Source organism: Crotalus tigris, unplaced genomic scaffold (assembly GCF_016545835.1).
Source record: "Crotalus tigris isolate CLP2741 ecotype Arizona unplaced genomic scaffold, ASM1654583v1 scf7180000024465.619267, whole genome shotgun sequence".
NCBI lineage: Eukaryota > Metazoa > Chordata > Lepidosauria > Squamata > Viperidae > Crotalus > Crotalus tigris.
Genome location: NW_024100636.1, coordinates 220,051 through 361,022, shown reverse-complemented (window position 1 = coordinate 361,022; position 140,972 = coordinate 220,051). Strand labels below are relative to the sequence as shown.

Here is a 140,972-nt window from a genome sequence, read left to right as displayed (position 1 = left end):
AATTTCTGTTGCTAAGTGAGACAGTTAAGTGAATTTTGCTGTTTTATGACTTTTCTTTACCATAATTGTTAAGTGATTCACTGCAGCTGTTAAATTATAACACAGTTGTTAAGTGAATCTGAATTTCCACATTGACTATACTTGTCAAAAGGTTGCAAAAAGTGATCACACGACACTGCAACCATCATAAATACAGATCAATCACCCAAATTTTGACCAAGTGACTTTAGGGATGTTGCAACCGTTGTGTGAAAAATGGTCATGTCACTTTTTTCAGTGGCTTAACTTCAAACTGTCACTAAATGAACTGTTGTAAGTCAAGGACTACCTGTATATGCTGCCCTGAACAGATCATTCCTCGAACCAGCAGTTTGTGACAACTATTGTCTGGTGTCCAACCTCCTTTTGTAGAAAGTATAGGGAATGGCCTTGAAGGTCAGGAGTTAACAGCTGCTACCAAGCTTAACAACCCAAAACCTCTGCTTGAGCCCATTCCAAGAAACTAATTTGAATAAACATCTCCGACAGCCCCTCCCTAATTCACACAGAGCTAAAGTGAGAGAAGGGGGACAACATACTAGACAAGTCTGTAAGATTGTTATTGTAACTGTTGCAATAAAAGTAGTTCTTGACCTATATAATGGCACCAGTTTCTTAACTTGGTCAACCTTATAAAGCTGGCATCGCTAGGAGCACCCTGGAGGAAGAGGTTTAGCTGGATTATTTTCAGACATGGTTCACACCTATTCATGTTAGATTTCTCAGCAGTCTTTTATATCAGAGGTCCCCAACCTTTTGGGCAGCAGGGACTGGTTCCGTGGAGAAGTTTTTTTTCGCAGATGGGAGGGTGCATGGTTTTGAGTGCTGCCTTCATCCTGCGGATGGGGCTTCGCTTGTTTGCACAGACCAGTTGCTGGCATGCTGTGGACCGGTGCTGGTGCCAGTCCATGGATCAGGGGTTGGGAACCCGTTTTATATCATTTATCATAGTATCTTCCTGGACCGTTTGTAGGAATTGGGAATTGGAGACACAGTGCCTCCACACTTCCTTTAGAGCGGGGCTTTTCAACCTTTTCACCCATTGTACCACTTTTAGGATATGGCAACATCTGAGTACCACCAGTCACCTAGCAAGGTGTCAAAAATTTGATGACCAAAAAAAAAAAAGGAAAAAAGTGATAAAGTACAGGTAGTCCTCGACTTACAATAGTTCACTTAGTGACTGCTCAAAGTTACAATGGCACTGAAAAAGTGCCACCCAAGGCATAGCCGAGCAAGACACCTGCCTGCCCACCCAGCAGCACTCTTCCTCCTGTCCAAGGTTTTCATTGTTGTGAATTCTGGGAGTTGAAGTCCACAAGTCTTAAAGTTGCCAAGGTTGAGAACCCCTGCTTTAGAGGATGGTTCCAATTGGTGGAAGAAAGCAGTGATGTCAGCGCAAGACCTACTGGTACCTCCCTATGGGTCTTTTCTTTTCAGAGCTGTTATGTACCATTTGTACTTAATATTTACCTGAAGCTGCTGGGAGAAGTCATCTATCGGACCAGACTATGATACCATATCATCACTATCCTAGCCACATACATGCCTTCCTTTTGTTGAGCACTTTGGAGCTTGGATGGGACAAACGAATGAATGATGAAGTTGCCATTTGTTGAAAGGGGTTTCTTGACTCGGCTCCCATGATTGGCCAGATCCATGAGCTGAGGATCCTCATGCATTTACAGCTAGGACTGGAAGGGCAGGTGGAAACTATTACCCAACTTTGGCTGGTGGATGACGGCAGCCAGACTCTGAGAAGGATTTTGCAACAACAATATTGTGCCCTTATCACTATGTAATTGGACTACAGGTGGTCCTCACTTACCAACTGTTTCAGTCAGCGACTGTTCGAAAGTATGACAGTGCTGAAAAAAATAACTATATAACCAATGAGGAAGAAAAAATGGAGGCAGAAAGATTGGCTATTGGCCCTTTATTTTTCTATTTCAGTACAAGTGCTAGTATTAGTCCACAAAATGTGCAAATCAAATTTTTACTCTCTTCATGCAGCAGTTACCTGTGATAGGTTCCCTCCCCCTTACAAACACAGTAAGAGACACGTGAATAAAAAGCACCTGTAATAAAATCTGGCAAGGCTATTTCGCAGGAACGTGAACTTGGAACAAATTCCGTGCTTTCTTCTCATACTGGGGGGGGGGGGAAACCAGGGCAACTCTTTTACGGTTAGTTTATTTTTAAAAAACTGTTTATATACCATTTACATTAAAAAAAAACCCTGTTTGTATAGTATTAGTGTATCCTTGACAGAATGGCTTTTGCAGCTGTTACTCCTCCCTTTTCACAACTGCCAAGCGCTTCTGTCTCCATCCACCAACCCCAAAACAGTGGCATGGCTCCTTTTTTTCAGGAGAGTGGAGTCCTTTCTTCCTCAAGGTGGGGAAAGAGGTGCAGTTGCAGAGATGGGTGTAAAATGCTGATTAAAAAGAGAGAGAGAGCAAAAGTATTAACAAAGATATATATTTGTTTTCTGAGGTTTTCGTGGGTGTTTGTATGTAGGTCTTTGTTTATTCGGGTTTTCTCCCACGTCAAATTGGAAGTGTCTTGGCGATGTTTCGACGAAGTCTCATTCGTCATATTCAGGCTGGCGTTTTCGGCTTCGTGCTTCTAGAAGCACGAAGCCGAAAACACCAGCCTGAAGATGACGAATAAGACTTCGTCGAAACATCGCCAAGACACTTCCAATTTGACGCGGGAGAAAACCCGAATAAACAAAGATACATACATACATACATACATACATACATACATAGCTATTCCACTTCTCCCTTAATTCTTTGCTAGCAATCCAAATTTTAGAAATGTATATGATGTCACAGTTGTGACTGCTGCCTGTGGATGGCTCTAGTTTGAGCTGATACAAGGCAAAAGATTTCTCTCTCCCATATTTGGGCAACAGGGTGTAACATACAGCATTCTAGATAACTCCTCCCCTGTTTCTTCCCTCCCTAACACAGCTGGCAAAAGTGAGACAGAGCCTGTGGCCTAGAGGTTAATACATGCAGACAGCCCAGGTTCGAATCTCAGAAGGGTATGTCTGGTTGAAAAGAGCTAAAGAGTTCGAAATAGCTATTCCAGTTCTCCCTTAATTCTTTGCTAGCAATCCAAATTTTAGAAATACATGCATATATATCTTCACTGGCCATTATGAAGCTTCTAACAACACCTGATCAAGAACATCTCCTGCAGTGGGATAACAGTTGCTGCATCTCTAAGAACTAAGTATATTCCTTAGCCCAGAGGTGTAAAACTCACAACATCATGTGATGTATCGCAACTGTTTTTCCATTGCCAGCAATAGGGTGGGCGCAGTTTCGCCATGACGCATCCAGCCTGCGGGCTGGCAGTTTGACACCCCTGCTTTAGCCTCAGGGGAAAAGTAGATAACTTCTTGAAAGCGCTATATTACCAAAAATTACATACAAGTGGTAATTACTATGGCATACAAAAGTATTTCTAAAAATTATAAAAGGAAAAATCCACAAGTGTGTCTCATGGGGAAAAAAAACTGCTAGAAAATTCAACCCGCCTTTATTATTTTTACTCAAAGCGGCGAACGTATCCAACATATCTCATTCTCATATTTTTCCCACAACAACCACCTTGGACTGAGAAAGAGTGACAGGCCCAAGATCCCCCAGCCAGCCTTCATGCCTAAAGCAAGACTTGAACTCATGGTCCCTTGCTTTCTAGCCTGGTGCTCTAACCACTAGGCAAAACTGGCTCTCTTGCTTGCCCTCTGTCCAAAAACATCCCAAACTAATTCTGAATAAATAAGACACAGCACCAAATTAGCTACAGATTTCAGACACTTAACACAACCTATATGAACAGCCCACTCAATGCCTTGATAAGCTTCAAATAAAGGGGATACAGACAAGAAAAAGATGGACAATCTTGACCAACAGCAAGCTGAAGAACAATGCCAGTGGCCACCATTTCAGTCAGGCAAACACAGCAATTAAAATGTCAACAGTTAAATAGCAATCTGGCCTAAGTAGAAAAGAGCAAGCATATACCCTTTTGTTTGAAGAATGAGCCTGTCTTCAAATAAAGGTTAATATGAAATTGGTGGCCACAGAAAACATCTCAGAACATGCTTTCCCCATCCATGCCAAGGATGTTCTGGTATGCACTTGCTCTGCCTTCTGCACACACCTGTACGTTTTGGAGCCCCTAATTCTGCAAAACAGACATACTTTTGGCATCTCACTTTTTCTCAGAAATAGATGCTTTTCACGCTAAAAAACTATTATTATATCTTATTAAATTTATGTGGCACAGTTAAGTGACTCTGGACGGCTTACAATCCTTATAAAAAAGCAAAGGTGCAAAACAATAAAATAAATATTAAATAAGCAGAGATTAAACAAGTTTTTTAAAAATACTACAGGGTGCAGTAGGGTTCTTCTTCCTAATCCAATGATTCGCCTCCAACATGGAGAATTCCCATTAGGCAGAGCCAGGCTTTGAGGCCCAAACAATAGGCCAAGAAAGGGGGGGGGGGAATCTTATCTCATAGGTAAAATACCTCAGGTTAAACAGCACATTCAATCCAAAATTGTGGGAACATGCATAAAAAATTCAGCCCTTTTTGTATATGCATCCCATATGCAAATCCTCTGAATTTGAGCACTGGAGGGCCAACAAACGGACTCACACATTGCAAACCATACAGAGAGAGAGAACATTTTTTCATAATGGAAAAATGGCAGCGTAGCCCATACACAAATGCACAAAGGGGAGAGATCGGCATCCCTTGAGCTACAGCATACTTTTAAAGAAGGGTCCAACATGGAGCCTTCTCTAACTGAATATTTCGTGTGAACATCAGTAGCTGCTTTTGGCTTACGTAATCTTGGCTTGCCACCCGCCCAGCGCACATCAACAAAGCTAATTCCATCTTACCATGGTATCGTGAGCGTTCAGCATTTTTGCCACCGGCTCTTGGCACCGATGCGCCGAGGGCCGAGTCAGGGAAGCAAGGCGAGAAGTATAGAAGGCACATTCGTCATTTAGGCAGGCTTCGTGGAAACGAAGGGGGGCAGTCCGGAGGTGATCCAACCGTTGTTTTGCAAGATCTACAGGGGCAAAACAAAAGGAGGCATGGACCCAGGCTGATTATAGACAGTTTTTTGGTCCTTCCTCTTTTATGCTCCTGGTAAATTGCAGTTCCTGGATTACTGTTCTTCAGGTTACTTTCTGATCTGTCATTTCTCTCTCTTGGGGATCCATTTAAAAGCTCCCCCCCCCCAGATTAGATTTGTAAGACACTTTCCCAATACATCCTTCCCGGTTCTCATAAGGAACAAAATATCCCTTGCCAGGAATCCATTTCAGGAAAAACATCCCATTTTCAAGCATTCCCGTTGTCACTGCATGCATAACTACAGTTGCTCACTTCCAGAATTTTCTCCTCTTTTCCTGGGCCAGGTCTTTTGAGAAAATCACCTTCTGTGCCCTCAATTCCTTCATAACGCTTCAGACTCCCTTGCAGTGACTTCGAGGATCTTTCTGACCCTGTCATTTGTTCCCACAGAGAGCCGTGGAGAAAGGATCCCTTGTCAGAAGGCTTAAAGACTATAAGGGAACCCTTCTGTCGTACTGCCAAATGTATGCCTCAGAAGGCAGCCTGCTCTTCCTGACAGACTGCCCAGCCGGCCCTGCTTCAGTACTCTCAGCTGGCTTCTCCAGTCACCAGTGGAAGTGGGGTGCTTGGTTGGCAATCTGTAATCTTTAGTTTAAACTTTGTTTTTAGCCTATGGACCTGGCTCTAATAATCTCTGGCCAACCCCACTTGTTCTGAAAGTAGACCTTAAGATGTAAACTGAAGGCCTAGGGCAGGGGTAGGCAACCTTGGCTCTTTTATGACTCATGGACTTCAACTCCCAGAATTCCTGAGCCAACATGGCTCAGGCTTGGAAACCTCTCCCTTTCCCCTCAGCATGGCTGGCTCAGGAATTCTGGGGGTTGAAGTCCACGAGTCATAAAAGAACCAAGGTTGCCTACCCCTGGCCTAGGTCACAGACAGGCAACTATGGCTGAGGGGAAAGAGAGGTTTCCAAGCTGAGATATGCTGGCTCAGGAATTCTGGGAGTGGAAGTCCACACGTCATAAAAGAGCCAAGGTTGCCTACCCCTGACCTATGGCCTATCTGCAGAGGTTTTGCTGTCCATGGACCGTGATCAAGTCAGGACATTTCTTAAATAGCAAGTCTCAGACACTGAAAAGTGCTATGAGCTGAATTTCAACAAGAAGCTCTAGAGCAGAGGTCTCCAAACTTGGCAACATGAAGACTTGTGGACTTCAACTCTCAGAAATCCTCAACTGGCCATTTTGGAGACCCCTGCTCTAGAGCTTCTTGTTGTGGCAGATGAAAGTCTGCCTTCCTGAAAAGTGCCTAACCACCACTGCCACAGAGCCTTTTTTCAAGCTGTCTTTCCTGCCTCACCGGTACTTGTTGCACTGAATGAGGGGCAGCTGGCTTCTTGCAGGGAGGGGCTGGGGCAGACGTGCAGCTGGCTTGAAGTGGTGTGGGTGGAGGTAGGTGCAGAGGTAACAGTCACAGTTAAGTCTGGAGCCTCTTCAGACAAGCTTGGCTTAGGATCCTGGGGAGGCGTAGGAGATAGTTCGGGCTTGAAAGCCGCCAGGGTTGGTGAGCCGTGAACTGTCAAGCACTTGTGCAATTTCTTTAGTGAAGGGGCCTCCTCATAATCAATGTCACCATCCATCTCCTGCTGCAAGAGCTGGGCAAGGTACTCAACACGCTGGAGAGAGAAGAGCACAAACAATTGTGAGGAAAACGTTGAATTACATGGAAAAAATAATAAAAAAAATTACAAAAAAAAAAAAAAAAGAATTATGAGGAAAAAGGTAGCCCCAGCCAGAATCCACAGGAGACATCGGCTTACCTAGCAAGCAACATGGCTCCACCTCATCCGCACTGGACTCTCTTCTCTGTCTCAGAGACAGACGAGCTGCAGTTCTCTACAGAGGACCTCCAGAGCATGATACTATACCAGGGGTAGGCAACCTTGGCTCTTTTAAAACTCGTGGACTTCAACCCCCAGAATTCCTGAGCCAGCTATGCTAGCTTAGGAATTCTGGGAGTTGAAGTCCACGAGTCATAAAAGAGCCAAGGTTGCCTACCCCTTTACTACACAATATAGCAGCCCCAACCACCCTCTACCATTCCTGCCATCACAACCACCTATTGCTTTCAGAGAGTTGACTCCTAGTGACTCAGCAAGGGAGCCCATGGAGTCTTCATGGAAACAACACAGAAGTGTTCGCTGATGCCTTCTCCTGGGAAATTTGTTCAACTTCCATATCTGCCCTGCAGCCCTGTAGATATTAGGCAGGTGCTGACAAGGCCCATCCCTGCCTAGATTTTTAAGATCAGCCACGGCTTTGAGGCTGCCATTGCTTGCTTCCCATCTCTTTAATAACCTTCTTCTACTAATCTACAAGCTACAACAGGGGTCTTCAAACTTGGCCCTTTTATGACTTGTGGACTTCAACGCCCAGAATTCCTCAGCCAGCGTGCCTGGCTGAGGAATTCGGGGAGTTGAAGTCCACAAGTCATAAAAGGGCCAAGTTTGAAGAATCCTGAGCTACAACATAACCACTGAGCAATACTTTGGGGAGCCGTTCTGTGGGCCTGGGGTCCAAGCCTTTGGAGAAAGGCCACAGGTTTACAGCCTCCAGGAGCCACTCCTGTAACCTCAGACTTTACTTGCAATCGCCACACAGCACACTCCCCATTTAAAACTCCTTCCTACAAAAACAAAACAAAACCAACAACCAATTTGACTCCCACTCTTAAAGACTCCTTTGCCTACCTGAAGCTTTTCCATTTCTTTGGTAATCGCAGGAACAGTTGGCACTTTCTTCACCGATGCTGCCATTTCCTCATCAAAAAGACGCACAGCTATTTTCTCCTGTATGTGTGTGTGGATAGGGAAATGTCACATCACTTCCTCTGAAACACATCCCCACCAAAAGGCTGTCAAGAACAGGCAGAAACATGAGGAAGATTTTCTGTCTGGTCCATTTTCCACCTGGGCCAATGATTTCCCAGCCCCAGCAAGCATCCTTGCACGGCTGCTACACTTTTCCCAGGCCTGCCAAAAGAACCGGTTCTGTTTATATTATTTCTGGTTTTACAAAAATGCAGTTTTTAGGAACACAATCTTTTTTTTTAAGCCAGGAAGGTCTTCAAAAATACATTATTGTAGAGCACATTTAGTTTATAAAAATGGGCATACTGAGCAAATTTACAGGCTAAAACTCTACATTTAACAAGTTTAGTTTTCTAAGAGAAGTTCAGAAATCATGTTTACCAAGAATTTTCATAACTTGCAACACCAGTAAAGTGGAAAGAGTAAACAACAGATGATGTACCACAAAACACAAGCAGTGCTGTACTGGCCTCCTAGCTTATCTGACAGCTCTACAGTAATCACATGATTATTTCTAAGCAAAATGAACTAACTAACCCTAATCAAGAATTATCTGGTTGGGCTTTCAGCAAAACATAAATGAACATCTATGTATCTCGTATCTGTGACATATTTTATAATAATAAAGCTGTGCAGGTAGTCCTCGATGTATGACCACAATTAACCCCACCATTTCTGTTATTAAGTGAGCTTTGCCCCATTTTATGACTTTTCCTGCCACAGTTGTTAAATGAATCACTGCAGTTGACAAGCTAATAACACGGCTGTTCAGAGAATCGGGCTTCCCCATTGACTTTGCTTGTCAGAAGGTTGCAAAAGGTGATCACATGACCTTGGGACACAGCAACGGTCATAAATATGAACCAGTTGCCAAGCCTCTGAATTTTGATCACATGACCGTGGGGATGTGCCGCAAACGTCGTAACTGTGAAAAATGGTCACAAGTAACGTTTTTAATGCCGCTGTAACTTTGAACCGTCACTAAACGAACTGTTGTAAGTCGAGAACTACCTGTACTTGTGGCAGATACAAGTAAGAAAAAAAATTGCTGAACTGTTCAAGGAACTTTGGGCCGTGTGGTAGAAGGATTGGATGCCCTGGGACCTGAGAAACCCAAGCCCTCATTATAGGCATGTTTTCTACTTGTACAGCACCATTATTTGCCATAGGTATATTTACCCAGGGCACAGAGGCATCTTCCTCTTTGGAACCAACAGCTCCCATCGGTCCAGTGACTCTGTCTAACAATTTGACCTGAAAAGAACAAATTCAAGGGCAGAAATGAATGGCTCATTACAACCAGTTCTTAGTGACAACTTACTAAAATTTCTTTAAAACTAAAATTTTGAAAGCACATTCATAGTCGGAATGCTTACATTTGCCAAAAGGTGAAGCGCCCAAATAGAAAATAGATGCAGAGTGGTTTTATTAACTCTGAACCAAGCAACAGTAATGAGAATCAAATTTGGGAAGCAATTCTTTGAAGTGGAAAATATATAGAGGCAGATAATTATTGATTTGATAAAGCTTGTGGTTTTTTTAAAAAAACCTGTGAGGCAACCAGAGTCACTGGAAATAGGCTGGCATACAAATTTAAATTACAAATAAAGTAATAAAAATGCTACTTCGCCAAAGAACAAAAAACTAATTCTTCTTACATTTAGCAGCTAATACAATATACTGCCACAAGATCATGCATACCAACACATGAGCATCCATCCATAGGTATCTGCCAGGGTACAAATGACATATGCATCTGACACACACATCAGAAAAGTGATGTAGCTTATATACTTGTATCAAATATTATGGTGCAAGTTGGTAATTGCAAAATTTATATGATGATGTCATCACTGTGGCATGTGATGGACACCCCATTCAGAAAAAATGCTAAATTGTGTTTTGTGAGGTCAAGATTAATCTAAGGTTTGCCTCCTAATATATGGTAGAGCAAGGGTATTAAACTGGCGGCCCGCGGGCCGGATGCGTCACATGCTGGCCACACTCACCCCGGCTCCACAAAGGCAAAAAATGCCACAATACATCATGTGACATGATCAAGTTTGGCACCCGTGGAATAGAGGAAGCTGGACCAGCTTGTGAGACAGTCTGTCTGGCTATAAGAAGCAGAATTAGACAGTTGCCTAGTTTTCCACTGCTATGCCTTTTTTAAGTGACGGGTACCCACCCTTTTGTCTGTCGTACGGGAAGAAAGAGGTGTACGTTGGCGTATCCAGGATGAGCAACGCTGATCCAATACAAGAGAAAAATATTCAGAGACTGATTGAATGGAATCATAGAGAACTGCAAGACAATACTTCAAAAGGGGCAGGTCTAACAAGGGTGGCGGGTCATTATTCAATGATAACAGCACATTGAGCATGCATTCAATTATGGCACTGCAGAAATGCAGTTCTGAGCCAGACAGACCATCTTACTGTAGGATAGCTTGATATGTTTTAGTCTCTTCTGCCTTTCCCTTTAGAGACGACAGCTTCAACAGTAAAAGATATGGCATATCACTTTCCAGTAATTTACAGGTAATCTTTGTCCTAAAATCACAATCTGGACTGGAATTTCTGTTGCAAGTCGAGTCAGATCTAATTTTATGACATTGCCATGACAACTGTGAAGCTAATTGTGTGGTCGTAAACCAAATCCAGCAATCATTAAGCAAACCCAGCTTCTCCAGTTGGCAGTTTTTGCCGGAAATTGGCAAAAAAAAAAGTTGCAAATCATGACCTAACAACCCCAGGACACTGCAACCAATCGTAAATGCAAGTCTGTTGCCAGCCGATCACATGATCGTGGGAGTGGTGCAACAGTCGTAAGGGCGAGTACAGGTGGTAAGTCACTTTTTCCAAGTTCATTGTAACTTTGAACCATCATTAATTTGGATGGTCATAAATGGAGTATGAGCTGTACACAGCTAATGGAAAATATTATAGACTTTCCCATGAAGAAATTGAAATACTTGGGCCTGTCACTAAAAGCAGCGATGCTAGCTTAGTATCACTGAGCAAGTCACATAACTAGAACGTCACCATCTGCCACCTGCTGACACCTGCACACCTTTTAAAGGCAAGTGTAAATAAAGGAGAACCCAAAGATAATTCTGCAGATAAGCCTATACAGCAGTGATTCTCAACCTTTCTAATGCCGTGACCCCATAATACAGTTCCCCATGTTGTGGTGACCCCCAAGTGGGTGTGGCCACCAATAAAAGGGAGTAGGACAGCTAGGGAAAAGGGAAAAAAATGGCGGACAGCATGGTTTGGCGACCCCCGTGAAATGGTCATTTGACCCCAAATGGGATCCCGACCCACAGGTTGAGAACCACTGCTATACAGAATGGGGCAATGCATACATGGGATATGAACTACAAATCCCAGCAGTCTCACTCAGCATAGTAAGTAATAAGGGATGGTGGGACTTACAATTCAGCAAACTCTAATGGGCCACAAGTTCACACCCACAATAGAGAAAAAGGCAAACATATTTAATTTCAAGAGAAAAAAGCTTTATGGAATAAAAGCCATTAATGTTGAATTGTACCTGAACTAACAAAAAGCCAGCAAACATTGTTTTAGCCTTCACAAAATATGGGCCGGGAGTGGAGATGAACATCTTACATATGAACCAAAGTAATAAAGGATATCTTGGTCTCCAAGATCCCAACAGTGCTAAATATATCTGGCTTTATCAAGCATCAAGATATTATCAAGAACTGGCTAGATCTTAGGGATACAGTTCAGATATTCTCAAGTGCATTGCCTCAAGTACAAACCAAGGATTGAGAGCTAGTAATAGGAACTCTTCTGGCTAGTCCATAAGGTGTACATTCAGCATTGGAACACCTCTTAAGCGGTGTGTTAGTTTGCTGAGCTCCAGAAGCCAGACCTACAAAACAGGCAAAGAGAGAAGTGAGAAATCAGAGAGACGCAGTCACGAAAAGCTCCAAAATTGAAATGAAGTTCCCACTCCTCTGTAAATGATACCTTTAGGGCCTGGAGTAGTACGGCAGAGCACACGGCCATACTTCCCTGCAGACATCACACTCGTGCGGGGCTGGGACAGAGAGGGACCTTCCCCCTAGGGACAGGAAACAAAGTCAGTGCCCAACAGCCACCACAGATTAAAGCCCCTCCTCGTAGGTGGAAACCTACTTAACAACCTATCAGCAATTACAGGTATTCCTTGATTTACGACCATAACTGAGCCCCAAATTTCCATTGTTAAGGGAGACATTTGCTAAGTGAGCTTTGCTCCATTTTACAACCTTTCTTGCCACGGCTGTTAAGCGGATCGCTGCAGTTGTTAAGTTAGTAATACAGTTGTAAAATGAATCTGGCTTCCCCCATTGGCTTTGCTTGTCAGAGGGTCAAAAAAGGTGATCACACATGACCCTCAAGGACTCTGCAATCGTCATAACTATCAGTTGTCAAGCGTCTGAATTTTGATCACGTGACCATGGGGAGACAGTAATGGCCGTAAGTGGGGAAAAATGGTCGTTAGTCATTAGTCACTTTTTTCCGTGCCATTGTTAACTTTGAATAGTCACTAAATGAACTGTTGCAAAGAGAGGATTACCTGTAGACAACAGGATTAGGAGAAGGTGAAGGTGTACGTATGCAAGACAGGTGATCTGCTGCATCTGTGGGCACACGTGCCATCGCCCCAGCCCCCTCCCCCCGCGGCCCTCTCCTCACCAGCAGCCCCCCCCCCGGAAGAGAGTCACTCCCAGGCACGGCCTGCGCGGAGCAGCGCAGCCAAGGACATGGCAACTAGGCAGCAGGGATAAGGCTCTGTCCTTGCGCCCCGTCGCGCGCGTGGCATGGGCAGAGGGCGTGGCCATGGAGCTGCAGGGCCACCTGCAGGCCATGGAGATGGTAGGTGGCCCTGCGGGAGGGCGGGGCGGGGGGGGCACGGCGGTTTTGGGGCACTTGGTGTCTAAAAGGTTCACCATCACTGATCTAGGATTACCAAGGGAAGCCAAGAAATCTGATGTCGTTCACCTGCATATTGTCACACAATACTGACAGTTTCCGAGCATCCTTCAACGGTACCCGCTGGGCCAGGCTCATTTTTCCCATGGCTCCAAGGCCAGAGTGGCTCAAGCCTATGTTCAAAAGGATGCTTGCTTTCGCTGCTGGGTCTGGCATGAACTCTTCCTCTGCAAGGATAGAAGATAAGGGGTGCCCTCAAATCAGCTTGAGCTGAACCACAGATCTTCCTTGGACCATGACCTAATTTGTACCCCTTGCTAAGCAAAGTGGTCATTAAGTAAAACATTATGCGGCTCCACTTTTTTTAGTGACGGCATTCCTGGCAGCCCCAGCTGTGATTGTTAGACAAGGACAGGGGTAGGCAACCTTGGCTCTTTTATGACTCATGGACTTCAATTCCCAGAATTCCTGAACCAGCATGGCTCAGCTTGGAAACCTCTCCCTTTCCGCTCAGCATGGCTGGCTCAGGAATTCTGGGAGTTGAAGTCCACCAGTCACAAAAGAGCCAAGGTTGCCTATCCCTGGGCAAGGACCTCAGGCTTCTCTTATCCCCTGCAAAGATGGGCAGGGAAATAGGCAGATGGGGGAGTTGAAATGAAAGCAGCTGGTGCAGTGCAGGAGAATGTGACCAAAGGACGCTGCAATGGTTGGGTGCAGGCCAAGCACCCAAATTTTGATCACATGACCATAGAGACACGGCAATGGCCATAAATTTAAGGACCCAGCATAAGTCCTTTTTTCTCAGCACCACTGTAACTTTGAATGGTTGCTGAATGACTGGACATAACCTGAGGACCACCTGTAGTCCTATTTTATACCAGTTTTCCCTAAACAGGTACCATGGGAATAAAGGCCCCGCTGGAGGGAAATTAAAGGAGCTAAACTTCAATGCATCTGAGTGGTACCAGGTTGGGAAAAGCTGGTCTCCATCAAGAAGCAGCAAATATTGTCTGAAACATCAATAAAGGTAGTCCTCGACTTATGAAATGTTGTTAAGCGAGTTTTGCCCCATTTTACAACCTTTATGGCCACGGGTGCTAAGTGAAACACTGAAAGTTTTTAATTTCGTAACACGGTTGTTAACTGAATCTGACTTCCTCACTGACTTTGTCAGAAAGTCGCAAAAGGGGATCGCATGACCTTGGAATACTGCAACTGTCATAATTATGAGTCAATCGCCAGGTGTCTGAATTTCGATCACACAACCATGGGATGCTGCAAGGTCGTAAGTGTGAAAAATTGCTGTGTCACTTTTCTCACTGCCATTGTACAGTAACTCTGAACGGTCACTAAATGAATTATTGTAAGTCAAGGACTACCTATACCAGGGGTAGGCAACCTGGCTCTTTTATGACTCATGGACTTCAACTCCCAGAATTCCTGAGCCAGCCATGCTGAGGGGAAAGGGAGAGGTTTCCATGCTGAGGGGAGAGGTTTCCATGCTGGCTCAGGAATTCTGGGAGTTGAAGTCCACGAGTCATAAAAGAGTCAAGGTTGTCTACCCCTGACCTATACCATCTTTATCTAATTTTGAAGAATGTTATTCCGTAGGAATGCTTTGTGCACTGAGCAGGACGGATTTTTTTTTAATATGGAGACCAAATGGGCCATAAAAAAAGTGTCGGACGAAGGCAAGAAGTGGGTCAAACCCACTGTTGCTGAAAGATAAACCAATCATACTGTTTGATCTACACTGATTCATTTGCGCTATCTCACTGGTATTGGCAGACATAGAGGGCACATCTAGCTATACTCCAAAAGAAAAAACAGAGAAGAGACTCTTCCCCATGGCTCTAGATCAGAGGTCCCCAACCTTTTGGGCACCAGGGACATGGTGAGAGGTTTTTCCGTGGACCGGAGGATGCGTGGTTTTATGTGCTGCCTGCATCCCGTGGATGGGGCTTTGGTTGTGCGGACCGGTTGCTGGCATGCCACGGACCAGTACCGATCCACGGACCAGGGTTGAGGACCCCTGCACTAGATCGTAGAGAAGAAAGCAGTCACTCACCTTCCCCAGATGTTCCTGTGTTTTTTTTCCTCCCAGCTGAGCTGCTGTTTAAGAGCAAAGGCAACAGAGAGTTACAAGCATTGGAGCTACTGTGGATTTACCTGGCAATTCATAATGCGAGGGAGGAGGAGGCAGAGGTAGGAATTTAAAAACCCTTTTTTCCTCTTTACTGAAAAGGTGAAAATACCTTCCTCCTCTCTGGGGAGCAAAAAATCCTCATTTAAAAACCCGGAGTGAAAAATCATGTAATTCAGAATAAATTATTCAATACTCAAGGTTAAATTAAGCCAAGGGTGTCAAACTCAATTTCATTGAGGGCCGCATCAGCATTGCGGTTGCCCTCAGGGGGCTGGGTGGGTGTGGCCAGGATGGATGCGGCCTACTGGGTGGGCATGGGTGTGGCCTACTGGGTGGGTATGGCCAGCTCTACATTGTTCACGTCAAGGGTGCCTATGGGGGCCTGGGCAGGAGTGGGATAGATCTGAGGGTCTCTGGCAGAAGGGGGTGGGACCAGGGCAATTGCCAAGGCATGGTCCACTGGAGGAGCCTCACTGTTCTTCTGTGGGGGGAGCTTATGGAGCTAAGACTGAATACGCTTCAGCATAGATGGCCACCACAAAATTGTACACTGGCTCCCGGCTGGCCTGGGCCAGGGCCAAGGCAGCGGGGGCCGTTCCCTCATTATTTCCAGGATGGCTTCGCCGTCCACATGAAACCACTTCGCGGGCCACATCCGGCCCCCGGGCCTTATGTTTGACATGTCTGAATTAAGCCATGCTGAACCCAGTGTGGTAATTCAGTCACCAAGAAACCATCTAGGTATTCCTTGACTTGCAATCACAACTGGGACCAAAATTTCAGATGTAAGTTGTGAGTCGTTACGTCAAGGCACTCACAGGACCAGACCTGATTTTACAATACTTTTTATAGCAGTTGTTAAGCGGATGACACCAGTTGCTCAGTCTGAATCCATTCTCCTGACATCACAACCACTCAAAAATGTGAGCCGGTTGCCAAGTGCCCAAGGTGTGGTCCTGTGACTGGATGAGGAGTACACAGCATGTCATTTTTAAGATAGCCAGAAGTACTTTACGAGCTGTAAAGTACAATGGCTGAGGCCACGGTAACTGCGAATGGATAACGAACGGACAAAACTCGAGGACTATCTGTAGCAAGCAGAACTACCAAGATTTTATTTATTATAAATCATAATACATCTACCCAAACCCCAACAAATTGCAAGGGAACAGTTTCCAGTGCAATTGGCTCTTTTCTCACCTTTGCGTTGACAGACTGCCCCCAGCAACATTGCTCGGATGTTTTGCCTCCAGACTGGATGTTGAATTGTCCCCCTTCGCGGTCTTTGTGGGTTGGTTGGCCTTTGCCATCTGCACCTGACACAAATAACAAAGGCTAGAGCCACATGGCAACAACTCCTCAGCGCTACTCCGTTAGGTGGTAGGAAGCCCAACGCAGACAAGAAAATGAGCAAGTAGATCAAGACCACACACTGCAGATAGACAGAATCTAGATATAAACATGGCAGTTCCCATAATAATGTCCAGAACAAACACATGGTATATTTGTGTGTGCCCACACAGGGTTTGTTTACACAAACACATACAAAGTATGTATAGGAATGTGTGCAGGTGCATACACATATAGGTAGTCCTTGCTTAATGACGATTTGTTTCGTGATCTTTTGAAGTTATGACAGCTCTGTGAAAAAGTGACTTACAAGTAGTCCTCACATTTATGACCAATGCAGCTTCCCCATTGTTATACGATTGCGATCTGGGCATATGGCAGTTGGCTTGCACAAAGAAGAGCGACTAAGATGATTAAAGGCCTGGAGTCTAAAACATATGAAGAACGGTTGTGGGATTGGGGTTTGGCTAGTCTAGAGAAAAGGACTAGGAGAGACATGATAGCCGTATTTCAGTATTGGAGGGGCTGCCACAAAGAAGAGGGGGGGGGTCGACTTATTTTCCAAAGCACCAGAGGGCAATACAAGAAGCAATGGATGGAAACTAATCAAGGACAGAAGTGACCTGAAATTAAGGAGAAACTTCCTAACAGGGAGGACAATTAACCAGTGGAACAGCTTGCTTCATACAGTGCAGGTAATTCATCACTGGAGGTTTTTAAGAAAAGACTGGACAGTCACTTGTCTGAAATGGTATAGAATCTCCTGCTTGAGCAGGGGGCTGGACTAGAAGACCTCCAAAGTCCCTTCCAGTTGTGTTCTGATTCAGATTCAGATCTCTCTGTTTGATGTTATCGTTTGTGATCTTTCAGCCAGTTCCGGTAGCAAAGCCAATGGGGAAGCTGGCAGGAGGTCGCATTTCAGTCATATGATGTCTGGCTTAGCAACTGTGGGTGCTTTGCTCAACTGTGGCAGAAAAAGATTGTAATATCAGGTGCAGTCAAGCGGCACCTCACTTAGCAAAGCCAAATATAATCAGATCAACCACAAATACCTTCTGAACAGCTGGCTTTATCAGAGGATGCCATAAATGCACCAGATGAATAGAAAGGAGAGCCCAACAGAGGAAATCTATGAGGTCTCTTGCCAGGCAACAGGATAAACATTCTGACTAGCAATAGTTCGCTGCAGACACTTGGGTCACCTCTGTTCTCTTTGCTGGAAACAACGTCTGGCTTGTGTGTGATTCCTTGTGTATGAATTTAATTCTTGAACTTTAGACCCTTGAAATGGCTGACAATCTTGACCCAACTCTTCAATCTTGGACCAGCTTTGACCAGCTCTTCTGTATGCTCCTCTTTGAAAACACACTTTGCAGGCAAATCTTTGCCTCTTTTGACATTCTTGGCTACACTGCTCACTCTGTTGCCTGAAAACAAAACTGATAATTTCAGCCTGAGGCTGAACCCTAAAGGACAGTGGGTATATATGGTATATTCTGTATGTATAGGTCAGTGGTGGCGAACCTATGGCACGCGTGCCAGAGGCGGCACTTGGAGCCCTCTCTGCGGGCACGCGTGCTGTCACCCCAGCCCCGCCTCCCCCTGCGGCCCCCTCACCAGCAGCCCCCCCCAGAGGAGAGTCACCCCCAGGCATGGCCTGCACGGAGTAGCGCAGCCAAGGATATGGCAGCCAGGCAGCAGGGACAAGACTAACCCTAACCCTAACCCTCACACCCCGTTGCGCGCAGATGATATTGCGGAGTGCGGGCACAGGGCGTGGCTGCCATGGCGCTGCAGGGCCGCCTGGGCGATCTGCAGCGGGCCATGAAGACAGTGGGTGGCCCTGCAGGCGGGCAGGGCAGGGGTGGAGCAGGCAGGGCGGGAAGTGGGGTGGGGGGGCAGGTTTTGGGCACTCGGTCTCTAAAAGGTTCGCCATCACTGGTATAGGTTATGTGTGTATGTGTGTACATAGAGATGGACAAATATACACACATATAGTTCCCAAGCATCCCCTATTAATGGACCCTGTGGCATCACTGAGGTTTGAAGAGCTGGGAGGAGGCTATATAGAAAGGTTTCTGTTTGTAAGCTGGCCTGAGTTGCTGAGAGTGGACAGTCATAAAATAATAAAATAATAAAATAAAATAAAATAATAAAATAAAATAATAAAATAAAAAATAAAATAAAATAAAATAAAATTTAAAAATTGTTAAGACTTTAAAGCCAAAAGACGACTTATATAAGTAGTCCTTGACTTACGACCAGTCACTTAATGACTCTTCAAAGTTATGAAGTTATTTATGGCCCAAACATGAAGTTACGACTGCCATATCACCTCTGCAGTCATGTGACTATATTTTGAGCACTTAGCAACTGGCTTGCATTTACGACCCTTTGCAACATCCCACAATCACATGATCCAGTTTTGTGAATTTTTTTTGTTTTGTTTTTCAAAACAAAACAAAACAAAAAAAGGCCCATTAGATAAGCTGGATTCAGAATTACTTGATTTGCTGAACCATCAAATTATTCACTTAACTACAGCCACTTGCTTAGTGACCCTCATAAAAGCAGTCATAAAAGAGAAATCTGTCACCAGTCACAAGTCTGGTCACAACGCCTTATAACAAACCTCCGAGTTCAACAGTGATAATAAGTCAAGGACTCCCTGTAACACCGTTTTTCATTCTTCTGGGGCCAAACAATGACGGAAAGCCTTGCCTCCAATTATCCCTTTGTTTCTTCACAGTGTGCAATTAAATTATAGTAATACTCTTCTTGAAAACTGATATCTCTGATACCGTGGGCCAGAGATTTGGATGCAGAGAAAATAAAGAACTTTATAATACTATATCCAACACTGACAAGAAAACTGCTTTAGTAAGCCTTATTAAATGAAAGCTCTGTTAGTTGTACTAGAGCAGGGGTGTCAAACTGCCGGCCCGCGGACCGGACACGTCATCCAGAAGCCACGCCCACCCCATTGTCAGCAATGGCAAAACCGTCCCGATACGTTACATGTCACATGACGTCGCGAGTTTGACATGTCTGTACTAGAGAGACTTATGCTGACCATTCAACTTCCTTACTTTAAAGGGTTTTGATTTTTTTTTGCTGATGTTTCTACAAGGAAAAGAAAATCAACTACCCACCCCAGGCTTCCAGTTCTTGAGTGTAGTTGACAACGTTTTAAGTTGTTGGGTATCCAAGGCAAGGCTCAAAGACTGTGGGCGATCTATATCTGTGGGGGGACAAGAAAAAAAAATGGATAATGCAGCATCAGTGGTCTCAGATCAATTTTCCAATACCTGTAAGCATGGTCTTCAAATATTTCGAAGTCCCAGTTAATTGTATCCTGAGAACTCCATGAATAAATCTTAAGACCTTGTTCGACGAAAGACCGTTTTTCCCAAAAAGGGAAATGCAAATTAAGTCATACCTGTTGAAGCGGAGGTAGAGATATGGGACATGCGAAAAGGGTTCACCGTAGGAGCCTCTGTATCCAGGGAAGGGTAGGCCTTCTACAGAGAGAGAACACACACCCAAATTCAATTTTTAAAAGACAGTGCTTGGATGCCAGGTGCCTCTAATGTTTATTTATTAAACAAATGTATACATGCAGTCCTCAACATACAACCATTTATTGAGCAACTGTTCAAAGTTGCAACACTGAAAACAGGGACTTACCACCGGTCCTCACACTCACAACCATTGCAGCATTCCCCAGGTCACATGATCAGAATTTGGTTGCTTGGGCAATTGGTGTGCGTTGGAGGACAGAGGCAGCATCCTGGGATTATGTGATCGGCCTTTGCAACTTTCCCAGCTGGCTTCTGACAAGCAAAGTCAACGGGGAAAGCCAGACTCATTTAATGACCTCATGATTCACTTAAAAACTGCAACGGCCCATTTAACAACCCTGGGCCAAAGAAGGTTGCAAAACTGGACGCGACTCATTTAACAACCACCTTGCTTAACCACAGAAATTCTGGTCTCAATTGTGGCCATAAGGTGAGGACAGGCTGTAGAAACACGGCAACTCTGAACAGCTTACAAAATTAAGAGCCCACAGTACAGGAACCCATAATGCACTCCCCCACAGTGGCAACAAACACAATCGAATCAGCCACTCGACTGGCTCCTGTATCAACATGGGGTCCTGAAGAATCACTTGTTCAAGCCCTTCCAGAGAAGTAAAAGTTGGGAGCCAATCTTATCTCCAGGGGAATAGTCCATAGGAAGGGAGAGCCACCACTGAAAACGCTGAGGACTGAGGACTTTATTTATGTAGTTAAATCTACTTTTCCTCTGTTCCAGCCGCAAATATTTTTTTTCTAAGTTTAGGAAAACGGCAAGCAGAATCCACAAAGAAAACAAAGTATGTGTGCAGTTTGGATGGGCCAAATCCTTTCCCAGTAAATCTAATACTTATCTATTAATCTCATTTGGGTGTCCATTCACTCTAGTAGACTCTGGGAGGCTTACTAAATCCAATTACACAGCTGAAATATTTAAAAGCATCAAAAACATAAAAAAGGCAACCCAGACTAAAAGCAATACAATAAAAACCTGACAAGGCCCCTCACAAACATAACAACCTTTTGCAAGATGGGCAGCTACAGAAATCAATTTAATAAATCAAATGAATAAAACTCCAGCCTGAGAACAAAGCCAGGTTTTAAAGGCCTTCTTCCTGAAGCCTGGTAGAGTGGCTCCATTCATATCTCTGCAGAATGCTGTTCTAGAAGGCAGGGGCTGTGACACAGAAGGCACATTCCCATAAAGAGACAACGTTGAATAAAGGGGACCTGATGTGTACCCAGTCCTTGTGAAAATTCTAGGCAGGCAAAATGCCAGACAAACAAATGGAGACAGACATAAGCCTAAGATTGAAAATCTGGCTTGTCAGATGTTATATTTTTTCTATCCTGCTCTATGGAGTAGAGAGTTGGTCTCTGACAGAAGGCCACTTGAAGACACTAGAAGCATTTGAAATGTGGGTTTACAGGCGGCTGTCACATATAAGCTGGGTTGACAAGATCAGAAATGAGGAGGTGATAAGCCGCCTGGGAAAGCCAAGGGAAATCATCAAAACAATTAAAAAACGAAAGTTAGAATATTTTGGACATGTGATGCGACACCCAGAAAAATACAGCATACTCCATTTAATCCTCCAGGGAAAGATTGAAGGCAAACGAGGTCCAGGCAGAAGAAGAACATCGTGGCTTCAAAATCCAAGGGACTGGTTTGGACAAAACTCAGCAGCGCTTTTTCGTGTGGCTGCTGATAAAAACAGGATCGTCGACATGATCGCCAACGTCCAATAATGAATATGGCACAAGAAGAAGAAGAAGTCCCTCAGATAGCCAGGCCGGATGTCATGAAGGGCTGTATAGGTAATAAACAATGCCTTGAATTGCACCTAAAAGCCAACGAGGAAGAATAGTGAGAAGTGCTTCTTACTGCTCATATCGCTCCATTTTGAACCAGCAAATTCTTCAAGGATAGCCCTGAGTACAATGCATTAGAACTGCTCAATCATAAGGTGAACAAGGCTGGTGCACAAGCGAATGTGCTGGACTAGAAACCCGATGACGAAGAATTCTAGTCCCTCTTTAGGCGTGAAAGCCCGCTGGGTGACCAGCCCAACTCACTTCACAGGGTTGTTGTGGGGAAAATAGGAGGAAAAAGAATATGAGTTACTGATAAAGTAATAAAGCCAGGATTAAAAAATATTTTTTTAAAAGAAATCAATGGCTGTTCTAAGGGGCCTCCAACTTGAAGAAAGGATCCAACCAGTGCACACGATAAACCTGTGAAAAGGTCCTCCTGATTACAGATCCTGCTCTTTGAGTTGTAGCTACAAGACCAGGAATACTTCCAAACTGTGCACCAGTCTTGAATGGGGAAGTGCTGTCCTATCTAAAACCACTGAGGAAAACACCCCCAATTGGGGGGGGAGGGCAAACAGTCACAGCCATTCCATCTTTTCAGGACTGAGGCTAAAGTCAGTCCTTCTCCATCCAGATCTAAACAACCTCCGGACAGAACATTGACAGCTTCAGTTGGGCAATCCAGGGTTGAAATATAACCCCGGAGGTGGGGAAGGGGGGTGTTGATGTGTTAATTCTAGAGTTGTGCATGCATAACTGGGTTCACACACCATGCTTTATTAAAATAAAATTTGTCTGGCTTTAGCATTACGTGTTATGAAAACCAAGCTGATGGTTTATCAATAATCATGACAATGTTATGAACCTAGTTAGGAATTCTTGCATATGTATACCATTCCCAACTGATATTATGCTGGAGCTAGAACTTTTATAAACATCCCACACAATAAACCCAAGGGGGGGGGAGAAAAAAAGGATAGTTAAGGTAATATATCTTCAGACGCTCGTCCCAAAAGTGCTTTTTCAAAAGGCAACTGGACGTTTGTTTTTCCTTGAAGTTCTTTTGCTTCTCATCCAAGAAGCTTCTTCAGTTCTGAAGTCTTCTGAAGTCAGAACTGAAGAAGCTTCTTGGATGAGAAGTGAAAGGTCTTCAACGAAAAACAAAGCCTAGTTGCCTTTTGAAAAAGTTCCTTGGGAACAACCATGACCTGGATGATGAGAATCTTCATGGATATCTCCAGATGATGATTATCATAATTTCTGTTGAACCATAACGGCAATTAAGGGCCACCATTAGTTTTGAAATACTACAAGAGGTGCCTGGCTGGATATCTGCACTGCTCCATTTTAACTCAGTAGACCAGAACACAGAAGACAAAGGAGACCAGCAGAATTCTTGCCCGTGATGGAGACTTACCCCAATGCTAGTAAACCGTGCTCTCTCCCCTTTCAGAGGAACTCGCTGGGCAAGGCTGGGCTTGTGGGCTGCACTCACCATCTGGTGACTCAGCCCTGTGTTGGATAGTATGCTGGCAAGAGCTTCTGGGTCAGACACAAACTCGGCTGTGTTCACTTCTGCAAGGAAAATTGGAATTTGCATTAGCCACACAGTTAAGGTATTGTGTTTCGGGGGGGGGGGGGGGAGAGGCCTCTAGTAATTAATTATACTAGATACCAAGAAAAGAGTCCCTAGAAGTCTGCACCATTTTTCCCAAGCTGGACTTAAATGCAGAGTTAGAAAGAACTAATTTTTTAAAAAAATATTTCATCTCCAATTGAAAACAGGCTCCACATGAACCACATAGCCTACCATAAGAGCTACATAATCCAAGTATGTTCTGTCACAACAGAAGGGCATCAAATCAAATTAAATCAAATCAAACCAAACCAAACCTTTATTATGGTTAAAGAGCAGAAAAGGAGATAATTTATCCATGCAAAAAAACAACAACCCTAATTTCAAGACTGATCTGGATAATTTAAAGCAGTTGACACACAGCAGCAGTGGATTCATCCATAACAACAAGCCATATGTGAAGTTACCATTATCACTTAGTGTTAATTACAAACCAGTCCTCATTAAAAAAAAAAAAAAAATCCTAGTACTGCATTATATGCTGTTGATTCAAATTATTACCACCTGTCATTGTTATGATTAACCACAATTCCAGACAACCCAACAAGCCATGGATTACCAAGCACAGGAACCAAGATCCTGAGACCAGGCTCTTCTTGAAATATTCAGGTATGGTTTGGCATCTGTGACTCACAAAACTTTGCTGAGGACATAACTTCCATAATTCCCAGCCATTAGCAACACCGCCTGTATCAGTGGGAGCTGGAATGTAACAATACCATCCCCTAAATTAAAGTTACTAATCCATCACATCCAAAGTTAGCTGCCTACAATGCCTAACCAGACAGCCAGAATTCTATCAAGTGATGGCTCATTCAATCAAGTTAAAATGGTGTACAAAAACTGATCCATTTCAATAAATAAATAAACAGACTTGTTTGCCACTCATCTCACCTAGAGCCAGCTCCAGGTGGCTTACAAACATTAAAAGCCAATAAAACATTGCAGCAATAAACAATGAGAGTAATAATTTACAATTAAACGATGGGGAGGAAGGGAGCAGGGTGCACATGAGGGTGAGGTGGAATCTTGTCTTAACCCATTAGCCACCTCCAGCATGATGCACTTCCATTGCGGCTCATGACAACTGGCAGAGCCAGATCTTCATGCCATTACAGGAGGTCAGGAGGATGGGTGCGGAACAATAATCTTTATACCTTTGCCATAAGACACATCACCTTCATTCCTACAACCGGGGGTGGTTAACTGCATCTCTGAGAAGGGTTCTCTGGTAGGGGTCTTGGGGGCTAACCCAACTGCCAATTCCAGAACTGGATTGGAATGAGACATCTCGTAAGTCCTCGCTTTGAAAGAACATGTCTGCAAAGAAAACAAGAGGATTAAACTCAGGTGACTGCTGTCTTCCTATAAAAACGTACCCTAGTGGTAACCCTAGTTGGAGAACAGCAGAATCAGCCTAAAGCCAGGTTCCCCACTCCTATATTGATGGCTCTTCTACTCTGACCACATTATTCTTCAGTGAACAACTGGGGCCTGAAACAGAACCCCAAAGGACAGTGTCCCAAACACCATTTATTTGTTTTACTATCTTTATATCCCACCCCATTCACAGCAGATTCTCATTCCTCTATGAGACACAAGGCCTGCGGGCCACATGCGGCCCGCAAAGTGGTTTCATGTGGCCTGTGAAGCCATCCTGGAAACAGTGAGGGAACGGCCCCCTCTGCCTTGGCCCTGGCCCAGGCCAGCTGGGAGCCAATATACAATTTTGTGGTGGCCATCTATGCTGAAACGCATTCAGTCTTACCTCCATAAGCCCCCTCCCCCCCCCCACATGGCCTGAGAGGAACAGTGAGGCTCCTCCAGTGGACCATGCCTTGGCACTTGCCCTGGTCCCACTCCCTTCTGCCAGAGACCCTCAGATTTATCCCACTCCTGCCCAGGCCCCCACAGGCACCCTTGACGTGAACGATGTAGAGCTGGCTACACTCATCCAGTAGGCCACACCCACTCCAGTCATACCCATCCAGGCCGCACTCACTCTGGCCACACCCACCCGGCCCCCTGAGGGCAACCACAATGCTGATGCGGCCCTCAATGAAATTGAGTTTGACACCCCTGCTCTATAACTATGGAGTAAATGTGTGTATGTGTACACGCAAATTAAATTATTTTGTATAAATTACTCAGCTGGAAAAAAATATATCCAAAACCATTAACAATGTACAGTAACACTGAAGATGTACAAAGCAGCATTATTTTGCTTAACACAGTCACCCCACTCTAAATGTTGTACAGAAACAGCACCACAATATTGAAAGAAAAGCACTCTGCATGAAGGCCATTGAGCAAGCCATCAAAGCCGGCCATTTGCTTCATAGAAATATCACTGGTACATGCTTCCCTTTGGGGAGCTACAAGCTCAGTTGAAGAAAGGCACCCCTTCATAGCTTCACATCAGTTCTGACAGACAGGGAGAGATATGGTGGAAAACTGGGCCAGACTATTCATAAGGAAAGTTGAGCTGTTGTTTGCAACCAATCAAGCCTGGACCCAGCATTCAAACTGGTAGATAACCATGGTATTGGATTGATTGCTTTATGTGATCTCTCTTGGGGTTCCCTGAATTTCTAAGAAGCTCCAGGGAATGAAATGACAAGACACACCTAGAGAACCACTGAAGAAAAATGAAGTAAAACAAGGGTAAGAGCCCATATTAGGGCTCCATGCAAACTGACTGAGGCACCAGTCTGTCCTGTTTACTCGGATGTTTCATCCAGTAACTCCTGAAGAAAGTAACAGGATTCTTCAGACTGTTAACTCATCTACCTGGCATTTAGATCAATGCCTCTCCTGATAGATAAGGGTGTCTAGAAGGTGGTGTGCAATCAGGTCCATGAGATAATGAATGAACCTTTGAGTGAGATGATAATTACACTACCTCCTCAAGAAGCCATCTCTGACCCAGTGATGATAGACGTGTGTCCAAACCTGTTTCTAGAGAAGGCTATTGAGAAGGCAGATTGCAACTTCCAAGTGCAATTCAAGGTATTCATTTTGATCTATAAATACCTTCAAGGCACACAGCTTAGCTGAGGAATTGTCTTACTCTTTCTGCCCCATTTTAAAATCAGTTCCATCATGATATGCCCTATCGTTGAACCTGCTCAGTAGAATAGCATGCCCCTGAAAGTTTGAGCCTCAACCCTGCTGTCTTGAAGACCTGGCTTTTTATCCAGACCTGGGTTAAAACAATATGTGTTTTCTGGAAGAACTGTGTATGAGCTGAGTGGTCCTTAGTTCTCTCTGAGCTTGCTAGTTTTCTTGCAGACATTTATAGATAAACTATGCAAAAGAGACTAAAGCACCTCCCTGTCAGCAATCAGCACCCAGATGAGTATAGATTAACTCCAAAATTTATCAGACCAACAATCAAGTAAACAATACCCCAATCAAGGAACTGCCAAACAAGCCAACATTATAAACAGCACAAACCCCCACTAAGACCACCACCTCATCAACACTGACAAGGCAAGCCACTAGATTATAAAGTGAGAACAAAGCCCACTCCTTACTACGGTAGCACTGATCATGTTACCTAATTTGGGGTTCAAAATGTCTGCAAGAAAACTACTAACGATCCTTCATTTCAGCCCTGAGCTACAAATATTCTCCTTTATTGTGTATTAGTTTCTGGGTTATCACTTTTTTAAACTATGTCAATTTATAATATGTACAATTCCCAGAATTGTTTTGAACAGGGCAGCCTCGTAGAATTAATTCATAAAGAAACATACAGCCAAGTATCAAAACAAACATAAGCAGAAACTCAAAACCACACAGGCCTAAGTCAAAAGTGACTCCATCATGTTCACCTGTGGCTGGGATTGTCTCCACTCTGGAGGGTGTCTGCTTTTGGAAAGGACCGGGATCTTACTGCTACTGGAAGTGCCTGCAGCCAGCAAAGTGTTTTCCTTCCAACTTGGTTTGTCAAGGGTCTTCGGAAAGGGCAAAGGTACTTGCTGGTTTTCCTTTCCTACTGGAGCCATTTAGGATCCCGTCTGCCTGGGTTTGCACCTACATCAAAAGCAAGCAAGCACTGTAGCAATTACCAGGGTGGAATACAATTCGACTTGTCCAATATGCTTTTTCCCACAATCGTGGTTTCTCATTTATTCGTTGTGCATTTCTGTTTACATCCACTGTCATTAGCACTTGATGGTCAATTACACTTCCCCCCTCCCAATTCCAGCACTTTTACGCTGAGTCCGCATAACAGACTAAACTAAAAAAAACCGATTTGCTTATTGCTCGATGATGTTACAGTAACCGATACTTCAGAGGGAATACGGGGAAATGGGTTAACTCAGTTAATGCCTTGTGGGAATAACCCACAAACCCGACGTGGCGTTTATATGAAAAGGCCTAATCCTCGTTACCCGGACAGATAAATCCACCTCCTCGCCCCACTGTCGCCAACACCGAGTGACCGAAGTTCAGCTGACCCGTGTGCAGCTAAAAGGTGTCAGCGTAACGTTTGAAAACGGCGCAACGGTCTCCCTAGCGACCGTCGTTGGTAGCTCCCGTTCATAAGACGGCCCGCCTTCGGCTCAACACCGTTTCCCGAGAGAGGGAGGCCTTCTCAGGTAAGCTCTGCTTATGCTTCGTCATCACCCCGGTCAGTTTCGGCCGGACTGGCCAGCCCTCGCCCCCTGTTGCTCACCTGCTCCGGACCATCCCCTCCTCTAGCAAGGCAAGCGAGGCGCAGTTCATAAAGTAGCAGAAGGCGCCGATTGGCCCGTCCCAGCGATCACGTGGTCTGCCAGGAGGCGAGGCTAGAATGCTGAGGGGGAGTTCTGGAGCGGAAGAGGACAAAGGGAGGCGTTCGGCGTGCTTTGATTGGCTAGAATTGCGTCCCGAGGAAAGGGGTGGGGCGATCCTCAGTACTGGAGTTAAGATAGGATTAGCCGGGCTTGGTGAGCGTGTGACTTGTTCGTTGGTGACATTTTGCTTGCTTTCCTTCAAGGAAGTCTTGACTGCTGGCTGCTATTTGGACAAGTCCCTGCAGTTTTCTTGGCAAGATTTCAGAAGTAGTTTGCCGTTGTCTGCTCCTTTCTGGAGGAGAGAGAGGGAGAGGGAGAGAGAGAGACTAGCTAGCCCAAGGTCGGCCAGCTGGCTTTGGGCCTAAGGCAGGACTACAACTCCTGGTCTCCCTGTTTATAGGCTGGTGCCTTAGCCACCATACGAGGCTGGCTGTGGTGTTGGGGTTTTTTTTGGATGCTGATATGAAACCTAGCAAATAGCAGCTCAGTTACTTGTGTGAACCTAACCAGTTTGGATGTAAAACCCCCAAAGTCAGAAGGATTGTTCGTGGTCTATTTCTACTGAAATCAAGATCAAGCAAGTATTTGCCCTTCTGCTCCAATGGTGGTTTCTGTCCTTCCTGAGCTTGTCTTACAACACTTGCCTTACAAGTTTGATGCGCATATCTTCCCAAACTCCCCATCTGATCCTGTTCTTGGAGCAGATTGTGCTCAGCCAGTGCCAGGCTCTTGAATCCTGAAGCAAGAGCCATTGGGTCTTGCCCCACCCCACGCCACCCCAGATAAGTGAAAAAACAGTGAGTAAACAGTCCCAACACTTGGTGAATTCTGCTTCACAATGATAGGAAGAGTGAACATCAAAGGCTGCTAAAAGCCAGTTAGTGTGGTAACTTTTTGAACATCTGCTTAAAACCCCACAAGTCAGAAGACTCTTTTCTCTAAACCCTCATTAACTGACCCTTGGTTTAGCTTGAGTTTGCTTTCTCTTTTTCCCCCCCCTACAATTTGTGTTTTTGTCATTGGTTGCTGACTTAGAGGAGGGTGAGCTGGAACCAGGGCCATCAAATACAGGGATCCAGGGTCCCAGGAGCACTCAAAGTCTGGGGGTAGAGGAGGATGCTTCGCAGATCCATCAGGCATGATCAACAGGATGGACAGCTACCCACTCAACAAGAGAAAGAGGCATGGCTGCCACTGACATTAATAACAGGCTGCCTCTGATGATGAACAGTTGCTACACACACACAATACACACACACCTGATCCTGACAATCTGAAGAGCTGAAAGATGAGAAGCTCAAAAGAGGTCAGAGAGAGGCTGCTCTTCGCAAAGAAATGGGAAGCTCAGAGAAGATCAGGGAGGCTGTTTGTGAGGAAACAGCCTTGCTCCTCCTAATCAGGAACACCAGGTTGTGGATTACTCAGTACGCAGGCAGGAGGGAGTGGTTGATGAAGATCACCATTAGTTTTCCTGAGTGTTGTCTTTGGCTCTGTGCTTCCTCTATCCTGATTTTGCACAGTGATCCTTGGGTTTATCTTTTTTTGGACCGGGACTTGGATTTGCATTTGGATTTGGTCTTGCCTCGGGGAGGTTTTCTTGTAGGGGACATTTACCTGCTTTAATTGCTTTAATTTCCTGTGTGTGTGCTTGGACTTACTCACTAAACCGCTTGGGAGGGGAGTTTGTAACCTGGGGGATATTGCTATAACAAATGTGCAATAGACACACTCTACTTTCACCTATTACTGTGCGTGTGACTTGAATCAGAACATTTTCTTTCAGATGCACCTTATGGTTAATAAGCGAGAATAAAATCAGGGCTTCTAAAAGGTTATACCTGAGGACCAAGTTCATACTAATGATCACTTTTCACTAGGTTTTGGCTGCTTATCAAATGTGCTTTAAGAGTTTTTGCTAAGCAAAAGTAGAAATGATGCATAATCCAGCAGCTGGATCATTGAGACCAACACTTGCTTCATACAAAACTGTTTAAAAGGCCATCACATTTTCTTCAGGTGGGCTTCAATCTCTCTGCAGGCTTTGAATCAGATACATGTTGACTTTTTTTCAGGTTGCCCATTTGGTGAAGATGAAATTCTGGTATCTTGTCTAAAGCACAGGATAAAGCCAGAGCTTTTATACCTTCACTGTTTTTGCATTCATATGTTTGATTTTTAACTGTTACACTTTTGATGCTTTTGGAGCTTTATAGGCTACAGTCAACTTTTGCTAACTCAGTGTTTACAGAAAGTAGTTTAGTTAATATTTAATCATAGAATTAAACCAACTTATTGGATTGGCTGCCTTGGGGCCTTATATGCTGCTCAAGGTCTTTTTTGTGCAACTATTGAACTGAAAAACAGTTCTTCACTATTATGTCAAACCATGGTTTTTAAATTACAGTTTATTAACTAAAATGCAGTTGGTTGGGTTCACATGTGCAACCATTAGAAGCTAGGGCCTAGTACAGGGGGTCTTCAAACTTGGCCCTTTTATGACTTGTGGACTTCAACTCCCAGAATTCCTCAGCCAGGCAAGTTGAAGTCCACAAGTCATAAAAGGGCCAAGCTTGAAGACTCCTGGCTTAGTACAATGCATGAATGAGGTCACAGAAAAGTTTTAAATGGCAGAGAAAAATAATGTCCTTGCTTGACAAATCTAAGCAAAGCTAGTAGAAGTTTTCAGCAGCCACCTGGCTTTAACAAAATCAAACAGGACCAGAGCTTGGAATTATGTGGGGAAGTTTCTGTTGACATTCAAAGCACACACACACACCCAAAAAATATGCAGCAGGACACTCTTCACATTAAATTTATTGGCTGGTTCAAAGCATACGTGGCCTATTCCACACACTGACCATGGGCATCACAAAACCAAGATTATTCAGCGGAGATCAGGAAGCACCAGGAACAGAATGACTGCCACCACTCCCAGTCTTCACGTAGCCTGTTTCTTCACCGGAGTATGTACTATAATAGGTTGAGTTGTTACCTGGGCAAACTACATCGTATTTCCCCAAGCTAGATATTTAATAAAGCAAGCCTAATTGCAAGGAAAGGTGTTCTGGAGAGCCAATTGATGTGGATATCCAAGGGAGGAATTGGGGTCGACAGAATTAGCATAGCATAGCAGGAGAGATGCAGAGATCCATTGGCATGGGAAGAGTTAGCACCAGGAATCTCTACTAGCTCTGCAAAGAACATGGAAATTGAGAGCTATCAAAAGCAGTAACCAGTGCCCAAAGCCCATTAAGTATAAGCCCGGGAGGTTTTCAAAACCTATTGTTCTTTTGGGGGGGGATAAAGGGGAGAAGGTGCAACGTATCAGAATTCCAAACTGGAGTTCTGAAATGTGCCAGAGCCATTTATAAGGGACTGATCACAGGAAATATTATTTAGGCCCTTCCACCCTGTAGAGAAATCTCTACAAGAGAATGCACGCTAAGAGGCCAAGAAGTAAAGCTGAGTAAAACGTAGCAAAGTCAAAGTTTGTTGAAGCTCTGACACTGTTCCCACCTTGCCAGAAATCTCGAACTTGGAACACATCCTGAGAGCACGGAATAGCCACGTTCAAGCTTAAGTGTTTTAAAGCTGGCAAGATTTTCGCATCCGTGCAAGGAAACAATGCTGTTTTCTCAACGTTTTTAAGCCATCTTGCTTACTACCAAAGATGCTTTTATTTTCCTAGTTAATTTGCAGGATTAGCCTGGTTAGGAAAAGGGGAAAATGCTGTGGTCTCCATGGGGAAAATTTCTTGTATTTTACAGTGAAGGCCAACTTCAATAATGGTATAAAATTTAAACAGTATATAATAAATATTTTTCAAATTACCTGCTCACAAAAAAATTAAAATGCTAAACTATCTGCTATGAAAAGCAAAAGTTGGAAGGACAAAATGCGAGTGAAGTTCTGCCTGGACATAGCTTGATAGTCCAGACTTGTTGTGGGAAGGTCCATTAGATAGCATGACATTGTGTACTTCCTGTGTCATCAATTTGTTCCTTTCCTACTCTGGTGTACTGTAGCTACTGAGATTATAAAATTGTTCCTCAGTTGGGAAGGAGAAGTATAGGTAAAAAGATAAAATAGCCAGAAAGGTAGTGCCCTAGTTTCCCACAGGATCATTAAGTTGGATTTGGCAGTTGGCAACTCTATGACTAGAAACATTTGTGCCTTAAGTCAGCTAGAAATTACTGATCCTGAAAGTGTGCAGCAGGTGGCATGTTTGAAGTAAGTTGTTACTGAACTTGTTGCAAGAGGGGATCAGAGAAACACAATCTTGAATCTTACAAGCAAACTTGAATACTAGCGTTGATCTAATTTCTGATTTTAGCAACAGAAGGACAAAAAAAATTACAAAATTGGCAGAAAGAAAAAAGTGACAAAGGATCTTGAAGACTGGAAATAAATGCCTCTGGAATAATTTGGAAGAAAACAGGAAAAGCTATCTCAGTATCATTGAGGTTCTCAACTATTATTGGGCAAATATTTTGAAGGCTTGTGAACCTCTGTTAACATTTTTTGCAAAGCTACATACTTTATTGCCTCTAGCTCAAACATGAGGAGCAAGATGCATGAAAGTATGTATAATTACTAACAATAATATAGATGTTTATAAGAGGACTAGTCATAATTTTGGTTGATAGAAAGGACAGGATAGGATAGTCATGAAGTAAAATGGTTTAAAGCAGTATCCCAATACTCTACTCCTTCAAGTTATAAATAATAATGAGGTCATTGTGCTAGAAAAAGTTCTCAAAGCAATGTAAACAAAATCAATTGTATAATGAGACAGTAATAGAGGCATAAAAATTGGTATTACTGGACTGAGGATAAAAGCTATGATCTTATTTCCATATGTACTATTTTTGATGTTCAACTGGGCATTCTTTTCAGGAACACAGATTCGCTTGCTTCCCCTTTCAATTACTTCAAGATTTTTTGCAATTAAATTAAGGTTGGCTGATTCAATATTTTGGCTGATTCTAACACACAGCTATTGCCAGTTAAACCTCCTGCATCTTAATTTTTGCATTTTAAGCATTAGAAGCACACACTGAAGATCAATAGAAGTTAGCAACTCTAAGTGGTATTGATTAGCAAGATCCCAAATGGAGATTAATTCTGTAAATTCATTCTAAATCAGAAGCAGATACATCCTGGAAATCAAGATACCAGTTTTCCAAGTAGCTGTTCTGCATTATTTAGCTCTTGCATGGACTTTCATGGGAATAATGCAAATAAAAGCAGAGGAAATAATCCTACTTAAGAACTAGGTGAAAATGCAGCTATCACCATCGGTTTGATGCCTCGGTCATGGTGAAATTAATAGGAAAGGTATAATCTTAAATGCATTAACAAACGTCTTTTGGGTTAATGTCACTCATTGTGTATATGACCACACCGTTAAGGAACCTCAACTGAAAGGTACAAGAATCTCTTTTTGGTTCAGGTGAACTTCAATATTCAAACTCATAGAAGAAACTAAGTGGAAATGGAATTCCTCACAATGTCTCTTCTGAGCCACCATATATTACCGATGTCTCCATTTAAGTTTTTGATACTTAGTCTGCTATAAAGTACTTTCTCTAACAAGCTCCAAGTCCTTTGGCGAATCTTCATCTTTCATATGAATTATTCTAAGAATTACTACGTAGATTTGGAAGTATGATCTATGAGGTGGAGTGTTCTATATTGTATCTGAAAACCTTATTCATACCGGGTTGACTTCCATTTAACATAATGTATTCTGCATTCATCATGTGCAGAAGGACTGAGAACTCACCCAAGGTCTCAACAAATCAGCTGAGAAGACATTCCAGCCAAGTCTTCCCCTGCTCTCTCCTGCTTGTTCCCTTCCTTAGGAGTGCCAGGTCCCAGTAACTGTAGCAATATTTTAAGAAACCAGTATATTCATGAGAACTAACGTGTAAGGAAATCTGGCAACTCCAAAGATAGCAAGAAAGCAAAGCAGCAGCAAAACAAAAGAACGTGGCAAGCAACAGGGAAAGGATGATCTAGTACAGGGGTCTCCAAATTTGGTCCCTTCATGACTTGTGGACTTCAACTCCCAGAATTCCTCAGTCAGCTTGGCTGGCTGAGGAATTCTGAGAGTTCAAGTCCAGAAGTCTTAAAGTTGCCAAGGTTGGGGACCTCTGATCTAGTATACCAGTCATCTTTTGGCTCTGATTGTAAGGGGAAATAGAGGAGGAGGTGTGGGTTGGGGTCTGGTCTGAAGTAATCTGGAATAACCAGTCAAGATATTGACATACAGACTGGCACCTGCAGGCATAAAGAGCTCTTTACCCGCAGTATAGAGCTACACATAGGCCAAGGCACACGGACCACAAGCAAACACAATAGATAGAAGTGGAAAGCTCACATGCAACTTCTCTGCGTTTCAAATCTGTCTTGATTCAGACAAATTAGAGCTTTTATCAGAGGTGGGTAACCCTTTGGCCACCGAGGGGCGGCACCTAATGTTCCTTTGCATCAGGGGAAGTTGGGGGGGGGTGTCTTTTTTTTCCAATATGCTTATTTTGAAATTTTCCCTGGTCTTTTAAATATCTCGAAATGATGGGAAACTGGGCTGTCCACTGTAAGCAATCATGATCAGAAATGCTTCTATGTGGCAGAGGTTATCTAACTTCAACTAAGCAATTAAAGCTGATATTAAAGCCAGATTTCAAGAATTTTGGTAGCTATTGCTTTAACTGATTTTCAAGGAAAGAAGTAATAACCCTACTGGACCATTAACAAGGAGTAAGAAATTAAGAATAAGTAACAGTGATTGGGGGGGGATCAAAGAAGAAAGCACAATCATAGAGAATACTTCAGCTGCTAACTCACTTAAAAAGTCATCAAGGTTAAGTGAGATTTACTGTTTCAGAAATTCCTATCTCTAAAGACAAGTATAATCACTCCATCCTATGCTCCATGTGTAGATTATAAGCAGCTCAAGTACCATTTTATGACACACACCCCTGCACTGTATGATTTGGTAGCAATTCAGACTAAGCAAAGATGGCACTTTGAGCCAAAATAATGCCTTCAAAAATCGGTTTCATCCATTCTATAACTGCCCTGCATTCACTGTCCCCTAAAATAAAATAAGCATCAGCCCCAGCCCCAGCCATTAAAAAGTTGACTGGTCTTGGTCTGAGAGAATGGAGGGATGAACCAAACATCCATGGAGAAACAACTCCCTGAAGTTTATTTCTTTCTGGAATGAATCTGGAGAAATGAGAAGACAAGACAAGTACTGCAGGCCACTTTAGCTGACTGTGTTCAGCAGGTCAGCGGTTCAAATCTCACCGGCTCAAGGTTGACTCAGCTTTCCATCCTTCCGGAGTAGGTAAAATGAGGACCCAGATTGTTGGGAGCAATGTAAATATATATATATACATTGCTTACTGGTGTACACCGCTTAGAGAGTGCTTGCACTTAAAGCGGTATATAAGTCTCATAAATAAATAAATAAATAAATAAATAAATAAATAAATAAATAAATAAATAAATAAAAGACTTCTTGCTTATCAAGATGACTCCTGAGTTTAAGGTAGAAAGCTTCTACGGCAGCTTTCCTTCTTCCAGCAAGATAGGGAATGTACAGAAATATGAAAATAAAACTTGAAAAAGAAAAGCAAGAATAGTTGAGTAAACATCAACTTGTTTACTTAAAGATGAAAGATGAGGCGAGGGGAAAAAAAACCCAGGCCCATGTAGATTCCCTTTGGTGCAAGAGAAGCAGAGGGGGGGGGGGAAATCTGTCAGTCTTTCAAGAATCTGTTAACATAACTTAGTAACGTTCCTGTAGCCTTGGTGGGCTCTGCTTCCTGCCCTGGCTTATCTTCAGGGGCTGACAAGAATGGAATTAGTAGCAGAAATGCAATGGTTACCATATTCTATCTGAAAGGTACAAGTCTGGAATATCAAGGGCAAAAATGAGAGGAAAGAAAAGACGAGTCCTCAGATTGTTGGATAGAAAAGAAAATGTGTGAAAGAAGATGTCCATCTGACAAAAAGAAAGCTGGATTTGACTAAAAACTGGACAGACTGGAAATAAGAGTTTGGTGCTACCTCTTATGAGACGTTACAGATCCCATGAAGGAATGAAGAGGCAGCAGTTTGAGGGCCACAAGAAGACAAGGATATGACATTATAACAACAGGATGTCATAAATATAATCCCATTTGGGATTATATTTTAAAAAATCAAAATCAAATCAAAATCCCATTTTGGCCATTTAGCACCCAACTGAGGTTGCGTTCACACAGTCGCTGGGGTTCTCAAGTTCATAGACAAGGGATTCAGAAGCTTCACTGAAATCTTGGTGACCACTTCTGCTAAACCAGTGGTTCTTAACCTGTGGGTCGGGACCCCATTTGGGGTTGAACGACCATTTCACGGGGGTCGCCAAACAACGCAGTCCGCCATTTTTTCCCCCTTTTCCTTAGCTGTGCTACTCCCTTTTATTCTTTTGGCTTTTGAAAGCCAATAGAATAGACTCTCTTGAATAGAGTCTAATTCTATTGGCTTTCAAAAGCCAATAGGAATTGTCCAGGCTGTCTCTGCCCTGCTGAGCCTGCCAAAAGTCCCATTCTGCAAACGGTGCTGCACCAGTTGAATAGTCCTTGACTTACGACTGGTTGAGTAGTCCTTGACTTACAACCGGTTGGGGGTCGCAGCATTAAAAAGGTTGAGGACCACTGTGCTAAACAGAAGTCTTGGATGCCTTTCATACATGATGGAATTGCTGCTTATTAAGGCTGTAAATCAGCACCACTGGTAGTAAGCATTTTTTGCTCTCTTTTTTTTGTTGTTCTGTAGTTTGTTTGACCCTGTGAATTAAAGGCAATTGTTTGGAGTTTTTCAAAATTCTAGAAATGCTCATCTGCTTTCTTTGCCTGCACAACACTTAATTATATGCAATGCAGATGAAGGGGAATTCCATGATGGTCTCAACCTGATCCTTTCTCCCAGAAAGGGAGCAGAAAAAAGTTGGGTTTTTTTGACAGAGGAGCATTAAAGAGCTGAACAGAAAAATATTCTTTTCCCTGTGACTCACAATTTCTAGTGTAAGGCAGCTTTCTAGCTTTACTTTTGCCTTAGAAGGCAAAGTTGACATCATTTTTAGAAGTGCACTAAAATCATATTTGAATGAAAGGAAGTCAAATGGTTAAGAAAGAATTGAGGCTTCTGAGTAAACATCTACTGCAGGGGTCCAACCACTGGTCCGTGGACCAGTACTGGGCCATGGCATGCTAGCAAAGCCCTATCCGCGAGATGCAGGCAGCACAAAACCACGCACCCTCCGGTCCACGGAAAAACCTTTCTCCACGGAACCGGTCCCTGGTGCTCAAAAGGTTGGGGACCTCTGATCTACTGGATCAGTTTCTTAAAATTACCGCTAAGCACCCTTCAGTATTGGGAAACAACGCACTAATGGTCAAAAGACTTATTTTAGAGGGTTCTTTTTAAAGATTCCCTTACAAAATTTGCTGTAAAAAATAAAAAGACAATAATCTGTTGTATATGCATTCATTTGGGAGCTTGTTTGAGAAGATCTGACGTAGTATTCTCCACTTCCACTCCCTTGTTGCAGTAAATTAATTCTCACAACCCCAGCCAGTATCACGCTGCTTAGGAATTATGAGAATTGGAGTCAACACATCTGGAGACCACCAGATTGGGGCTCGACAACTGAGGAAATTAACACTTGTTACTATTTAATATTTAAAATGCTTTTGTTGCATTACCTTGTCAACCTTAAAACAGCCCTATAAAGTTGGCCAGTGCTATTCTCCCTTTCAGTACAGATGAGGTGAAGCTAAATATGCACCTTCTCAAAGTAAGTTCACAGAAGTGAGAACTAATTGGGAAGCCAAACCTATTGCATCTTGACAAAGCATGATTCTCTTGAAAAGCTTTGTAAACCATGGGAGGTGTCTGTGGTCAGCACATAGAATCGTTTAGATTCAACAAGAGCTGTAAAATAAGGTCATGAGCAAGCTCCTAGCCTTCTTTGGTGCTTCCAAGTTGTTGTGCTTAGTGGCCCTTGCAAGTTGTCAGAGCTTGCCAATCTGCAGCCATCTAAGTGTTTGGCAGTGGTAGGGAACCTGGAACCTTCCACCTATTGCTGAACTACAAGTCCCAGCAGCACTCTGTATGACTTAGGAGGCTGGGAGTTTTAATTCCACAACAGCCGGAAGGCCACAGCCTTTAGATTCCATCTAAACATACATGGCAAATTGGTTCCTAGGGTGGGCTGGCTTTGTGAGTGGTACTTTACAGGAAGGCAGCTTGGTTTTGGGGGTAGTGATTAGAGAAGGGTTCTTTGCAGGGAGGGATGAGAAGGAATGTGGTACGAAGAGGTAGGAGGCGGTGGAAGAAAAGAGCAGGGTGAAGCCATCTCCACTCCCAAGACCAATGGTAATTACTGGTGGGACTGCCACCAGGCTGTGAACAGAGTACGGTCCGAAGGCCAGAGAGGGCTGTCTTAGGGAGCCTGGAACAGTGTGGGAAGGCTGCCAGTGGTAAGAGGTATCATCAACATCACCATCGTAAATAAGGCCAGTGTGGCTTAGTGAGGGAAAAGGGGGATCTGCGACTGGGACGTTTGCAAAGAGGTGAGCTTAGTGCCTCTCTCAGTGGCCCAGGGGACCCTGCTGGGGTGGCCAGCCTCACTTCTCTATCTCAGCTCTCTGCTCCTTCCTTGATTCGGTCACCACCTGCAGGAAGAGAAAAAGCCAAGCTATGAGAGCAGCAGAGGGCAATCCTTCCCCAACCTGGCACCCCTCAGGACTTTTATGAAGCCAGGTTTCCTTTGGTTGACTGAAATAACAGCAAAACCCTAATTAGGCCTCTGGAGTTATTTGCTGTGCCCTAGGCTTAGGTCCAATCTCCACAACTTAAAAATCACACCTCTGCCCCGAGTTCCTCTTTCACACAAATCTCCAGTATGAACAGCTCATTGACTTGCCTCTCCATCCTGGGTTTCAATGGTTTTGATCAGCACCGTCTTCCGGGTATGGCTCTCTGCACTTGGATCTGGCTCTGAAACTAAGGAGGAGGGAGGTTTGAGGGAGAAAAGGCTCAGCATTCAAGGCCCCTTACTTCACCCCATCCAGGGTCATGCAGGGGACTGAGGACTACAGCTCCCAAACACCCAGCACTCAGCTATCTTCTTTCACTCATACACCCATCATGACAGATCTTTGGCTGGGAGAAATTAGAAAGAAAGGAACGTGGAAGGTGGGGAGAGCAAAGGAGCCTTTGGGTCTCTTTCCAAGAAAAAGCAACTGAGGCTAAGGCACGATTGCCTGCACAACTTGAGATAAGGGAACCTCCAAAGCCAAGCTTGTTCTCATCAAGCCAAAATGTTCCCCTCAAGTTACTGCTTGGTAGAAATAAAGCATGTGCAAAATATGGCCAAAAAAGATGCTTGGCTCCACCTGGAACAGGGATAGGCAACCTTGGCTCTTTTATGACTCGTGGACTTCAACTCCCAGAATTCCTGAGCCAGCCATGCTGAGGGGAAAGGGAGAGGTTTCCAAGCTGAGCCATGCTGGCTCAGGAATTCTGGGAGTTGAACTCCACGAGTCATAAAAGAGCCAAGGTTGCCTACCCCTGACCTAGAATATTGCTGACTTCTGTGCCACTGCTACCATCTCTTTCAGAAGCCCATAATTTTGTCAAACAACATAAAAGCATGTGGGTGCATTGAAGACCCATGCTGGCTATTGGCTCACCTGCAGTTTTGATGCTGAAAGATGCCATGGATTGGACAGGTACTGCAATCCTGCAAGGAAGATACGGGGCAGTGAGCATTACAGAAACTTCTACAAGTTAATTTCCAAACTTTCTCTTTAAAATGGCTTTTTTGCATTCCTCCCAGGAAAGGAGAAGACCTCCCTCCTCCTCACATATTCCTATAAAATGTTATTTAGAACTAGGTAAAAATAGGGACTATCTTTCTCAATGCTGAAACTATAACCAAGACAGCTGCAGATCAACCTTCCGGTGCCCACCCACCCTACTATCTGAAATAGAAGAAACACGTGCCAGGCATCCCACAAAGCAAGATTGGCCTAAATTATTCCAGAAACTTTCCTACATGCACCTGGTCTAATGGTCATGTGTCCAGATATGAAAATGCTGAAAGGATATGGAGGGGAGAGCATTAGAGCAAGATTGGTGTAAACAGAGGGGAAATGCCTAGCTATCAGAAAGGTTAGGAAAAGAAAAGACTGGACAATTTTAGGTGGAGCCCAATGAATAGCCTTATGGCTCAGCAACCTTCATGTCTGCTTCATGCTCAGTTTCCTGGGTAAGTCCTTGTCTCCCCAAAACCAATTTACGTCTTCCAGTGTTTTGTGCCTTACCATGCTGCCTGCACTAGCCACTCAGGGGTGGCACCCATGAACATTCAAAATGTGCCCATGAACCTAAAAGATGAGCAGGGCAGGATCTGACCACTGTTGACCTACCTACTTTCCTCTCCTTCCAACAGCTTGCGGTAAGTCGCAATTTCAATGTCAAGAGCCATCTTGACATTCAGCAGGTCCTGGTACTCCCGGAGGTGTCGAGCCATCTCTTCCTTCATGTGATGGATCTCCTGCTCCAGCCGCGCCACTGTCTCTTGGTAGGAGCCCACTTCGGCTCCATATTGGTCCTCAAGATCTCGCATCTGTCTCAGCAAGGCTTCATTCTAACAAGATGAAGAGCGAGCAGCACCAAGACTGAAATTCATGAAATGGATACTGACCCCCAAAATCTCACTCATTCATAAGCAACTAAGATGATCCTGAGGGGTGCAGAGGTAACTTCTGGTCAAAACAGACTATAAAAGCAGTTGAATCCAGACAGCTTGATAGCACTCCAGGTGGCTTCCCCTCTTCATTTTACCGTATTTATTGCATTTACAGTCTGCCTTTCAACTATAAATGGTGCTCAAGGCTACCAACAACCAAATATAAAAATCTGACTAAAATACATCAACTGAGTTAGAAAATGAACAGCAGCTACTTATCCAAACCTGTTTCAGTTACTGACAAATCATCCTAAAGCCCCAAAAACTGCCTGAACAAGATCTTTGCCACCACCGGGAAGTTGCAGAAGATAGAGTCAATTTAGTGATTCTAGAGCAGTGGTTCTCAACCTGTGGGTTGGGACCCCATTTGGGGTTGAATGACCATTTCATGGGGGTCGCCAAACAAGGCTGTCCGCCATTTTTTCCCCTTTTCTTTGGCCACGCCCCTGGCACCCGGTGATGTATAAGTGGTTGGGGGTCACCACAACATGGGAAACTGTATTATGGGGTCGCGGCATTAGAAAGGTTGAAAACCACTGTTCTAGAGCCTGGGAGGAGCCATCACCAAGTAGGCACTTTTTGTATTCCTGTCAAACATGCTCCAGTAGGGTTGAAGCAGTGCAAGGAGATTTCCACCTGAAGATCTTAAAATTCAGGCAGGCTAAGGTGAAGGAAGGTGGCTTGATCCTGTATCATACAGAGTTTTTGCTGGTCATAGACAGAATCTGCAAATGGCCCAGTAGCAGTGGTGGGATTTAGCTGGTTCGCATCAATTCAGTAGAATTGGTAACTAATTTTTTGTTGGAGAACCAGCTGATGCCCTAGCCCTTTTTTGCAAGGCCCAGAATGGACCACCAGAAGTGAGTAGACGCCATTTCTGGAAGTCCGTTCTGAGCCGGGAAGGCCTCCCAGGCCCAGAACAGCCCACCAGAAGTGGCATCCACATACTTCTGGCAGTCAGTTCTGGGCCTGGGAGGCCTCCCTGGCTCAGAACGGACTTCCAGAAGTGGCATCCATGCAGAGAACTGGTTGTTCAGATATTTGAATCCCACCACTGCCCAATAACCAATGAAGTTGTCATAATTTGATTGCTGTAATCAATCTTTCTTCTGGGATTTCACCATGCAGAGCAAGGCATGGTGAAGCTAAGACAGCATCATCAGCTGACCTGTGGCTTTCCCTCTCTTGTTCTTTGACCTATGCCGCACTCTGCTACTGCCCCAGGTTGAAGCAGGATGGGTGTTTTACTCACTGTTCCTTTGAGTCCATCCACCTCACAGGTCAAGGTCTGGATCTGACGGCGAGATTCGTTCATCTCCTGTTTGGCCTGGCGAAGGGCCTCGTGATTCCGATTGGCTGCATCTGACAGGTCGGCAAACTGTAAACAATAGCAATAGCACTTAGACTTACATACCACTTCACAGTGGTTTACAGCCCTCTTTAAGTGGTTTACAGAGTCAACATATTGCCCCCAACAATCTGAGTCCTCATTTTACTAATGCCAGAAGGATGGCAGGCTAAGTCAACTTTGAGCCAGTCAGGATCGAATTCCTGGCAGTGGAATGCAGAGTTAATCTGCTATACTGCATTCTAATCATCGCACCACTACCCAAGATTTTGGGAATATCAAAAGAAGGGAAAGAAGGGACCCCAAAACAACTCCTAGCCAGAACCTGCCTGAACTCATTCACAATTATCTAGCTGGAGGGGAATTAATAACACAAGCCACACAAGCCACACAAGCCACAAGTCCATATAGAACTCTCCTCATGAGCTCCCTCTGTGGAAATCTCACAAGAATAGTCAGGGACCGCAGCATTGGACCCATTCTTTATACAGGTAATCCTCAAGTTACGACCGTAATTGAGCCTGCAATTACTGTTGAGTCCGTGGCGGGAAAACAGACACGAGAAGCAGCTGGAGTTCTCAGTTTCATTTATTCAGCGTTCAGCTTACAGGAAGATGGCTTCAGCCTCGCCCAAACGCCTCGCAGCCTCTTATATAGGCAACTCCCGGGTAAATGGGTTACTTTTCCCGCGCCAGCACCCGCGCATGCGCACGGCGCTGGCGACAGCCTGTCTGGTCCCGGGCAGCTTTGCACCTGCCCGGGACTGCCTGCAAACGCCCGAGCCGTTTGCAAAGGCTCGGGACATAACACCCCTTTCCCCCGGGCTAAAACTACTACCAACATACAACATTTATTTTATATGACATTTTGCTCCCCAGTGCTCCCACTGATTACTGGCTTTTGCCTTGCCAGCAATGTTATGTAATCTTCTAGATACTTAGGAGATTTCTTTGCTCTCTGTGACCTTCTTAGCTCTGGGTTACTGGCATAAGTCCCCTGACTGGAGGGAGGCGTGAGCCTGTTCTCTCTATTGTGCCCTGGTGTCTTCCAAGGACTGTGCCCCGATGCCTGGCCTGCTTGCTTGCCCACCGGGCTCGTCAGGCCAGGGCTTCTGTTACTTTGTGACCTGGTTGACCTACCTAGCTGTAGACCCTCAGGCCCCTTGAAGTGATAGCCGCTGCTGGGCGTCTCTGTAGGACCTCCTAGGTCAGTCCAAGACCTGTCAGGAGGCTGTCCATTCCCTGAAACCCATTCTGTGTTTGGGCTCATGTGGGTTTCTGTACTCTCCCAAAACTCAGTGTTCCCTGATTTGTGCTAGGGTTGTTGTAGTCGGGACTTGGTTCCTGACTAGCTCTGTGTATGTTTGACCCCCTGTAGGATTTGGGGTAAGGTCAGGCCAACCCTTGGGAATTGTGTGCCAGTAGCTCTCTTGCGGGGAATGATTTGTTGGGATGCCCCCGGGTATCCTCCGTTACTGGAGTGCTGTGTGATGTGTGTGGAAAGTGAGTATGCCCCCGGGTGACTCCCTGGCTGGAGTAGGCGTGAGTGCCTGTTGTGTGGGTAAGCTCCATGACTTTCTTTTCGGAGCAATTGCAGAACCTTGGGACGAGCCGTTTGTGGCTCCCTCAGTGGAGATGGGCAGTAGCTCTTGACCTTCCCTTTGCTCCAAAGGGTCCCCCTCCCCCCCTGGAAAAGACCCAGGAGTCTCAGCAGACAAGTCTCGCCTAGAGCGAAGTTGGTCGATGTGCTGACGCAGGACACCGACCGTTGTCCAGGGCAACCTCGTAGGAGAGAGGGACCTGGATCCTGGACACAGAAGCGGTGGACCCATGTATGACAGGCCCGTATTGCGAGGCTCAAACCGGGGCACTTCACAAGTAGTTGTCTAGGTGCCATAGGATGTGAGGTAGATGAAGGCAGTCTGTCCGGATGCAACCGGTCAAGTCTCGTAGTAAGTTGGCGCCACCAACGAAGTTCAGCTGGACTTCTCCCTGTAGAAGTGGACGGTGTGGTGCGATAAGAAAGGAGAAAGTCAGCCAACCTGTGATGCCAGTTCCCGTAGGTGAGTCTCTTCAAGGCGTCCTTTGCGATGCGCACCATGCGTTCAGCCATACCGTTGGTGGACGGGTGAAAAGGCGCAGACGTGGCAGGACGAATCAGGTTTGCCTGTAAGAAAGCTTGGAATTCGGAGGAGGTGAATTGAGGGCCGTTGTCGGACACAATGACATCTGGCAGCCCGTGTGCAGCAAAAATCCCCCTCAGTACCTGAATAGTCTTTGCAGTGGTGGTGGATGAGACAGGTACAACCTCAAGCCATTTTGAATGGCTGTCAACAAGGACCAAGAAGAACTGGCCCTGAAAGGCCAGCGTAGTCAATGTGCACCCTAGACCATGGGGACTGTGTTTCCTCCCATCTATGCACAGGAGCTTGGGGCATCTCGGGGCGAGATCGTTGGCACAGGTGGCATGCGTGTACCTTAGCCTCAATATCTTTATCTAAAGCAGGCCACCACAAGTGGCTGCGTGCAAGAGCCTTCATACGAACAATGCCAGGATGACCCTCGTGGAGGGATTCTAAGACCCTAGTTCTCATTGAGGTGGGAATGACAACTCTGTTTCCCCAAAGCAGACAACCCTGAGAAAGGGACAGTTCGTTTCTTTTGGACCAGAAACTCTGAAACTCAGGACTAGGGCAGTGCTCAGGACACCCGGACAGGACCCAGGAGCGGACACGTGAAAGTGTGTGATCTGTACCTGTTTCAGCGGTAACATCCCTGGCACTAAGAGGGAGCTCGGGCAAGGCGTGGATTGATAGAATGTTGACAGCTGGCGCGGGGTCAGCTTCTACTACTGGCAGAGGCACCCTACTGAGGCCATCAGCATGGCCCATTTCTTTCCCAGCTGGGATATGAGAAATCATATGCGACAGAAAATGACGCACCTAAGCACATTCTAGGGGAATGAATGTTGGGAGTCCTGCTTACGTGTGGTAAACAGTCCCAGCAAAGAGGCTTATGGTCAGTGAAGACCGTGAAATGCCTGCCATATAGAAAATCGTGGAATTTTTTAATTCCAGCAACAACAGCCAGAGCCTCCCTGTCTATCTGAGCGTAGTTGCGCTCGGCATAAGACAGTGTTCTGGAGTAGTATGCAATAGGAACCTGAGTTCCATCAGACCTGAGGTGACTCAGGACAGCTCCAACCCCGTAGGGGGATGCATCACAAGCGATGCACACAGGAAGAGACTCGTTGCAATGTGCAAGAACACTGTTAGAAGTGAGCAAGGCCTTGACTTCTTTAAAGCAAGCCTCATGTGCTTGTGACCACAGCCACACAGCTTGTTTGTCGAGTAGCCTGTGAAGAGGCTCAGCTACGCTAGCTTTATGTGGAAGAAAAGAATTGTAGAAATTCAGGAGGCCTAGGAAGGCCTGAAGTTCGGCCTTAGACTTTGGCCTGGGTGCTTGTAAAATAGCAGTTAGTTTGGATTCAGCATGATGAATCCCAGCAGCATCAATTTTGAATCCCAGAAATTCAGTAGAAGGCACCCCGATCTTGCATTTGTCTTTTCTGAGCTTGAGGCCTGATTCCCTGAATCTTAACAGGACAGCCCTAAGTCTTTCAGCTAGAATGTGTGTGGAGTCTCCTGCAATCAAGACATCTTCAAAGTAGGGGCAGACCCCTGGTATACCTCGTAGTGTGTTTTCCATTACGCTTTGGAAAATCCCAGGAGCGACATTTACTCCAAACTGTAGCCTTTTTACTTTAAAGGCTCCCCTGTGGGTCACAATGGTCTGCGCTATGGCAGCATCATCATCAACAGGCAGCTGTTGATATGCTTGAGCTAGGTCAAAGCCTTTGCAAAAACACGCCCCCCTTGGAGAGGGCCAGATGTTACCTGACCACAGTAACAGATAGCTTGTTGCTTGCAAATGCCTTTAATTGAGTGTGCATTTGTAATCAGCACAAATGATCGAATGTCCCATTTCCTTTTAGATCTGTGACCAATGGGGGTCTCCCACGGGTTGGACAATCAAACAGGTCTGCTAGGATTCCCCTGTTTGGATTAGTTTGTCCCTAGTTCAGTGTCAATCTTACTTTTTAAAGCAAAAGGGACCCTTCTTGCTTTAATCCTAATGGGAGTGACAGTTGGGTCTAGCTTTAAGGACACAGGTGGTCCTTTGAATGTGCCCAGCTGGGGGCTGAAAACATCTGCAAATTCCTTGCAGACTTCCTGTAGGTCGAGTGTTTTTAAGCTGTTGAGTCCTGTGACGTGTATCCCCAGGGCCTCAAACCAATCGAGTCCTATGAGACTCGTTCTTTCACCCCCTACTACTAACAAGTCTAGTGGACCTTCAAAACTCTTGTATTGCACGTTAATGGTGGCCTCCCCCTTAACACACACTCTTGAGTTCTGAAAATCAGTTAATACAATATCAGAAGGCCTTAACTTGGCCTTAGTCCCACTACTGGAACAAATCTTCCTAAATGTATTCAATGAAATGATGGAAAGGGCAGACCCTGTGTCTAGTTCCATAGATAATGGAACCCCTTGTAGCTTCACGTTGAGTGACAGCTTTTTCTTCATGGGCTTGTGTGTGCCTGTTCTACAGATGCTTCTTCGCGAAGCGCAAAACCCTACCCTATTCTGGCTGGGGAATCTGGTACCTTTCAGGCGTTCTTCTTGGGGTTGTGCCTTTCGTCGGCTCAGACACACAGCTGCAATATGCCCTTGTTTGCCGCATGCCCGACAGGTAGCGGAGCGGAACTTGCAGTCGGTTCTCCTGTGGCGACCTCCACAGCCGATGCACTTGAGCAGAGCCGAAGAGCTTCCCTTCTGGTTCTCTTCCTTCGCGGGGTGTAGACGGTCGACTTCCTCGTCCGGATCCTCCTCGGAGTTTCGTCGGACGTCTTCCTGGTGCACGGACGCACCCTCTGCACTGTTTCTGATCGGCCGCATGTTTTTGATGGCGCCGCCTGCTGCTTCTTCTGCGGTGACTTCCCTTAAGGCGTCTTGGAAGGATAATTCTTCCTTTGCGAAAAGTCTCTGTTGTAGCCTCTCGATGCCTTAGCCCGCACACGAATCGGTCCCTCAGTCGTTCCCTCGAGGTCCTTGAACTCGCAGGGCTTGGCGGCCTTCCGTAGCGCGGCGATGTATTCCTTGGCTGTTTCACCTGACCGTTGATCCCTCTGCTCGAAGGTGTGGCGCCATGAGATAACGGACACCTTGGGGTGGAAGTGCTCCTTCAGCAGCTTCTTCAGGTCTGCGTAGCTTACAGACTCTACTGGAACAGGTGCTGCAAGGTTTTCTGCGATTTCGAAGGCGTCTTGGCCGCAAACGCAAAGCAGGGTGGCAGCCTTCAAGCTATCTTCCCTCACTTGGTTTGCCTTGAAGTAGTTCTCCATTCTGGATACGTAGGACTCCCACCGCTCTGGATGTGAGACGTCGAATTCCGAAAGCCTTCCGATTTTCGCCATCTTCGGATCTTCAGGAGACGGGTCTATCAGCCAGCCTACCCCCGAATGCGCACCGGATTGGCGGGTAGCTGCCGAGTCGACGCCGTTCCTCTTCCGCCGCTCAGGACTCCTTGGGTAAGCTTACACTTCTTCCTTTCCAGGTAGTGCAAGGCATCCCACCCTCGTCGCCAGTGTTGAGTCCGTGGCGGGAAAACAGACACGAGAAGCAGCTGGAGTTCTCAGTTTCATTTATTCAGCGTTCAGCTTACAGGAAGATGGCTTCAGCCTCGCCCAAACGCCTCGCAGCCTCTTATATAGGCAACTCCCGGGTAAATGGGTTACTTTTCCCGCGCCAGCACCCGCGCATGCGCACGGCGCTGGCGACAGCCTGTCTGGTCCCGGGCAGCTTTGCACCTGCCCGGGACTGCCTGCAAACGCCCGAGCCGTTTGCAAAGGCTCGGGACATAACAACTTCTATAATATTTCTTCCTAGCCGCCCGTTTTATAACCAACTCCCAACCCAAAATTAAAAGACATACAAAACCATATTAAAACTATAAAACTAAAACATTAAAAATTAGAGGTTTGCAGGTAGTCCTCAATTTATGATCATCATTGAGCCTCAACTTTGCTTGTTAAGGCATGACGGTCATTATGCAGGTCGCCCTGTAACAAATCTGATTTTATGAGGTTTTTTTTTTTTTTTGAAGGGGATGTTGAGCAAAAACGGGGGTTGTTAAATGAATCCATTGTCAGCACAGGGTATTAATTGCTCCAGAAGCAATAAATGCTCCAACACTGGAAGTTTTTAAGAAGAGACTGGACAGCCATTTGTCCAAAATGGTGTAGGGTTTCCTGCCTGAGCAGGGGGTTGGACTAGATGACCTCCAAGGTCCCTTCCAACTTTTATTATTATTATTATTATTATTATTATTATTATTATTATTATTATTATTATTATTATTGATCATCGCACAGTCAGCCAGATGTTCAGACTGGATTTGGCATTTTGTCTACCTATCGAGTCCTTACCCAGGACCTGGGATAGGCAGATGTGGATGTTTGATGGTATTACAGATATCGTCGCAGGATGGAAGCAGTTCCTAATAAGGCCGCCTTTATTATTATTATTATTATTATTATTATTATTATTATTATTATTATTATTATTATAAAACAGGAAGTCAAAGCAAGTTTCCAGGAAAAAAAAATCTCACACATCACCGAAAAATGATCAGAGGTGTGTGTGTGTTGTTGTCGGAACTTTGAATCCGGATCATATTTTTGAGAGGTCCATCATAATTTTGAATAGATGCCTATGTTGTAAATCAAGGACTGCCTGTATTATGATTTGAATTTAATGCAGTGTTTCTCAATCTAAACAGCTTTAAAATGTGTGGACATCAACTCCCAGAATTCCCCAGCCAGCAAAAGCTAGCTGAGGAATTCTGGGAGTTGAAGTCTGTCAAGGTATTAATTTAATAGCTAAACAGCTTATGTAATGATGTAATGTAATATAAGGTGGATGATGCAACAATAGGAATGACTCAGCAAGGCCTGTGTCCGTTTAAGAGCAAGCAGGGTCTGTATCCCTTTAAGAGCCTGAGTATAAAAGGTAAGGCTTTTGCTGGAGTGTTTCTCTCTCTCGTCTGATTCCTGCTGTAACTGCTGTGTGTTGGATTTTGCTGTATTACCACATGTATGTATTTTGTTCCTAGTGCATATATTGTAGATGGGGTAATATAAACCACTATTTAAACCACTGTTTACTATGTTTACTCCTGGGTTATTTCAGCGCAATATGACAAAGTCCACATATTTTAAAGCTGCCTAGATGGAGAAACACCAGAATACAATTTTTGGAGAATGAAAAAATATTGATCAAGCCGAATATATTTATATTTTGCACCTTTTCCATAACTCTTTTTTAGAAATTATGTAACTTTCTGGATCCACAGCTGAAGAAGGAAGGAGAAAGATTTAAAGGGGGAGGAAGAAGAGAGAACTATAGCCAAAACAACGTCCCGCCTTTTAAAGGGACGGCATACAAGTTGGATGACATAAATGTTAGATTCTCTCTAATTCTTCTTCACCTTTCCATCTCTACAGGGTTGAAATTCGACATGAAATATATGAATTTTCGGGTCAAAGCCTGCAACAAAGCCGTGGCGGGAGAGTTTTCAGAGCCGGTCACTTTGGAAACAAGAGGTAAGCAACCCCAATAGGTCGTTTATGTATAGGTGGGGGGTGGCAACGTGGATTTCCAGCCCAGCTAGAGATTAGCCAGGATTGGAAGATTCCAGATCTGGCGCATGTGATTTCCTAGTTTGGATTTAATGGAGGAATCCAGGTTTGTGATCCCAAAAATATTAAACTCGGGAGCATGTGGAGTGAAAATCAAAATGGTGGTTGCCTCTGGGTGATCAAAGCCTCCACAAATGGCCTGGGCTGAACTTGCAGAAGAGAGAACGGGGACTGGGCTAGCTAGATGGTCTAGCACAGTGATGGTGAACCTTTTAGAGACCGGGTGCCCAAACTGCAACCCAAAACCCACTTATGCATCGTCGGGAGCCGGGTGGGCGTGGCCCATTAGGTGGGCGTGGCTGCAGTGGTAACAGCAGACTGGGTGGGACTAAAAAGTTCAATCAATCCATTCCAACTTTGCAAGAACTTTTTTTTCCCGCGAGAAGTTGAAATTGATTGATTGATTGACCCTTTTTTTTTTTTTTTTTTTTTTGCACACGGCGGCGGAGGCCTAAAACCCAACTGAAGGCCTAGGACTGGGGCAACGGCACACGTGCCCATAGAGAGGGCTCTGAGTGCCGCCTCTGGCACCCGTGCCATAGGTTCGCCGCCACTGGTCTAGAACAGGGGTCTTCAAACTTGGCTGCTTTAAGACTTGTGGACTTCAACTCCCAGAATTCTTAAAGCGGCCACATTTGGAGACTCTAGAAGGTCCCTCCCCTTAATTTGCTTCATTGATCAGTGCAGTGGTCTGTTGCAGGACATTGTCTCTCCCAGTAAATAGACCAGACTAGGAAATCCAGGATTAGGCTAAAACGATTTTATAAATATTAGCTATACAGCTAGTCCTCAGTTTATGCCCGTGGTTCAGGTTGTTCGGAGACCTCTGCGGTCATTAAGGCAGAAATGACCTGGGGATTTGGATTGAGATTAAGAAGGGAGGGAAGGAAGGAGGGAGGGAGGGAGGGAGGAAGGAAGGAAGGAAGGAAGGAAGGAAGGAAGGAAGGAAGGAAGGAAGGAAGGAAGGAAGGAAGGAAGGAAGGAAGGAAAAAAAGAAGGAAGGAAGGAAGGAAAAAATGAGGAAAAATTAGTGAGAGGGGAGAGAAGGGAGAAAGGAAAGGAAAGGAACATTGGGAGGGAGAGAAAAGGAAGGAAGGAAGGAAGGAAGGAAGGAAGGAAGGAAGGAAGGAAGGAAGGAAGGAAAAAAATGAGAGGAGAAATTAGGAGTGGGAAGGGAGAAAGGAAAGGAACATTGGGATGGAGAAGGAAGGAAGGAAGGAAGGAAGGAAGGAAGGAAGGAAGGAAGGAAGGAAGGAAGGAAGGAAAAAAGAGGAAAAATTAGTGGGAGGGGAGAGAAGGGAGAAAGGAGAGGAACATTGGGAGGGAGAGAAAAGGAAGGAAGGAAGGAAATGAGAGGAGAAATTAGGAGTGGGAGAGGAGAGAAGGGAGAAAGGAAAGGAACAGTGGGAGTGAGAGAGGAAGGAAAGAAGGAAGAAAGAAAAGGAAGGAAGGAAGGAAGAGAAGGAAGGAAGGAAAGAAGGAAGAGAAGGAAGGAAGGAAATGAGAGGAGAAATTAGGAGCAGGAGGGGAGGGAGAGGAAAGGAAAGGAAAGAGGTGGGAAGGTAAGAGGGAGGGAAGGAAGGAGAGAGGGAGGGATGGAGGGAGGGAGGGAGAGGAAAAATTAGGAATGGGGGGGAGAGGAGGAAGGAAGGAACTTAGAAACGAACACCCAAACTTCTTTCTTCTCTTCCCAGCCTTCATGTACCGCCTGGATGGCAGCACCAGCCACCTCAATCTCAAGGTGGAAGACCTCAGTGTGGAATGGGACGCCATGGGTGGGAAGGTGCAGGACATGAAAGCACGGGAAAAGGACGGGAAGGGCCGAACTGCCTCCCCCATTAACTCTCCAGCCAGGTAATTACTTTGCTCGGCTGGGCTGGTTTATTCCGTCATTTCGTCGGCCTGAAATTTGATCCCGTCACCCCGGCCTTGAGTGTGAAAAGCTGGTCATAAGTGTCCCTTTTTTCAGTGGAACGGTCACTAAACGAATGATTGTAAGTCGAGGACCCCCTGGATACATTAACTCTGGCAAGATTCTGTGTGTAGGGCGGGAGCAGATAAAGAACTGAACTTTATTTGGATATTTTTTCTGATGCTAGATTTGATAAATACTGCCATTAAATGAGAACTGCCTATAACTGAAAATGGATCGTCCTCGGCTTACAACCGTTCATTGGATGAACATTCAAAGTTACGACGGCACTGAAAAGAAGTGACTTACGACCAGCTTTTCACACTTACGACGATGGCTGCATCCCCAGGGTCACGCGATTTATGTTTGGAAGCTTGACAACTGACTCACATTTATTTATTTATTTTTTGTAATATAAATTTTGTTCGTTTTAATAGGGTTAGGGATAAAATGGGGTCGGGATTAGGATTGGAGTTGGGGTTTTCCCAGGTAACATTTTCAATATTTAGCAAACAGTACATTATCTGGGTACATGTATTTAACTAAGAATAATAGATGTAGTTAATTATCATAAATTAATTAATCACTCAGTAGCCTTCTTCCTACTAATATATATTCAAAATTACATGTCACATTCCTTTCTCTCTGAGTCGTTTTTCTAGTCATGGATAAAAGTTATCCCATGTTCTAAAGTACACTGAGTCTTCTTTCTCTTTAATCTTTAAAGTCCATCTATCCATTTCTGCACACTCTATAGAATTTTCTTAATTAGCATTTCTTCAGCTCGTAAATTTTCATTTTTTCCAATATTGGGCAAATACAATTCTTGCTGCCGTTAATACACGTAGTATTAGATATCTGCAATCTTTCTCTTTTTTTATCTTTTTATCTGAAAAATATGGCTTGAAGCTGAACACCTCAAAAACCAAGATCATGGTTGTCAGCAAACAACCCGTTAATTTACTACCAATAAATTCGGAAGGGATATCATTAAAAAAAGGTGAAAGGATCACGCGGAGACATGACCACTGAAGTAAAGACAAGGATAGAGAAAGCTTGAACAGCATTCTTCAAAATGAAAAAAGCCTTCTGCAGTCACGACATAAGCCTAAGACTGAAAAATCAGGCTTGTCAGATGCTATATTTTTTCTATCCTGCTCTATGGAGTAGAGAGTTGGTCTCTGACAAAAGGCCACCTGAAGAGACTAGAAGCATTTGAAATGTGGATTTACAGGCAGCTGTTACGTATAAGCTGAGTTGACAAGATCAGAAATGAGGAGGCGATAAGCCGCCTGGGAAAGCCAAGAGAAATCATCCAAACAATTAAAAAACAAAAATTAGAATATTTCGGACGTGTGATGCGACACCCAGAAAAACACGGCATGCTCCATTTCATCCTCCAGGGAAAGATTGAAGGCAAACGAGGTCCAGGCAGAAGGAGACCATCGTGGCTTCAAAATCTAAGGGACTGGTTTGGACAAAACTCAGCAGCATTTTTTTGTGTGGCTGCTGATAAAAACAGGATCGCCAACGTCCGACAACAGATATGGCACAAGACAAAGAAGAATCTTTCTCATACTTGGCTCCTATTATTCCTCACAAAAACAGTTCTGGTTTAAAGTCTATTTGTTTTCTAGTCATCTTCTCCAGCCATAGATGTATTTTAGCCCAATACCTTTTTGCTTTAGGGCAGTGGTTCTCAACCTGTGGGTCGGGACCCCATTTGGGGTCGAACGACCATTTCACGGGGGTCGCCAAACAACGCAGTCCGCCATTTTTTTCCCCCTTTTCCTTAGCTGTGCTCCTCCCTTTTATTCTATTGGCTTTTGAAAGCCAATAGAATAGACTCTCTTGAATAGAGTCTAATTCTATTGGCTTTCCAAAGCCAATAGGAATTGTCCCGGCTGTCTCTGCCCTGCTGAGCCCGCCAAAAGTCCCATTCTGCAAACGGTGCTGCACCAGTTGAGTAGTCCTCGACTTACGACCAGTTGAGTAGTCCTCGACTTACGACCGGTTGGGGGTCGCAGCATTAAAACGGTTGAGAACTAGTGCTTTAGGGCATGTCCACCAGATGTAGTAATACGTACCTGGCCTTTGTTGGCATTTCCAACAATTGTTTGAAGTATTTTTAAACCTTTTCGCTAGTCTCACGGGTGTCATGTGCCATCTGTAAAACATGTTGTATAGGTTTTCTTTAGGTGGCACTGCTTTAGTTAGTTTAATATGTCTTTCCCATAATTACAACTGACTCACATTTACGACGGCCACAGTGTCCCGGGATCGTATGTTCCCCTTTTGCGACCTGACAATCCCAGTCCTCAGGGAAGCTGAATTCACTTAACAACCGTGTTACTAACTGAACCACCGCAGCGATTTGCTTAACAAAGGCAGCAAGAAGAGTCGTAAAATGGGGCAAAACTCAGTTAACAAGTGTCTCGCTTAGCAACATAAATTTTGGGCTGGTACGTCGAGGACCGCCTGCATTAAATTTGTAATCAGATTCATGCACACGTGGACCAAGGCATATAAAAGGATGGTTTTCTGTTGTGACTCCTTGGTTTCCTCAACTCAGCGTTGTCACAGTGTGAAACGGGGGAGGGGGGGCTGGGCTCTAAATGGGGTCCAATTCCCAGCCCTCCCCATTGCCCCCTCACTTTTGAATGGTGGGTCTCAGCAGCCCCGCCCAATGGATCTTCTTGTACACAGGTGTGTCCAGTCTCCGAAAAGGATGCCGATGGGCCGTGGAGGGCGAGACCGATTCACTGCCGAATCCTATACAGTGTTAGGTAAGAATTTCGTCACTGTCCAGGGTCATCTTGGGGGTGTGTGTGTGTGTGTGTCTTGCGAATGAACGTTCCAGGAGTTGAAGTCCACAAATGCTGGTTGAGCATTCTGGGAGTTGAAGTCCTCGCATCTTAAAAAGCTAAAAGCAACTTACAGACGTGAAATAAGATTATGGCATATAAAACATTAAAACAAGAAATACAAATCCTAAACTTAAAACTGAACTGAGTCAATCAATTCTATTTCTTATTGTTGTGGTTGGGATAACACTACTAGAGCAATATTTCTCAATCTGAACACATTTAAAAGCTGTGTGGATTTCAGTTCCCACAATTCCCCAGGTGGCGTGCTTGAAGCATGTGGCTGATGAATTCTGGGAGCTGAAGTCCAGACATCTTAAAGTGGCCAAGATTGAGAAAGACGGCATTAAACTCAGATGTAGGTTTATTTTAGCTAGTTTCACAAGCTCAGCGACTTTAAGAAGCATGGACTTCAATTCCCAGAATTCCCCAGCCAGCATGGCTGGCTGCGGAATTCTGGGAGTTGAAGTCCATAAACCTTAAAAGTCACTGAGCTTGAGAAACACATTGATTTTAGCCAATGCAAAGCAAGCGAACGGATTTATCAGCCAATCCAAGGGCTCCATAATTCTTCCCTTCACAGGAGACACCTTGATTGACAGCGGTGACCACTACTGGGAGGTACGCTACGACCGGGACAGCAAAGCGTTTGCGGTGGGCGTGGCTTATCGGAATCTGGGCAAGTTTGACCAGCTGGGCAAAACTTCTTCGTCCTGGTGCCTTCATCTCAACAACTGGCTGCAGGTCAGCTTCACAGCCAAGCACAACAACAAGGCCAAAATCCTGGACATCCCAGTTCCGGATATTCTAGGCGTGTATTGCAATTTTCACGAAGGTAAATTCTTATGGTGAAATGGAAGGCAAATAATAATAATAATTATTATTATTATGGATCATCGCACAGTCAGCCAGATGTTCAGACTGGATTTGGCATTTTGTCTACCTATCGAGTCCTTACCCAGGACCTGGGATAGGCAGATGTGGATGTTCGATGGTATTACAGGTATCGTCGCAGGATGGAAGCAGTACCTAGTAAGGCCGCCTTTTGCAATTGACTAATAGCAAATTTGTCAATGCCAATTGTGTTCAAGTGGTGCTCCAGTTGTTTTGGGATTGCACCCAAGGAGCCTATCACTATTGGTACTACCCTTGCTTGCTTTTGCCACAGTCTTTCTACTTCTATTTGTAGGTCTTTGTATTTTGTTATCTTCTCCAGTTCTTTCTCTTCTATTCTGCTGTCTTCAGGCACTGCCACGTCCACTATCCAGACTTTTTTGTCTTTCTTATCGACAATTGTTAAGTCTGGGGTGTTATGTTGCAGGTGCTTGTCTGTTTGAATTCTGAAGTCCCAGAGCAGTTTAATTTAATCATTTTCTATGACTTTCTCTATTTTATGATCCCACCAGTTTTTGCTTACAGGCAAATGATATTTTTTGCAGATCTTCCAATGCACCATTATTGCTACTTTGTCATGCCGCTGCTTGTAATCAGTCTGTGCAATCTTCTTGCAACAGCTTACCAAGTGGTCCACTGTTTCTTCAGCTTCTTTGCATAGGCGGCACTTACTGTCTGTTGCTGTCTCCTCAATTTTGACTTTGTATGCATTTGTCCTTAAGGCTTGGTCTTGTGCAGCCAGAATTAGTCCCTCGGTCTCTTTCTTCAATTTTCCTGCTCTTAGCCATTGCCAGGTTTTATTATTATCTGCTTTCCCAGCTATTTTTTAATGTATTGGCCATGTAGTGCTTTGTCTTCCCATGCCTCTATTCTGTTCTTCATTTGGTCTTTCTTGTAGGCCAGTTTGGTCTCTCCAGTAGTCAGTAAGCCTTCCTGATATACTAATTTCAGTGCATCTTCATCATTGTTCTTCAGATATTCTTCCAAAGCCATTTTTTCTTCTTCGACCATCTGATGTACTTGCAGCATTCCACGCCCACCTATTTGCTTTGGTAGATAGAGTCTGTCAATGTTGTTGTTGTTGTTATGTTGCTCCAATCGAACTGTTGCTGTTTGGTGTCGGTGTGAGTAGTGATTAAGGATTTGGGATCGTGGCCAAATCCCAAATCCCAATCCAGTAGAATTGGTTGCAATGTTACAGCTGATTGTGTAGATTGCATTGTTTCTTTCGTCCTTCTGGATCTTGTTTTTGGTTCTGGATAATTCCTGGCGGAGTGTGGCTGTGGGTTTGTGGGCTGTTTGTGGGCTGTTGCTATTCCTATTCCTTCAACTTACCATCCTTCCTTTTGAAGTTACAACAGCATTGAAAACTTACGGCGAGTCCTCACACTTACGACTGTCGCAGCATACAATCAAACTACAGTGCTTTTTAAGCAATATGTCTTTATTACGGTTCAAACATTCCCTGGGATCAAGTGATCACCATTTCCAACCTTCTAGCTGGCTTCCGACATGCAAAGTCAGTGAGGGAAGCTGGATTCGTTCAATGACCATAAGATTCACTTAGTGATGGCGGTGATTAATTTAATAACCCTGCCCAAAAAGGTCATAAAAATCAAGCCTGACCTGTTTAACTTTGTAATAGTAGTAAAGTTGGAAGGGACCTTGGAGGTCATCTAGTCCAACCCCCTGCTCAGGCAGGAAACCCTATACCATTTCAGACAAATGACTGTCCAATCTCTTCTTTAAAACCTCCAGTGTTGAAGCATTCACTGCTTCTGGAGGCAAGCTGTTCCACTGATGAATTGCTCTCACTGTCAGGAAGTTTCTCCTTAGTTCTAGGTTGCTTCTCTCCTTGATGAGTTTCCACCCGTTACAACCACCTTGCTTATGATTTACTTAAGAACTGCGGTGATTAACAACTGTGGCCCCCAAAAAATGTGCAAAACCGACTGCGACTCCCTCCACAACTGCCTTGCTTAGCAACGGGAATTCTGCTGTGGTCGTAATTCGAGGACTCCCTGTACAATGGAGGCATAACTGGGTTTTTTTGTGTGTGGGGAGAGGGTCTTCTCCAATTTTTCCCCTGTCAAACTGGGATAGATAAATTTTTGGCCCCCTTTCTACTTCTTCTTGTCCATATTTTCCCCTGTTCCCTCACCCCTCAAGACCCCCCCTTTTTTTCCTTTTCCCTCTTTGCAGGATTCCTCTCGTTCTACAACGCAAAAACTAAGCAGTTGCTACACACATTTCGAGCCAAATTTACCCAACCGGTTCTCCCGGCCTTTATGGTAAGTTTTGGAAGCGGTAAATTTCATTTTTGATGTGTGCCGTTGTGCCCACAGTGGGAAAAAATGACAATAAAGGTTATCTTGTCTCTTATCTTAAGAAGAAGCTTGTGGGTTGTAACATCTGGTGAAGATCTTTGAAGTTCTGTCTTCCTTTTCTTAAAAAACAACAACAACAACACAAGGTTCTAGTCCTTATGATGGGATTTTGAAGGAGAACCGGAATAGGCTGAGACCTACTGAACTACTTAAAGGAGATAAATTAATAGATTGGATCAAGGAAGAGAATTATGCCGGGTGAAGTGACAGAATCAAATACCCCGCCCCATATTTATTAAATTAATTAATATACCAATTAATATGCAAAGCAACATTGGGTGGCCGATTTGTATTTATTGATGATGTACATTTATGCTCAAAGGATTAGAAGCCGTTCCTTTTTTTTTCCTTCGTCCATATCTAAATTTAGAAGTGTGCTACGCTAGCCTTGGATTACAAGCAAAATAATTATTTAGCTAGGCAGGAAATTAGAAGCGTAGAATGATAGAATCTTGGATGTGGGAGGGAACCTCGAGGGCATCCAGTCCCCCCCTCCCTTTGTTGTGTGCAGGGGTCCAAATTAAAATATCCCACATTGGATGGTGGCCCAGCCTGTACTGGGCTACCAGCAGTTTCCACCAGCAAACTGCTCTTCTTGTTAAGAAGTTTTTCTTTCATTCAGCCACAATATCGACCTAACCTCAGTTTTAAATGTGTTGGGTTCCGAAATCAGTAAGAATTTAGACCTTTTTCCAGGTGATTTCCCTGCAGATATTTGAAAAGGGGTGTTAAATCTGCCTTGTCTCCAGCCCTGCTACCTAATTTAATTTCATTGATTAAATTTAATAACTCAATTCAATTGCATTGATGAAATTTAATTAAATTGAATGAGTATCATTTAATAATTTAAACGAGTTTAATTGCATTTAATAATTTAACTTGGTTTAATTGATTAAAATTCAGTTAATTAATTCAAGTTAATAATTAACCAACTGCCCAGTTCCCATCCTGACTGGGGATCCCACAATATGAGGCAACTAAATATAGAATAATAGAGAAGGACCACCTAGTGGAGAGATGGATAGGAAGGAAGGAAGGAAGGAAGGAAGGAAGGAAGGAAGGAAGGAAGGAAGGAAGGGGGAGGGAGGGAGGAAGGAAGCAAGGAAGGAAAGAAGGAAGGATTTAGCTCTGAACACTACTGCATCTCTCAGGAAGAGCACCGATGGGCAGAAGGTCAAAAAAGTCAAAATGGCAGACCTATGTCCTGCAAAGATTCCAAAGGGGCGGATCTAAGTGCACCTGTGGCCACCATCTTGACTGTTTTGACCTGTACGGACATATATGCCCTGCTTTGGGTTTTTTTTACAGCAGTTTCCTTGCTTTTGCTTGATATCTCTTGAGTTTCTATGATTCTTTGGACCCGTCGCAATTTATTCCCCCGGCTTATTCTGGTTTTTCGTTTCTTCCTGCTCAGGTGTGGTGCGGCAGTTTTCACGTCTACTCCGGCTTGCAAGTTCCTGGCGCCGTCAAATGCCTTCAGAAGCGCAACAGCGCGACGAGCAGTTCTACCACCAGCCTCACTTAGTGACGCTCGTCACCTTCCTCTTTTCCAAGTTGGAGAGACAGTCCATTCACGGTCACGGACCCCACCGTATTTTAAAAATATATATACAATACGTATTCTTTTTTTCCTTCCAGGTTTCGTCTATCCAAACTTGGCCACTTTAAGACGGGTGGACTTCAACTCCCAGAATTCCCCCTGGCTGGCTGGGGGATTCTGGGAGTTGAAGTCCACCCGTCTTATAGAGGCCAAGTTTGGAGAGCCCTGGATTAGGCACTTGCCAAGGAGACTTAAAAAGGGGGTTAGCTGGAAGATACTAGATTATTTAGATCGGATTGTAAAATGGCGCCCTCGCTGGATTTTAATCCCAGGGTTCCCCTCGGTTATCCGGTGCTATCAGTGGGATTCGGGATGCCACCTCTCGCGTAGCACAAAAGCTTGGTTGAGGGGGGGGGGAAAAGGGACAATAAAAGCACTGTGCATTCCCCACTCTGGTTTTCTGCCACCCCACCCCACTCCAAAATTTTCCCCAACACTCCAGTTGCAGAGAGCAAAATTCTGCAAAACGAGTCAGGCTTTTTTTTTTAAAAAAAAATCTGGCCTGGATTAAGAATGAATTGCTAAACCAGTCCAAAGTCTTTTTTTTTTTTTTTTGGTGCTTGATTTTGGAAAAGGAGGATATTGCTTCAATTAATAAACAATGGATTTGTAGCCATTTTTGCTGTCGGTTTGCGAAAGCTAGGTTATCACTTCGGAATGGCCTCGAGTCTCCGAGAATAAACTAGTCCTCAAGAACAAACTTAAGATTCTAGTCCTCAAGAATAAACTAAAGTTCTAGTCCTCAGGAACAAACTGAGGTTCTAGTCCTCAAGAGTAAACTTAAGATTCTAATCCTCATGTATGAACTAAGATTGTCCTCAAGAATAAGCTAAGATTCTAGTCCTCGTGTTTCTGAATAAAAGGCTGTCTAGAAAGGAAATCAGAAACTCTCGTATACTCAATCAGAGTTTACGGATATTTGAGAGCGTCCGCCATTTTGAACAAGGCAACTGGTAGTCTTCAAACTTACCGCTGTTCCCTTAGCAACCGTTAGCTGGAGTCCACGCGTGTTAAAGCGATCAGCGCTGAGAAAGCCTGCTTTGGGTGATAAAATCCATGTTGTTTCTTTGGCAGCTCCATCAACGGGGCTTGTCATTTTGTTCCGTGAAGCTTTTCCAATTTTGCAGTTGGATCTGGAAGCCTGCAATGCCCTGATGTCTCCCATCCAATTAGTAACCCTGCCAAATGTTGCTTAGCTTCCAAGCTCTGAGAGTATTGTCCAGTTCAGTACTGTAAGTAAGCAAATAACTTTATTCTAATCACAGTAATAAACATTCGAATGCATAAAATACAATAACTGAGAGACAGTAATAAAAATATTAGATGCAAAAAGGTCACAACTAGAGGTGTTCCTTAACTTAGAATAGTTTGTTTAGTGACTGGAACAGCACCAAAAAGAGGGATTTATGAAAATTTTTCAGACTTACGACCGTCGCAGCATCTTCATGGTCACGTGATCGAAATTCAGATTCTTGGCAACTGGTTATAACGGTAGTCCTCAACTTACGACCAACATTGAGCCCAAAATTTCCGTTATTAACTGAGACAATTGTTCAGTGGCTTTTGTCCCACTTTATGACTTTTCTTGCTACCGTTGTTAAATTATTGACCTGGTTGTTAAGTGAATCTGGGTTCCTCATTGCTGGTCAGAAGGTTTCAAAAGGGAATCACATGATCCCGGGACACGGAATAGTCAACACTCCAGAAGACAGGCTTAAGATACAGGCGGATCTGGACAGACTTGAACACTGGGCGCTATCTAACAAAATGAAATTCAGTGGTGAAAAAAATAAGTTTCTAGATTTAGGCAAGAAAACCAAATGTACAGGTATATATCGGGGGTACCTTGCTCAATAGTAGCAACTGTGAGAGGGATCTCGGAGTCCTAGTGGACAATCACTTAAATATGAGCCAGCAGTGTGCTGCAGCTGTCAAAAAGGCCAACACAGTGCTAGGCTGCATTAACAGAGGGACAGAATCAAGATAAGGTGAAGTGTTAATACCAATTTACAAGGCCTTAGTAAGGCCACACTTGGAATACTGCATCCAGTTTTGGTCGCCACAATGTAAAAAAGATGTTGAAACTCTAGAAAGAGGGCAGAGAAGAGCAACAAAGATGATCAGGGAACTGGAGGCTAAAGCATATAAGGAACGACTGCTGGAATTGGATATGTCTAGCTTAACGAAGAGAAGGACGAGGGGGGACATGATAGCAGTCTTCCAGTATCATTTATTACATTTGCTACAATTACTTATTAGTATATCAACGATTGTGAACATATGTTACCCAGACAATAGTCTGTTTGCTAAAGATTGAAAATGCTGTTGGGGGATAACCCCAATGTTGACCTCAACCCCTTCCCAACATCAATCCTGATCCCAACCCCACCCTAAACCTTAATCCTTATCCTGATCTTGTTCTATCCCTAACCCTATAAAACTCAATAAAATCTTTTTTAAAAAAAAGAAGAAGAAAAGAAATGTAGAATAAATAGGCAGAAGACTATTTTTGGGTATCTCTAGTTTAATGAAGAGAAGGACGAGGGGGGACATGATAGCAGTCTTCCAGTATCTCAGGGGCTGCCCCAAAGAAGAGGCAGTCAAGCTATTCTCCAAAGCTCCTGAAGGCAGGACAAGAAGCAACAGATGGAAACTCATCAAGGAGAGAAGCAACCTAGAACTAAGGAGAAACTTCCTGACAGTCAGAACAATTAACCAGTGGAACAACCTGCCTCCAGAAGTGGTGAATGCTCCAACACTGGAAGTTTTTAAGAAAAGACTGGACAGCCATTTGTCTAAAATGGTATCGGCTTTTTTGCCTGAGCGGGGGGTTGGACTTGATGATCTCCAAGATCCCTTCCAACTTTTTTAATTATTATTATTATTATTATTAACTTTACTACTTTTTTGCCAATTGAGTTTTGCCCCATTTTACGACCTTTCTTCCCAGGGTTGTTAAGTGAATCACTGCAGTTGATAAATTAGTTAACCAGGTTGTGAAGTAAATCCAGTTAGAACAATTAACCAGTGGAACAACCTGCCTCCAGAAGCGGTGAATGCTCCAGCACTGGAAGTTTTCAAGAAGAAACTGGGCAGCCATTTGTTCGAAATGGTATAGGGCTTCCTGCCTGAGCAGGGAGTTGGACTAGATGACCTCCAAGGTCCCTTCTAACATTATTATTATTATTATTATTATTATTATTATTATTATTATTATTATTAACTTTACTACTTTTTTGCCAATTGAGTTTTGCCCCATTTTACGACCTTTCTTCCCAGGGTTGTTAAGTGAATCACTGCAGTTGATAAATTAGTTAACCAGGTTGTGAAGTAAATCCAGTTAGAACAATTAACCAGTGGAACAACCTGCCTCCAGAAGTTTTTAAGAAGAAACTGGGCAGCCATTTGTTCAAAATGGTATAGGGTTTCCTGCCTGAGCAGGGAGTTGGACTAGATGACCTCCAAAGTCCCTTCTAACCTTTTATTATTATTATTATTATTATTATTATTATTATTATCCCTTTCACAGTTATTACTATTGAGCAAGGTACCCCCTATACCAGTGGTGGTGAACCTGTGGCACGGGTGCCAGAGGCGGCACACAGAGCCCTCTCTGTGGGCACGCTCACCGTCGCCCCAGTCCTAGGCCTTCAGCTGGGTTTTATAAAACCTTTTCGTGTGTGCAAAAAAAAAAAAAAAAAAAATTCAATCTATCAATCAATTTTAACTTCTCATGGGGAAAAAAAAAAGATCTTGCAAAGTTGGAATGGATGGATTGAACTTTTTAGTCCCACCCAGTCTGCCGTTACCACCACAGCCATACCCAGCCAATGGGCCACACCCACCGTGTTTTGGGTTGCAGTTTGGGCACTCGGTCTCTAAAAGGTTCGCCATCACTGCCCTATACTATACCTGTACATTTGGTTTTTCTTGCCTAAATGTAGAACCTCACTTTTTTCACTTAACAAACATCTCGCTTGGCAACAGAAATTTTGGGGTCCATTGAAGTAAGTCCAGGACTACCTGTAGGCCCACCTCAAGCCTTGGGTATCACAAAAGTGTGTCACTTTTCACATCCATGAGGGAGAGGAACTTACTTTTTAATTTTTAGAAGGAGAGCGGAAGTGATCGGCTGGATCAGATTTGATCCGCTCTTTTCTGGGGAATCTGCGCAAACCCGCTTGGAATGTGGGATTGCCAAAGCAGCACGACAGCCAAGTTAATTCAACGTGTTGCAATAATTCAGAAACACAGCCCAGGTTTATAGATCGGGCAGGTCAATTCGCATCGCAAAAGGAGATTTGTTGGCTTGGGTTGTTGGCTTTATTGTCTCACCGAACTTTAACCGGTTTCTGCTCTTAGTAATAAATTTCAGACCTCTCGTGTTAGTTTGCAAACGCCGGCCGGTTGGTGAATAAGTAGAGATCTAGTGGGGAAAAACACCTCGCCCTACCTGGGTCTCTGGGGAACTCATTAGAGGCAGTCCTTGACTTACACCCACTTGTTTAGTGACTGTTTGAAGTCACACTGGCCCTGAAAAAAGGGACTTAGGTCGGATCCTTGTACTTACAACCGTCACTGCAGCCGCACAGCCATGTGATTAAACTTTGCATGCTTGGTAACCAGCATGTATTTACAACGGGGGTAGCCAGGATCTTCCCACCTTCCTCCCTTTCTTTCTTCCTTCCTTCTCTCTCTCCCTCCTTCTTCCTTCTGTCCTTCTCTCCCTCCTTTCTTTCCTTCCTTCTCTCCCTCTCTCCCTCCTTCCTTCCTTCTCTCCCTCCTTTCCTTCCTTCTCTCCCTCCCTCCTTTCTTTCCTTCCTTCCTTTCTTCCCTCCTTCCTCCCTTCCCTTCCTTCTCTCCCTCTCCTTCTTCCTTCTCTCCCTCCTTTCCTTCCTTCCTTCTCTCCCTCTCCTTCCTTCTCTCCCTCCTTCCTTCCTTCTCTCCCTCCTTCCTTCCCTCCCTCCTTCCTTCTCTCCCTCTCTCCTTTCCTTCCTTCCTTTCTTCCCTCCCTCTCTCCTTCCTTCCTTCTTGCTTCCCTCACCCCCCTCTCCTTCCTTCTCTCCCTCCTTTTCTTTCTTCCTTCCTTCTCTCCCTCTCTCCCTCCTTTCCTTCCTTCTCTCCCTCTCCCTCCTTCCTTTTCTCCCTCCTTCCTTCCCTCCCTCCTTTCTTTCCTTCCTTTCTTCCCTCCCTCCTTCCTCCCTTCCCTCCTTCCTTCCTTCTCTCCCTCTCCTTCTCTCCTTCCTTCCTTCTCTCCCTCCTTCCTTCCCTCCCTCCTTCCTTCTCTCCCTCTCTCCTTTCCTTCCTTCCTTTCTTCCCTCCCTCCTTCCTCCCTTCCCTCCTTCCTTCCTTCTCTCCCTCTCTCCTTCCTTCCTTCTTGCTTCCCTCATCCCTCTCTCTCCTTCCTTCTCTCCCTCCTTTTCTTCCTTCCTTCCTTCTCTCCCTTCTTCCTTCTCTCCTTCTTCCTTCCTTGCTTCCCTCACCCCTCCCTTCCTTCCTTCCTTCCTTCCTTCCTTCTCTCCCTCTCTCCCTCCTTCCTTCCTTGCTTCCCTCACCCCTCCCTCCCTCTCCTTCCTTCCTTCCTTCCTTCCTTTGTCTCCCTCCCTCCTCCTAACCCCTCAGTAAAATCATGAGGGAAGCCAGATTCTCTTAACAACTGCATGATTCACTTAACAACCACAGTGATTCACTTAACGACCGTGGCAGCAAAGGTTGTAAAATTAGGTGTGATCCCCTTGCCCACCACCTGCCTTAGCACGAGAACTTCCCCACGGCAGTCGGTTGATGGAGAACTACTTTGAAAGTACCACAAGATGCATAGAAATGTCGGGCTAACGGAATTCTGGGAGTTGAAGTCCATACATCTTAAAGTCGCCGAGGTTGGAAAAGGTGCCAGTTGAAACAACTGGAATCCACCAAACGGAGTTGTTGGCATCTTAACCAACGTACATCTTAAGATGACAAGCAGTAAATAAATAAATACAGAAGTAAATAAGTTTGTTCCTTCTGCTTTTCTAGTCGGGGGGCTCTTCAAAATGGAGACTTGCGGGAGCATCATGTGAAGATCCTCCTTTCCAGTTTCTGTTCCGAAGCGCCCAGATCAAAATTGTATTTATTTTATTTAACTCAAGGTGGAGAACGTTACCCAAGATACCTTCCTCCTCCTATTTTTCCCACAACAACCCTGTGAGGTGAGTTGGGTTGAGATAGAGAGAGAAAGATTGGCCCAGCCAGCTTTCAGGCCTAAGGCAGGGCTAGAACTCACGGTCTCCTGGTGATTGTCCCAAACTTACTCAGCCGGCTTTCATGCCTAAGGCAGGACTAGAATTCACTGTCTCCTGGTGATTGGCCCAAAGTCACCCAGCCGGCTTTCATGCCTAAGGTGGAACTAGAACTCCTAGTCTCCTGGTGATTGTCCCAAACTTACTCAGCTGGCTTTCATGCCTAAGGCGGGACTAGAACTCACCATCTCCTGGTGATTGGCCCAAGATCACCTAGCTGACTTTCATAGCTAAGGTGGGACTAGAATTCCCAGTCTCCTAGTAATTGGCCCAAAGTCACCCAGCGGGCTTTCATGCCTAAGGCGGGATTAGAACTCCCCGTCTCCTGTGATTGGTCCAAAGTTACCCAGCCGGCTTTCATGCCTAAGGCGGGACTAGAACTCACTGTCTCCTGGTGATTGGTCCAGCCAACTTTCATGCCTAAATAGATTTATAATTGGGAACGGGCAGTTCATGCCAAAATGACAAAACAACTTTGCTTGTTCCTTTTATTCCGTTTGTGGCCCTGAATGAAAAATATCGATTTTTCCCTCAGAGATTGAGCGGTCAAGACAGTTGACCATATTGTGCCTCTCCTGGTTTAGAAAGTCGTATATTCAAATCGACAGGTGATTGCAAATTCAGGCCGGTCTATCAAAATTATTAATGTAGGCCCGCTTCCGGCTCTGCCACTTTGGATGTGCAGGCGTTCTCAATGTTGCCATGGCGATTCAAGAAAAGAAACAGTCCTTCCTTCTTCTTTCCCCATTTCCTCTCTTCCTTTTTCTATTTCCTCCTTCTTCCTTCCTGTCCTCAGTTCCTTTAATTTCCTTCCTTCCTTTTTTATCTTTCTTTTCTCTTCTGTTCTCTTCCCCTCCCCTTCTTCCCTTTCCATCTTCCCTCACTCTTGTTCGTTCTACCTTCTTCTTCCTTGCTCCCTTCCTTCTTTCCTTTCTCTCCATACCTTTCTTCTCCTCTCTCCCCTCCCTCCCTCCTTTCCCTTCCTTCCTTCCTTCCTTTTCTGCCCTGCCTCTCCTCCCTCCCTTTGCTTCCTTCCCTTCCCTTGCTCGCTTCTCTCTTCTTCCCTCCTTCCTTTCTTCTCCTCCCTACCCCTAACTTCCTTCCTTCATCTCTTCCTTCCATCTTTCCCTCCTCCTTCACTCTTCCTTCCCTCCCTTCCTCTCCCTTCCTTACTTTTCCTCCCTCCCTCCCTCCCCTCCTTCCTTCCTCCCTTCCCCCCAAATGCTTTGATCTCTTGGTCACCCATCTGCTTTGCAATTCATCCATAGTTTTACAAATTGAATTTACGAATGGGATACATAGCAAACCTGCTCTTTGAAATGGAAAAGCATTGCCCAAGACATGACACAGCCCCCCCCCAACGCACGTGTGTGTGTGTGTGTGTGTGTGTGTGTGTGTGTGTGTGTGTGTGCGTGCGCGCGCGCACACACACACACACACACACACACACACAAAACCTAGTGACAGCCATATTCGGCTCTTTCCAAACAAGGATAAACACCCCCAAAAATATTTCTTTATTGTATATTCCACAAAAAACAATAGCCACATATGCTACCCAAGAGAGTCCTGGCCAGGAAGAGCTGGTAGATCAGAATTTTTAAGATTGTGATAACCAGTTTTCAAATGAATTGAGGGGGGGGGACTCTTTATCAGACCAATTAAGACGTAAGGAAGCTGGCCTTGTAGCCCCCCGAGGGCTGTGCTATGTCTTTTCAAAATCTTCCTATATATTTCTATGAATCTCAAGATGTTGCTTGTAATACTGCTAAGCACATTGTTCCCGGCAGACATCCGAAGGAGGGCAGGAAATAACCTGAGTTTTATTATCACTTAGAAATGTTTATGGACCCATCATTGTCCCTTCCTGTCTGAAATATATAAAAATATGAGCACATCTCCACAGGGATGTGTCTTCCCACTATTCTTTTGAAGATCCGTTTAGGATCTTTTCCTTTCCTTCTTTTTTTATGGTCTCTTTTCAACGTGTCCGGGTGGCTGATCTCTTCATACGGACCTGGAGACTGTTCTTATTCAATATATAGGAGGAGGAGGAGGAGGAGGAGGAGGAGGAGGAGGAGGAGGAGGAGGAGGAGGAGGAGGAGGAGGAGGAGGAGAAGAAGAAGAAGAAGAAGAAGAAGAAGAAGAAGAAGACGAAGAAGAAGAAGAAGAAGAAGAAGAAGAAGAAGAAGAAGAAGAAGAAGAAGAAGAAGAAGAAGAAGAAGAAGAAGAAGAAGAAGAAGAAGAAGATGGATAACCCAGCTAGCTCTCTTGCACCCCTTGGGGATCTCCCTCTGAGTAAACCTGTGCTGGAACAGGCCCCAAATGACCGCATTTCCAGAAGAATAGAGATGGGAGGGACCTTGAAGGTCATCTAGCCCAGGGCTTTTCAACCTTTTCACCCATTGTACCACTTTTAGGATATGGCAACATCCGAGTACCTCCAGTCACCTAGCAAGGTGTCAAAAACCTGATGATCAAAAAAAAAAAAAAAGGAAAAAAGTGATAAAGTACAGGTCATCCTCGACTTACAACAGTTCACTTAGTGACTGTTCGAAGTTACAATGGCACTGAAAAAAGTGCCCCCCAAGCCACAACCGAGCAAGACACCTGCCTGCCCACCCGACGGTGCTCTTCCTCCTGTCCGAGGTTTTCATTGTTGTGAGCATTTCTGTTGAGGATTGGCAGTGGGGGTGGGGTGGGGGGTGTTTGGTTATTATTCCCCCCGTCTGCTGGCTGGTTGCAGCAGGTTTTGGTCACTTCACATGAGCCTGGGACACTGTGACCATCATAAATATGAATCAGTTGCCAAGCATCTGAATGTAAATCACAAGACCCTGGAGATGCCGCAACATTCCAGCTGATCTGCGCTTCTTCTGGGCTCAGCAGAAGCGCCAGGATCAGCGCTGAGCTCCAGCTGGATCCTGGCGCTGATCCTGGCGCTTCCGCTGAGCCATGACAGCCCTGCAGCTCCAGCCGTCTCTTGCTCAGGCTTGTGTGGTGCTGCCACCGGTTCAGCTCATTCCCCTCCCCCACTACCCCTTTTCTAGGATGGTCGCGTACCACCTGCCAGGTGCCAATGTACCACAGGTGGTACCCGTACCACTGGTTGAAAAGCCCTGGTCTAGTCCAACCCCCTGCTCAGGCAGGAGACCCTATTATCCCATCCCTTAAAAATCTCCAGTATGGGAGCACCCACAACTTCTGGTGGCCAGCAGTTCCACTGACTGTCTGTTTCTTTGTGCCACTGTTAGAAAGTCTTCCCCCAATCCTTTTCAATCCACTCCTTAATTTTTTTTTCCCATGGCAGGATCTGCCCTGGCTGTGATCTGATCCCGCAAGATTCCTCCCCACCCAGGCATCACAGGAGGGTTTGGTTCGCCCCAGAGAGCAATTGGGGAGGCGGGAAAGGGATCCAGAGGTAGATTTGTCGGGAGTCCGGTTGGGTCCTCTCTCCCTTGTCTCTGTGTGGATTTTTTTCTTTCTTCTTCTTTTTCAAATTCAAAATGGCCGCCGGCATTTCAATTCTCCATCTTGGCCCTCCGTTCCTGAAGTTTGCGCTTCAGCTCCTCGGTCATCTCTGCAAAGAGAAAGACATCGGCAACCGGCCCAGAGTCAAAAGGGTGTAATAGGACAACTCGGCGCGGCCACCTCACTGCGGCCGCCTTGCAGTGGCCACCTCGCCACAGGACACCTCGGCCCAGCCAAACCGCCCCCATGGGCCTTCCGCTCCTCTGGTTTCCAAAGCCAGCCCAGCTGAAGGGAGGAGAAAGTTCCCGCCAGCCCGCACTCCTTCTCCAAAGTCTTCCTCGCCTCACTTTCTAGCGCCCCCCCCCAAAAAGGCGGGCTAAGTGGGAGTCATTGTTCCATGCACACAGAGAGAGAGAGAGACCCACACACCATTGGGAGGTTGGGGACTTTTATTTATTTATTTATTTATTTATTTATTTATTTATTTATTTATGAGACTTATATACCACTTTAAGTGCAAGCACTCTCTAAGCGGTGTACACCAGTAAGCGATAGATAGATAGATAGATAGATAGATAGATAGATAGATAGATAGATAGATAGATAGATAGATAGATAGATAGATAGATAGATATATATATATATATATATATATATATATATATATATATATATTACTATATATATACATTGCCCCTAACAATCTGGTCCTTCATTTTACATAAACTCGGCGAAGGATGGAAGGCTGAGTCAACCTTGAGCCGGTGAGATTTGAACCGCTGACCTGCTGAACACAGTCAGCTAAACTTTATCCTCGTCCAAGCTGGCAAGGAATTCTGCCTTCCTTCCTTTAGTCCTTCCTCCCTCCCTTTCCTTCCTTCCTTCCTTCCTTCCTTCCTTCCTTCCTTCCTTCCTTCCTTCCTTCCCTCTCCTTCCTTCCCTCCCTCCTTCTTTCCTTTCTTCCCTCTCCTTTCTTCCTTCCCTCCCTCTCCTTCCTTCCCTCCCTTCCTCTCCTTCCTTCCTCCCTCTCTCCTTCCTTCCTTCCTTCCCTCCGTCCCTCCCTTCCTTCCTTCCTTCCTTCCTTCCTTCCTTCCTTCCTTCCTTCCTTCCTTCCTTCCTTCCCTCCCCCTCTCCCTCCCTCCTTCCCTGTCCTGAGAGAGGCAAGCGGGGATGGTGACCAGGAGACTCACTCCCGACACAACGGGACAACGGGACAACTGAACACTTTGATTTAATTTTTTAAAATAAATAAAAAGTACCATATATGCCGGCGTATTAGGCGACCCGGCGTATAAGACGACCCCCGTCTTTATAGCCGGGTCGCATTCCTAGAACGTCGTCTTATACGCCGGAAACTACCAGTATTTCCGGGGTATAAGACAACTCGGCGTATAAGACGACCCCCGTCTTTGGCGCCGATTTCAGCGCTCGCGGAAGTCGTCTTATACGCCGGCATTTACGGTATATTTTAATTTTGGTCACGTGCGCTTCATTCTGTCCCCGCTCCATCCTATTCCACTATTTCTTTGATATTAGCAGTGCTTTTTTTGTTTTAAAAAAAAAAAAGGTGCCGGAACTCACACACGTCATACAACCCGCCTTGCCTACCCTACAACGTTCCATCCCAAAAAGGTGGCGGAACTCCATTCTGGGCATTCTATGACCCAAAAAAAGTCCTGGATATTAGGGTAATTCTCGCCCCGTGGTGAGTTGGCGCGAAGTCTCCATCCAGAGCAATGACTCCTGCTTAGCCCGCCAATCACCGGGAAGGGGGGGGGAGAGCGGGAAAATGGGGGGGGGGAGCACCGGACAGCAAGGTGAGGAAGATTTTGGAGAAGGAGTCTGGGCTGCCGAGAACTTCCACCTCCTTTAAGCCGGGCTGGCTTTGGAAACCAGAGTGGAAGACTCGATCAATCAATCAGAATAGAACTGGAAGGGACCTTGGAGGTCATCTAGTCCAGGGCTTTTCAACCAGTGGTACGGGTCCCCCCTGTGGTACATTGGCACCTGGCAGGTGGTACGCGACCATCCTTGAAAAGGGGTAGCGGGGGAGGGGAACGAGCTGAACCGGTGGCAGCACCACACAAGCCTGAGCGAGAGACGGCTGGAGCTGCAGGGCTGTCAGGGCTCAACAGAAGTGCCAGGATCAGTGCTTCTTCGAGGCTGTCAGGGCTCAGCGGAAGCCCCAGGATCAGTGCCGCTTTCCAGCTGATCGGTGCTTCTTCGGGGCTGTCAGGGCTCAGCGGAAGCACCAGGATCAGCGACAGGCTCCAGCTGGAAAGCAGCACTGATCCTGGTGCTTCTGCTGAGCCCTGAAGAAGCGCCAATCAGCTGGAATGTTGCAGCCTCTCCAGGGTCTTGTGATTTACATTCAGACCAACTGATTCATATTTATGACGGTCACAGTGTCCCAGGGTCATGTGAAGTGACCAAAACCTGCTGCAACCACCCAGCAGACGGGGGAATAAAAACCAAACAGCCCCCCACCCCACCCCTGCTGCCAAGTCTCAAGAGAAATGCTCACAACAATGAAAACCTCAGACAGGAGGAAGAGCGCCACCGGGCGGGTAGGCAGTGTCTTGCTCGGCTGTGGCTTGGGGGGCACTTTTTTCAGTGCCATTGTAATTTCGAACAGTGACTAAGCGAACTGTTGTAAGTTGAGGACTACCTATATTTATCACTTTTTTCCTTTTTTGGGGGCGGGGGGTCAAGTTTTTGACACCTTGCCAGGCGACTGGTGGTACTCGGATGTTGCCGTATCCTAAAAGTGGTACAATGGGTGAAAAGTTTGAAAAGCCCTGGACTAATCCAACCCCCTGCTCAGGCAGGAAACCCTGTACCACAGTGGTTCTCAACCTTTTTAATGCCACGACCCCCAACCGGTCGTAAGTCGAAGACTACTTAACCGGTCGTAAGTCGAGGACTACTCAACTGGTGCAGCACCGTTTGCAGAATGGGACTTTTGGCGGGCTCAGCAGGGCAGAGACCGCCTGGACAATTCCTATTGGCTTTTGAAAGCCAATAGAATTAGACTCTATTCAAGAGAGTCTCTTCTATTGGCTTTCAAAAGCCAATAGAATAAAAGGGAGTAGCACAGCCAAGGAAAAGGGGTAAAAAATGGCGGACTGCGTTGTTTGGCGACCCCCATGAAATGGTCGTTCGACCCCAAATGGGGTCCCGACCCACAGGTTGAGAACCTCTGCTATACCAATTCAGACAAGCAGCTGTCTAGTCTCCTAGAAATTGTCCTGCAGCAAATTGACCAGGATGAGGAGGCAGCTGCAAGGTGTCTCATTCCACCAGTAAAAAGAAAATGCTATGTTCAGAAAGTCCTCACTTAACGACTGCTCCTTTTATGAACATTTGAAGTTACAACGGGGTGTTTAATGGAAAGGAATCCAAATTGAGGCGCTTGGCAAGTGACTCACATTTACGACGGTTGCAACATTCCCGGGGGGGGTCACGCGATCCCCTTTTGCAACCTTCTGACAAGCCAAGTCGATGATAGGGGGGGGAAGCCGGATTCGCTTAACGACCGTTTGACTAAATTATCAACTGCGGCGATTCACTTAACAACTGTGCCAAGGAAGGTCGTAAAACGGGGCAAAACGCACTTAACCAATGTCCCGCTTAGCGAGAAAAATTATGTATCGGAAATAAATTGATAAATGAATACAGTTTAGCTTGCAGAGGTCGGACGTTCTGGGTTCGAGTCCCCACTGGATCCCACGATTCACTGGGTTGCTTTTCCCGGTCCTCTTTTCCTTCCCAGCCTACCTCACAGGTTGTTGTAAAGTAGGGGGAGTTTGTATGCGTGACACCTGGACTCTCTTGAAAAAAGTGAGGTGTAGATGGATCAAATCTATCCGTAAATAAGCCGACATCTGGAGTCACCCCCCAAAGGGAACACGAATCTCTCATTTTTCGGTTCTGGCTCCACTCACACAAAGGGCTCAATTGTGGTCGTAATTCGAGGACTACCCGTGCTTAATGACATCTTGATGGAATCCTGTAGGACAGCGGTTCTCAACCTGTGGGTCGGGACCCCATTTGGGGTCAAACGACCATTTCACGGGGGTCGCCAAACAACGCAGTCTGCCATTTTTCCCCCCCTTTTCCTTAGCTGTGCTACTCCCTTTTATTCTATTGGCTTTTGAAAGCCAATAGAATAGACTCTATTGAATAGAGTCTAATTCTATTGGCTTTCAAAAGCCAATAGGAATTGTCCAGGCTGTCTCTGCCCTGCTGAGCCCGCCAAAAGTCCCATTCTGCAAACGGTGCTGCACCAGTTGAGTAGTCCTCGACTTACGACCGGTTGAGTAGTCCTCGACTTACGACTGGTTGGGGGTCGCGGCATTAAAAAGGTTGAGAACCACTGCTGTAGGGATTTATACACGAGAAACTAACTTACCATTGGGGGCGCTTCTGAATAATGGAGTCTCCTGTTTGGTGGAAGGTACCCCGGGCCTGGCGGCAGATTGACCCTCGAGTAGGCTACCTTTAAGAGATTTTAAAAAAAAGCAAACAGGGTTTACAAGACAGAGTAGCCTTGGCCTAACCAGATCAGCTCTCCAGCAATTTTGTCTGAAATGGTCTAGGGCAGTGATGGCGAACCTTTTAGAGACTGAGTGCCCAAACTGCAACCCAAAACCCACTTATGCATCGAGTGCCGGGTGGGCGTGGCCCATTGGGTGGGTGTGGCTGCGGTGGTAACGGCAGACTGGGTAGGGCTAAAAAGTTCAATCAATCAATTCTAACTTTGCACGATCTTTTTTTTCCCCGCGAGAAGTTGAAATTGACTGATTGATTGAACCTTTTTTTTTTTTTTTTGCACACGGCGGCAGAGGCCTAAAGTGAAAAGGTTTTATAAAACCCAGCTGAAGGCCTAGGACTGGGGCGACGGCGCGCGTGCCCACAGAGAGGGCTCTGAGTGCCGCCTCTGGCACCCGTGCCATAGGTTCGCCACCACTGGTTAGGGTTAGACTAGAAGACCTCCAAGGTCCCTTCCAACTCTGTTATTCTATTCTATTCTATTCTATTCTATTCTATTCTATTCTATTCTTATTATTCTATTCCATGTTTTTTCTATTCTATTCTATTCTATTCTATTCTTATTATTCTATTCCATGTATTTTTCTATTCTATTCTATTCTATTCTATTCTATTCTATTCTGTTCTTATTATTCTATTCCATGTTTTTTCTATTCTATTCTATTCTATTCTATTCTATTCTATTCTATTCCATTCCATTCCATTCCATTCTATATTCTGTTCTGTTCTATTCTCTATTCTATTCTATTCTATTCCATGTTTTCTATTCTATTCTATTCTATTCTATTCTATTCTATTCCATATTTTCTATCCTATCCTATCTTATCCTATCCTATCCTATTCCATGTTTTCTATTCTATTCCATATTTTCTATTCTATTCTGTTCTGTTCTGTTCTATTTTCTATCCTATCCTATCCTATTCCATATTTTCTATTCTATTCTGTTCTATTCTATTTTCTATTCTATTCCATATTTTCTATCCTATCCTATCCTATCCTATCCTATCCTATCCTATCCTATCCTATCCTATCCTATCCTTAACCTTGTTATGTGATAAATACAGGTAGTTCTCGACCTACGACAGACCTGGAACTTCCATAGCCAGCAATGCAGTTTTTAAGCCAATTTTGCTACTTTTTTGCCATGGTCATTAAACGAGTTCAGCTTACCCCATCAATTTTGCTTGTGGGGAAAATAGCGGGGGAGTTCGCCAATGGCCGTCACGTGATCCTGGGATGCTACAACCCTTATAAAAATAAGGTAAGTCCTCAACTTACCACAACTGAGCCTAAAATTTCTGTTGTTAACTGAGACGGTTGTTAAACGAATTTTGCCCCATTTTATGACCTTTCTTGTCCTTGTTGTTAAGTGAATCACCGCAGTTAAGTTAGTCACACGGTGGTTAAGTGAATCCGGCTTCCCCACTGGCTTTGCGTGTCTGAAGGTCGCAAAAGGGGATCACATTATCCTACCACACTGCGACCGTCATAAATATGAGTCGGTTGCCAAGCATTTGAATTTGGATCAGCTGAGCAGGGAGATGCTGCAACGGTGGTGTGAAAAACAGTCATAAGTCACTTTTTTTCAGTGCCGTCATAACTTTGAATGGTCACTAAATGAAACATCGCAAGTGGACTACCTGCATCCCCAAATTCCAACGGCATATAAGACCGGGAAGAGAGATTTGCTTAAGTCCTCCTTCAATCCTAGAAGAGATCCTGCCCACTGGCCCATTACCTGCCTTAGCACATAAGATCCAACACTCCCATATAAATTGGCAGCATCATGAGGACTAGAATCCCTATTTTAAAAAGAGAGAGAAAGACCAGGATTCAACAGCTCAAGGCCCTTTTTGATACAGTACATTGAGCATCGTCCTGTGAAGTGAACACATCTGGACAGACTGAACTAGCTTGTGGCTTTTGTTGCTGGATGACAATAATTGTCGCGACACAAGGACAGGGGCAGTGGTGGGATTCAAGTACCTGAATAACCGGGTTCTCTTATTGGATGTAGGCCTGGTCCTCCGAGGCCTAGACTGGTCTTCCGGAAGTGGCATCCATGTACTTCCAGCAGGCCATTTTAGGCCTGGGAGGGCTCTTACAGGCCTCTGAGGCCTAGACTGGTCTTCCGGAAGTGGCATCCATGTACTTCCAGCAGGCCATTTTAGGCCTGGGAGGGCTCCTACAGGCCTCTGAGGCCTAGACTGGCTGGAAGCATTCAGCCGATTCGCCGAACTCAGCAGAATTTAGCTACCGATTCTGCTGAACCGGTATGAACCGGCTGAATCCCACCACTGGGCAGGGGTCTCAGAAACCATACCTAACTTCGGGGGCTTCCGTGGCGGCTTGGGAGGTACACGAACAGGTGGTGGGGGTCCATTCCATCTTGTTTCCTGGTCTCCGGGGCGATCCCACGCTGCAGAGGGAAAAGTAGGGACAGCACACCTCAGTTCTCACTGCAGAATCTTCATTCCTACCAAAGCAGTACAGTTAGTCCTTGACTTACAACAGTTCACTTAGTGACCGTGGGAAGTTACAACGGCACTAAAAAAAAAACCCAACGTGACTGTTTTTCACACTTTGGACCATTGCAGCATCCCTGCGGTTAAAGTGATCCAAATTTGGATGCTTGGTACAACTGCTTCATATCTGTGACGGTTGCAGTGTCCTGGGATCATGTGATCCTGTTTTGCGACCTTCTAAGAAACAAAGTCAACGGGGAAGGCGGATTCAATTAACAACCCGGTTACTAACTGAATCACCGCAGGGATTCACTTAAATCGGGGGTCCTCAACCTAAATGGCCAGTCGTAAGTCGAGGACTAGCCCACAATCCCAAATCAGACCCCATTTTATGACAGCCAGAAGTGATTTATGGGCCATAAAGCACCTGTTCTTGTTGCGAATGTCGCTAAACATTCAGTCATAAGTCAAGGACTGCTTGGAATCTACAATCGGACCCGTGGTTTGCCCATATGGAAAGGAATCAGCCTTTGAAATACCAACAAACCATGGTTATTTATTTATATTTCACATTTCCTCACCACCCTCTCCCTCAAAGAGATGGCGTTCGATACAATCCGTGAAATTAACGTTAAAAAAATCAGAATAATTTAAGATTAAAAACCTAGAAAACCAACATAAAATCTCCCAAAGGGGAAAGATTCCACGTTTCACAGTTACAACATCCATTTTGACTTTTTCTACACTCCTCGCAAACACCTGCATTCCAAAATCTGTCTCTTCTAACCTGGCCTACCTGCCAGGGCTGTTGTTCAATAGTAATATCACTCACGTGGTCCACCGTTCTCAACTCACCTTCTTCGTTCACGTACGTCTTCTGGGGAGGGTCTTCCTCCTCATAGACATGAATGGGTTGGGGGGCCGATGCCCGGCGCGGGGGTGGGATGGGCACGATCGGTGGCAGAGGAAGGGGCGGGCATAGCCAAGAATTAGGGGATGCCATGCTCTTTTTTCCCACAAGGTTACCTGCACGCAAACAGACAAACAGGTGGTCCTCGACTTACAGCCATTTGCTTAGTGACGTTTGAAGTGACAACGGCATTGAAAAAAGGGCCCCTTTCCACACTTACGACCGCTGCAGCATCTCCCCTCCCCCAGAGTCACGTGATCAAAATTTGGACGCTTGGCAAAATGGCTCATATTTATGACGGTTGCAGCGTCCCGGGGGGGGTGTCCAGGGATCCCCCTTTTGTGGCTTTCTGAGAAGCGAAGTTAATGGGGGGGGAAGATTGTTTTTAACAACTGCAATGATTCACTTCACAGCTGTGGCAGGAAAGGTCGTAAAATGGGGCAAAACTCATTTCACAGCTGTCTCACTTAGCAACGGAAATGTTGGAGTCAATTGTGGTCGTATGTTGAGGACTATCTGCAGTGGGCAGATTCCAGCCAAGCTGATCAATCCATTTACTCTATCATCTGTCTATCTGCCTGTCTGTCTGTCATCTATCTATCTGTCATCCATTTATGTCATTTATCTGTCTGTCATCTGTCTGTCTGCCTGTCTGTGTTATCTATCTGTCTGTCTGTCATCTGTCTATCATCTATCTGTCTGTCATTTATCATCTGTCATCTATCTATCTATCTATCTATCTATCTATCTATCTATCTATCTATCTATCTATCTATTTCCATCTACCCTATCATCTATCAATTTCTATCTATCTATCTATCTGTCTGTCTGTCTATCTATCTATGTTTCCATCTATCTTATCATCTATCAATATCTATCTATCTATCTATCTATCTATCTATCTATCTATCTATCTGTTTCCATCTACCCTATCATCTATCAATTTCTATCTATCTGTCTGTCTGTCTGTCTGTCTGTCTGTCTGTCTGTCTATCTATCTATCTATCTATCTATCTATCTATCTTTCTATTCTATTCTATTCTATTCTATTCTATTCTATTCTATTCTATTCTATTCTATTCTATCATCTATCAATTTCTTTCTATCTATCCATCCATCCATCCATCCATCATCTATATTTCATATTTCTAAACCACGCATCTCCTTCAAAAAGGGCCTCAGGGCAGGGCACACTACAATATAACCGATAAATAAAATGTCTAAAAGTTAATGTGAGAAATTAAAAATTAAATTAGGGATAAACATTTCCAAATTATATTATATAATTATTAAACATTCAAGGGGGGGGTGGCCAATCCAAGAGGGACATTTTGTCTTGGATTATTACAGGTGGAGGTGTGTGTGGGGGGGCTTTCAAGCGACACCCCCACTCACGCAAGGCTGCAGAGCCAAATGTTGACCCCTTTGCAGAAGGCTAGGAGACTGGGGTCTTTCCCCACCTCTGGGGGCAAGGTTGTTCTTATCCTCCCTAGGCATGCCATGTCACTTGTGTGTGTGTTATTGTGTTTGTGGTGTGTGTGTGTGTGTGTGTGTGTGTGTGTGTGTGTGTAGAACTAGCCCTTGGCAAATAAAATTTTGTGGAAGTGTCATAGCATTTGCGTGCAAATTTGAAGCTGGAGTAAAGGATGGAAAAGATGGATCCATGATCCAGGTGAGAATTCAGCCTCGGGGTTGGCATCGAAGTACCTTTAAAAGGTGGTGGAGGGTCATCAGGCTCAAAGATGGACTCCAAGGTCCTCTGCTCCCTTTCCTGATCCATCTCCATGACCTCTGGAAAGGAAACAAGACCTAGTACAAGAGGTAGGCAACCTTGGCTCTTTTATGGCTGAATTCCTGAGCCGGCATGGCTCAGCATGGAAACCTCTCCCTGTTCCCTCAGCGTGGCTGGCTCAGGGATTCTGGGAGTTGAAGTCCACGAGTCATAAAAGGGCCAAGGTTCCCCACCCCTTCTATAGACCAACTCTACATCCGGTGGAACTACTGGTTTGTACCTTTGGAGCAGGGGTCTTCAGACTTGGCTCTTTCATGACTCGTGGACTTCAACTCCCAGAATTCCTCAGCCAGCATGGCTCAGCTTGGAAACCTCTCCTTTCCCCCTCAGCATGGCTGGCTCAGGAATTCTGGGAGTTGAAGTCCATGAGTCATGAATGAGCCAAGGTTGCCTACCCATGGTCTAGAGAGTCACTTGTCTGAGATGGTATAGGTCAGGGGTAGGCAACCTTGGCTCTTTTATGACTCGTGGACTTCAACTCCCAGAATTCCTGAGCCAGCATGGGGGAACTATGGCCCCTTCATGACTCGTGGACTTCAACTCCCAGAATTTCTGAGCCAGCATAGCTCAGCTTGGAAACCTCTCCCTTTCCCCTCAGTGTGGCTGGCTGAGGAATTCTGGGAGTTGAAGTCCATGGGTCAGAAAAGAGCCAAGGTTGAAAACCCCCTGACCTAGTAGAAAACTGGGGGGGGGGGTGCTTCTGACGGCAACCTGACTACAGGAGTCCTTGACTTACAGCCGTTCGTTTAGTGACCGTTCGTTACAATGGCACTGAAAAAAGTGATTTTTTTAAGGACCGTTTTTCACACTTACGACTGTTGCAGCCTCCCCCTGGTCACCTGATTTACATTCAGACGCTTGGCAACTGGTTCGTATTTATGACGGTTGCCGTGTGCAGAGGTCACGTGACCCCTTTGTGTGACTTTTCTAGAAGCAAAAGTCAATGGGGAAGCTGAATTCGCTTAACGGCTGTGTGACTCACTGAACAACTGCAGTGATTCGCTTAGCGACCGGGGCAAGAAAGGTCATGGGGCAAAACAACCGCCTTGCTTAGCAACAACAATTTTGGACTCCATTGCGGTCGTAAGTCAAGGATTCCCAAAACAATTCCAGATCTGGGGGAGGCCTACCCAGCGCCATGGCGTAGCTCTTCTCCACGCTGAGCGGCACCAGGACCCCGTTGGTCTTGGCGATGAAGAAGTCCAGCACAGCCAGGAGGGAAGAGCAGTAATTCTGAGCAGGAAGAGAAGCGAGGAAGGGGAGAGGATGGGATGGAAGAGGGGATGGGAGCGTTTATGGAACCGACTGAAAAACTCACAGCGCTGCCGCTGAATTTCCAGACATTTGTAAACTCTCAGCTGTTTTGAGCTGAAGAAAGGAAGGAAGGAAGGAAGGAAGGAAGGAGTAGGAAGAAAGGAAAGATGAAAATAGAGAAGGAGGAAGGGAAAGGGAAGGAGGGAAAGGAAGAAAGGAGGAGGGAGGGAAGGAAGGAAATAGAGAAGGAAGGAAGGAAGGAACGAAGGAAAAATATTAAAGGAAGGAAGGAGAAGGAGGGAAGGAAGGAAATAAAGTAGGAAAGGTGGAAGGAAGGATGGAAAGAGAAGAAGGAAGGAAGGAATTAGAGAAGGAAGGATGGAAATAGAGAAGGAGGAAGGAAGGAAAGAAGGAGAAGGAGGGAAGGAGGGAAATAAAGTAGGAAGGATGGAAGGATGGAAATAGAGAAGGAAGGAAGGAAGGAGAAGGAGTGGAGGAAGGAATTAGAGAAGGAAGGATGGAAATAGAGAAGGAAGGAAGGAAGGAAGGAGAAGGAGGGGAGGAAGAAAAGGAGGATGGAAATAGAGAAGGAGGAACAAAGGAAGAAAGAGGGAGGAAAAGGAAAGAAAAACGGAGGGAGGGAAAGAAGGAAGGAAACAGGGAGGAGGAAGGAAGGAAGAAAGACAAGAAAGGAAAAAGGAAAAAAGAAAGAAAGAAAGAAAGAAAAAGAAGAAAGAAAGAAAGAAAGAAAGAAAGAAAGAAAGAAAGAAAGAAAGAAAGAAAGAAACCCCCCACCTATAATCTATAATTGCATGAGATCTGGTAACGTGGGGAACTTGTCCATTTTAAACATTATATATTTTAAACGAATAACTTGATAAAGTTGTCTGGTCAAGGTCTGTTCTTTCCTCATTTCTTTCTAAAAACCTGGTTTGCCTTAATCCACTCCCCCCCCCCAACCTTCCCTCCCGGTCCCCCTTACCGGCTTTTCCATGACAATGATGTATTCTCCACCGACAGCGTTGATTTTATAGTGCTTGATGCTTACGGCTCTGTGAAGAATATAAAACGGAATTATAATTCTCTCCTCTGCTGAGTTTCGTCCCCGGACCTGATTTTTATTTAGGTCATTTCCAAGGTCAGAAGGCAAAACACAGGCTTGGCAATGCAAAGCTTCAGCTCCTCACATTCGTGCAGATTTATTTATTTGCTTGTTTTTATTTTTTATTTTTTTTATAATAGTTTATTAATTATCCAATTTTACATTTGAATATTTAAAAAGCAACGTGATGACTGGGTTAATCAAAAGCTCAATAACAAAATCTTAGTGCAAATCTCAGGTTACAACATCAGATATTTCTTCTCTTTTCCCCTTAACAATCACTGTCTCATGTTCAGGTTGGATACATTTCTAATTATATCAGTTCAATAAGGGCATAATTATTGCATTTATCAATCAATGTTTAGCTAATGCGTGTCTTAATTACATTCAATCTTTATAGACAATCCATACCCTGTTATTAATTTTTACCCAATCTTTTAGTTTCTCATCAATATTCCAATTTAACCAAGGTTTCTCAGCCCACAGAAGGAAAGGGGGGGGGGCAAGGGAAATATTTCAAACCCTCCCTAGTTTTCAGTGTAAAAAAGGGGGGAGGGAAAAATACTTCCATACAGGTCATTCTCGACTTACAAAATGTTCATTCAGTGCCTGGAGTTATAAGAACGCTGAAAAAAAAAAGTGACATATGTTGAGACTCCATCTTCCAGCGCAGTCTACCTTAAGCAGTCACGTGATCTCCTTTTGCGACCTTCTAGCAAGCAAAGTCAACGGGGGAAGCCAGATTCACTTAACAACCCTGTTGCTATACTGAACTGCTGCAGCGATTCCACTTAACAACGGTGGCCATAAAGGTCATAAAAGGGGGCAAAGCTCCCTTAACAACTGTCTCGCTGAGCAACGGAAATTTGGGGCTCAACTGTGGTCGTAAACCGAGGACTACCTGTCACTGGATCTTGAAAGGAGGAAAGGCCCGCCTTGTAAGCCGAGCTCTTGCCCGGCTAACTCACCCGTTCGCCTTCTGCCGAATGGTCAACGAGAAACTCTTCCCATCTTGTCCAGGACGTAGCAACATGTTCCCATAATTTTCGTTCTGCTCCAGAAGCTCCACTGCCTCCAGTCTGGAGACCCTGAAGAAACAGCTGGGAGAGAAAGGAAAGAAAAGAGAGAAAGAGAAAGAGAAAGAGAAAGAGAAAGAGAAAGGAAAGGAAAGGAAGAGAGAAGGGATGGATGGGATGAGATGGAAGATGGAGGAGAGGAGAGGAGGAGAGGAGAGGAGAGGAGAGGAAAGGAAAGGAGGGAGGGAAGAAAAGGAGAGGAAAGGGAAGGGATGGATGAGATAGGATGGAAGATGGAGAAGAGGAGAGGAGAGGAAATGAAAGGAAAGGAAAAGAAAGGAAAGGAAAGGAAGAGGGAAGGAAAGGAAAGGAAAGGAAAGGAAGAGGGAAGGGATGGATGGGATGGAAGATGGAGAAGAGGAGAGGAAAGGAAAGAGGGAGAGAGGGAGGAAAGAAGGAGGGAGGGAGGAAAAGGAGAGGAGAGGGAAGGGAAGGAAAGGAAAGAAAAGGAGAGGGAAGGAAGAGGGAAGGAAAGGAAGAGGGAAGGGATGGATGGGATGGGATGGAAGATGGAGAAGAGGAAAGGAGAGGATAGGAAAAGAAAGGAAAGGAAAAGAAGGAAAGGAAGGAAAGAGAAAGGAAAGAAAGAAAGAAAGGAAGAAAGAAAGAAAGAAAGAAAGAAAGAAAGAAAGAAAGAAAGAAAGAAAGAAAGAAAGAAAAGCAGAACCTTAAGAGCGTGCAACACTGTTGGTCAATGACAAGCACTCGACTCCAGACCTCCCCTATCTGCTCATTCTCATATTTATTTATTTATTAGATTTTGATCCTGTCTTTATTATTTTATAAATAACTCAAGGTAGCAAACACATCCAACTTCCTCTTCCTTTTTTCCCTACAATAACAACGATCCTGTGAGATGGGCTGGCCTAACGTCACCCAGCCAGCTTTCAGAACTAAGGCAGGACTAGAACTCACTGTCTCCTGGTGATTGGCCCAAGTCACCAGACAGCTTTTATGCCAAAGGCGGGACTAGAATTCCCAGTCTTCTGGTCAATGGGCCAAAATCACCCAGTTGGCCTTTATGCCTAAGGCAGGACTACAACTCCCAGTCTCCTGGTGAATGGCCCAATGTCACCCAGTTGGCTTTCATACCTAAGGTGGGACTACAACTCCCAGTCTCCTGGTGAATGGCCCAATGTCACCCAGTTGGCTTTCATACCTAAGGCGGGACTACAACTCCCAGTCTCCTGGTGATTGACCCCAAAGTCACCCAGTTGGCTTTCATACCTAAGGCGGGACTACAACTCCCAGTCTCCTGGTGATTGACCCCAAAGTCACCCAGTTGGCTTTCATACCTAAGGTGGGACTACAACTCCCAGTCTCCTGGTGAATGGCCCAATGTCACCCAGTTGGCTTTCACACCTAAGGCGGGACTACAACTCCCAGTCTCCTGGTGAATGGCCCAATGTCACCCAGTTGGCTTTCACACCTAAGGCGGGACTACAACTCCCAGTCTCCTGGTGAATGGCCCAATGTCACCCAGTTGGCTTTCATACCTAAGGTGGGACTACAACTCCCAGTCTCCTGGTGAATGGCCCAATGTCACCCAGTTGGCTTTCATACCTAAGGTGGGACTACAACTCCCAGTCTCCTGGTGATTGACCCCAAAGTCACCCAGTTGGCTTTCATACCTAAGGCGGGACTACAACTCCCAGTTTCCTAGTGAATGGTCCAAAAGTCACCCAGTTGGCTTTCACACCTAAGGCGGGACTACAACTCCCAGTCTCCTGGTGAATGGTCCAAAAGTCACCCAGTTGGCTTTCATACCTAAGACGGAACTAGAACTCACCATCTCCTGGTTTCTAGGCTGGTCCCTTCACCACTACACCAAACTTGGCTTGAAGTGACTGTAATGTCATTCACAACGTAAACGGTTTTTTTGAAAGGGATCAGTAAAAACCACTTCCGATTTTCATCACAACAGATGGAAACAAGCACAGCAAGCAGCACGCAACCCTACTCACTTGGGCAGTTTCTCTTCCCTTTCGACATTCGCACACAAGTTGCATCGCCTCTCTTTCTCCTTCTCCAAGGCTTCAGACAACCTGTAGAGGTGTCCGGGCAGCAAAGAGACAGACGGCGGGATCCTCAGCTAAGGACAGCAAAAGAGAGGCTGAGCTGGTGCCCAACGTCAAATGTATGTTTTAGAACAAGGCTTTTCAACCAGTGGTACGGGTACCACCTGTGGTACATTGGCACCTGGCAGGTGGTACGCGGCCTTCCTAGCAAAGGGGTAGCAGGGAGGGGAATGAGCTGAACCGGTGGCAGCACTGCACAAGCCTGAGCGAGAGACGGCTGGAGCTGCAGGGCTGTCAGGGCTCAGCAGAAGCGCCAGGATCAGTGCCAGGCTCCAGCTGGAGCTCGGCGCTGATCCTGGTGCTTCTGCTGAGCCCAGAAGAAGCGCCGATCAGCTGGAATGTTGCAGCCTCTCCAGGGTCTTGTGATTTACATTCAGAAGCCTGGCAACCGATTCATATTTATGACGGTCACAGTGTCCCAGGGTCATGTGAAGTGACCAAAACCTGCTGCAACCCCCAGCAGACGGGGGAGAATAAAAACCAAACACCCCCCCACCCCACCCCGTTGCTAATCCTCAGCAGAAATTCTCACAACAATGAAAACCTCGGACAGGAGGAAGAGCGCAGGTGGGCAGGCAGGCAGGTGTCTTGCTCGGCTGTGGCTTGGGGGGCACTTTTTTTCAGTGCCATTGTAACTTTGAGCAGTCATTAAGCGAATTGTTGTAAGTCGAGGACTACCTGTACCTTATCACTTTTTTCCTTTTTTTGGGGGGGGTCATCAAGTTTTTGACACCTTGCTAGGCGACTGGTGGTACTCGGATGTTGCCATATCCTAAAAGTGGTACAATGGGTGAAAAGGTTGAAAAGCCCTGCTCTAGAAAACATTTATAAATCACCTTCACGCTTGTTCCGGGGCTATTTAGTTTCGAAGGAAAGTCGCGTGATTAGCAAGTAGTCCTCAGCTTATGACCACAATCAAGCCCCAAACCTGTGTTGCTTAGAGGTTTTTTAAGTGAGTTTTGCCCCATTTTGCAATCTTTCTCACCACAGTTGTTAAGTGAGTCCCCCGTTGTTAAGTGAATCTGGCTTCCCACATTGACTCTGCTTGTCGGAAGGTCGGAAAAGGGGAACACAGGAACCCCCCCCCCGGGATGCTGTGACCGTTGCAAATGTGAGTCAGTCCCCAAGCGTCCAATTTTTTTTTTCCAAACAAGTTTTACTAATTTTTCAATTTTACATCCAAATGTTTAGGAAGTAGCGTGGTGATTGGGTAATCAATAGTCCAGTAACAAAGTCTTTTGTACGTATCTCATTAAAAGTTCCCTCTCTATTTCCCTTAGTTATTATATCACATTCAAGTTAATACATTTGTAATTGTAGCTCAATCAATCAATACATTTGTCAATATAATTTTACTTATACATATCCAAGTCCTGTTTTTTAAGTTTTACCTAATTTCAATTACCGTGTTCCAATTTAGCCTTTAATATCCATAATATTTAGACTTCGGATAACCCAAATTTTCCTTATTTCATTACAAAATAGTTATCGTTATCTAAAATACACATATGGTTCAGTTAATTACATTCTTACTTTATTTCACAAGTATGGTCTATTTCTCATCCTAGTACAGTGGTTCTCAACCTTTCTAATGCCGCGACCCCATAATATAGTTCCCCATGTTGTGGTGACCCCCAACCACTTATACATCACCGGGTGCCAGGGGCGTGGCCAAAGAAAAGGGGGGAAAATGACTGACAGCCTTGTTTGGCCACCCCCGTGAAATGGTCGTTCGACCCCAAATGGGGTCCCGACCCACAGGTTGAGAAGCACTGTCCTAGTACCTCATCATTTACTAATAAAATATCTTTGATTGTCAGAAAGAGGGGGGAAATGTAAAGAATAGAAGAGTACTGTTACAAATTGCTGTTAACAAAAAAGGATATATTACGTGTGTATGTGTGTAATGTTTGTTGTGCTTTGTTTTGTTTTGTTGGTCTAAAATAAAAAAAAGGAAAAAAAAATCTTTGATTGTCACAAACCAACTTCCGTTTGCAATTCAAAACTATAATATAATAGCTAATTTTCATTTCCCTTATAAATCTAAGTCCTAAATATTAAATCAATCAGTATCTTTAAAGATCTCTTTGGCCCATTAAGTAAGATTTTAAGCTCTTCCATTATCAGTCAACAAAAAAAAGAGAGAAAAAAAGGAAGAGAAAGAGAATCCCATTTTTTAAATCTAGCTTTCTTTTTGTGCCAAGCGTCCAAATTTTGATCCTATGACCCGTGGAGGTTTGTCTTCCCGTTCAATTTTAAGCGTTGGTGCCCTGCCACGCTGGTTATTTAAAATAAATAATTTGCAATTTAAAATAAATAATTTGCAAGACATTCTTATTGTTTAAGAAGGCTGGCAGAGAATAAATGACCCCCTACCTCCACCACTGTGAGTATAAAACCTTTCCACATTTCCTGTTGTTCCAGGTTTTCCATCTGTAAAGGAAAAAACAAAGTCCGTGTGAGGCAAGAATTAGGAAAAGTTTAGTATTGTGGAATCATAGAGTCACAGGGATGGAAGGGACCTTGGAGGTCATGGAATCACGGAGAAATGTGGTTGTAAGGGTGGTTGTGGAATCATAGAGTCACAGGGATGGAAGGGACCTTGGAGGTCATGGAATCACGGAGAAATGTGGTTGTAAGGGTGGTTGTGGAATCATAGAGTCACAGGGATGGAAGGGACCTTGGAGGTCATGGAATCATGGAGGAATGGGGTTGTAAGGGTGCTCATGGAATCATAGAGTCACAGGGATGGAAGGGACCTTGGAGGTCATGGAATCACGGAGAAATGGGGTTGTAAGGGCAGTTGTGGAATCATAGAGTCACAGGGATGGAAGGGACCTTGGAGGTCATGGAATCATGGAGGAATGGGGTTGTAAGGATGCTCGTGGAATCAGAGTCACAGGGATGGAAGGGACCTTGGAGGTCATGGAATCATGGAGGAATGGGGTTGTAAGGGTGCTCATGGAATCACAGAGTGACAGGGATGGAAGGGACGTTGGAGGTCATGGAAATCATGGAGTCATGGAGTTGCAAAGGTGGTTGTGGAATCATGGGGTCATAAGTTTGGATGCAAACTTGAAGGTCATGGAATCATACAGTCACAGGACTGAAATGGACCTTGGACATCTTGGAATCACAGAGTCACAGGTTTGGAAGCAACCCTGGAGGTCATGGAATCATAGAGTCACACGGTTGGAAGACACCTTGGAGATCATGGAATTAAGAGCCATAGAGTTATAAAGGGACCTATCTAGTTCAGCCCCCAGCCCACACGGGACTCCTCAGACTATCTCAGACAAAATGGATGTCCAATCTTAGCTGAAGACCTTCCAGTGATGGAGCCCCCAAAATTCTATAATTAATTTTGTTTCGTTGTAATTTAGATTCTAGATCCGAGGTCTCCAAACTTGGCCACTTTAAGACTTTTGGATTTCAAGTCCCAGAATTCCCAAACCAGCGTGGCTAGCTGAGGAATTCTGGGAGTTGAAATCCACGAAGTCTTAAAGTGGCCAAGTTTGGAAACCCCTGTTCTAGATTAATCAGATCTTTTTCCAGCAGGACACAAATATGGACCCGGATTTAAAGTAAAATTAAAAAAAAAATCAGAAGATTATATAATTTTGAAAGATTTTGTACCTTAGTTCTAGCATACTTTACCTTGCTTAATCACATCACACCCATGTGCACAACTTTTTATATTTCAAGAACAGCTCATGGGTGGAAAATCCCTTTGTAACGAAAGGAAATACGTTACCCTCAACTTTACTTCCTGGTTTCTCATCTTCAGAGTCAATCCTGGTTTTTCTGTAGACATGGGACTCACAGTTCTTGGACAATTGTCTTCATTCAGGGAGACCAAGTCAGTCAGATCAACTTTCTCTATATACTGGAGGTGAAGAAGAATGAAAACAAAGAGCAACAAAGATGATTAGGGGACTGGAGGTTAAAACATATAAGGGAAAGTTGATGGAATTGGGTATGTCTAGTTTAATGAAGAGAAGGACCAGGGGGGACATGATAGCAGTTTTCCAATATCTCAGGGGCTGCCCCAAAGAAGAGGGAGTCAAGCTATTCTCCAAAACCCCTGAAGGCAGGACAAGAAGCAACGGGTGGAAACTAATCAGGGAGAGAAGCAACCTAGAACTAAGGAGAAACTTCCTGACAGTTAGAACAATTAACCAGTGGAACAACCTGCCTCCAGAAGCGGTGAATGCTCCAACACTGGAAGTTTTTAAGAAGAGAATGGACAGCCATTTGTCCAAAATGGTATAGGGTTACCTGCCTGAGCAGGAGGTTGGGCTTGATGACCTCCAAGGTCCCTTCCAACTTTATTATTATTATTATTATTATTATTATTATTATTATTATTATTATTATTATTATTATTATTATTATTACTAGTAAAAGTCCAGTTTCCAAGCTTCTAGTCCTCAAGGTTGCGGTTTATTCCAGTCAGCTGCCGTGGCAGACTGACTTCTTTCTTGGTTACATTCCCTCTAGTCCTTTTTAGAAATATAGGCTGCTGACTATATGCCCAATTAAATGTTTTATCCTGTGGCCCAACAACTTTTTCCAAAATTCAAACAAAGGAAAATCTTATATATATGTGATTCCTCTTTTTTAGCTAGAGGTGCAGAGGATTTGAATCCAGGGCCGTGGAAAGGAAATAATCGACCACTAATCTAATGGCCCCAAATCTATTCGATTCTTTAGCCTTCTGCTTAATTTATCTGGAGCGACTTCATGTATCGCTAAAATGTCGGTCAATCAAAATGTATCATCAGTGAATAAAAGGAATAGACAGAAATCCATTCCACACTTGTGAGAAAAATATTCAACAAGTTAGTTAGATCTAAGTACAGCTAGTCCTTGACTTACAGCAGTTCATTTAGTGACCGTTACAATGGTACTAAAAAAAAGTGACTGCTTTTTCTCACACTTAGGACCGTTGCAACATTCCCTACGGTCACGTGATCAAAATTCGGACACTTGGCAACTGACTCATATTTATGACGGTTGCAGCGTCCCGGGATCATGTGATCCCCTTTTGCGACTTTTCTGACAAGCAAAGTCAATGGGGAAGCCAGATTCACTTAACAACCGTGTTACTAACTTAAGAATTGCAGTGATTCACTTAAGAACTGTGGCAGGAAAGGTCGTAAAATGAGGCAAAACTCACTTAGCAACTATCTCTCTTAGCAACAGAAATTTGGGGCTCAATTATGATGTTAAATCAAGAACTACCTGTATAAATTGATAAACAATTTATTTTGCAATTTATCAAAAATAAAATTGATAAATAAAGTTTAGGGATGAGGTTGCAGAGGTTGGACGTTCTGGGTTCGAGTTCCCACTGGATCCCACAATTCACTGGGTTACTTCACCCCGTCCTCTTTTCCTGACCAGCCTACCTCACAGGGTTGTTGTAAACTAGGGGGAGTTTGTATGTGTGGACTCTCTTGAAAAAAGTGAGGTATAGACGGATCAAATCTACCCATAAATAATCTTTTGTCAGATTTATGGAGTGTATATTGAAGGTAGTGACCCTTGGAGAGCTGAATGCGATGAAATTTCATTTTAATGTATGCTGATTAGTGTACATTTAAAGTGACAGTAAAGTTATTCTACTCTATTCTGTTCTATTCTATTATTATTTTGTTATTCTATTCTATTCTATTCTATTCTATTCTATTCTATTCTATTCTATTCTATTCTATTCTATTCCATTATTATTTTGTTATTCTATTCTATTCTATTCCATTGCATTGCATTCTATTCTATTATTTTGTAATTCTATTCTATTTTGTTATTATTTTGTTATTCTATTCTATTCTATTCTATTCTATTCTATTGCATTGCATTGCATTGTATTCTATTATTATTTTGTAATTCTATTCTATTCTATTATTATTTTGTTATTCTACTCTATTCTATTCCATTCCATTCCATTCCATTCTATTCTATTCTATTCTATTCTATTCTATTCTATTCTATTCTATTCTATTGCATTCCATTGCATTCTAGTCTGTTCTATTATTATTTTGTTATTCTATTCTATTCTATTCTATTCTATTCTATTCTATTCTATTCTATTCTATTCTATTCTATTCTATTCTATTCTATTCTATTCTCAATAAGAATAGAACTGGAAGGGACCTTGAAGGTATTCTAGTCCAGAGGCCCCCAACCTTTTGGACACTGGGGACCAGTTCTGTGGAGAAAGATTTTTTCACGGACTGGAGTGGGGTGTGTGGTTTCATGTGCTGCCTACATCCCATGGATGGGGTTTCGCTTGTTTGTGTGGCCTAGTTGCTGGCATGCTGCGGCCCAGTGCCAGTCCACAAACCGGGGGTGGGGACACCTGTTCTAATCCAGCCCCCTACTCAAGCAGGAGACCCTATGCCATTTCAGACAAGTGGCTGTCCTGTCTCTTTTTTAAAAAACCCAGTGTTGGAGCACCCACAACTTCTGGTGGCCAGCTGTTCTACTGATGAATTGTCCTCACTGTTAGGATGTTTCTCCTAACAGTGAGGACAATTAACCAGTGGAACAGCTGGCCACCAGAAGTTGTGGGTGCCTCTGTTCTGTTCTCTTCTATACTATTATGTCTAATAAGTCGAGATCTGATGTCACCCAAAGGGGAACATGTTTTTCCGTACTGGCCCCATTTACACTAGCACAAAATTTGGAAGGCCCCACTTAACGAGTGTTGAACGCTTCGCTGTGCTTTGCACACCACACAATACCACACACTGAACTTACCTGACTTTCTCTGCTGGTCTGATAGAAATATAGAGTTGAGCCCCAAAGACCGGCCCAGTATTTCTTATAATCCTATAAAAATAAAAGGGAACAGAGGAATGATTAAATGAGATTATTTGGGAAAAGGGGAGGCTTCGATCCCACAGTCCCGTCCGCCATCTTGACTTTTTCCCCCCCCCCCACTTCAGTCAACAACTGACGGATACAGCTAAGTTGGACATTTTTTTTTTGCCCCTTCTGAGATTTCCACAGAGAAAATGTTCCATATTTTGTGTTCATGTTTTATTTTCTAATACTTTCCACAAGAGCCATTTTCCCTTGCCTCATTCTGGCCCCTGAAGCCCACCACCCAGGAGTAAACGGACAGCCCCTGTCAATGCTGAATTAATACAGGTAGTCCTCAAGTTACAACGGTTCATTTAGAGACCAGTCAAAGTAACAACGGCACTGAAAAAAGTGACTTATGACCGTTTTCCATCTGTACGACCGTTGGGGAGGGGGAGAGAGAAAGAGAAAGAGAAAGAGAGAAAGAGATTGGCCCAAGGTCACCCTAAGGCGGGATTAGAACTCACCCTCACAGGGTGACTGGCCCAAAGTTACCCAACCGGCTTTATGCCTGAAACGGAACTAGAACTCACTGTCTCCTGGTGATTGGCTCAAAGTTTATTTATTTATTTATTTATTATTGGCTCAAAGTTCCTTACAACAACCTTGTGAAGTGGGCCAGGCTAGGGCTAGGCGGCCTCTTATCTGACTATTCCCTAGCTCAGTGGTTCTCAACCTTTTTAATGCTGCGACCCTTAACCGGTCGTAAGTCGAGGACTAAACCGGTCGTAAGTCGAGGACTTTCCCTGCCCGGGAGCGCTGCGCATGCGTGATGCCGCCCCCTGCACTGGCCGAGGCGTAGCTGGCAAGCGGCAGAGACGGAGCAGGCCGACCACCGGCTGGGCCACCAGCTGGCCCAGCCCAAGGGAGGTAAGGCACCCGCCGGAAAAGGGGGAAAAAAATGGCGGACAGCCTTGCTTGGCGACCCCCGTGAAATGGTCAATCGACCCCAAATGGGGTCGCGACCCATAGGTTGAGAACCGCTGCCCTAGCTAGAATGTATCCCCCCCCTTTTACAGCCTGAGGAACTATGGAGGGTCCCTCCCGATTCTCTTTCTCCATCCTTTTACACGGGTAGTCCTTGACGTACGACCGCAACTGAGCCCAGCATGTATGTCGCCAAGCGACAACTTTATTCAGTGGGGCCTAGCCCCGTTTTATGACCTTTCTCGCCATCGTTGTTCAGCAAACTGCAGCAGCTGTTAGTAACCTGGTTGTGAAGGGAACTTGGCTACTTCCACTGAATTTGCTTGTCAGAAAGTCGCCCAAAAGGGATCGCGTGACCCCCCCCCGGGGACGCTGCGGCCATCCTAAATAGGAACCAGTGGCCAAGCGTCCGAACGTAAGTCACGTGACCACAAGGAGGCTACAACCGTCGTTAAGTGTGGAACAGGATCATGAGTCACGTTGTAGCTTCGAGCAGTCACTAAACGAACGGTCGTCAGCCGAGGACTAACTGTACAGCTGAGGGCTACGCCGCCTCTTGTCTGCCCGTTCCTAGGAATCAATACATCATCCGTCTCTCAAAGGGGGTTGGACTAGAAGACCTCCAAGATCCCTTCAGACCTTTTGTCAAAGCAAGAATATACAGTATTTGTTCATTCTATCTTTCTCACAGACCCTTACACTTCCTGATAAACCAAACCAGGCTGTTTGATAGCCCCCTCCCCAATTAAAATTCAGACCCTGCTGCTGTGGTAATATGTAGAATTAAATATAATTTCTGCTCATTAATCTTTTCAGACATAATGCCTAGTAAAAGAAAAGTTCAGGTTTAAAATCCACTTGTTCGCCCAATATTTTTTCTAACCACATATGTATGCTTTTCCAATAGGCCTTTGCCTTCCCACATGTCCACCAAATATGATAATACGTGCCTATGTTATGTTTACATTTCCAACATCTAGCTGACATATTTTTAAACATTTTTTGCTAATCTTGCTGGCGGAAGGTGCCATCTATAAAACGTTTTATACAGATTTTCTTTGTATGAAGTTAACATTGTTAATTTATAGAACAATTTTTGCACAGTGCTGGAAGAATGCAGGATTGCCACCAGAAGAAGAAATAATCACGAAAATATTGGAATGTGCAGAGATGAACAGACTAACTATGAGGCTGAAAGACAACGAGAAAACGGACTATTATAAAATTTGGAACTTATTTTATTCTTGGGTAGAGAAAAGAATGAAGGATTAGGAAGTGAACATGTATTAGCTTAGCAAACTCCCCACAACTTGTTGATTGGAAAAATTAACATACGTTGATGGGAAAAAAAATTAATAAAAAAGATTGGTGGATGAGTTGAAGTTTAAGTAGTTCAGATAAAGTAGAAATAGTCTTATTGTATATAATATTAATGTTTTAATTTTGAGAGAGGAACTGCTCAGGCATTTCCCCTGGACCGCATCAAGAGGGAGGAGAAGAAGGTGAGAAGTAAGTAGGAAGGTGGAGGTGAAGGAGGAGAGAGGGTGAGTGAAGAAAAAGAGGGAAAGAAGCAAGTTGGTTTGAGGTGGGATGCTGTTTGCAGGGAAATGGGCAGGCAAGAACAAATGTGTGTATCAATTACGTCTCCGGACGCAATTCAAGGTGTTGGTTATCACCTTTAAAGCCCTTCATGGCATAGGGCCAGGTTACTTACAGGACTGCATTCTGCCGCACAGTTCCCACAGACCGGTGAGGTCCCACAGATTGGGCCTCCTTCGGGTCCCGTCGGCCAGACCGTGTCGGCTGGCGGGCCCTCGGGGAAGGGCCTTTTCTGTGGTGGCTCCGACCTGGTGGAATCAACTTCCCCCCGAGGTTCGAACTACTCCCACCCTGCCGGCCTTTAAGAAAGCCGTTAAAACTCTCCTGTTCCGGCAGGCCTGGGGCTGATGTCCCCGGGGGGGGGGGCGGGATATGATCGGACATGCTGTATGATTGTATTATTTTATTGTTTTGTTGATGATTGTTTTAATTTTGTACGCCGCCCTGAGTCCTTTGGGATTGGGCGGCATATAAATAAATTAAATAAATAAATAAATTTGTTTTATTTTTTTATCTGAAGTATTTGTAAGATGGTTATGTATTGTAAAGTTGAAAATACAAATTTTTACAAAAAAATAAAAATAAAATAAAATTCAGACCCTGCCCTTATCTATGGAAGTGGGGGGGAAAGAACAGCTGTATTTCCCTCCCCCAGATGTGCCCAGCTTAGCCCCAGTTCTGTTTTTTTTTTTTCCCCACGCTCTTTGGCTCTTCTTCCTAAAGCAGCCCAGAGAAACATACCTGGTCCCATGAGTTTTTTTTCTCCAGGAAGCCCTCGTAGTAATGGGGGGGCAGAACAGGGGTGGCCTTGGCTTTGGCTGACCACTGGCGCGGTGCGGCCATCGCTTCCTGCCACTCTGGCCCCGCGAATCCAGCGAAGGAAGGAAGGACTTTCTCTGCTTCTCTCTCGGCTCTGCAGAGTTAAGGAATCTGCACCAGGAAGCAAAAATGTAATAAATTCAGCCGCACTGATTTTTTTTTTATTTCCCCCCCCCCACCCCACCCCAGGTTGGCAGCCACCTGTAATTTCCCCGGGGCCGTCCCCTCGGCTAGTGTCCTCGGTCGGTCTGCACCTTGGACAGCGGAAGCCCCCCCCCCCCGGAGGTTTTTTTCCCAGCGGGTTCTTCCATGCTTGAGTTCACAAGAAGGAAGGAAGGAAGGAAGAAAGGAGGGAAGGAGGGAGGGAGGGAGGAAGGAAGGAAGAAAGAAAGAAAGAAAGAAAGAAAGAAAGAAAGAAAGAAAGAAAGAAAGAAAGAAAGAAAGAAAGAAAGAAAGAAAGAAAGAAAGAAAGAAAGTGGCTGGCTTTTGTTCCGAGGAGGTAGACAATTCACTTAGCCTGGCCAGTTGGTCTCAGCCAGCTGTGGCGATTCATATCTGGCTGCATTCGGTTTTCCAAATGGAGGAGAAGAAAGGGGAGAAGAGGAGCAGGGTTTTCCCGAGAACGTGCAGAAAGCTTTCTTTCAAGAAGCCTCTTTGGGTGATTTTGGCAAAGCAGGGGTGGGGGCGAGGTTTGAACTCCTGGACAGAGTTCGAAACCAGCCTGTAGCTGGTCCTCAGGCTGAGCTCCAGTAGACAGAGACAGAGAGAGAGAGAGAGAGAGAGAGAGAGAGGGAGGGAGGGAGAGGGGGAGAGAGAGAGAGAGAGGGAGAAGAGAGAGAGGAAAGAGAAAAAAAGAGAGGCAGACAGAGAGAGAGAGAGAGAGAGAGAGAGGAAAGAGAAATAAGAGAGAGAGGGAGAGGGGGGGAGAAGAGAGAGAGGAAAGAGAAAAAAGAGGCAGATAGATAGAGAGAGGAAAGAGAGAGGGAGAAGAGAGAGAGAGGAAAGAGAAAAAGAGAGAGGGAGAGGAAAGAGGGAGAGGAGAGAGGGAGAAGAGAGAGATGAAAGAGAAAGAGAGAGGAAAGAGAAAAAAGAGAGAGGGAGAAGAGAGAAAGAAAAAAGAGGGAGAGAGGAAAGAGAGAAAAAGAGAGAGGAAAGACAGAGAGAGAGAGGGAGGAAAGAGAGAGGGAGGAAAGAGAAAGAGAGGGGGAGAGGAAAGAGAAAAAGAGAGAGGAAAGACAGAGAGAGAGGGGGAAAGAGAAAAAAAGAGAGGGGGAGAGGAAAGAGAGAGAAAAAGAGAGGAAAGACAGAGAGAGAGAGAGAGGAAAGAGAAAAAAAGAGAGGAAAGAGAGAGAGGAAAAAGAAAAAAGAGAGAGAGGAAAGAGAGAGAGAAAAAAAGAGAGAGAAAGAGAGAGAGAGGGAGAGGAAAGAAAAAAAGTTGGGGGTAGAAAGTTGGGGAGGAGAGAGAGAGAGATAAAGGCACTCCTCGATTTACGACTGTGTTGCGACCGAAGTTACAATGGACCGCCCCAGAGCTACTTATGACCTGGATTCAAAATTAAGACACCCTACCAGATGACTGTTAAGTGAAACACTGCAGTTGTTAAGTTAATGACAAGGTTGTTAAGTGAATCTGCCTTCCCCCATTGACTTGGCTTGCCTGAAGGTCGCAAAAACAGGATCACGTGACCCCAGGACGCTGCGACCGTCATAAATATGAAGCAGTTGATCATGTGAACACGGGGGATGCTGCTACGGTTGTAAATGTGAAAGATGGTCATAAGTCCCTTTTTTTCAGTGCCTCTGTGACTTTGAGCGGTCACTAAATGAATTGTTGTAAGTTGAGGGCTATTTGTAGAAAAAGAAACAGTCAACAGGTGAACCCAAACATTACACTAATCTTCAGATTGTGAAGGCAGGAGAAGAAGCAACGGATGGAAACTAATCAAGGAGAGAAGCAACCTAGAACTAAGGAGAAACTTCCTGACAGTGAGAACAATTAATCAGTGGAACTCCTTGCCTCCAGAAGCAGTAAATGCTCCAACACTGGAAGTTTTTAAGAAGAGATTGGACAGCCATTTGTCCGAAATGGTGTAGGATTTCCTGCCTAAGCAGGGGGTTGGACTAGATGACCGCCAAGGTCCCTTCCAACGTTGTTGTTGTTGTTATTATTATTATTATCCTTCTGTTCATACACACCTAAAATGAGAGTTGGGGGGGGGCTGTTTTTCGTTCATTTTCAAGTCCTACCGCTACATCCGAATCTACTTTCTAAAGCAGTGGTTCTCAACCTTTTTAATGCCGTGACCCCCAAGTCGAGGACTACTCAACCGGTCGTAGGTCGAGGACTACTCAACTGGTGCAGCACCGTTTGCAGAATGGGACTTTTGGCGGGCTCAGCAGGGCAGAGACAGCCTGGACAATTCCTATTGGCTTTTGAAAGCCAATAGAATTAGACTCTATTCAAGAGAGTCTATTCTATTGGCTTTCAAAAGCCAATAGAATAAAAGGGAGTAGCACAGCTAAGGAAAAGGGGGAAAAAATGGCGGACTGCATTGTTTGGCGACCCCCGTGAAATGGTCGTTCGACCCCAAATGGGGTCCCGACCCACAGGTTGAGAACCACTGTTCTAAAGAGAAACAAAAGTTGAAATGTGTTTGAAAATCAGTACCGGATAACAGAGTCTAATCTAATAATATCTAAAATTATCTGAAGCGAAAGTAGGTCAATTCTTCTGCATGAATTAAAGCGAAACTTCCCATCTCTCTCTTTCTCCCTTTAAGAGAAAAGCAACCTGCCCAAATTGGCAGCAATTCTTTTTTGAACTGGAATATCTCGTTTATTTTTCCAGAAAACAAGGCAGGCCCATCCTTTCCTAGCTGGCTCGTAAACCTAGAAAGGTAAACTTCTTTTTGGAGGTTTTTTTTTTTTGGTAAATCACCACCCTCGATCTGTTATTTGTCTTTCCGCATGCCAGGAGCTGTGCCCTTTGTAACTTCAATCAATATTATTCTTTGTTTAAAGAAAAAAAAAAGCTGACGGGGAAGAGGCTGTGTATGCAACAGCGGCAGGAGAGAATGGCTGCAGATGTAGCTGTTTTTTTTCCACCTCTGTTTGTCTTTAAAGGAGTCCAGAGTCTTTGCGCATACAGCTCATCCTCACAACCATTTATTTAGTAAAATGGAATAACAGAACTGGAAGGGCGCTTGGAGGTCATCTAGACCAGTGGTTCTTAACCTGGGCGATATTGCCCCCCAGGGGGCGATTTCATTTTTCAGGGGGGCGATGGAACGAAAAAGGGGCGATGAGGGGGTGAAGGAACGAAAAAGGGGCGATATGGGGGCGATGGAGCGAGAAGTTTTGGGGATACTTTTGAGACTTTTTCGTACAGCGAATCGCGGCATATCTGTCGTACAAAAACATCAGATCGCTCGCTATTAGTGGATTGAATTGTGTTTTCAAATGTTCCTCCAGCTAGCTTCAGTACAGAACATATGTGAATACGCATCGCTTATCTTCATGCGCGTTGCGCAGCAGCCCCTACCCATACAGTGGCGCGCCATTGGCCAGAATATGGGAGATATGGGAAAAAGACTGGAAATAAATTATTTGCAGTGATATGTCCTGATGACAATTTTAAAGAAAACAAAAAAAGTGTTTGCATAAATTGAAGAATTATTTCCTATGTTGTGACTGAGAGGTTGTGTTGGGGGAGGGGGGGCAATGACAACTTCCTCATTGGTTCAAGGGGGCGATTCGTTCAAAAAGGTTAAGAACCCCTGATCTAGACCAACCCCCTATTCAAGCAGGAGACCCTATCCCATTTCAGACAAATGGCTGTCCAGTCTCTTCTTAAAAACCTCTAGTGTTGGAGCACCCACAACGTCTGGAGGCAGGTTGTTCCACTGGTTAATTGTTCTCACTGTGAGGAAATTTCTATAGAATAGAATAGAATAGAATAGAATAGAATAGAATAGAATGGAATGGAATGGAATGGAATGGAATGGAATGGAATGGAATGGAATAGAATAGAATAGAATAGAATAGAATAGAATAGAATAGAATAGAATAGAATAGAATAGAATATGGAATGGAATGGAATGGAATGGAATGGAATGGAATGGAATAGAATAGAACAGAATAGAATAGAACAGAATATAGAATGGAATGTTATAGAATAGAATAGAATAGAATAGAATAGAATAGAATAGAATAGAATAGAATAGAATAGAATAGAATATGGAATGGAATGGAATGGAATGGAATAGAATAGAATAGAATAGAATAGAATAGAATAGAATAGAATAGAATAGAATATGGAATGGAATAGAATAGAATAGAATAGAATGGAATAGAATAGAATATGGAATGGAATAGAATAGAATAGAATAGAATAGAATAGAATAGAATAGAATAGAATAGAATAGAATAGAATAGAATATGGAATGGTATAGCAATAGAGGCTCGGCTAGGCTAGGCTAGGCTAGGCTAGGATAGGACAGTGATGGCGAACCTTTTAGAGACCAAATGCCCAAACTGCAACCCAAAACCACTTATTTATCACTGGGTGCCAGCTGGGCGTGGCCCACTGGGTGGGCATGGCTGTGGTCACGGCAGACTGGGTGGGTGTGGGCAAGGTGGGCATGGTCACCTCGCTGTTGCTCGTGGGGAGGGACGCCTGTGGGGGCCGAGCAGGGTTGGAGGAGATCCAGGAGGTGTCTGGCAGGTGGGGCGGTGGGCAGGAGGCTTGTCCTGGGGGGTGAGGCGAGGCAAGGCGAGGCGAGGCAGGGCGGGAGTGCCATTGTCGCAGGGCAAGGTGAGGCAGGGGCCGGGGCGGTTGCTGCCTGACACCATCGGCCCTCCGCACATAGAGGCCAGCGAGTACATGGGGGGGGGGACGACAGTGTCCATCAGCAGCTACAGCCTGCCAGCCCTTTGACTGGCACACTCTGGGGCTCCACAGCCCGCTGCCAGCAGTTCAGAGAAGCTGCCTCTGAGCTGGACGGCCGGCCGACAGCTGAGGAGGCGATGCAGTGAGTGGTGCCCAGGAAAAGGAGAGCATGCGAGGCCAGAAGGGATGGGGGGGGGGAGGGAAACAGCCATGCTGGGATGCATCCAGCCACGTGGGAGTTCGGTGAGTTAGCGGGTGGCTGATTGAAGAGTGCCATCTCCAGGGCATGGTGTGTGTGCCCACAGGGAGGGCTCTGAGTGTCGACTCTGGCACGAGTGCCACAGGTTCACCACCACTGGTATAGGATATGGAATGGAATAGCAATAGAGAATAGAATAGAATAGAATAGAATATGGAATGGAACAGCAATATAGGATAGGATAGGACAGGACAGAATAGAATATGGAATGGAATAGCAATAGAGGACAGAACAGAACAGAACAGAATAGAATGGCTAAATTCACAACAAATGTCTCACTTAGCAAGGGAAATTTTGGACTCTGTTGTGGTCATAACTTAAGGATTACCTGCAGTTAGAAAAAAAAAAAGGTTATGTCTCATGAATCTAATCCAGTGTTTCTCAACCTTGACAATTTTAAGGCATGTGGACTTCAACTCCCAGAATTCCACAGCCAGCATTGCTGGCTGTGGAATTCTGGGAGTTGAAGTCCACATGCCTTAGAATTGTCAAGGTTGAGAAACACTGATCTAATCCAATGTTTCTCAGCATTGGCAGCTTTAAGTTGCGGGGACTTCAATCCCCAGAATTCTCCAGCACATGCCATTAGGTTTGGAGTCCTGAGCCGACAGCAGTCTCACAAGTTCCCTCTGCCTCTTTTTATCGGCTTAAAATAAATATTTTTAAAAAAGATTGTAAATAAATATTTAAATCAGTTTTAAATGTTTTAAAAACGACCAACCCTCAAATATTCTAACCTACTGGAAAATAAGTCCTGTTCTGGAAGCCCTTTGATTATCCAAGTTGTTTACTTTTGCTCCTTTTTCCATATTTTTTTTTCTTTAATGAAATTTTTTTCCAAACAGGCTGATCTTTTTTTTCTTGGAAACCAGGAAAAACATCTGGAGGATGATTGCTGTTCCAACAAGAAGCAGCTTCCCCAGAAAGTGGAAGGCACAATTTTGCTGGAGAGCTCTACATTACAGTTGTGGCTCTGCTTTAGGCCTGGGGTTGGACTGGATGACCTCAGAGACCCCTCTTAACCCGTCTGTTCTTGGCATAAAAAGTTTAATTCTAGTGTTATATAGCAGGGGAAGCAGTGCCCTCTGGTGGCCATATTCTACCTTGCAACCTTTTCAGAACACCTAACAATTTTGCTGCAATCTGAAAAAATTAATTCATTTCCTTCCTGCCTCCAACTTCCTTTGACTATACAGGTGGTCCTCGACTTACGGCAATCCATTTAGTGACCAAAGTTACAGCAGCACTGGAAAAAGTGACTTATGACCATTTTTCCCACTTACGACCATTGCAGCATCCCCATAATAGTCATGTGATCAAAATTCAGACACTTGGCAAACTGACTCATATTTATGACGGTTTCAGTGTCCTGGGGATCATGTGATCCCCTTTTGGGACCTTCTGACATGCAAAATCAATGGGGAAGCCAGATTCATTTAACCAGTGGGTTACTAACTTAACAACAGCCGTGATTCTCTTAACAATGGTGGCAATAGCGGTCATAAAATGAGGCAAAACTCACTTAACAAATGTCTTGCTTAGCAACAGAAATTTTGGGCTCAATTGTGGTCATAAGTGGAGGACCACCTGTGCAGGGAAGTCCTCAGCTTGTGACCAGAGTTGCCATGGCTAAGCAGGACGGTTGTTAATAACAACAACAACAACAACAACAACAACAACAACAATAATAATAATAACTGGAAAAAATTACCAGTTATTGCAACCTGGCCATTGAAACTGCATAATTATGGATGAAACATGTAAGTGATACCCATTGTCATTGGGGCACTGGGAACTATGTCCAAAAATTTTGCAAAATACATAAAAAAACTGCAGCTTCCTGCAATAACTCCAGCAATGCTACAAAAAACTGCACTACTCGGAACATCTTACATTTTTTTAAGGAGGTACCTGGTTGACACCTAGGATGCTGGCAGCAACTATCAGCGCCAGCCAATTTGAATATTCAGTTGACTGAGGTTCATGTCTAATGAATAATAATGAATAATGATAACAATAACAATAAGAAGAGGAGGAGGAAGAGGAGGAGGAGGAGGAGGAGGAGAAGAAGAAGAAGAAGAAGAAGAAGAAGAAGAAGAAGAAGAAGAAGAAGAAGAAGAAGAAGAAGAAGAAGAAGAGAGTTGGTAGGGACTTTGGAGGTCATCTAGTCCAATCCCCTGCTCAAACAGGAGACCTATACCATTCCAGACAAATGATTGTCCAGTCTCTTCTTAAAGACCTCCAGTGTTTTTTGTCTCCTCCTCCTCCTTACTTTTTCCTTCCTTCCTTCCTTCCTTCCTCCATCTTTACTTCCCTCCTTCTTTCCTCCCTCCCTACCTTTCTTTTTCATCTCTTCCTCCTCCCTTACTTTTTCCTTCCTTCCGCCCTACCTCCCTCTTGCCCTCCCTCCATCTTTACTTATTCCTTCCCTCCTTTTTTCCTTCCTTCCTTCTTCCCTCCCTCCCATCCATCTTTCCTTCCTTCCCTTTCCTTCCTTTCTCTTCTGCTTCCCTCCCTCCTCCCTTCTTCTTTTCTTCCTTTTCCCCCTTCCTCCTCGCTCCCATCTTTCCTTCCTTCCTTCCTTCCTTCCTTCCTTCCTTCCTTCCTTCCTTCCTTCCTTCCTTCCTTCCTTCCCTCCTCCTTCCTTCTTCTGCCTTCTCCCTTCCTCCCTCCCTCCCATCCATCTTTTCTTCCTTTCTTCCCTTTCCTCCTCGCTCCCATCTTTCCTTCCTTCGTCCCTCCCTCCCTCCTCTTTCCTTCCTTCCTCTTCTGCTTCCCTCCCTCCTCCGTCTCCCTTCTTCTTTTCTTCCTTTCTTCCCCTTCCTCCTCGCTCCCATCCTTCCTTCCTTCCTTCCTTCCTTCCTTCCTTCCTTCCTTCCTCCCTCTCTCCCTTCCATCTTCTTTTCTTCCTTTCTTAACCTTCCTCCTCCCTCCCTTCCTCTCCTCCTCCTCCTTCTTCTCCTCCTTCCTCACTCTCTCTTCCCACCTTCGCTCTCCCCCCCCCCGCCGCCTTTCTCCTCCTCCTCCGCCTCCTTCCCGGCTCCTGCCTTTTCTCCGCCTCCCTTTGTTTCCGTCTCCCGCGGCCGGCCGGGCGAGGATGCTGCGGGCCTGAAGGAGCAGCGCCCGGGCCATGGCTGCGGCGGCGGCGGCGGCTGCAGGTACCGAGGGCGGACGCTCTGACGAGGCGAGGGTGCCTCTGAGCACGCACAGAGGGCGGGCGGGAAGGAGGCGGGAGGGGGCTGCGGGGGCCTCGTCCGCGAGGCTTTGGAGTTGTGGGGAGGGGGGCGCCTTCCTCCAACCCCTCCGATCCGCGGGGAACTCGTTCCACCCAGTTGCCGGCGCTGGCAAAGGGCTTCTGGGCATGAGCAGAGGGCGGCACCGGGAAAAGCTGCCGGGCTGCTGCGGGAGGGAGGGAGGGAGGGAGGGAACGCCTTGTTAGACTTCAGAAAGAGAAGCATTAGGAAAGACTGCGGAGCACTGGCTAAAGTCAACGCGTTTCTCAAGCTCGGTGAATTGAAGGCGTCTGGACTTCAATTCCCAGAGTTCCCCAGCCAGCCATGCTGGCTGGGGAATTCTGGGAGTTGAAGTCCGCTCACCTCAAAGGCTACCTAGAGTGAAAAAGACTGGTCTAGATGCCTTTTTCCAAACCTCTGTTTTGGGGGGGGGGGTCGTCTCTTTGGGACTTTCCAGATGGGCTGGGGGGGGTCTCCTATTATTTTCTATATCTTAATTATTGCCCAGTTCATATCGATAATGAAGATTTAAAGAGGCCCACCACAAAGGTGATCTGACTGTCTGTCCGTCTGTCCGTCCATCATCTGTCTGCCTGTCTCTCTCTGTACACACACACACACACAACAATCTGTCTATTGTCTGTCTGTCTGTCTCCATCCCTCTATCCATCCTCTCTCTGCCTGTCTCCATCCATCCATCCTGTCTGTCTGTCTCTCTCTATTATATCTGTCTATCAGTGTCTGTCTATCATCTGCCTGTCTCTCTCTCCATCCATCCATCCGTCTGTCCGTCCATCCTCTGTCTGTTTGTCTGTCTCTATTATATCTGTCTGTCTGTCTGTCATCTGTCTGTCTCTCTCTCCATCCATCCATCCTGTTTGTCTGCCCCCCCTCTCTATGATATCTATCTGTCTATCAGTCTGTCTCTGTCTGTCTATCATCTGTCTGTCTCTCTCTCCATTCGTCCGTCCATCCATCCTGTCTGTCTGTCTGTCTGTCTATTATAACTATCTGTCTATCAGTCTGTCTCTGTCTGTCTGTCTATCATCTGTCTGTCTCTCTCTCCATCCATCCGTCCATCCATCCATCCTATCTGTCTTTCTGTCTGTCTCCCTATGATATCTATCTGTCTATCAGTCTGTCTCTGTCTGTCTATCATCTGTCTGTCTCTCTCCATCCATCCGTCCATCCTGTCTGTCTGTCTGTCTGTCTCTCTATTATATCTGTCTATCAGTCTGTCTGTCTGTCATCTATCTGTCTCTCTCTCTCTCTCCATCCATCCATCCATCCTGCCTGTCTGCCCCCCTCTCTCTATATCTATCAGTCTGTCTGTCTGTCTGTCTCTCCATCCATCCCTCCATCCATCCATCCTCTGTCTGCCCCTCTCTCTCTCTATTATATCTATCTATCTGTCTGTGTCTGTCTGTCTGTCTGTCTCTCTTTCTCTCTGTCTCTGACTCTCTCTATCTACACCTACCTAGCCACCTATTCTATCTTTAGCCTGCCTTTATTATTTTTATCAATAACTCAAGGCCGTGAACATACATATTACTCCTTCCTTCTCCTATGTTCCCCAGAACAGCAACCCTACAAGGTAGGTTGGGCTGAGAGGGAGGGACTGGCCCACAGTCACCCACCCGGCTTCCATTCCTAAAGTAGGACTAGAACTCACCGTCTCCTAGTTTCTAGCCTGGAGCCTTCACCACAAAAACAAACTGGCTGTCTTTGCCCTTCGTGGAGAATAAAGGTGGGGGGGGGGGAAGGGGGAACCATGCCAGGCCTCGGTATCCATCTTCAAGCCCTGAGCCATCTTCTGGCCCTGGCTTCCTAAATGGAATGTAGCCTTCACGAGGACTAGGACCTTGAGCTTTTTTCGGAAAGGAACTCAAGCCAAAAGGGCAGGACGTGCCACCGGGGATATCGTATCGCAGTTGGACTGTCCTGGGAGAAGTGGGGTGGTTTGACAAGCCTTCCGTGTTTTAGAATAGAATAGAATAACAAGAGTGGGAAGGGACCTTGGAGGTCATCCAGTCCAACCCCCCTCCTTGCCCAAGCAGGAGACCTTACACCATTTCCGACAGATGGCAGTCAGAAATTTCTCTTCTTGAAAGCTTCCACGGTTGAAGCTCCCGCAACTTCTGAAGGCGGCCTTTCCCTCATCCTGGTCAAAGGAAGAACGAATCGGAGACGTTCATGAGGTCTCCCTCCCGGATCCCGCCTCTGATTCGCTTCCTGCGTCCATTTCCAGGGATGGATGCGGAATCCCTGGCTGGGGATGAGTGTCTGGAAGAGGATGAGGAGGAGCTGGAGACCAGCTTGGAAGACCCTGAGCAGGACAGCGTGGGAAAAACCGTGCCGGGTGGACGCAGCTGCGGCCTCCTGACCCGCCGAGGAATCACGCTCCGGGTTCTTCTCAAAGATGGGCTGATTGAACCCGGGGAAGGAGTCCTCTCGATTTACTACCTGGTAAGTGACCGTCTTTCCCGCTCCTCTCTTCAAACCCCACAGCCTTCTAGTGCTGACGATGTTACCAAGCTGGGTCATGAAACGTCTGCAAGAGAACAACCAAGCTCAGAGACCACCAGGGACCCCCCCCCCCAGTCCTCCTCATCCTTCTCCTCCTACTTTTCTTCCTCTTTTTCCTCCTTCGTCCTCCTCTTCCTCCTCCACTTTCTCTTCCTTCTCTTCTTCCTCCTCCTCTTCCTCCTCCTCTTCCTCTTCCTCCTTAGTTCTAGCTTGCTTCTCTCCTTGGTTAGTTTCCATCTGTTGCTTCTTGTCCTGCCTTCAGGCGCTTTGGAGAATAGCTTGACTCCCTCTTCTTTGGGGCAGCCCCTCAAATACTGGAACGCAGCTATCCTGTCCCCCCTCGTCCTTTTCTTCATTAAACTAGACAGACCCAATTCCAGCAACCGTTCCTGATATGTTTTAGCCTCCAGTCCCCTAATCATCTTTGTTGCTCTTCTCTGTACTCTTTCTAGAGTCTCAACATCGTTTTTACATTGTGGTGACCAAATGTGGATGCCGTATTCCAAGTGTGGCCTTACCAAGGCATTGTAAAGTTGTAATAATAATAATAGCAATAGTAATAGTAAAGTTGGAAGGAACCTTGGAGGTCATCTAGTCCAACCCCCTGCTCACGCAGGAAACCCTATACCATTTCAGACAAATGGCTGTTCAGTCTCTTCTTAAAAACATCCAGTTTTGGAGCATTCACCGCTTCTGGAGGCAGGTAGTTCCACTGGTTAATTGTTCTTACTGTCAGGAACTTTCTCCTTAGTTCTAGGTTACTTCTCTCCTTGATTAGTTTCCATCCGTTGCTTCTTCTCCTGCCTTCAGGAGCTTTGGAAAATAGCTTGACTGCCTCTTTTTTGGGGCAGCCCCTGAGATATTGGAACCCTGCTATCCTGTCCCCCCTCGTCCTTCTCTTCGTTAAACGAGACATCCCCAATTCCAGCAACTGTTCCTTATCTGTTTAATCTTCCCGGCCCCTGATCCTCTTTGTTGCTCTTCTCTTCACTCTTCAGTGTGGCTCCTTGAACAAACTAGCATGGGTTGTTCACACCCCAATAAGCCCCCCTGAAGGAACTTCGTGAGGGTTTAGGGCAGGGGTCTTCAAATGTGGCCCTTTTATGACTGGTGGAATTCCTCAGCCAGGCAACGCGTGCCTTGCTGAGGAATTCTGGGAGTTGAAGTCCACCAGTCATAAAAGAGCCAAGTTTGAAGATCCCTGTCTTAAATCTAACAAACAAAATGGAGGCTGGCTGAGGAATTCTGGGAGTTGAGGTCCACCAGTCATAAAAGCCAAGTTTGAAGACCCCTGTCTTAAATCTAACAAACAAAATGGAGGCTGGCTGAGGAATTCTGGGAGTTGAAGTCCACCAGTCATAAAAGGGCCAAGTTTGAAGACCCCTGGTTTGTGAACCCAGCCTGCTCTCATACAGGGTTGTGAACTCTCCTAACCCTCTTGCCTGTGTCTCAGGGGAAGAAATTTTGGGGCGACCTGCTGACCGATGGGAAGATCGCCTGGCAACAGACCGGACAGATCTTTAACTCCCCCAGCGCCTGGGCCACCTACTGCAAGAAGCTGGTCAACCCTGCAAAGAAGTCGGGCTGCGGCTGGGCCTCGGTCAAGTACAAGGGGCAGAAACTTGACCAATACAAGGCGGTCTGGCTGAAGAAGCATCAACCCAACGCCCCCCCTGCAGAGGAGGTAAACCCTTCCGCTCTACTTCAAAACCTTCTTCCGTCATTGGTGCTTTTTTTTCAGGAGGCAATTGGACTTTCTGTTTTTTCCCTTTGAAGACGTTTCGCTTCTCATCCAGGAAGCTGCTTCAGCTCTGACTGGATGGTGGGGAAGGGAAGGATTTATACTCCTGGCAGACAGCCGGTCCTTTGCATTCTTTTAGAGCAGCGGTTCTCAACCTGTGGGTGGGGACCCCATTTGGGGTCGAATGACCATTTCACGGGGGTCGTCAAACAACGCAGTCCGCCATTTTTCCCCCCCTTTTCCTTAGCTGTGCTACTCCCTTTTATTCTATTGGCTTTTGAAAGCCAATAGAATAGACTCTCTTGAATATAGTCTAATTCTATTGGCTTTCAAAAGCCAATAGGAATTGTCCAGGCTGTCTCTGCCCTGCTGAGCCCACCAAAAGTCCCATTCTGCAAACGGTGCTGCAAGTTGTCTGCAGAGAAGGCGAGCTGTCTGGAAGTTTCCACCCCTCCCTGCTGAGCAACTACTAAAAATGGAAGTAAAAGAGGGCCAGGGGTGGGAGGTGGGAGGCCGGCGGGCACAGGGAGGGTTGCTGGCGCGCGTGGGGCCCGGTGGGTGCCTTACCTCCCTTGGGCTGGGCCAGGTGGTGGCCCAGCCGGTGGTCGGCCTGCGCCGTCTCTGCCGCTTACCAGCTACAACTTGGCTGGTGCAGGGGGCGGCACCACGCATGCGCGGCACTCCCGGGCAGGAAAAGTCCTCGACTTACGACCAGTTGGGTAATCCTCGACTTACGACCGGTTGGGTAGTCCTCGACCTACGACCGGTTGGGGGTCACAGCATTAAAAAGGTTGAGAACCACTGTTTTAGAGAGTCGTTGAGGCCACTTGGATCTTTACCTGTGTCCTCACGGTCAAATGGGCATGAAGCCTTCTTGGAGCTGCTGAGGATACCATCTATTTCCAGTCTATAACACAGTCCTTTCAGCAGCTCCAAGAAGGCTCCACACCCATTTGCACCACTCAGGTGACCCTGAGGACACAAATAAACCTCCAGGTGGCCTCAACGACTCTCTAAAAGGATGCAAATGACCAGCTGTCTGCCAGGAGTATAAATCCTTCCCTTCCCCACCATCCAGTCAGAGCTGAAGAAGCTTCTGGGAGGAGAAGCGAAACGTCTTCAAAGAAAAACAAAAAAGTCCAGTTGCCTCCTGAAAAAGAACCTTTGGGACAACCCTGACCTGGAATGACTGAGAAGCTCCATAGACTTCTTCTGGCATTGTTTTCTAAGTTTCTAGTCCACAGGAGGTCAATTCATGGCGCCCTTAGAAGTAGCAAACCCATTGACAGTTCTATTTATTCCATTTATTACCCTCAATGCACGGCCCCCGTTGAGCCCAAAATTTCCATGGCTAAGCAAGGCAATTGTTTAAGTGAGTTTTGCCTTGTTTTATGACCTTTCTTGCCATAGTTGAACCACAAGGGGGGAGCATTGGTTCACTTAACGACCGACACCCAAAAGGTTGTAAAATGGGGTCGGTCACATTTTTTTGATATCCGACTGTAAAAGTCCGGCTCCACTGTAGCCATATGTGGAGGATTACCTGTCCTTCCGCCCTGGCTGAGACATTGCAAGTCAGCCGAAACCACCACAGTGATGCCCCCTAGTGGGTCCTCATGGAACTGCAGGTATACGGTGGAGTGTTTAAATCCAGGGTCTTCAAACTTGGCCCTTTTATGACGTGGACTTCAACTCCCAGAATTCCTCAGCCAGCGTGCCTGGCTGAGGAATTCTGGGAGTTGAAGTCCACAAGCAGGGGGTCTTCAAACTTGGTCCTTTTATGACTGGTGGACTTCAACTCCCAGAATTCCTCAGCCCCAGCGTGCCTGGCTGAGGAATTCTGGGAGTTGAAGTCCACAAGCAGGAGGTCTTCAAACTTGGCCTTTTTATGACTGGTGGACTTCAACTCCCAGAATTCCTCAGCCCCAGCGTGCCTGGCTGAGGAATTCTGGGAGTTGAAGTCCACAAGCAGGGGGTCTTCAAACTTGGCCCTTTTATGACTGGTGGACTTCAACTCCCAGAATTCCTCAGCCAGCATGGGGGAACTACGGTCCCTTCATGACTGGTGGGCTTCAACTCCCAGAATTCCTCAGCCAGTGTGCCTGGCTGAGGAATTCTGGGAGTTGAAGTCCACAGGCAGGGGGTCTTCAAACTTGGCCCTTTTATGACCGGTGGACTTCAACTCCCAGAATTCCTCAGCCAGCATGGGGGAACTATGGTCCCTTCATGACTGGTGGACTTCAGCTCCCAGAATTCCTCAGCCAGCGTGCCTGGTTGAGGAATTCTGGGAGTTGAAGTCCACCAGTCATAAAAGGGCCAAGTTTGAAGACCCCTGGTTTAAATTGACGAGGTTCCCATTGAAGTCATCGAGTCCCACGGGAAGAAGCTGCTTTAGCTGCTTGGTGCTCTTTTCTTCTCCCCCACCAGAGTCTGATCAGCGAAGGGGAGGAAGAGGATCTGGGTGATGAGGAGGAAGATGAAGCCAAAGGGATGAAGGCGGCCTTGGCTGACTCCATGCTGGCCAAGAAAGTGGACGAGAAATCCAGGAAGCTGCTGGCGAAAAGTCTGTCAGACTCACACAACGCGGGTAAGAGGTCCACCAAGCTGGCGAAAAAGCCATCGGGGGCCATAGCGAGGCAGCACTGCTTGGGCTGGCTGAATTTCTCCCAGTACGCTGCCTTCCGTAGGTCAAAGAAGGCAAGATGGTGGCCACGCTGTGAGCAGAGCTTCCTGGGCACAACCCTGACGTTTTTATCTTATCCTGCAATGTCTGACGAGAAGGGAGGGGAGAGGAGGAGAGAAAAGAAGGATGGAAAAGGAGAAGGAAAGAAGAGAAGGAAGGAAAGCAGGAAGGGAGGGAGGAAAGGAAAGAAGAAAAAGAGGGAGGAATGGAGAGAAGAGGAGGAAGAATGAAAGGAAGGAAGGAAAGAGAAGAGAAAGGGAGGGAAGGAGAAGAAGGGGGAAGAAAAAAGGAAGAAAGAAAAAGGGAAGAGAGGGATGGAGGGAAGAAAAGAAGTGGAAAATAGGAAGAAGGAAGGAAGGAAGAAAAAAGGAGAAGGAGGGGGAAAAGAGAGGGAAGGAAGGGAAAGGAAGGAAGGAAACAGAAAGAAGAAAAAGGAGGGAGGGAGGATGTGAGGGAGGAAGGAAGGAAAAGAGAAAGGGAAGGAAGGAAGGAAGGAAGGAAGGAAGGAAGGAGAAAAGGGAAGGTGGGAAGCAAAAAGGCAGGAAGAAAAAGGAGAAAGGGAGGGTTGAGGGAGGAAGGGAGGAAGAGAAAAAGGATAGAAGGAAGAGAAAGAAAAAGAAAGGAAGGAAGAAAGAAAGAAAGAAAGAAAGAAAGAAAGAAAGAGGAAGGTAGGAAGGAAGGTGAAAAAGGGGGAAGGAAGGAAAAAAAAAGAAAAGAGAAAAAGAGAAAAGGAAGGAAGGAAGGAAGGAAAGAAGGAAGAAAAAGAAAAAAAGAAAGAAAGAAAGAAAAAGAGAGAAAGGAAGGGAAAGGAAGGAAGAAAGAAAAAAAGAGAAAGAGAGGAAGAAAGAAAGAAAAAGAAAAAAGAGAAAGAGAAAGGAAGGAAGGAAGAAAAAAGAAAGAAAAGAGAGAGAGAAAGGAAGGAAGGTTAAGGAAGGAAGGAAGAAAAAGAAAAAAGAAAGAAAGGAAGGAAGAAAGGGGAAGGAAGGAAGGGAAAGGAAAGGAAAGAAGGAAGAAAAAGAGAGAGAGAGAGAAAGGAAGGAAGGAAAGGAAAGGAAAGAAGGAAGGAAGAATGTATCTTATTGTGACAACTAGTAGCCAAGAATGGCCTTAGCCGAGGGTTCTTCCTCTGTTCAGCTCTCCCAATTCTTCATTACTTAGACATATTTTTCAACTGGAATTATGGGTTGAGCTCCCAGAATTCCCCACCCAGCAGGCTTTAAGACTGGTGGATTTCGTTGCTGGCTGGGGAATTCTGGGAGCTGAAGTCCACTCGTCTTCAAGCTGCTGAGCTTGAGAAACTTGACTTTCAGAGAGAGACTTTTTAATTTTCTTTTAATTCTGAAAGGAGAAAAAAAAAACACAGAAATGGACAAACATCGCCTCCAACTCGAAGACGGACCTCAGCACGAGAATTTTACTGCCTTTTTTTTTTCCAATCTGCTGGATTTTGTTTTTAATTTTGAAACCGTGACTGGTAGCATTATTATTATTATTATTATTATTCCTTTGTTTGTTTCCCCCAGAACACAGCAAAAGGCTGGAATGCCAGAATCGAATTCCTGTCCGCTATTGCAGTTTGGGAAGTCGGGATTCCGTCAGGTACATTGATCCAGTGAATGCTGTGTCCTGTTTAAGGGTTTCCCTCCCCCCCCCCCAAAAAAAATAAAAATAACAAGAACAGAAGATTCAGAGATCAGATTCCTGGGGAAATAGAGAATGACTAAGGCTATTTTAAAACTAGAACTAAGGAGAAACTTCCTGAGAGTTAGAACAATTAACCAGCGGAACAACCTGCCTCCAGAAGCGGTGAATGCTCCAACACTGGAAGTTTTAAAGAAGAGACTGGACAGCCATTTGTCCGAAATGGTATAGGTTTCCTGCCTGAGCAGGGGGTTGGACTAGATGACCTCCAAGGTCCCTTCCAACTTTATTATTAATATTAGTATTATTATTATCTATCTCATCTCTCTCTGTCTCTCTCTCTCTCTCTCAAATTTAAATGTTGAATTATATCTTTGCGGCAACATTGTGACAGTGGGAGATTTGTACTTTCAGACCTGCAAGATTGTGTTACCACAGCCTTACCGTAAAGTAGAATTAGCTCATCTAGTTATGTTCCCCCTCCAGTCTGCCTCATAAATCAAATCACGTGCCAGTGCGTACTGTATTCCGAAAGGACATGTCTAGTCCTCACAATCACAACATTAAGGATTTATTTTTTTTAATTCCCTTTAGGAACCCCCATACCTTGGTGGAGGTGACGTCTTTTGCAGCCCTCAACAAATTCCAGCCTTTCAACGTGGCCATCTCTAGCAACGTTCTCCTACTCGTGGTAGGTAATCCCTTCTTGCTTTGGGGGCACACCTCCAGGGCTGGCTGGGGAATTTATTTATTTATTTAGTTTATTTTATTAAAATTTATAGACCGCCCCACTCCCGCAGGACTCCGGGCGGCTAACAATAAAAAACACAACATAACTTAACAAAACAAACAATACAATAACATTCATCCAGGGGTCAGATTTTATAAACCCCAGGCCTGCCGGAAAAGCCAGGTCTTAAGCAGCTTGCGGAAAACCAACAGGGTGGGAGCGGTCCTAATCTCCGGGGGGGGGGAGCTGGTTCCAAGACGTGGGCGCCATCACAGAGAAGGCCCTTCTCCGCGGCCCCGCCAAATGGCACTGCTTGGCTGACGGGACCCGAAGGAGGCCCAGCCTGTGGGATCTAACTGGACGAAGGGAACTATGAGGTAGTAGGCGGTCTCGCAAATAGAATGAGCCGAAGTGGCGCAGCAGTTAGAGTGCAGTACTGCAGGCCACTTTAGCTGACTGTGTTCAGCAGGTCAGCGGTTCAAATCTCACCGGCTCTAGGTTGACTCAGCCTTCCATCCTTCCGGGGTAGGTAAAATGAGGACCCAGATTGTTGGGGGCAATGTAAATATATATATATATACATTGCTTACTGGTGTACACCGCTTAGAGAGTGCTTGCACTTAAAGCAGTATATAAGTCTCATAAATAAATAAATAAATAAATTCTGGGATTTCTGCATTCGGCAAGTTGAGAGGGCCCCAAGATGGGAAAGGCTGACTTAGTGAACATTTTATTGTGTTTGTTACAAGGGTTTGCATACCGCCGGGTGGAGTTCAGTCAATGGGAAAGAACATCAGAGCAATTGAATCTATCAATGCAAATACAAGTGGTCCTCAACTGACAACAGGTTGTTTAACGGCCGTTCAGTGTTGCCACAGCACTCGAAAAAGTGATTTATGATCATTTTTTACATTTACAACCGTTGCATCATCTAAACCAGATTCACTTAACGACCGTGTTACTGAATTAACAGCCGCAGCGATTCACTTAACAACTCGGCAAGAAAGGTCGTAAAATGGCCCCAAGCTCACAAAATAACTGTCTTTTCTCTCAGAACGGAAATTTTGGGCTCAATTGTGTCGTAAGTCAAGGACTGTCTGTATATGGGAATACTTAGACAACTGACAATTAGAGTTTACCCCTAACTCAAACAGGACAGGCTTAACCACCTGGCAGGAAGATAGATAGATAGATAGATAGATAGATAGATAGATAGATAGATAGATAGATAGATAGATAGATAGATAGGAAGAGAGAGAGAGAGAGAGAGAGAGAGAGGAAGGAAGATAGATAGATAGATAGATAGATAGATAGAGAGAGAGAGAGAGAGAGAGAGAGAGATAGGAAGAGAGAGAGAGAGAGAGGAAGGAAGATAGATAGATAGATAGATAGATAGATAGATAGATAGATAGATAGATAGATAGATAGATAGGAAGAGAGAGAGAGAGGAAGGAAGATAGATAGATAGATAGATAGATAGATAGATAGATAGATAGATAGATAGAGAGAGAGATAGAGAGATAGATAGATAGGAAGAGAGAGAGAGAGGAAGGAAGATAGATAGATAGATAGATAGAGAGAGAGAGAGAGAGAGATAGATAGATAGATAGATAGATAGATAGATAGATAGATAGGAAGAGAGAGAGAGAGAGGAAGGAAGATAGATAGATAGATAGATAGATAGATAGAGAGATAGAGAGATAGAGAGATAGATAGGAAGGAAGAGAGAGAGAGAGAGAGAGAGAGAGAGATAGGAAGGAAGAGAGAGAGAGAGATAGATAGACAGATAAACAGAAAGGAAGGAAGGAAGGAAGGGGAGAGAGAGAGAGAGAGAGGCAGGCAGGCAGGCAGATAGATGAGAGACAGAATAGATAAAATATGGATGGATGGATGGATGGATGGATGATAGATAAATAGATAGATAGACAGACAGACAATAGATAAAATATGGATGGATAGATGATAAATAGAGAGAGAGAGACAAGACAGACAATAGATAAAATATGGATAGATAGATGATAGATAGATAGATAGAGAGACAGACAGACAATAGATAAAATATGGATGGATGGATGGATAGATAGATAGACAGACAGACAGACAGACAGATAGATAACTTTTATTGTCATTTTTTACTCTGGGCACATTGGCACACATTAAATATGAAATTCTGTAACCTGCTCTCAGAAATGAACACATACATAACAGGAAGCTATTGATGCTCTCCTTTTCTTACCCTTCCTCCTCCTTTCCCCTTCTCCTTCTCCTCCTCTTACCCCTCTTCCTGTGCACAAACCCCTCTCTCTTCCAACACTGATGATATTAGCTAGTTGGGTCATGAAACGTCTGCAAGAAAAACCACCCAGCTCAGAGAGCATCAAAGACCGCATACTCCTACTCCTTCTTTCCACAAACCCCTCTCTCTTCGAACACTGGTGATGTTAGCTAGCTGGGTCAAGAAACGTCTGTAAGAAAAATCAGCCAGCTCAGAGAGCACCCAGGACCCCACAGTTCATCCCTGAGCTTCAAAATAGTCTCCCCTCTTGATTGTCATGCTCATCCGTTCCCTTTGGCATCTTCTCTTTAGGATTTCCACAGTCACTTATCAAGAAGTGAAGTGGTGGGCTACCTGGCAGGCCAATGGAACATCAACAGCCAACGTAAGTCCTGTTGGGTTATCCTGAGGTGAGCGAAAAGGTTGGATGTTTGGGGATTTGATGGGATAATTTTTTTTAAAAATTCCTTCATAATTCACACATCTGCTTGGGAACAAAAGATGATTAGGGGACTGGAGGCTAAAACGTATAAGGAACGGTTGCTGGAACTGGGTATGTCTAGTTTAATGAAGAGAAGGATGAGGGGGGACATGATAGCAGTCTTCCAGTATCTCAGGGGCTGCCCCAAAGAAGAGGGAGTCAAGCTATTCTCCAAAGCGCCGGAAGGCAGGACAAGAAGCAACGGATGGAAACTAATCAAGGAGAGAAGCAACCTAGAACTAAGGAGAAACTTCCTGACAGAACAATTAACCAATGGAACAACCTGCCTCCAGAAGCGGTGAATGCTCCAACACTGGAAGTTTTTAAGAAGAGACTGGACAGCCATTTGTCCGAAATGGTATAGGGTTTCCTGCCTGAGCAGGGGGTTGGACTAGATGACCTCCAAGGTCCCTTCCAACTTTACTACTACTACTACTATTATTACTACTACTACTACTATTATTATTTTTATTATTATTATTATAAAAGAAGCAACGGTTTTACCTCAGGTTTTTTTTTTTTTCACCCAAATCTTGGGAGGCAATTATAAAGCCTGGAGATCTTCAAACGGAAGATTGGTGAATCTTGTAAAAGTAATCCTTGACTTACAAAGATTCGTTTAGTGACCGTCCAAAATTACAATGGGACTGAAAAAAGTGACTTAATGACCATTTTTTCACACTTACAACTCTTGCAGCATCCCCACGGTCAGGTGATCAAAATTCAGAAGCTTGGCCACTGACTCCTATTTATGACGGTTTGCAACGTCCCGTGGTCTCGCGATTCCCTTTTGCGACCGTCTGACAAGCAAAGCCCCTGGGGAAGCCGGATTCACTTAACAACCGTGTTTCTCACTTAACAACTGCACTGCAGTGATTCACTTAACCACTCTGGCGAGAAAGGTCGTAAATTGGGGCAAAGCTCACTTAGCTCCCTTGTCCTGCTTAGCAACAGAAATTGTAGTCGTAAGTTGAGGACGCTGGAGGAACTTGTTGGTGTTATTAGTTGCGAAGTCGTGTCCGACCCATCGCGACCCCATGGACAACGTTCCTCCAGGCCTTCCTGTCCTCTACCATCTTCTGGAGTCCATTTAAGTTCACACCTACTGCTTCAGTGACTCCATCCAGCCACCTCGTTCCCTGTCGTCCCCTTCTTCTATTGCCCTCCATCTTTCCCAGCATCAGGCTCTTCTCCAGTGAGTCCTTCCTTCTCATTAGGTGGCCAAAGTACTTGAGTTTCAACTTCAGGATCTGTCGTTCTAAAGAGCAGTCGGGGTTGATCTCCTCTAGGACTGACCGGTTGACCGCCTTGCAGTCCAGGGGACTCGCAGGAGTCTTCTCCAGCACCAGAGTTCAAAGGCCTCAATTCTTTGGCACTCAGCCTTTCTTATGGTCCAGCTTTCACAGCCATACATTGCAACTGGGAAAACCATGGCCTTGACTATACGCACTTTTGTTGGCAAGGTGATATCTGCTTTTTAGTATGCTGTCTAGATTTGCCATAGTTTTCCTCACCAGGAGCAAGCGTCTTTTAATTTCTTGGCTGCAGTCCCCATCTGAGGTGATCTTGGAGCCCAGGAAGATAAAATCCGTCACTAGGAACTAGCACAGCGGTTCTCAACCTGTGGGTCGGGACCCCATTTGGGGTCAAACGACCATTTCACGGGGGTCGCCAAACAACGCAGTCTGCCATTTTTCCCCCTTTTCCTTAGCTGTGCTACTCCCTTTTATTCTATTGGCTTTTGAAAGCCCATAGAATAGACTCTCTTGAATAGAGTCTAATTCTATGGGCTTTCAAAAGCCAATCGGAATCGTCCAGGCTGTCTCTGCCCTGCTGAGCCCGCCAAAAGTCCCATTCTGCAAACGGTGCTGCAAGTTGTCTGCAGCGAAGGCGAGCTGTCTGGAAGCTTCTACCCGTCCCTGCTGAGCAACTACTAAAAATTTAAGTAAAAGAGGGCCAGGGGTGGGAGGTGGGAGGCCGGCGGGTGCAGGGAGGGTTGCTGGCACGCGTGGGGCCTGGCGGGTGCCTTACCTCCCTTGGGCTGGGCCAGCTGGTGGCCCAACCGGTGGTCACTCTGCGCCATCACTGCCCCTTGCCAGCTATGCCTCGCATGCATGGCGTTCCTGGGCAGGGAAAGTTCTTGACTTACGACTGGTTGGGTAGTCCTCGACTTACGATCAGTTGGGTAGTCCTCGACTTACGACCGATTGGGTAGTCCTCGACTTACGACTGGTTGGGATCGCGGCATTAAAAAGGTTGAGAACCACTGAACTAGCAGAAAGCAAATTCGTATATTCTGAATATTGCTTGACTTCCAAATTTAAAGATACATAAAGAAATACTACTAAAAGAGGGCAAGGAAGCACTACAAAAGCAAAATTCGAGTGGCTGTCAGCATTTCCTGCCTCCAGCAGGAATCTGGAGTGGAAAACCTTTGAAGTCTTTCCAACTCTTTGATTCTATTTGGCACCGAGATCATCCGGATTTCATTTTTGGCCTTGATAAGGAAAGGCTGAACTTTTCCAGAAGGCACAAAATGCAACTTTATTGGTGGCTGAAAGGCAGCTTTTGAAAAAAAAAAATGAATGAATGAACTGTTATTATGACTTTTGGCCAATGAGTGAATACATTAAAACCCACAGCCTCAGTATTATCCCGTAAATAAATACAAATAGCTTAACACAGTCAGTACGGTTTCAATTTTTCATATTTATAAGAAAAGGCTGGACTATTCTGCCAGTCGCAATATGCAAACTGCTTTTGTGGTTTAAAGAAAAGAATGAGTGAATGAGGTTTTGTTATGGCCTTTGGCTGATCCGTCAATAAAATGAACCTCACAATTGGTGCCTTGTCCTTGAAATAAATAAAATTACTGTACGTAACACAATCAGTGCAGTTACACTAGGAATGACTAGTCTCTTGTTTTAACAGCAATGTAAAAAACATTTTATTTAGAATGGGGTGGGATGGGATGGGATGGGATAGGATAGAATAGAATAGAATAGAATAGAATCTTTTTTCAGAATAGAATAGAATATAGAATAGAATAGAATAGAATATAGAATAGAATAGAATAACAGAGTTGGAAGGGACCTTGGAGGTCATCTAGTCCAACCCCCTGCTCAGGCAGGAAACCCTATACCATTTCGGACAAATGGTTGTCCAGTCTTTTCTTAAAAACTTCCAGTGTTGGAGCATTCACAGCTTCTGGAGGCAGGTTGTTCCACTGGTTAATTGTTCTCGCTTTTAGGAAGTTTCTCCTTAGTTCTAGGTTGCTTCTCTCTTTGGTTAGTTTCCATCCGTTGCTTCTGGTCCTGCCTTCAGGCGCTTTGGAAAATAGCTTGACTCCCTCTTCTTTGGGGCAGCCTCTGAGATATTGGAACACAGCTATCATGTCCCCCCTCATCCTTCTCATCCTTAAACTAGACCTACCCAATTCCATCAACCCTTCCTTATATGTTTTAGCCTCCAGTCCTCTGATCATCTTTGTTGCTCTTCTCTGCATGTATATTTGGACTCACCTCTGCAAGGCAGTAAATTATGATTTTCTAAATCATATAAAAAGGTCATGAAGCAGTAATGTCCTCCCTGGTATCCCAGCACAGAATATCATACTGTAGAGAACATGATAAGAATATGCAATGATAAGTTATACAGTGTTTCTTAACCTTGACAATTTTAAGATGGGTGGACTTTGACTCCCAGAATTCTCTTGTGGGCTTCAACACCCAGAATTCCCTTGTGGACTTCGACTCTCAGAATTCCTCAGCCAGCATGCTTTAAGATGGGTGGGCTTCAACACCCAAAATTTCCTTGTGGACTTCGATTCCCAGAATTCCCTTGTGGACTTTGACTCCCAGAATTCCCTTGTGGACTTCAACTCCCAGGATTCTGGGAGCTGAAGTCCAGAAGTCTTGAAGTTGCTACCTTTGGAGATTCCTGCTGTCTACATATCCTATTTTGACTCTGGTTGATGTATAATGTTGCAAATTAACAAAATGGGAGAAAATTCGTTGCTTAACCCTAACCTCGTGACTGTGTTGTGTTCCAGTGCTGACGGTGCTGCGGGCGTTCCCTTGCCGGTCACGACTCGGGGACGGAGAGCTGGCAGCCATTGTGGAAGAAGAGGTAATAATAATAAAGTTGGAAGGGACCTTGGAGGTCATCTAGTGCAACCCCCTGCTCAGGCAGGAAACTTTATACCATTTCAGGCAAACAATTGTCCAGTCTCTTCTTAAAAACTTCCAGTGTTGGAGCATTCACCACTTCTGGAGGCAGGTGGTTCCACTGGTTAATTGTTCTGTTAGGAAGTTTCTCCTTAGTTCCAGGTTGCTTCTCTCCTTGGTCAGTTTCCATCTGTGGCTTCTTGTCCTGCCTTCAGGCGCTTTGGAGAATAGCTTGACTCCCTCTTCTTTGGGGCAGCCCCTGTGATGAGGTGAGGCGATGGAGGGAAGTGACATGGGAATATCCTTGGATCCTTGGGAAAAAATTGTTTGGAAAGATCACTTCCCCTTTTTAAGCAATGCTGGGGCAGTTTCCAGTGACCACCATCATAATGTGTAATTTGAAACAGCATACAGGAAGTCCTCAACCTATGACCACAATTGCGATCCGAGAATTGAAGCGATGCGGCTGTTAAATGAGGCACCATGTGGTCACAGTTCGTGGTCTTCCCCAGTGACTTTGCTAGTGGGGAGTCAGCTGGGAGAGTCACAGGTGGTGTTCGCTTAACGCTGGGATGCTGCAGTCGTCGTAAGTGTGAGCTGGTTGCTAAGCACCCAGATGCCGATCGCCTGAGTAGGAGAATGCTGCAATAGTCATAAGTAAGAGGACCGGTTGTAAGTCGTAATTTTAGCACCGTCGTAATTTTGAATGGTTGTTAAACAAGTGGTCGTAAGTCAAGGACCACTTGAATTGCTTATAATATTTTATTAATTGGTCTATGCGGCTGCCAAGGGTCAGGGCAGAGAAATGGTCATTATTAGCCCTGATTTACATACTTACAAGAAATGAAAATGCTTTACATGGGTTTATAGGGTGAGTTTTTCCCCCAGCTGAGAATTCTGCGGGATGAAATCCCCTCATCTGGAGTTTGAGGACAGCTGAAGTTATAATGAGTCAATCCATTGTTCCACCATAGTTGCTGGATTCTTCCCCATCAGCTCTAGCTAGCATGGTTGGTCTGCGTGGATGATGGGCAGTGTAGTCTAACACCTTAACCCGTGATTTAAGATACATATGAGCAATAATAATAACAATAATAAAGTTGGAAGGTCATATAGAATAGAATAGAATAGAATAGAACAGAACAGAAGAGAATAGAATAGAATAACAAAATAATAATAGAATAGAATTACAGAATATAATTACAGGATAGAATAGAATAGAATTACAGAATATAATTACAGAATAGAATAGAATAGAATAGAATAGAATAGAATAGAATAGAATAGAATAGAATAGAATAAAAAATAATAATAGAATAGAAATATAGAATAGAATTACAGGATAGAATAGAATAGAATAGAATTACAGAATAGAATAGAATAGAATAGAATAGAATAGAATAGAATAGAATAGAATAACAGAGTTGGAAGGGACCTTGGAGGTCATCTAGTCCAACCCCCTACTCAGGCAGGAAACCCTGCACCATTTCAGACAAATGGCTGTCCAGTCTCTTCTTAAAACCTTCCAGTGTTGGAGCATTCAGAGCTTCTGGAGGCAGGTTGTTCCTATAGTCCTCTACAGACATTCGTTTAGTGACCGTTCAAAGTGGCAACGGCACCGAAAAAAGGGACTTAGGACCGTTTTTCACACTTACGACCGTTGGCACCGTCCCCCGCAGTCAGGTGATCAAAACTGGGAGACTTGGCAGCTGGCTCGTGTTTATGACGGTCGCAGCATACTGGGGCCCTGTGACCCCCTTTTGTGATCTTCTGTTAATAACATGTGAAAAAAATGTCATTAACTTAACAACGGCAGTAATTCATTTAACAACTGAAGAGGCCTGGTGGCGCAGTGGTTAGAATGCAGTATTGCAGGCCGACTCTGCCCACTGCCAGCAGTTCGATCCTGACCGGCTTGAGATTGACTCAGCCTTGCATCCTTCCGAGGTCGGTAAAATGTGGACTCAGATTCTTGGGGGGGGGGAAATAGCTGACTTTGTAAACCGCTTAGAGAGGGCCATAAAGCAGTGCTCCCCTATTTTTCCAGCTTGGCGGCCCAGAAGGCAATGGAGGAACAGGGAAAGGTGGGCGTGTGTGGCCTGCGTGTGCATGTGCAAATGGGTGTGTGCACAGCGGCAGCACAAACAGGCGTATGCATGCATAAGTGGGCCGCAAGCAACAACGGTAGCGCGCTGGGGTCTGCATGCATGCGCAAATGGGCTGCTTACTGGCGCTTGTGCAAGCGGGCTGCTGGTGCCCGTGTGCATGCGCTAACGGCTGTTGGCGCCCACGTGACACTGATGGCGGTGCTAGCGTAGCTGCGCTGCCGTGAGTGGGGGGAGTCGCCAGCTATTCCCACCACCCAGTGGCCAACACACCACGGCCCAGTACCGGGCTGTGGACCATAGGTTGGGGACCCCTGCTGTAAAGCACTGTGAAGCGGTATATAAGGCTCTCTGCTATTGCTATGGCTGATTGTGACAAGAAAAGGTATAAAAGAGGGAAAAGCTGACTTAAGGACCATCTTGTCTAACCACGGAAATTTGGGGCTGGACGTAAGTTGAGGACCGCCTGTATTTGGTGGTCGAGGATGTCTTTTTGATGATTTTTTTCACGTCAGACATTGCGTTTTCTTTTGTGGATTACAATAGGTTTCCGTTCTTTCAGTTCATGGAATTGTGGCTGGGTCCCGACAATAAGACTAATCTTGTTAATTTAAAAAAAAAAATGGCTTCAGGGCAGAAGCTTGATTAATTATTTTGGGGCTGAAACGGTCAACCAGTCTAAGCCATTCGGATTTTTTTCTTTTTTTAAATGGGTCAAGGTTTTGTACCATGCCAGAAAAACGGGTTGCTGTACTAACCGAGTTAAACGTATGATGCCGATGCGGCTAAAGTTTAGTTATAATTGAAATGGATAATGCCAGAAAGAGGAAAAATAGGCAGCTGGGAGGAGCTTTGGAAGCCAAAAGGCAAAATAGAGGAGAATAAAGGGCCATTTTAAAGCGAAGTGAAGCTACAAAACAAGGCAAATACTGTCTTATCTGTGCCCCCATAAGAAGGAGCGAATTTAAATAGATTTATTTAATTATATCCCGCTTTTATTATTTTGACAAATAACTCAAGGCGGGGAACATTGCCAACACATCTTCCTCTTCCTATTTCCCCCACTACAACAGCCTTGTGAGGTGGGAGAGGGGGAGGGGACCAAAATCATCCAGGTGGCTTTCATGTCTGAGGCGGGACTAGAACTCACCATCTCCTGGTGATTGGCCCAACGTCACCAGGCCGGCTTTCATGACTAAGGCGGGACTAGAACTCACTGTCTCCTGGTGATAGACCCAAAGTCACCCAGCTGGCTATCATGCCTAAGGCAGAACTAGAACTCACTGTCTCCTGGTGATTGGCCCAAAGTCACCCAGCTGGCTGTCATGTCTAAGGCGGAACTAGAACTCACCGTCTCCTGGTGATTGGCCCAAAGTCACCCAGCTGGCTGTCACGCCTAAGGCAGAACTAGAACTCACCGTCTCCTGGTGATTGGCCCAAAGTCACCAGGCCAGCTTTCATGACTAAGGCGGGACTAGAACTCACTGTCTCCTGGTGATTGGCCCAAAGTCACTCAGCTGGCTTTCACGACTAAGGCGGGACTAGAACTCACCGTCTCCTGGTGATTGGCCCAAAGTCACCCAGCTGGCTGTCACGCCTAAGGCGGAACTAGAACTCACCGTCTCCTGGTGATTGGTCCTTTCCAGATCTGCCAAAACCTCTTCCTGCGGGGGCTGTCGCTGGTGGGCTGGTATCACAGCCACCCGTTCAGCCACCCTCTGCCTTCCCTGCAAGACATCGACATGCAGATGGACTACCAGCTGAAGCTCCAGGGATCCAGCAACAGCTTCCAGCCGTGCCTGGCGCTCATTTGTGGTAGGTTGTAAAACTGGGTGTCTGCTCGTGCTTGCCTTGTTCCTTGTTCCTCTTGCAATTGGGGTTTCTGAAAATCCGCTGGCTTTGGGGAGCTCCGGAGGCGGAAAACAGGAGGATCCAGGGCCATTTGAGGCCGGGGGGGGGGGAGGCGCTTGCAAAGCAAAGGAAATAGTGCATTATTTGTCTCCCATAAGAAGAAGCTAAACTAATTTATTTATCTATTTGTATCTGGCCGCCTTTATTTTTTACCAATAGTTTAAGGCTGCGAACGTATTCAATGCGTCTTCCCACTCCTATATTCCCCACAACGACAACCCTGTGGGGGTGGGTTGGGCTGAGAGGGAGAGACTAGCCCGAATTCACCCAGCTGGTTTTCATGCCGAAGGTGGGACTAGAATTCACCGTCTCCTGGTGATTGGTCTAAAGTCAGCCAGACGGCTTTCATGCCTAGGGCGGGACTAGAACTCACCATCTCCTGGTGATTGGTCTAAAGTCACCCAGCTGGCTTTCATGCCTAAGGCAGGACTAGAACTCCCAGTCTCCTGGTGATTGGTCTGAAGTCTCTTAGCTGGTTTTCATTCCTAAGGCAGGACTAGAACTCCCAGTCTCCTGGTGATTGGTCTAAAGACACCCAGCCAGCTTTCATGCTTAAGGCAGGACTAGAACTCCCAGTCTCCTGGTGATTGGTCTAAAGTCACCCAGCCGGCTTTCATGCCTAAGGCGGGACTGGAACTCCCAGTCTCCTGGTGATTGGTCTAAAGTCACCCAGCCGGCTTTCATGCCAAAAGCGGGACTAAAACTCACAGGTAGTCCTCAACGTATGTCCACAATTGAGCCTAACATTTCCGTTGGTAATCTGGCTTCCCCGTTGACTTTGCGTGTCGGAAGGTCGCAAACCAGGATAATCTGACCTAGGAACACTGCGACCGTCGCAAATACGTATCAGTGACCAAGTGCCTAGATTTTTGACAATGGTTGTAAGTGGAGAACTACCTGTTGTTCTTTTGTCACCCACGGGAACAAGGAAGAGGGCCGGGTCTGCAGTTCCAAATGAGGCCTGGAACGTCTGACTGCTCATCCAAGCATTTTTTTTATTCCTGTCCCACCAGGTCCTTATTACCATGGCAACCAAGGCGTAGAATCCAAGATCTCCCCCTTCTGGGTGATGCCACCCCCGGAGGTAAGCACGTACATCCCGGCCACCGAGGATTGGCTGGGTTGCTTGAAGTGCTGGCAGCCTTGAAGGGTCTTAACTGGGAGGATCAACAAGATAATTCAGCCTTTTTCTGCTTTAAGAACTATGTGTGAATGTTTGACTGACTCAAGAAGAGCGGCAGAGAGCCTGGGAACCACAGGGGAAGTGTTCCAGGGTCTTGAAAAAGAAAAAGGAGGTCCATTTGTCCAGGATGCAATAAGATCTCCAGTCTAGGGCAGGGGTAGGCAACCTTGGCTCTTTTATGACTGGTGGACTTCAACTCCCAGAATTCCTCAGCCAGCCACACTGAGGAGAAAGGGAGAGGTTTCCAAGCTGAGCCAGGCTGGCTCAGAAATTCTGGGAGTTGAAGTCCACAAATCATGGACCAAAGTTTTCCCCATGCTGGCTCAGGAATTCTGGGAGTTGAAAGTCCATGAGTCATTGTGAAAAAGGGGGGCCAAGGTTGCCTAGCCCGATCTAGGTCTCTCGTCTGCCTTGTCTATCTATCATCTAGATCGGGGGTAGGACAACCCTTGGCTCTTTTATGACTGCTGGACTTCAACTCCCAGAATTCTGAGCCAGCCATGAGAGGGAAAGGGAGAGCTTTCCAAGCTGAGCCATGCTGGCTGAGGAATTCTGGGAGTTGAAGTCCACAAGTCATGAAGGGGCCATAGTTCCCCCATGCTGGCTGAGGAATTCTGGGAGTTGAAGTCCACGGGTCATAAAAGAGCCAAGGTTCCCCACCCCTGCTATAGACCAACTCTACATCCGGTGGAACTACTCGTTTGTACTTTTAGAGCAGGGGTCTTCAAACTTGGCCTTTTTATGACTCGTGGACTTCAACTCCCAGAATTCCTGAGCCAGCCATGCTGAGGGGAAAGGGAGAGCTTTCCAAGCTGAGCCAAGCTGGCTTAGGAATTCTGGGAGTTGAAGTCCACGGGTCATAAAAGAGCCAAGGTGGCCTACCCCTGTCCTAACCTCATCCCTCAGGACAGGGAACTATGGCAACTTTTACGACTCGTGGACTTCAATTCCCAGAATTCCTGAGCCAGCCTGGCTCAGCTTGGAAACCTCTCCCTTTCCCCTCAGCATGGCTGGCTCAGGAATTCTGGAGTTGAAGTCCACCAGTCATATGAGAGCCAAGGATGCCTACTCCTGGTCTAAGGCAAGGGATTGGATTAGAAGACCTCCAAGGTCCCTAGGATTCTATAGTTCTGTAGGATTCCATGGCTGTATGATTCGGTGATTTTATGACTATGATTCTAATCTGGACTCTATGATTCTATGACTGAGTATATGATTCTATGGCTATGATTCTATGATTCTAGACCAGTGGGGGGCGAACCTATGGCACGGGTGCCAGAGGCGGCACTCAGAGCCCTCTCTGTGGGCACACACACCGTCGCCCCAGTCCTAGGCCTTCAGCTGGGTTTTATAAAACCTTTTCGCTTTAGGCCTCCGCCGCCGTGTGCAAAAAAAAAAAAAAAAGGTTCAATCAGTCAATTTCAACTTCTCACGGGGAAAAAAAAGATCTTGCAAAGCTGGAATTGATTGATTGAACTTTTTAGTCCCAACCAGTCTGCCGTTACCACCGCAGCCATACCCAACCACTGGGCCACACCCAGCCAATGGGCCACACCCACCCAATGAGCCACACCCACCCATTGGGCCACACCCACCCGGCACCCGATGATGCATAAGTGGGTTTTGGGTTGCAATTTGGGCACTCGGTCTCTAAAAGGTTCGCTATCACTGTTCTAGACTATGATTCCGACTATGATTCTGTGACTGATTCTATGATTTTTATGACTATGATTCTAGATCAGTGGTTCTCAACCTTTTTAATGCCGCAACCCCCAACCGGTCATAAGTGGAGGACCAGTCAACCGGTCATAAGTTGAGGACTACTCAACTGGTGCAGCACCGTTTGCAGAATGGGACTTTTGGCGGGCTCAGCAGGGCAGAGATAGCCTGGACAATTCCTATTGGCTTTTGAAAGCCAATAGAATTAGACTCTATTCAAGAGAGTTTCTTCTATTGGCTTTCAAAAGCCAATAGAATAAAAGGGAGTAGCACAGCTAAGGAAAAGGGGGGAAAAATGGCGGGCTGCATTGTTTGGCAACCCCACGTGAAATGGTCGTTTGACCCCAAATGGGGTCCCGACCCACAGGTTGAGAACCACTGTTCTAGACTCTATGATTCTATGACTATGATTCTATCATTCTTTCATTCTAGGACTATGATTCTATGATTCCATGATTCTGATTCTATGACTCTATGATTCTTTGACTATGATTCTATGACAATGATTCTATGAACTACCTGTTAAGAGGGTGGGGGTTCTGGACATTTGATAGTGTGGATTTTTAAGGTCGTAGGCCTCTCAGCTTCACTGTGCATGAATTGGGCAGCCATAGGCATCTATTTAATAAATAAAAGAAATAATCAATGAAAACAGAGAAGGGCTGTGCAGAGGCAAGGCTGCAGTCTTCTTCCGGATAATTTTCATTGTGTGCACATGCCTAAAGAGAGGGACTCAAAATTTCCTTCCTTCCTTCCTTCCTTCCTTCCTTCCTTCCTTCCTTCCTTCCTTCCTTCCTTCCTTCCTTCCTTCCTTCCTTCCTTCCTTCCTTCCTTCCTTCCCCCCTCCCTCCCTCCCTTCTTTCTTTTTTCTTTTTTCTTTTTCCTTCCTCCCTCCCTCCCTTCTCCTTTTTCCTTTCCCAGCAAAGACCCTATGATTACGGCATCCCCATGGAGGTTGAAGTCACCTACATCCAGGATGGATTTTTAACGAACGACGTTCTCCACGAAATGGTATCCTGTTTCTCCGAATTGTCTTACAGCAGGGCCATTTGGTGGCACACCCTGACCCAAGCACATCAGTGTTCTGATGTAAAAAAAAGGTCATGGGGTCACAGAAATTAAATTTAAAGATGTGTGTGTGAGTGTGTGTGACACATCTCATAAGGACTGCCGGCCCCCGTGGATTTCTCAAGCTTGGCCCCTTTTAAGACCTGGAAGTTGAAGTCGGCTTCAACTTCCAGAATTCCCCAGCCAGCATTAAGTCATGCTGGTCCTTAAGCTGTTCACCATATCACCCTGCCCAATGTTACCACCTTTTTTGTGACGGTCGTTAAGTGAACCCATTCTACCCAGTGGGTGTCTTTTTCATCGTAAGCTGGAAGTCAAATGCCGCTTTTCAGCAAAAAACCCCCCCAAACCCTAAATTACGGTCACATGACTATGGGACATTGCAAATGGCGGCCAATGTGGGCCGGTTGCCATGTGCCCCAAATTCGATCCCACAGCTGCAGGGTTGGGGTGGTGGGGGGCTGCCAGAGCTTCGAAACCAGGTCATAAGTAGCAGTGGGGAGGCCCGTCGGAACTCTGAACGGTCGTTAAGTCGAGGACTGCCTGCAACTCGTCTAGCGTGGGCAGGTCATTGTGTCCTGTGCCTTCCACTGACCGTTTTCTCACCGGCTTCCAGATGCTGCTGGTGGAGTTCTACAAAGGGGCACCTGACATGGTGAAGTTTCAAGACGCGTGGAGCCAGGAGCAGACCTACCTGGATAAACTCAAGGTAAGACTCACCTGGGGAAAGGAACTGCGGCAAATAATATTGATCAATAAGAATAATAACCATAATAAGCCCTATGGGAAATGATGATGATGATAATAATAATAATAATAATGAGGAGGAGGAGAAGAGGAGAGGAAAAAGAAGGAGGAGGAGGAGGAAGAAGGGAGGAGGAGAAGAAGAGGAAGAAGAGGAGGTGGAGGAAGAAGAAGAAGGGAGGAGGAGGAGGAGAAAGAAGAAGAGGAAGAAGAAGAGAAGGAAGAGGAGAGGAAGAAGGAGGAGAAAAGAAAAGAAAAGGAAGAAAAGGAGAGGAAGAAGGAGAAGAAAAAAGAAGAAGAAAAGAGGAGGAGGAGGAGGAGGAGTTGGAAGGGACCTTGGAGGTCATCTAGTCCAACCCCCTGCTCAGGCAGGAAACCCTCTATACCATTTCAGACAAATGGCTGTCCAGTCTCTTCTCAAAAACCTCCAATGTTGGAGCATTCACATCTTCGGGAGGCAGGTTGTTCCACTGGTTAATTGTTCTCTCCGTCAGGAAATTTCTCCTTAGTTCTAGCTTGCTTCTCTCCTTGCTTAGTTTTAGACTTCAAACAAAGAGGCACGTGTCTCATAACACCCCAGGAAAGAATTAACCCTTCTCTTTCTGAATGGTCGCTACTGATGTCATTTGCAGCCCCCCCCCCCCTTACGACCACATACGAGTTCCAAATTTTGGTTGCTAAACGATTTTTTGCCCCATTCATGACCTGCGTCGTTCACTGAATCAATTGTTAAGTTAGCAACATGATTGTGAAGTGAATCCGGCTTCCCCCATTGACTTTGCTTGTCAGTAGGTCACAAAAGGGGATCACATGAACCCTCCCCGGGACCCAGTGACCGTCATTAAGTATGAATCAGTGGCCAAGGGTCTGGATTTTGATCTTGTCGTCGTGGGGATGCTGCAAGTGTGAAAAACGGTCATAAGGGACTTTTTTTCCCAGCACCGTTGTAACCCTGAGTGGTTGCTAAGTGAACTGTTGTAAGTCGAGGACTACCTGTATTGCCAGAAGCGGGGATCCTCAAACTTGGCCACTTTAAGACTTGTGGACTTCAACTCCCAGAATTCTCCAGCCAGCCAAGCAAGGAAGAAAAAGGGGGAAAGGGAAGGATTGAGAGAGGAAGAGAAAAAGGAAGGAAGGAAGAAAAAGAGAGAGAGAAAGAGAAAGAGAGGAAGGAAGGAAGGAAAAAGAAGGAAGGAAGGAATAAAGAAAGAAAAAAGAGAGGAAGGAAGGGAAACGAAAGAAGGAAGGGGAAAGGGAAAGATTGAGGGAGGAAGAGAAAAAGGAAGGAAGAAAAAAGAGAGAGAGAGAGAAAGAGAGGAAGAAAAAAAGAAAGAAAAAAGAAAGAGAGGAAGGAAGGGGAAGGAAGGGAAAGAAGGAAGGAAGGAAGAACAAGGGGAAAAGGGAAGGATTGAGAGGAAGAGGAAGGAAGAAAAAGAAAGAGAGAAAGCAAGAGAGGAAGGAAGGAAAAAAGGAAGGAAGGAAGAAAAAAGAAAAAGAGAAAAGAAGGAAGGGAAAGGAAGGAAGGAAGGAAGGAAGAAAAAGGGGGAAGGGAAGGATTGAGAGAGGAAGAGAAGAAGGAAAGAAAAAGAAAGAAAAAGAGAGGAAGGAAGAAGAAAAGAAAGAAAAAAGGAAGGAAGGGAAATAAAAAAGGAAGGAAGAAAAAGAAAAAGAAAGAAAAAAGAAAAAGAGAAAGGAAGGGAAAGGAAGAAAAAGAAAAAAAGAAAAAGAGAAAGAGAGAAAGGGAGGAAGGAAGGAAAGAAGGGAAAGGAAACGAAGGAAAGAAAGAAGGAAGAAAGGAAGAAAGAGAAAAAGAAAAAAACAGGAATGAAGGAATGAAGGTAAAGGAAAGAAGGAAGGAAGAAAAGAAAAAGAAAGAAGAAAGAAAGAAAAAAGGAAGAAAGGAGAAAAAGGAAAGAAGGAAGGAAGAATGTATCTTATTGTGACAACTAGTAGCCAAGAATGGCCTTAGCCGAGGGTTCTTCCTCTGTTCAGCTCCCAATTCTTCATTACTTAGACATATTTTTCAACTGGAATTATGGGTTGAACTCCCAGAATTCCCCACCTAGCAGGCTTTAAGATCGGCGGATTTCGTTGCTGGCTGGGGAATTCTGGGAGTTGAAGTCCACAAGTCTTAAAGTGGCCATGTTTGAGGACCCCTGGCCCAAAGCAATACAGGTCGTCCCCAACTTACAACAGTCCTTTTAGTGACCGTTCAAAGTTACAACGGTGCTGAAAAAAAGTGACTTATCGCCGTTTTTTACCCTGACGACCGGAGAGCAAAAACCCTGCCAAATTGAATCCTCAATTTCTGAGGCAACGATTCTCAGCCGAAGGTGGGTGGACTTCAACTCCCAGAATTCCCCAACCAGCCTTGCCAGGCTGGGGAATTCTGGGAGTCGAAGCCCATCCGTCTTCCAGCCGCCGAGGTTGCGAAACACCATCTTAAAATAAAATTCTACTTTTTATCTTTTCCTCAGGGCTCCTTAGCTTCTAGGACACCCAAGGATCAAAGCTTCGGACATATCCTGGAACAGGTCTACACTGCCCTCCAACACAGCAGCTGACGAAGCAGCTCTTTGAAGAGAGTCCGGGACTCCTACAGAAGACACAAACCTGGGTCGAGGCAGGATTTGAATCCGGAACTGCAGGCCGTGACATTCATCGGGGACAGGGTCGAAGTGGATCCCTTTCGAATGTTTGAAATCATCCCGTTTTGGGCTCGGCCTCTGGGCCCCCTGGCTGGAAAAGTGGAAGCACCCCTGGATGTGTTAGCAAGTAGATCGGCGCGCCCATTTTACAGACGGGCGAGTCGAGAGCTTCAGTAGCGTAGCCTGGAGGGAGATTTAGTTAGCACCATTAGGAACTTATGTTTCCCATAATGCAAGCAGAGATGTCGCTTCATTTGGGAATGTTTTGTTGGCCAGAAAAATGTTTACATGATGCATTTTGAGCCAACGGGTCAAGAATTATCCTGTGGCGCAGTGTTTCTCAACCTTGACCATTTTAAGGCATGTGGACTTCAACTCCCAGAATTCCACAGCCAGCATTGCTGGCTGTGGAATTCTGGGAGTTGAAGTCCACAGGCCTTAAAATGGTCAAGGTTGAGAAACACTGCAGTGGCGAGATGGGCGGCTGATCAATTTAATCAATAAAAACATCGTAATAACCATCTGAAAAAGGGCAGGCTGGGGAAGCAAGGCTACCAAGATCCCATTATCATGGGTCATGGAAGAAAATTAAAAATATGTTGTAAATCTCATTCTTAGAGAAAAAGTGATGACAAATCAGGCTTGTCATCTGGGATGACAGACAGACAAAGATTCATCTGAAGAGAAGCAGAGATGCTGGGTTGGGGAAAAAATCCTTTCCCCCCCCCCCTTTTCAAGCTTTTTCTCCAAAATGTGAGATTGCAGAAGGACAAGACCCAGCAAGACTGAATGATGAGATGGAGAACTTTGGTGGTGGCCAGGATTGGGAGTTTACAAACGGTCAACCTGCCAGTAGACTCAAAACCTCGGAGGAATATATATATATATATATATGTTGTTGTTAATTGTGAAGTCGTGTCCGACCCATCGCGACCCCATGGACGTTCCTCCAGGTCTTCCTGTCATATATATCTTCCTGTCATATATATATATATATATATATATATATATATATATATATATATATATATATATATATATATATATTAAAAATTAACATAAAAATTGAGGAACGTAGTCTCCTGGGTGTATACATATTCAAAAGATAAAAACGAGCACCAGGAGGTAAAACAATTAAATGTTTAATAAATAAATAACCTAGCTTTCGATGGCTATATTGCTGCCATCATCGTCAGGATGTTAAAAGCCAGAGGGTGGGGGAGCTCGTTTATAAGCTTGTTTATAAGTGCTTATAAACGAGCTCCCCCACCCTCTGGCGTTTAACACCCTGACGATGATGACAGCAATATAGCCATCGAAAGCTAGGTTATTTATTTATTAAACATTTAATTGTTTTACCTCCTGGTGCTCGTTTTTCTTTTGAATATATATATGTATATGTATATATGTATGTCTTTGGTTATTCGGGTTTTCTCCCACATAAAATTGGAAGTGTCTTCGCGACGTTTCGACGACAGCTACAACCACACATTGCTCCTAGAAGCACGAAGCCAAAAGCACCAGCCTGAAGATGACGAATGAGACTTCGTCGAAACGTTGCCAAGACACTTCCAATTTTACGCGGGAGAAAACCCGAATAACCAAAGACCTACATACAAACACCCGCGAAAACCTCAGAAATTATATATATATATATATATATTAAAAAAAAAAGTTGATCACCAAGAGATAAAAATGTCTGTAGTTCAGGGCTTAACTGTGGGGTCCTTGGTGTTCTCTGAGCTTGGTGGTTTTCTAAGACATTTCATGACCCAACTAGGTAACATCATGAGGGCTAGAAGTACATGTAGGATTTGTGGAGGAGGAAGAAGAGGACTGTGGGGTCCCTGGTGCTCTCTGAGCCTGGTGGTTTTCTGGCAGACGTCTCATGACCCAACTAGGTAACATCATCAGTGCTGGAAGGGAGTGGGTTCTGGAGGGGAGGAAAAGGAGGATGATTGTGGGGTCCTTGGTGCTCCCTGAAGTTGGTGGTTTTCTTGCAGACGTTTCATGACCCAACTAGGTAACATCATCAGTGCTGCGAGTGGGGTTTGTGGAGAAGAGGAGACGGAGGAAGAGGAGGATTGTGGGGCCCTGGGTGCTCTCTGAGCTTGGTGGTTTTCTGACAGACGTTTCACGGCCCGACTAAGTAACATCATCAGTGCTAGAAGTGCGTGTAGGATTTGTGCAGAAGGAGAACAGGAGGAGGAGGATTGTGGGATCCTTGGTGCTTTCTGAGCTTGGTTTTATTTTTCTTCCAGCCGTTGTATCACCCAACTACTGTATTCCCCTGAAAATATATATTTTTTTGCCTCCAGAAGAGGCACTAGGTTTTATTTTCGGGGGGTGTCTTACCCGCTTCTCTCAGGACTGCCGCAGCCAGACTTCCCACACCCCGACACCTTCTGCGGCTGCTTGCGGCAGGCCACATGGTGCCTCCTGCTGGTGCCACCACTCGCTCATGCCACGGGGCAACGTGGCACCAGAAGTAGGCCAGCAGCCATGCAGGATGGGGCTGCTACTGCTGCCGCCGCCACCAAGCGAGTCAGGTGTCGGGGCCATGGGAGGCCTGGCGGCGAGGCCCGAGGTAAGCGGGTGTGGGACACGTGGGGCAGCTCCACCCCACCACCGCTGCCCCAGATTTTTACGCATGTGCCTCGCCCCCACCCCGTACGACCAGACAGCGGGACGAAGTGGCCGAGGACTTAACTAGGGCTTACCGTATAGTCCAGCGTATAGGGCGACCCAGCGTATAAGACGACCCCCGAGTTTGACGCCGAGTCGCAAGACGATCGTCCGAGTCGCATGCCTAGAAAGTCGTCTTATACGCCGGAAACTACCGGTATTTCCGGCGTATAAGACGATCGACGCCGAGTCGCATGCCTAGAAAGTCGTCTTATACGCCGGAAACTAACTTATTTCCGGCGTATAAGACGACCCCCGAGTTCGGAGGCTGTTTCAACGCTCTCAAAAGTCGTCTTATACGCCGGAATATACGGTATATTATATAAAGCGCACACGTAAAAATCAAGCTAGGGCTTATTTTCGGGATAGGCCTTATTTTTTGGGGGGGACACGGTAGGTAATATCCTAAGTGGTGGAAGGGAGTGGGTTTTGGAGGGGAGGAAAAGGAGAAGGGGGAGGACAAGGACTGGGGAGGGCGTCCTTGGTGCTCTCTCTTAGTTTTTTTTTTTTTTTTCTTAAAAGACATTTCATTGCCCAACTAGGTAAGTAATCAAGGAGAGAAGCAACCTAGAACTAAGGAGAAACTTCCTGACAGTGAGAACAATTAACCAGTGGAACAACCTGCCTCCAGAAGCGGTGAATGCTCCAACACTGGAAGTTTTTAAGAAGAGACTGGACTGCCATTTGTCCGAAATGGTATAGGGTTTCCTGCCTGAGCAGAGGGTTGGACTAGATGACCTCCAAGGTCCCTTCCAACTCTTCTAAATTCTATTCTATTCTCTATTCTGTTCCATTCCATTCCATTCTGCATTCTATTCTATTCTCTATTCCAATATCTGTTCTATTCTATTCTAATTTCTACTCTATTCTATTCTCTATTCCAATATCTGTTCTATTCTAATTTCTACTCTATTCTCTATTCCAATATCTGTTCTATTCTATTCTATTCTATTCTGTAATTCTATTCTATTCTATCCTGCAATTCTATTCCAATATCTATTCTATTCCAAATTCTATTCTATACTCTATTCCAGTGGTTCTCAACCTTTTTAATGCCGCGACCTCCAACCGGTCGTAAATCGAGGACTACTCAACCGGTCGTAAGTCGAGGACTACTCAACCGGTGCAGCACCGTTTGCAGAATGGGACTTTTGGCAGGCTCAGCAGGGCAGAGACAGCCTGGACAATTCCTATTGGCTTTTGAAAGCCAATAGAATTAGACTCTATTCAAGAGAGTCTATTCTATTGGCTTTCAAAAGCCAATAGAATAAAAGGGAGTAGCACAGCTAAGGAAAAGGGGAAAAAAATGGCGGACTGCGTTGTTTGGCGACCCCCGTGAAATGGTCGTTCGACCCCAAATGGGGTCCCGACCCACAGGTTGAGAACCACTGCTCTATTCCAATATCTGTTCTATTCTATTCTATAATTCTATTCTATTCTATTCTGTAATTCTATTCTGTCCTGTAATTCTATTCTATTATTCTATTCCATCCTGTAATTCTATTCTATTCCAATATCCTATCCTATCCTATTATTCTATCACATTATGCTATCCTATTATTCTATTCAATTATCCTATTCTATGCTACTCTACTCTTCTCTACTCTACTCTATTCAATTCCAATATCCTATCCTATCCTATTCACATCATCAGTGCTAGGAGAGGATGTGTTTGCTTGTTAGAGTTGCTGCTACCAAGTAAACAACAGCCCGATCAAGCAACTTCAACACGGACAGCACAAGCCACTCTTATATAAACAGAGAGCGAAACCCACCCTCCCTTCTTGCACTGATGATGTTACCTACCACGTTCCTCTGAACAGAAGACCGGGTCTTATATTAATTTTTGCTTCAAAAGATGCATTAGGGCAGAGGTCCCCAACCTTTGGGGTGCCAGGGACCGGTTCCGTGGAGAGAGGTTTTTCCGTGGACCGGAGGGTGCGTGGTTTTGTGTGCTGCCTGCATCCCGCAGATGGGGCTTTGCTTGTTTGTGCGGACCGGCTGCTGGCATGGCGTGTCCCGGCACTGGTTCACGGCCCAGGGGTTGGGGACCCCTGCATTAGGGCTTATTTTCCAGTTAGGTCTTAATTTCAGAGAAATACGGTACTAAATGCGTCCGTCTGGCTGACGATCTTAACTGGGGCTTCCTTTTGGGGTTGGGCTTATATTATGAGCGTCCTGAAAAATTATGCTGGGGCTTATTTTCCGGTTGGGCCTTATTTGGGGGGAAACACGGTAGTTGGGTAATGAAATGTCTGCAAGAAAACTAACCAAGCTCAGAGAACAGCAAGGACCAGCACAATTGGTTAAGTTATTGATGAATGCAATTGAAGATTAGAGATCTGGAGGCTAAAACATATAAGGAACGGTTGCTGGAATTGGGTACGTCTAGTTCAGAGGTAGGCAACCTTGGCTCTTTTATGACTGGTGGACTTCAACTCCCAGAATTCCTGAGCCAGCCATGCTGAGGGGAAAGGGAGAGGTTTCCAAGCTGAGCTGTGATGGCTCAGGAATTCTGGGAGTTGAAGTTCACAAGTCATAAAAGAGCCAAGGTTGCCTACCCCTGGCCTAGTTTAATGAAGAGAAGGACGAGGGGGGACAGAATAGCAGTCTTCCAATATCTCAGGGGCTGCCCCAAAGAAGAGGGAGTCAAGCTATTCTCCAAAGCGCCTGAAGGCAGGACAAGAAGCAACGGATGGAAACTAATCAAGGAAAGAAGCAACCTAGAACTAAGGAGAAACATCCTGACAGTGAGAACCATTAACCAGTGGAACTACCTGCCTCCAGAAGTGGTGAATGCTCCAACACTGGAAGTTTTTAAGAAGAGACTGGACAGCCATTTGTCTGAAATGGTATAGAATTTCCTGCCTGAGCAGGGGTTGGACTAGATGACCTCCAAGATCCCTCCCAACTTTATTATTATTATTAAGGGGGGGCGCATCTCTCCCAGAAGATTCTAGAGCGAAAGAATAAGGAAGACTTTAGCCCCCCCTCCCGCTAAATAAGTCAGAATGCCCCTTTCAACCATTTAATACATTTTTATTTTCAAGGATACAAGGTTTTTTTTTAATTCCAGAACAAAAATAAATGCATAAACAAGAAAAAGGGGTTTGTTTTTGTTTGTTTGTTTCCCCCCCCAAAATACCCCAATAAAATTGTCCAGACTAAGAAAAATACAAAGGACAGTTTTCACGCCATCTGACGGAAAGAGATGCCCAGCACACAGCCACGACGTTCAACGGATTTGATATTTACAAAATGTTTTTTTTTTCCCCCTTGTCCCACTCCCAATTTGATGTTTGATTTTTTTGTTTCTCCCCCACCCCCAAGTGGTCCTGATGGGGAGTGGAAGATGGGCAGGGGGATACAGAAGACAGAGAAGAGAGGAATTTACGGGACTGGTTAAAAAATGGAGGGAAGAAAAAAAAAGAAGAACGACGGGAGGGAGAAAGTGGTACGAAGATTATACTGAGGGAATAAAAAAATATAGAAGCAATTTTTTAGGAAACAGTGAAACAAGATCAGAGGTCTCCCAAAGTTGGCAACGTTAAGACTTGTGGACTTCAACTCCCAGAATTCCTCAGCCAACCCTGTTTTGATTTGAACAGGGGTCTTCAAACTTGGCCCTTTTATGACTTGTGGACTTCAACTCCCAGAATTCCTCAGCCAGCGTGCCTGGCTGAGGGATTCTGGGAGTTGAAGTCCACTAGCAGGGGTCTTCAAACTTGGCCCTTTTATGACTTGTGGACGTCAACTCCCAGAATTCCTCAGCCAGTGTGCCTGGCTGAGGGATTCTGGGAGTTGAAGTCCACTAGCAGGGGTCTTCAAACTTGGCCCTTTTATGACTTGTGGACTTCAACTCCCAGAATTCCTCAGCCAGCGTGCCTGGCTGAGGGATTCTGGGAGTTGAAGTCCACAAGCAGGGGTCTTCAAACTTGGCCCTTTTATGACTTCTGGACGTCAACTCCCAGAATTCCTCAGCCAGCATGCCTGGCTGAGAAATTCTGGGAGTTGACGTCCACAAGTCATCAAAGGGCCAAGTTTGAAGACCCCTGGATTTGAAGGACAAGAAGATGGTTCCTTCAGCTTGGGCCAAGGTGGTGGACTACGATTCCCATCCTGTAGGATGAATTATGGATCCAGACACCCCACAAGTCTCTAGTCCCGTGGTGGATCTTCACACCCCAGGGCTATAGAGGCTGGTGCCACTTCTGAACCATGCTCTCCGTGGGAATTCTGGGAGTTGAAGTCCACAAGTCTTAAAACGGCCAAGTCTGGAGAGACTCACGAAGAAGACCATTAGCCCTGCTGGACACACCGGGAGGAGATGCTAATTTTAAAACAAGATAAATCCATGTATACGTTCAGGACTGTATGCAATCACATAACGGGTCAACGGGGTGGAGAAGGAGAAAGAAAGATGGCCGGAACTGATAATGTCGGAGGCCAGGAAGAATTATCCCATTATAAAGTACGGATTCTATAGATTTCTCCACCCCCACCCCCACCCCCACCAATTCCTCTTTTCCAAAGCTGGTGCCGGCACTGGCCCCTTCTTAGATAAGCTGCCCGGGCTCTGGATTCAAATTTCTATAATGGATAGACAGCCCTTTATGGGAAGAGAGGCAGGGGGGCTTAATTGTTTCAAGGATAAGGGGTGACCCACCCACCCCAAATAGTGCCTTAGAAAAAACTGGGGGGGGGCAACTCGGGGGGGCAACTATAGGTTTTGCAATCTACTCTATTCCCCCCACAACCCCCGGAAGGGACATAGGAAAAAAAAATACTAGCCTTTGCAGAGTTTAGCCCAGCTGCCTGCAGCGAGAAAACACAAAAGCCAGTTTTAAATGGCCAGGAAGAGAGAAAAAGCTGGAATTCCCCCCCCCTCCAAGATATCCAGCAGGATGTAGGTCCCAAAGGAGAAAGGATTAATCTCCCAGTTCAATCCTGGGTTTTTAAGGCAATGTTTCTCGAACTTAGCCACTTTCAAGACGGCTGGACTACAACTCCCAGAATTCCCCAGCCAGCAAAGGCGGGGAATTGAACTCCACCCCTCTTAAACCACCTTTCCTGGTTTTGTCTGTAGTGTAGGCAGATTTGTTGGGGAGTTTAACCTGAGCAGCTCAAAAGAGAACGGACGCGCCCCCTGAGGATCTCATGGGGTGCCTTCACGAGGACAAGGGGTGTTGGAACGGTTTGAAGGACACCAAGATGGCTTCGTCTGCTTGGGCCAAGGGCTATGAATTTGCCTCTTGGGAGATGAATTATGGATCCAGGCAGCCCATCAGTCTCTGGTCCCGTGGTCGGAAGGTGGGTTTTCCCACCCCAGGACTGGTGTCGCTGATGGAACAATGCTCGACAAAAGGTACGGCCTACGTTGGGCCGCCAAGAATCACAATACTGAAAACTGCGGATCCAAGTCCTTCCAACCACCTGCAGACTTAACCCTTTGGAAAGTCTGGGTGACAATTCCTGGAAACTGACTGGCGATGCTGGCTAAGGATTTCTGAGAATGGTGGCCAGACCTGTCTGGAAAGGCCGACGATGGTGAAGCTGCTTCAGCAGAAGCTCAAGGACAACATGGACAAGGAGAAGAGGACCCTGACGACGGTGGAGGAGCCCATCTATGCAAAGGCAGACCGTGGGTTTTCTTATCAAAGGTGACTGCCGCTCCATGCAATGCCCGGAGCTAGCACAAACACACACACACACACACACACATAATCCCCACAGATCTCTATTCTCTAAACAAGCCACCATCTTCCTTGGTGGGGTCCTGCGGAGATGTTCCGACATGCACAAAAGGGACAAGGCTGAACCAACCCGGAGAAGAGAGCTCCGAGCAGTTGCAGCCTCTTCGTGCTTCTTAGGCCCCGCTCCGTCCTGCCCGCCAGGGGTCCAGCTGCCCGGCTTGACTGCAGCCTCTGGGACCGGCCCTTGGCACCTTTTTTCCCTCCCCCCCAAAAAAAGCTTCCCCACCCCACCCCGAAGGGCACAAAATTAGTGTCAGCTAGTACCCTCTCATCCCTGGAATGTAAGAAAGGACGTCTCCCTTCCCGGCACCGCTGTGTTTGGGTCAGCCGGGAAGGGAGGAAGAGGAAGAGGAAGAAGAGGAAGGAGGATGGAAGAGCAACGGAGAAGGCCGCCAGCCGTTTCACTGAGGTAGCGGGACGAGGACCTCCACGTAGTTGAGCGGGAAGAAGCCCGACAGGCCGTTGATCATGCCCTCGTACCAGTTCTCGTCGATTTGGTTGGTCAGCGTGATGATGTCGCCTTCTCGGAAGCCCAGCTCACCGTCGTTCTCCGGCTCAAAGTCATACAGCGCCTTGCAGCAGGGCTGGTCCAGGTGGGGGGCTGGAGGGGGGGGGGAGGAGGGGAGAAGAGGAGGAGAGTTAGCCAACACATGCCCTTTCAATCCCCCAGCCTCAATTGACATCTCCCGAGTCCACAAAGGGTGGCAAAGCCATTGGCTGTCGAAGGACGTGGAATGCTGGGAGTTGTAGTTCAAACGGAGGGGTGCCCTCGGCTGGCTCGTGAAGACCGGTGGCCCTGGGCTTTCAAAGCGCCACAGCCCTGAACAAAAAAGGAACAATGATTCTAGCTCCCCATCACCTAGGGCAGTGTTTCCCAAACTTGACAATTTTAAGGCATGTGGACTTCAACTGCCCATACCTTCTTAGTGACACAGGAGAGCAAGTATCATTCATTTTCTCTGTTGCAGCCTCTTCTTGCCAAAGGTGGCATTTTCCAGATGTGTTAGGATCTTAAAATTCCCAACCAGGATCGTGTCTGCCTAAGACAGTGTTTCTCAACCTTGACAATTTTAAGGCATGTGGACTTCAACTCCCAGAGGCCACCTCTCCCTTTCCCCTCAGCCTGGCTGGCTCAGGAATCCTGCATCCACTTTTGGGTCAACACGTTACCAAAAAAAAGGTGTTGAGACTTTAGAAAAAGTGCAAAGGAGAGCAGCTAAGATGATCAAAGGCCTGGAGACTGAAACATAGGAATAACGGCTGCAGAATTTGGGAGCGGCTAGTTCTAGAGCAGGGCTTTTCAACCAGTGGTACGGGTACCCCCTGTGGTACATTGGCACCTGGCAGGTGGTACGTGACCATCCTAGAAAAGTGGTAGCAGGGGAGGGGAATGAGCTGAACCGGTGGCAGCACCGCACAAGCCTGAGCGAGAGACGGCTGGAGCTGCAGGGCTGTCAGGGCTCAGTGGAAGCGCCAGGATCAGCGCCAGGC

At 45.5% G+C, this 140,972-nt stretch overlaps 6 protein-coding genes across 21 annotated transcripts in view; 2 read left to right on the top strand and 4 right to left on the bottom strand.

Moving 5' to 3' along the window:
* Positions 1–1,960: 1,960 nt before the first annotated feature.
* Positions 1,961–28,287, bottom strand: LOC120303372 (trophinin associated protein). 6 transcript variants are annotated; one of them, XM_039332844.1, is made up of 17 exons: positions 28,177–28,287; positions 27,329–27,530; positions 24,650–24,812; positions 23,274–23,431; positions 19,903–19,984; positions 19,616–19,704; positions 16,314–16,429; positions 15,036–15,079; positions 13,037–13,194; positions 12,020–12,113; positions 11,809–11,921; positions 10,210–10,269; positions 9,201–9,275; positions 7,902–8,000; positions 6,512–6,827; positions 4,969–5,141; positions 1,961–2,476 (listed from the first exon to the last, which is right to left on the bottom strand). In XM_039332844.1, the coding sequence occupies exons 2-17, from the start codon at positions 27,500–27,502 to the stop codon at positions 2,432–2,434; spliced, it is 1,959 nt and encodes a 652-aa protein (XP_039188778.1). In that variant the 5' UTR covers positions 27,503–27,530; positions 28,177–28,287; the 3' UTR covers positions 1,961–2,431. The 6 variants fall into 6 exon arrangements, with proteins under 6 accessions (XP_039188778.1, XP_039188781.1, XP_039188782.1 ...); XM_039332847.1 differs by having other exon boundaries at positions 16,314–16,423; XM_039332848.1 differs by having other exon boundaries at positions 24,671–24,812.
* Positions 28,288–36,863: 8,576 nt separating this feature from the next.
* Positions 36,864–42,915, bottom strand: PRPH (peripherin). The gene is made up of 6 exons (XM_039332838.1): positions 42,883–42,915; positions 42,340–42,465; positions 40,765–40,985; positions 40,027–40,076; positions 39,258–39,337; positions 36,864–39,006 (listed from the first exon to the last, which is right to left on the bottom strand). The coding sequence occupies exons 1-6, from the start codon at positions 42,913–42,915 to the stop codon at positions 38,959–38,961; spliced, it is 558 nt and encodes a 185-aa protein (XP_039188772.1). The 3' UTR covers positions 36,864–38,958.
* Positions 42,916–48,531: 5,616 nt separating this feature from the next.
* FSD1 (fibronectin type III and SPRY domain containing 1) lies at positions 48,532–59,905 on the top strand. The gene is made up of 7 exons (XM_039332865.1): positions 48,532–48,549; positions 49,848–50,097; positions 51,888–52,047; positions 54,812–54,891; positions 55,553–55,804; positions 58,066–58,154; positions 59,665–59,905. The coding sequence occupies exons 1-7, from the start codon at positions 48,532–48,534 to the stop codon at positions 59,773–59,775; spliced, it is 960 nt and encodes a 319-aa protein (XP_039188799.1). The 3' UTR covers positions 59,776–59,905.
* Positions 59,906–69,622: 9,717 nt separating this feature from the next.
* Positions 69,623–95,384, bottom strand: STAP2 (signal transducing adaptor family member 2). 2 transcript variants are annotated; one of them, XM_039332857.1, is made up of 14 exons: positions 95,245–95,374; positions 94,965–95,153; positions 91,593–91,664; positions 88,585–88,716; positions 87,207–87,263; positions 84,717–84,844; positions 82,645–82,776; positions 81,557–81,626; positions 80,451–80,553; positions 79,236–79,319; positions 77,474–77,644; positions 76,477–76,572; positions 74,014–74,100; positions 69,623–69,711 (listed from the first exon to the last, which is right to left on the bottom strand). In XM_039332857.1, the coding sequence occupies exons 2-14, from the start codon at positions 95,064–95,066 to the stop codon at positions 69,653–69,655; spliced, it is 1,293 nt and encodes a 430-aa protein (XP_039188791.1). In that variant the 5' UTR covers positions 95,067–95,153; positions 95,245–95,374; the 3' UTR covers positions 69,623–69,652. The 2 variants fall into 2 exon arrangements, with proteins under 2 accessions (XP_039188791.1, XP_039188792.1); XM_039332858.1 differs by lacking the exon at positions 74,014–74,100 and having other exon boundaries at positions 95,244–95,384.
* A 7,862-nt stretch (positions 95,385–103,246) lies between these two features.
* On the top strand, positions 103,247–132,016 carry MPND (MPN domain containing). 8 transcript variants are annotated; one of them, XM_039332854.1, is made up of 13 exons: positions 103,247–103,347; positions 105,671–105,888; positions 107,402–107,632; positions 110,117–110,276; positions 111,896–111,971; positions 112,608–112,704; positions 115,331–115,403; positions 119,551–119,627; positions 123,417–123,585; positions 124,695–124,765; positions 127,505–127,594; positions 128,268–128,360; positions 130,873–131,405. In XM_039332854.1, the coding sequence occupies exons 1-13, from the start codon at positions 103,320–103,322 to the stop codon at positions 130,957–130,959; spliced, it is 1,470 nt and encodes a 489-aa protein (XP_039188788.1). In that variant the 5' UTR covers positions 103,247–103,319; the 3' UTR covers positions 130,960–131,405. The 8 variants fall into 8 exon arrangements, 4 of the variants coding, with proteins under 4 accessions (XP_039188788.1, XP_039188789.1, XP_039188790.1 ...); XR_005555429.1 differs by lacking the exon at positions 103,247–103,347 and adding an exon at positions 131,496–132,016 and having other exon boundaries at positions 104,839–105,888; positions 130,873–131,353; XM_039332853.1 differs by lacking the exon at positions 103,247–103,347 and having other exon boundaries at positions 104,839–105,888.
* Positions 132,017–137,841: 5,825 nt separating this feature from the next.
* SH3GL1 (SH3 domain containing GRB2 like 1, endophilin A2) overlaps positions 137,842–140,972 on the bottom strand; it is a 71,972-nt gene continuing 68,841 nt past the window's right edge. For all 3 annotated transcript variants that reach the window (XM_039332835.1, XM_039332836.1, XM_039332837.1), the window contains one exon: positions 137,842–140,082. In XM_039332835.1, the coding sequence (XP_039188769.1) occupies positions 139,883–140,082 (200 nt within the window). In that variant the 3' untranslated portion in view covers positions 137,842–139,882. The remainder of the gene's footprint in view (positions 140,083–140,972) is intronic.

Coding starts and splice junctions, on each gene's coding strand:
- LOC120303372 (XM_039332844.1), bottom strand. CDS start 27,502: ATGGCTCCAGTAGGAAAGGAAAACCAGCAAGTACCTTTGCCCTTTCCG. Junction 19,705..19,902: donor CTCTACCTCCGCTTCAACAG/GTATGACTTAAT, acceptor GTCCCCCCACAG/ATATAGATCGCCCACAGTCT. Junction 15,080..16,313: donor GGCAGTCTGTCAACGCAAAG/GTGAGAAAAGAG, acceptor GCTCTTAAACAG/CAGCTCAGCTGGGAGGAAAA.
- PRPH (XM_039332838.1), bottom strand. CDS start 42,915: ATGGGTCCAATGCTGCGGTCCCTGACTATTCTT. Junction 40,077..40,764: donor TTGGAAGGAGAGGAAAGTAG/GTAGGTCAACAG, acceptor TCTTCCTTGCAG/GATTGCAGTACCTGTCCAAT. Junction 39,338..40,026: donor TTTCAGCATCAAAACTGCAG/GTGAGCCAATAG, acceptor CCTCCTCCTTAG/TTTCAGAGCCAGATCCAAGT.
- FSD1 (XM_039332865.1), top strand. Junction 54,892..55,552: donor CGAATCCTATACAGTGTTAG/GTAAGAATTTCG, acceptor TTCCCTTCACAG/GAGACACCTTGATTGACAGC. Junction 58,155..59,664: donor CGGTTCTCCCGGCCTTTATG/GTAAGTTTTGGA, acceptor CTTCCTGCTCAG/GTGTGGTGCGGCAGTTTTCA.
- STAP2 (XM_039332857.1), bottom strand. CDS start 95,066: ATGGCCGCACCGCGCCAGTGGTCAGCCAAAGCCAAGGCCACCCCTGTT. Junction 81,627..82,644: donor ATTCGGCAGAAGGCGAACGG/GTGAGTTAGCCG, acceptor TATTCTTCACAG/AGCCGTAAGCATCAAGCACT. Junction 80,554..81,556: donor TCATTGTCATGGAAAAGCCG/GTAAGGGGGACC, acceptor CTTCCTGCTCAG/AATTACTGCTCTTCCCTCCT.
- MPND (XM_039332853.1), top strand. CDS start 105,616: ATGAGGTCTCCCTCCCGGATCCCGCCTCTGATTCGCTTCCTGCGTCCA. Junction 105,889..107,401: donor TCCTCTCGATTTACTACCTG/GTAAGTGACCGT, acceptor CCTGTGTCTCAG/GGGAAGAAATTTTGGGGCGA. Junction 110,277..111,895: donor GTCAGACTCACACAACGCGG/GTAAGAGGTCCA, acceptor TGTTTCCCCCAG/AACACAGCAAAAGGCTGGAA.